A 141,236-nucleotide genomic window follows, 5' to 3' on the forward strand; every position below is an offset into this window, starting at 1 on the left:
GAGACCCCCGCATTGACTTGTGTGGCCGCTGTGTTCTGAGCCTGAGGTGGGAGCAGCCATATTTTGGGGGGGGGGACAGGGGGCCCGCCTCGATGTGGGGCAGCCTGTTCGCTCCAGCTTCCTCTCTGGGGACAAAAGAGGGGAATTGGATTGCGGCGGCCTGAGCCAGCCGGCCCCCCTCCTCGGGGCCCTGCGGTGCGGGCTCGGGGTCCGCCCCGTCGGGGGTGCCGCTGAGGGGAAAAGTGGGGGGGAGGGCGGCGGCGGGCCGCCAGGGGGCGCCGTCCCCCTTCGGACGGCAGCGCGCGGCGGGCGGGGGCGGGGCGGAGGCGGGGCGCGTCGCGGGATTGGCGGGGGCGGTGGAGGGGGCGGGGCCGGGCGGCGGCGGGGGCCGGCGGCGGCGTGGCAGCGCGCCCCACTCGCGGCGGCGATGTGACCCGGGCGGCGCGGGGAGGCGGCGCGGTCCCGTCCCGCGGCCCCGGCCCGGCCCGCCCCGCCCTGCCCCGGCCCGGCCCGGCTCGCGGACGCACCCCCATGCCCGCTCACGGCCGCCCGCCGGTAGCGGCTGACGCCTGCGGAGCAGCGACGCGCGGGGCCCGGGGAGGCGATGGCTGCGGATCTGGTGGTGCTGCTCTGCCTGGCCGCCGCCGCGGCCGCCGTGGAAGGTGAGGCGGGACCGGAACGGGCGAGGACGGTGGGATGCTGAGCCGCGGGTCCCTGCGCCTACCGCGGCACGCGTGGGCTGGGAGCGCCACCCGCGGCGTCTGCAACCGGGGACGGGCCGGGGAACCGGCTCCCCCGCCGCGCAGCGTACCGGGGGCTGCAAACCGGCACGGGGGCTGGCTCCCCGCACGGCGCCCGTCCGCTTCGGGGGGCGCGGAGCTCCCCACGTTACCGGCCGGTTGTGCCAGCCATTCTCCCGCAGCCCGCGGGAACCGGCCCGCAGGCGGTGCTGGCAGCCCGGGGCTCGCCCACGGGCCGTGGGTGGCCTCGGGAAGAGGCAGGAGGGGTTCCAGCTCTCGGGAAACCCGTCCGGATCTGCGTGGGACGGGCGGCTCCTCTGGATCCCTTCCCCGGCAGAGCCCTGCCCGGGGTCGCGGTGGGGGGGACACCCCCAGGGGCCGTGGCTGTGCGGAGGACCGCCTCTGGCCATCTTCCTCCTCCCGTACCTCCCAACGACCGTGGGAGCTCAGGAGAGCTTTGTGGAAGAGGAGGATGGATGCACCAGGAGGTGCGGGCAGGGGGTTTCCTTCCCTTGGGTCAGACTGGGCCCGGGGACGCTTGGCTCGTCGGTGGAGCCACGGGGCAGATGCGTGGCTGTCCTTTCACCAAGGTGATGCGTGGCTGTCCTTTCAGCAAGGTGTATGCTGTCAGGGTGAAGTCTTTTCTCCGTCACCCGCGTGGTTGTGGGACTCGCTGGGCACCGGGACGGTGCCCGCAGCCGAGAGCCGGCCTCTGGGTGGTGGGCCTGGCAGGACCAGCAGGTCACCCCAGGCTTGTGTTGGTGGTGCATCACTACTCTGTGGCCAGCATGGCTTTCGGAAGTATTGCTTATATATATATTTTTTTTTTTTTTTTTCCTTTATTTTGCCGCTGCCTCCTTTTTTCCTGGTACAACATGGGTGAAAGGGCTTGTGGCAGGGGTTGCCCAGTGTTCGAGCGGTGGCTGCGAGCAGGGGACGTGGTGTGGCCCCTGTCTTGTTGGCAGCAAGAAATGTGTGGTTGCGGAGAGATGATGCACGGGGTTTTGTGGGCAGACTGAGCTGTCGGCTGGTGTGAGGCTTGTCCCCTCCTTGGGGGGATTTAGCTGATGTGAGCACAGTTGCTGCTGAACTGGAAGCTGCCGGAGCTGACTGGAGACCGGCGGCTCAGCTCCGGGCAGCACAGAGCCGGTTCAGGAGCCAAAACGCTGTTGTGTTGGTCTCCGATGGGGTGGGAGCAGTGTTGGCCGCGGTCGCCCTCCGCTCACAAGCGTGCCTGCTCTGGATCGTGGTGGGCAGGCCCACTTGCTGCAGCGTCTTGCTTTCTAATGGCTTTTGGCTGTCCCAGGCGTTTGCTTTTCGTATTTCTTGGGCTTCCTCCCTCATTGCATCTCTGTAGAAATAACTTGAGGTGGAAATGCTGATGCCTTTCCTAAGCATGATGCAAACAGGCATGTGTTTGCTCAGTCGTGAAGCTGCACATGAAAATGCAAGACCTGTTAGCGGCAGTTCGCTAGCCGGCGTTTGCAGCGTCAGCTGCTTGAGGCATTGCTGAAATCGCGGCTGGCTGGGAGACCTCAGCTCAGTCCCTGTCTGAGAGCACTCCTGGGTGTCGTGTCTGTGTGTCACACAGGGTCTTCCCCAGCTTGCCCCGAGCCACCCCTGGGAGCACGTGCTTGGCTGGCAGAGCCAGCATCCCTGCTCGGGACTGAACCTGTTGAAGAGCGATGTTATTTCTACTCTGCTGAGGAAATTACTTGGATAGTAAAGTAGTATGCTGGGAGAGATCTCAGATTTAAGGGAAAATTTTGGACAGGGAATTTCTGAGGCAGAGCAATTGAATCTGATTTGGAGTTAAGGCGACAGTCTCCTGGCATGGTCATATAAAGAAAACACCTTTTTGTGGAGCTTATTTAAATCTTATGGATCCTTCTGGTGCAGAGGTTGAATTTGCTAGATTGAAATGTGGGTTTCTCTAACCAAGCTGAAGCGTCTCCTAGAGCCTGATTTACCCTGGGGTCTGGCTTTCCCTCTGGAGCGGCTGCGAGACCAGTTTTGCCAGCGGCTCTGTCCGGCAGCAAGGCAAAGCCACTGCTGGAGCCCAGCTCTGCCACGGGCTGCAGAAGCAGCTGAGAGAGGGATGGCTCCTTACATCCCAAATCAGCCATCAAGACAAAAAGTCTTTTTTCCAGGATGGCAGGGGGAGACATTTGGAGGTCTGGACCCGGTTGGAGGGGAGGAGCATGCAGCCAGGGTAAGGGCTGGGGCTGCCTGCAAACATCTCTCTTTATCCTCCATAAAACCTTGCTAACTCATTGCCTGCGGCACACAAACCTGGAGATAGTAAAGTTGCTTATCCGAGTTTTCTTATGGTTACTTGGTTTTTACTAAGTCCTGTGGCTTAGCTGACCATTTTCTGCTGGACACCTGGATGTTTATAGTAATTTTTTATTTTTTTGTGGCTTGTGAAGAGGAAGAGGGACGTGAGAGGATGACAGGAACAAATACTCCATCTCTCCCACACCCTGCAATCACTCAGGAGCTGCTCGCGTGCTCTCTCTCGTGTTAGCTGAACCAAATATAATCACGTTTAGCATATAGAGAGGGTGGTAATGGGCCGGCATTATACGTTTTAACTCAGGAGCTGTTGGAGTTGGAGGTGTTCGTAGGTCAGATGGGGCTGATGTCCATTTTGGTGCAGCTCTTCCACATACACTGTTTCATCTGCCTACCTGCTTACCTATCCATCATCTCCCTGCCTTGCGCCTGCCCTTTTAAAAACCTGATTTTTCTCTCTGTATCCTGTATTGCTGCTTGCAGCATTATGATAAGCAAAGCACGGGGAGGGAGGTGGAAAGCCCTGCTCGGGGCTGATGGATCTGGCTTAGTTTTGCTTCCCGTGCTTATCCGCTCGCTTGCCTGCCTGGCCTTTGGAACCGCAGCCCAGAAGAGGACCAGGGATGGGGGTTTGGTTCACGAGCGACATCCCTGGCTGCTGCTCCTTGCATGCTGCCTGCCCCGGGCGCAGTCTCTCCTCCTGTTTTGGCTCGGGATGCACACATCTGTTGCAGGCATCCTTTGGGCTTCCTCCGCTTCTGCCAGGCGCCGGAGCGGTGCCTGTGCTGAGCAGGCTGAGAGCTGGCGGCTGCCGTGCTGCTCTTCCCATCACCACCACCATCACCACGTGGGCTTCCACCTTTGGCCCAGCTGCTTCACCTGGAGCAGAGCAGTTCTCAAGGAGAAGCTACAAATAAGTCTTTCAAGAGAGAATTTGCAAGTGCTAGTATCCAGCCATCCCTTTACTTTTACTTTTTTTGCACAAACTATCTGGGAAAAAAAAACCCAAAACCCTAAGGGGAAAAACCTTATTCCTGGCATGATGAGTGAGCTCAGATCTTGTCAGCCTGAAGGGAAAGCATTTTGTCAAGTCATGGAAAAGGGGCCTGAGACTGCAGATGCCTGTGTTGCTTTTTTTTTGACTAATTGCTGGTATCACTGACTCATGCCTTGCCTTAGTCTTCCTCCTCCCTTCTCGTTTCCCTCGTGCTTTGGGCTTGGAGATGGACGTGAAGGAAAGGCAACGTCGCAGTGTCTCCGAAGGTCCAGCTGGCACAAAGCTGCAGGTGACCTCAGTGGCTCATGCCATGCAGTGTGACAAAGTGCTGGAAAACCTGAAAAGGGGGATTTTGTCCCTGGGATGCGTATCTGCGGCTCAACTTGTGGCAGAGATGCAGTGGTACAGCTGTCCCTGAATTGGCAGCAGCCCTGCTCGAACCCATCTTGTGGGCGACTTCACCTGCATCTCAATTTCATGTGGGTCTCCTTCCTTAAGGTGAAGGTCTTGATTTATTTTTCACTTTAATTAAAGCTTTGAATTTCACTTTCCCTGAATGTAGTGCAGCCGAAACTTGAATAACTTACAGTGCTCTGGCGGCTTGGCTCAGGAAGCCTATTAGAGATGAAAATGAGCACTGGCGATGATGGAGAGATCTGAAAAGCAGCGCTGAAAATGGAAAGCCTGCCTGTTGGGCTGTCATTATTAGTATTTATTTGACGCTGAAGATGGTCTTGGAGCAGTTAATGCAAATAAGGGCCCTGAAGGAGCTCTGTGAAAGGCAGGCGTGGCGAAGGTGAGGTCTGTGATAAATACATTTATTTTTCTGCTCTTTCTGCTCACCATCTCTGTGTGGAAATCGGGCTGCTGCTCTGTGCTTCCATGTGTTTAGTGATGCCGTCTGCTGTGGCATGAGCTGCCGGGGGGTTGGCAAAGTGGCCTCTTGCCCATCCCAGGTGCAGTTCCTGACACAACAGGACAGAGCAAAAACCTTCCACTGGCCTTAAAAATCAGAAGAAAATACTGTTTTTTGATGAAGTAGCCCAAATGTGTTCATCTGGCTCTGGATCCAGGCCACGGTGCTGAATAATAGATGTGTCTAGCAGAGATGGGTTCTGCAAGCTAAAGAAATGCTCAGATTTGGTGAAAAGAGGAAAATAGTACCTTGGGTAACAGGTAACTCAATGCTAATCAGGTCAGCAAAGTCTTGGAGGCACTGGTCCCTGGTTCAGCAGGCGTGCTGTGGGATAAGGCTGATGGAAGAGATGCTCCGAGCAAGGCTGAGGCTCACTGAGTTCTGCTCTTATAACGCCTGTGGTGTGTGCTGCACCACTCTGTCTGAGATCCAGCCAGCTTGAGGATGATTTTTTTTACCTCTTTCAGCTGTGGGTACGAGCTAATCATGCCCTGGCATGGAAATGGCTTCATGCAGGAGCCTCAAACTTGTATGCTGTTGCCCGAAGGGTGCTGCAGTGCTCTGTTCCCTCTGAACAGACACAGTCAGTATAAGCAGTCGTTTAACAGCACAGTGAGGCTGAGTAAATAGTTGGGGTTGGGGGAGGGAATGTTTTCCCCAAATATTCATTAGAATTTGAAAGCGCATTTCAATTTGACCTTGTTCTCTTTCTGCAAACATTCGAGCTATCAAGCGTAGCATGCATGAATACTTGCGCAAGGCAAATGTTAAGCTTGGGTATTTGCTGGGTAGCAATGTGGAAAGGCATAGCCTCGGTTGTAGTGTTAGGAAGCCAGAGTGTGCGTCGCTTACGGAGGTTGCTGGAGCTGGTGTGATGGAAGTGGTGCAGATAACACATGCGGTGGGAATTTGAGTCCAGTGGTGACTGAGACCATCTTGCAAAGTGGTGCTGGGTGGTGGCGATGGCAAATGAACATGAATCTGGACGACATTCAGATGCATTGTGGTCCACCTGGGAATGCAGGGTGCTTCTGCCGGCTGAGCACCCAGCATCCCTCCTCGCTTTCCCTCTCATTGGAGGTTGGTGTGGGAGCAGAAATGTGCAGAAAGGGATGGAGTGATGTCAGAGCAGCATCAGGAGACAGCTGGGGACCTTGGGTGACCCTGGGACACTGAGCTGGTTATTGCACAGCCCAGCTTCTAGGGGCTAAAAATACAATCTTTCCAAGAGCGAGCAGCTTGAGAGGCTGCTTGGGAGTGTGCAGGGGAGGGAGCGGGCACGGGGCTGATGTAGACACCACCCAGTAACAGGTAGAGGCAACACAGCCCTTGGAGAGAAAGAGAACAAACTCTTGCCCAAATCAGCTCTGTGGCTTTCCACATAAGTGGCAGATGTGGACGGGCTCCCTTCTGTACTGCAAATGTGGTCAGTCCCAGCCACAGCTGATTTTTTGTTTGTTTTTTTTTTTTTTTTCCATGATCACCATCCGTTTTCCACGAAGTCGCATCATGAGAAATGGTGAGAAGAACGGGATGTGTGTTTGTAGGAGCTAAAGGGTCTGTGCTTTTATTTATTTATTTCTCATAAATTTTGAATTATTAAATCGCATTCAGTGGAGATTAACTTTCCCTGCTCAATATTTATTATTGTTTCATTTCCCTGGAAGTTGGAGCTATGAGAGCTTTGATAATGTACTGAAAGGTTCTGTAGTTTCTCTATAGCTAATCTAAATATCCTCGTATCCTTTGCTGAAAAGCTAATTTGTAATTTCCTACGGTAATGCCGCTTAGTGAATTATAATGATACACCAGGGTCTGCTTTTCCTCCCAGTTCTCTGCTGGGGGAATAACGCTACCATCGGAAAATGGTGTGAAACCTGGAAACTGGCCATTAGTCCCCTAAATTTTTGGTCTAATAACAAAAATCCAGAAAGCGTGTGGACCATATGGTCCGTTTTCTCATGTCTGGGCTGGAAAGCATCTGTCTGCCCTGAGTTCGGTTTCCGCAGGAGGCATGCGAGCGGTGGCCGGAGCCATGCCGGAGCTGGCACTGTGTGCCGATGCAGCAACTCATCTGCCCACGTGGGTCTGCATCTGCGACCGGAGCCCGTGATGTGCAAAATCCCTGCTTCTGGAAACCTCTCCCACCACCCCAATTATAAACAAGTGTTATCAGTCTTTTGAATAATTGAAGAGGCTTTCTGTTGAATATTTAATTACAATAATATTAGGTTAGCGGGGGTTGCTGGTCCCCTTTTATGCAATTGAGAATTGCTGCAAGAAAACAACCTGTTAAAAGAAAATGTTGCTGTCTATGATCATTGATTTTTCTTTCTTTTTTTTTTTTTTAAGCCAATCAGTTACTCAGTTGAAATTGGTTAATTAGCTCAGCTCCATTAAGACTCTTTGGCATTTAAACTTGATGTTTCTAAATAATTATAGTTTTGCCTGCTAAGCCCACAACCCAGGGTGACCTAATTACTATTAAAGCATACGTGCTTTGGTCTGGCTTTAATAAGTTCCTGCTGGGAGCCCTGCTGTGAAAAATCACAGAGGCAACAGTTCAAAGGGGAAGGGGCTCTGCGCCCAGTCCCGGCTGAGGAAGATGACTTTCCTTTGGCCTCGCTTCTTCCAACCTAAACCTGGCAGGTGGGATGCTCCCAGGGGGGAGGAGAGGAGCCGGAGAGCAGCCGGTCCCTGCAGCCCCCAGAGCAACCTCATGGTCGGCATCTTCGTGCCATCCACTTTTGGGGCAGGTGGAAGGCAATGGCAAGCGGTCGCCTGGAAGAGGAGAGGGTTGGGAGCAGTTTTAGTTAGTGAGTGTTAATTGGCTTGTTTTCTCTTAAGTTGTTCCCCTTAATAAGCAGGTGGAGTCCTTTCAAGGTCTTTGTAGATGGGTGGGGGGAAATACAGTATTAAGTTTATCTTGGGTTTTTTTTACAGTATTAAGGTGTTGCATTTTTTTTGTTTTTTTTTTTTTTTAATGTGGAAATAGCCATGCCAAGTAATTAGGGATTAGTAAAGCCTCAAGTATGTGGTTGTTAGTGTAGTGAGAAAAACGTTTAATATCCAGGGAGGCATCCAGTCAGTGTTAATGGTGTTCGAAGCTGATTAAGCTTTAATTTGTTATGCAGTGAGTAAAGGTGGTGGCTGAGAACAGGTGAGAGCCTGTGGAAATCCTCGCTTTTAGGCTGTTTGCCCCCATCCCAGATGGGGGCTTTGTCACAACTTTAAAGGATTGTTTCATGATATTTTCTCCTGAAAAGTCCTTGCATCCTGCCTGCCTTTCCGATGCGCTGGTACCCCGTGTGCCACATCCCAGCAGCAACCGGGCACCAAGTTTTGGATTATTCAAACCCAACCAGCATCTTCTTTGGGTTGCTTTGAACGAGGTTGGGTTTTGGTGTCTTTGCCTGGCTATATATTTATTTTTTTGAGGGGAAGGGCAGCTCAGCCCACTGCCCCAGTGTTTGGTAGCACTGGATGCTCTCCGCTTCTGGCTCTGCCATCTCCTGGAGAGCCTCTCCAGTCCTGCAAAGCCCAAGACCTGTTGCATGTCCATGTCTTTGCCTCCCTTTTCCTATTTTCTTTCTGTTTGCAGGGCAGGGCATGGGGGACACCTTTTTTGGCTTTGCCCTGCGTGCCAGTCCCAGGGCAGGGCAGGTTGCCTTCCTGTTGCCTTCTGGGCTTGACTCCTGATGGGGGGGTGCTTCTATTTGAGCCCCCAAACCTGGGAAAACAGGGCTGCGGTGTCTGCTTTTGAGCACAAGATCAATCCCCCTGTGCCCGCTCCCTGCTGTGGGGTCCAGGGGGTGAGCCAGCAAGCAACACCCAAAATGCACCCAGGTGGCAAAGTGGGAGTGACCTAGGGCTGGTGTTGGTCCCCTTTCTCCTGGTGCTAAAACATACATTTCAGATGAAGGGATGGAGCAGGGAACAGCAATGATTAAAGTTTCATGGAGTTTTTTTTAATTTCTTTTTTTGCAATCAGAGGCTGGGGATGGGCCTTTGATTACTAGAGTCCTCCACTTGCTTCAGCCGCTTCCTTAGCTGCAGGGTCAGAGCCGACTCATTATCATCCTCGCTAGGGTCCTGTTGATATGAGGATAATTGCTTTTTGCTCAAAAGACATTAAATCACTGCGGAAGAGGCGAAGGGGTGTGAATTACATCTTCCCTGGGAAAACCAGGAACGCAGCAGAAGAGTTGAAAAGGAAATGCTGTCCTCAGGAGGCAGCAGCAGAACGGGGCCAGCTGCGGGGGTCTGCTCTGGTCCCTCTGGGCAGCCCCCTGTCCTCTGGCTGGGGGGAGCTGGTAGGGGAACAGCCTGATGTGCTGGGGACAGGCTGGCATGGCCCAAAGAAACAGCTGGGGGTTGGTCTTGGTAGGTGGCTGGGCACTTTAATTTTTTTTTTTTTTTTTTTTTTTTCACCCAACACCTGTAGCTTCATACTTCCAAATGCCCAAGGAATGAGTTGGACATGTAGGGACAGAGCAGGATTGGGATGCTCTCAGAGTGCTCCGTGAGGCATCGGCTCTGCTTTTTGTTTGAAACAAATGTATTTGAAAAGAACAAAATTTGGCTTTTCAAGGTCACCGGTGTATTGTCAGAAGTACTTCCTACAATGCTTTTGACTAGTTCAGGACCTTTGCCTCACGTAATGTACCCATGGTGCCTGCGAGGTTGCTCCATAGGTGGTGTTTGCCCGCAGTGCAAAGCAGCATGGAGAAGCCCTTACCACGTGGCTGCTCCATCACTGTGCTTCTGCTGTAGTTATTTTTAAAGCAGCAATGCTGGGTGTCTGCATCCTTTATTGAGTGCTGGAAATTACAGGCGTGACCTGGCTGCAGGTGAGCCCGAGATGCACAGAGCTGCTCCCCACCCCATGGGGTTTGACTGAAGCTGTCCAGAAGCTTCACACAAGTGGGTGAACCTCCTGGAGATGTGTGGCCTTGGCTGTCTGTGCTTTGCCCCTTGAGGTGAAACTGCTGGTGGGGGTCTAAGTCGTTTGAGCCTGTCAGGCTTTCGACAGAGGCACAGTGGGGTCACATATAATGACATCACTGGGACCAGATAGGAAGCTGTAAAGCGGTAATTTTTGGTTTAATAAAATGTAGGAGGATCAGCTCTATGCTGCATTTTCTGGGGAGGGATGTGCAGCATCTTGAACCACACGCGTCACACCAGGTAACCTTACTCTTGCTCAGTGAAATGGAGAAAAGCGTCAGCTGTGCAGGAATTAAAGGCACAAATTAAAGGCCTTTTTCTTTGGACCTATCTTGGGTAGGGGCCCTCCCAAGCTCTGGCCCTCGGCTGGCGATGTCCCCCCTGAGCCACAGATACTGAAGCTGACCTTGCAGAGAGGACGTGGATGTAGGCTGGTGGGAGCTGTAAGGTCACAAGCTAATTGTGTTTGGTATCTTTCTAAAAATCAACTCTTATTATCTCTCTTTGTGCCATGCGTGGGTTATTACTGAAATGGCTGGCACCACTGCGCACACGCGGGAGTCTGCTGCACTGAAAGGCTTGCTCAAAAGCCTGCCGAAACCTATAAAAAGAGGCTCATTAACTTCAATGGGCTTTGGCTGAGGCTGGAGAAAATGGACTGCTTTGAGAAGGATGCTGCTTAGAGCACCCTCTGGCTCTGCCTTTGTGTGCCAGTGCTGGGCTTTGCTTGCTTGGGCTGACCAGGGATGGGGAAAACCCTACTTTTGCACAGTCCTGTCCTTAACTTGTAAGAAAATGGTCCAGCTGCCTCTGACCAGTGGGACCCACTTGGCAGCATCCCCGGGGCTCCCTGCCGAGGGGGCTTGGGGAGTGATGGGTGGGTGCCTGCCTTAGCCTGTGCCCCAATACCCCCCTGTGTTTTCTCACCCCATGCCAGGGAGGGACCCTGCTGGGCTAGCATGCGACTTGGTCGCTCCCAAATGCGATCTCTTGAGTCACCAGCCCAGCAGATTTTTGGAGGTGGTTTGCAGCAAGGCACATTCTTATTTATTTCTTTAAAGCTTGGCGACGTTCAGGGGAAACTGGGTTGTCTTTGAAACATTTAAAGTATTCCTAATAGGTTACCTTGAAAGCTTTCTTCAGTCTTGAATGAATCAAAGTGCAAATGTTTATAATGCAACACCCACACAGGCTGGGAGAGGAATTTTATTAAGGCAGGAAAGTCAGAAAACAATAATAATAAAACATGTTTTATGAAGTTGGCGAGAAACTTATAAACTAGGTGAAGTTTTACAGCATATGAATTTGATACAAGTTGTAAATTTGAATTCCCAGGCTGGTCCTCAGGTCTTGCTCTTTATTACCTGAAATAACATTCTCCACTTTTAATAGCTGGCTGCGGCAGAGCGAATGCGGTTTTATCTTTCTAAATGATCTGCCGTGCGCGTCTTATAATCAAACTTTCACCTATCCTGAAGACTTCAGCCCTTTCCTTGAGCAACACAGTGGCTGTTGCTAATTAGCAGATTACTGCTATTTGCTTTGCTGTGGCAGGGGGGACCTTGGAAATCCTTACATACATCCCCTGGTCTGGATTATTTAGATTTTTTTTCCAGCAGAAACCACGTTACTGTCTGATAAGAGAATAAGTTTTGTTAATACATCAGCAAAGAGGGACTGAAAGATGCTCCTGATCAATCAGTGTATTGCACTAATAACCCACTGTGCTTTCCCGCTTGTGGCACTGCTGGGAGAGACCTGGGCGCTTGCTGGGGCATCATTGCAAGGTGACTGATGGCCTTTCGAGGCGTTTGGGGCTCTTTTGCCATTTTCCCAGCAAGGAGGTTTCCTTGCAGAGCACTCTAGGGACCAGCAAGATACCGCTGCCTGAGCCGTCTTTGTCCCCATCCCAGGGGTGGCCTCCCAAGGGTGGCATTTAATGACCCCCTGACCACCCCCCATGCCTCTGGCTTCTCTGTGCTGCTTGTCTGTCAGCAACTGTATGTGAAGGAAGTGTATAAAAATTGTTTGTCGGACCCCTGTCCTGTCTATGCACAGGTAAGTGTTCTAGCTAATTGCCAGATTATTCCCTTTAAAATGGGAAAGTAATTAGGGATGTTTGTTTTTAAATAGGCTTCCCACCCTTGGATCTGCTGGGATTAGCATACGTCAGTGTGTAAATATTTAGTTTCCAAGGACTTTTTTTTTTTCTTCCCCTTCCTTGAAGAAACAGCAACAATAAGGGATTGAAATGAGGCAGCAGCTATGCTTGGACACTTTCCCCAGCATCCAAAATATAACTGAAATTAAAGATGACCCATGAAACAAAATGAAATTGAACTTCTGCCCACGTGATGCACCAAGCCGGCTTTCAAAGCAAGGGTTTTCTCTGCTTATGTTTGAAGTTGAAGACAAGAGGTTGGGCTCTGGGATCTCCTGGGTGATGTAGAATGAGTACAATCCTGAGTTAGTAAGAGCTATGGTTGAGCACGGGGTGGTGGGCTGAAAGCAGGGCTTTGAACAGCTGGCTTGGGGGTTGCTTTTGTTAATCCCCTTTAATATTTTCTGCAGAGCTGCTATTTTAGAGAGAAACAAAATTCCCATTCCGTGAAAAATCTTGGCCTTTCCAACGTGTCTTTGTTCCGTGTTGGGGTGAAAAATGAACATTTCTGAGGAAACCTCTGGAAGAAGCCTCCTTGCTGTCCTCTGCTCACCTGGGGCGATGCTCGTGCTTGGGAGGAATGAACCCTCCCCAGGGTTTGCCTCGCCGAGGAGGGGGAGCTGCAGGTGGGTTTGTGCCCAAGACGCTTTCCCCAAAACCAAATAAAAGGGGGAGGCAGCTGGGGGACCACTTCTGAGGCCAAAGTGGGCTGGTCTTTTCCTGGGCTGCATCAAGGAGTAACTCCCTTTCATTTGGAGTAAGGCAGGGTGGGCTTGGTTGAAACTTCTGCCTCTAGCTGCCTGCTGGCTTGGGGGGATTTTTGAGCTTGTTCCCATTCATGGAGATCTCTCTTTAACATCCAAAAAATTTAGATTTTTTGCACCAAGGCGCTTTGATGTTTGGATTCAAAACCGTGTCTGGTTTTGAAACTTGTTGCAGTGTTTGCTATGTGTTTGTAAAGCTGGGAAGGCAAGCAAAAAGAAGCTGAAATCAGAAGCAAAATATGTAGTTAGATGCAAAAATGGTTTTAACTGAGTGATCTGGTGGAGTTGCACATTAAAGGAACGGTTGAAACCAATAATTCATGCAACTTTCCTAGAGGTCTGCTTCCCTTGAGACCCCCAGAGCCGTTCCTACAGCTGACAAATACTCTCGCCAAGCCAGGGGAGGCCAGAACTTGCATTCCCCACCCATCTAATGAATAAATCCCAAGCCGTAGTGAGGCATCAGAAAGCCACCAGAAGAAATCCTGGCTCAGAAGAAAACCTGCACAGCCCCAAGGTTTGGAGGTCAGGAGTCGTCATCGGTGTACCGTGTGGCTTTGTCCCTGTCCTGGCACCTGGAGATACTTATAAGGTACTTTTGGGCTGTTGGTGCTTAAAATGCTCATGCACCCATCATTTCTTTTGCTCGCAGGGGTTATTTATTGTGGGCATTAACCCAGGGCTGCCTTTTAGGTGCCTCAATCTTTCTTTCAAAGATTACATTTGTGCTGTTCAGCTGTAATTGGCAACTTTTTGACTTTTTGTTTGCTTGCCTGTGTGCTGGAAAGACTTCAGAGGTTGTTTAGGAGGCAAGGGGAGCCTGTAGATCTAGATTTTTTTGTTATTATTATTATTATATATTATTATAATTAAAACATATTTTTAGCAGCTGAAATTTGAGCCCGTCTGGGTATTTATACAGCAAGATGTTTTGGATGAGGAATAGGCCAAGATAGTCACGTGGTTGGGGCCAACGTGAAACAAAAGAATCCATTTATTATCCAGGCAGGAAATTTGTTCGTCGGGATGTTGTAGCTGCAGACATAATGATTTCATTTCCTCCAGTTCACCCAGATTAATGGCTTGTGCTCTTTTGTTTGTGTGCCTGTGTTATTTCTGCAACGCGGCTTCCCCCCTTGCTCTGTGCTGGCGTGTGCGAACACGTGTGCAAGCACCCTGGGCAAGGAAGGGGGGATGTGGGGTCTTCAGGCTGGGCTGCAGCAGGCTGGTTGGGTTTTTGGGGTGGGGTGGGATGCTGGGACAGCCAAGCGAAGCCTGTGGGACCACCTGGGGTGTCTTTCCTGGCAGTGATGGATGTCCTGGTGCACATGCATCTCTGGGGTTCTTATCCTCCTGCATCTCCGGGAGTCATCTCCTCCTGCCGTGGTCACTGGGGCAGCGAGGGGTGTTTTCCTAGGAAGTTGTGATGGGATGGGGGAGATGGAGAGTTTGAGAGACAAGCACAAATGTTGACCTTATGGAAGGGATGAGAGCAATATGTCTTCTCCATGGCCATGCTCAAGGGTGTACGTAGGTGTTGTGAGCTTGGTGGCAAACCCGAACCTTTGCACCCTCCCAAATATCACATTGGGAAACAGCTCCTTTTCCTAGGGAGCTGTGCTGATGGGCAGGAATGCGGGCGTCACTCGTGTGGCGATGGGTGAGCAGCTCCTTCCTTTCCAGCTGGGTTGGCCTTTCATACCAGGCAGGTCCCAGCCCCTCATGGGGCCGCTGGCCATCTGGAAGCTGGTGGCACTTACACTCTCTCCTTGACAAAAAAACAACAGGCCTGTCTTTGTGGACACTACAAACAGCAACAGCCTTAATTGCTCCCTTTCTCGCTTTCTGAGTGTTTGGCTTTCGAAAGTGATGTGACAGGCAAACGATGCCTTTGCGTTGCTGTCGCCTGAGCAGTCCTTGCAGGGTTTTGGCACAGAGCTTTTAATTTACTGTATGCAGTGTGACCATGATCTTCTGTTCTGGATTAATGTGGAGTAACCTCATGGAGTTGGAAGCACCCGTCTGTGATGAGGAGTTGAATGTGGCGCGCTGCCTAGGATCCACGCCAGAGAAGGTTTGGTGACCGTCTTGCTGCCCCTGTGCCTGGCTCTTCCTCCTTCCCTCCTTTAGGTGTTTCTGCTTTAAATCTGGGGAGGAGAGAGAGTTTCTGCCATCTCCTGGAGGAGGTTTCCCTGCAGGGACATAGCTTGCTGAAGGAAGACCCTCTTGGCCATCAAGGTGCATCTGCCATCACTCCTGCCATCCTTCCATCTTCGGGGTACTTGCGTGCAATGATCCTGTCTTGCACATGTGTTGCACATTCTTGCTTTTGTTCTCCTGAGCTTTTGTGCCATGAGGGGTGTGTGGGGCTGAAGGTGCGAGCCCACCATCTGAAAACTGCGGAGGAGAGGGATGGGGAGCTCCTGGTACCCCATTGAGCTGTAGGTGCTTTCTCCCCACCTGCCTGCCCTCCCAAATTGTTCCTGTGTCACCCAGGTGACAGAGTTTGTGAGGACGTGACAGCTCTGTTGCACAGAAGATGATGAACAGTGATGAGACCCAGAGAACAACGTACACTTAAAGTGATTTATTTTAGTAAGGAAACCACAATCAGGGAGGATGGGTCAGCGTCATCAGGAGAAGAGGTGAGTATGGAGATGAGCTTAGGGGGAAGTTTATCATCAAGCGGTGCTGCTTTAAAAATGAGCAGAGCTGGCGTTGCGTGAAATGGAGCCATGCCAGTCATGCTGGGACCATCCCTCGCCCATGGTGGATCATAGGCATCTCCTGGGGTTCAACCGGAGACAGGGCTGGCAAGCTGCCGGAGGTGGCTCTGGTGGCTTCTTTTGCTTACCTCCCTGCAACCCCATGCCCAAGTTTTTTGGTGAGGTGTTGCCCATGTGTTAAGTCAGCCCTACCCGTGCACTCGGGAAGGAGACCATCCTGGTGAGGGGGGTGGGAAATAATCCCCCGAACTCTCCTTGGCACGGCTCCCGGTGTGCAGATGGCTGTCCTCATGCTAGAGCCTTTTCCCAGCTTGCACCCGCGCAGGCGCTGGGGCTGGAGGCAGGGGTGTGCTGGGCAGGCTGGCTGCCAAGCGGCACCTCCTGCCAGCATCCTCCTCCTCCTCTTCCTTGCCTCCCAGGGCTGGCGGGGGCTGTGGCCACTCAGCAGCTCAGCTGGCCACTGCAGCTTGCAGGAAGAGCTCAGCATAAGCACAGTCCTGAGCAAAACCTTACAATTTAAGGTCGACTTAAAGCAGCTCTTGTTTTTCTTCTCTTCTCCCAGAATAGGGATCCCAGTGGTCCTTGTGCAAGGGGATGTGGTGGGATGGAGGACCTGGCACTGCCTCTGAGTAGGCAGGAGCTGGGGGAGGCAGGCAGCAGTTTGCCAAAAGCTTGTGAAGAAGGGTCCCGAAGTCCGCGCTGTGCGCCCCCTTGAAGGGCATTGTCCAAAGGGGCGATTGCTGGCCCTGCTAGGTGGGCAGGAGCAGTTGCTGGTAGCTACTGGCGTATTAAGGCAAGGGTTTAACAGGGCCCTGCTGGCCCATCAGAGCTGGTATGGCACCTTGCATGAACGGGCGTTTAGAAATCTTGGCAAACACATTTTGTTGTTTACTTAACGGACCAGCTGTCATGTGCATACATACCTAAAGATGGCTGAGATTGATAGTAGAATTTTTGGGAGAGGATGTGGGATAGTTACAGATCCTGGCCATTGCCTGTTTTGACTAAAACTGAAAGTGCAAAAAGAAATGAAGAAAAAGGTAAGTCCCGGGCAAAGCTGTGAGAGCCAAGGGATGGGTTTGCAGGGCATTTTGGGAAGTGGCATTTGGATGTGGGGCTAGAGCAAAAAAAACCCAGCAGGGTCTGCTCACAGGGTGGTCTGTCCTTTGTGATGGACCTGTTGGCTTTGCCACATCCCCTTTACCTCCTTTCCCACATGTGCAGCCTTATGACGGGGAGGGCTGGGCAGGCGACCAGGCTCTCCGCCAAGGCATCCCCAGGGGATGCGGGCATAGCCTTCCCCCATCCCGGCCACATCCTGACGGAGGCTTCCCTGTGCCGCTGGCAGCCCCACGCGCTGCCGTGGTGGCACAGATTTATTTCCCTTTGCCTCTTGTGCTCTTTGCCTCATTTGCACTCGCGAGCTGACTCCATATGGTACAAAAACTGAAGAGACGATGCTCGGCACGGCGGCCGGTGCCGGGAGGGGAGGCGGCAGCGCGGGGAGCTGCTTGCTGACGAGCTTTTGCAGTTTCTTCCATTTGAGGTTCAATATTTCCACCTCCTCCCCTCAATGGCTGTGCTCCAGCGGCCGGGTCTGAGCTCATCACCTCCAGTAGCAGCCAGAGCATCCCTTGCGTGTTTCCACTCTTGCTCCCCTGCCTTCCCTTCTCTCCCTGGCAAGACCCCCAGCGCATGAGTGGGGGATCTTCAGGACGCGTCCTCGGACCAGCAATGCTGTTGCTGCTGTTTGGTTCTGAAAATAATTGGCTGGCCTCCCTGAAGGCTTTAGTATGTGTCGGATGCTGCATTAAAAAATACAGGATCAATCTGGCTGTGGTTGTTCTGTGCCAGGGCCATGCCGGCAAGCTCGCCCCACACTTGCTCCACACTTGCTTGTGCAGAGTGGGATTTTTCTTTGCAATCCTCTAACTTTGGTGGGGGGATTCAGTTTCTGGCTCAACCAAACAGTCTGGCTTGGGCTGTTGGCAGCCAGGGGGTTTGTCGGGGTGAAAAGGGAGGCTTTTCTCCCAAATCTTAGTGTCTAGGGGAAATGCCAAGCACTTGGCTGCGTTGGGAGGAGGTGTGCAGGGGTGAAGGGATGCCTTTTGCTAAGCTCGAGTCCCCCAGTGGTGCTTGCTTGTTGTTTGAGCAGTCTGTCATGTTCGTAGCTCATGCAGAATCCCTTTGACATTTTAAAATAAGATCTAGTAAATAGGAGCTGGACGATGCCAGGTGCATCTTTTGTCGTGAGGGCTCTTTGACAGCACGGCTGGCATTTTAGATTTAGGGCTCTACGAGATGCATGTTTTCGTAGTGAGTGCAAAGATTTTCTGGAGAATGTGGTCCAAGACAATGACTCATCCTGAATCTTTAAAGAAGTGATGGTGTGTAGGGAAATGCAGGATAAATGTTTTGATTTTTAGAGCTTTCCTCATAGGCAGTGCTGTCCTGGACTAAGGCAAAATAAATCCAGTGGGGAAGGAGAGCTGCAGGGAAAGCAGGGGACAAGGTCTGGTGCATTAGTTCAGCAAAACTTAATGCACCTACTCCAGCATTGCCTCTGTGCTGGTGGCCTTGAAGGTTGGCTTTCACATGTGAGCATGCTGCTGGGGAGAATCCCCTGTGATCCCATGGGTGAAAGTCCTGTGCATATCCAGGTGTGAAGACTGTGTGCCCTTTTAATTTATCCTAGCACATGTGATTACAGATGCTATTGATGTTTATGGCTACTCTGTCTTCTCAGTCAACTAATTCTGTATTTAGAGGCTATCATTTCCAAGGGAATCCCAGTTGGTTAGGAGCCCAGTTCCACTGAACTCGTTAGGCTTCCATGGCCCTCGTCTGTGAAATCTCAAACCTTGCTCTTCCCCCCCCCCCCCCCCCCCTCTTTTTGGGGTTCCTTGCTTTCTCATACCATGATGAAGATCAAGCTCCTTCTTCCCCAGAGAAGAGCTCCCAGCAGAATGTCCTTATCTTGGGTGAGCTCACTTGCTTCCATTCAACCTGGCTGGAGCACGCCATGTGTGGCCAATGCTGGTACATGGCTGTTGACCAAGAAGTAAGCTACAGAAAAGTAGCAGAAAATACAAAGTTGTTGACAACACTACCTGATATTTGGTTTATCCTTGCCATCCCTTAAGGTGCTGTGCTCCCCCTGGGATGTATGAGGGGTTGGGGTACTGGATCCTCCTTGCTTGCTTGGCTGGTTAGATGGTTGTCCAAGCCAGCTGGTCTCCATGCAAGAAGTCCAGTGATGTGAGGCTGCTATGCCCATCTCTTGCTGAAGCCACCCAACTGTGTGACAAGGGATAGAGTGTCCTCAGGCACCTGACCTTCACTTTTCATCTCCTTTGGCATGTGCTCCTGGGTGGTGATAGCGTGGATGGTGAAGAGTGGATGATTGCCCTTCCCCAACCGAAGCAATCCTTCCTTCAAGCCAGACCTTCTTACACCACTTAGCTGGACCTCGAGCTGGAGGGTGCTACTTCTCCTGGGCAGCCTCACAAGCTTTTTGGAGGGTAGGGTTTCTGAGAAAGCCTCTTCCGATGCCTGGGTCGCTGAGTTCCTGTTCCACATCTTCTGGAGGATGAAATGAGTAACTGCCAAGCTTGACATATGGTGATTTTCAGGGCAAGCTGCAGCTTTCAGTGATGTTTACTGGCAACCCAGCCTCGAGAAAGCAAAGATGAGAATTGAAATGTGTAGTGACATTGTTCTGGAAAACATTCTCCTGTAAGCTAGCCTTGTTATCTTGCAGCCCTGGATCGCTCCTCTGGTGGTGGCATGGTGGAGGAGCTGGCCTCCTGCTGGGTCTGTCTTAGTGGGCCAGAGCTTTCATTAAAGTGCTCTCTCAGCCCTTGGTGGTGCTTGACTTAAAGTTGCCAAATGCATCTGTGCCCATCTGTAAATACTTATGTATGCACTATGATCTATGTGTATAGTATGTGTGGATTTTGTATATCCGTGGCCTGTGTGCAGTTATAAAAGTTATGATGTCGGCAACTGACTTGTCACTACGGGAGCAAATGAGCTCCTTATATTCGGAAAATATTGGGTTACCTGTAACGTGCTGTCCTGAGATTTTCCCATTGCCTCTGATATCTGGTTTGAGCTCAGTGGATTAAAACTTGTTCCCAAATTTTCTAAAATAGGTTTTACAATTTGGAAAACACAAGGCATTGAAAGCCCTATCTTCTCTCTCTCATCTTTGTATTTGAATTGGTCCCCTTTGTCTTTTTTTTTCCCCTGCGATGCGTGCTTTTTTTGGTAATTCTCCATCATTTCCTTCCCCCTCTCTTATCTCTCCCTCTGCACTTCTCTCTCTTTTCCTCTCTTTTCCTCTCCCCCTCTCCCTCTCCCCTCTAATTTATTTGCAGGCAGGTTGTCTCTTTGATTTACTGTATCTCTCAGTAGGATTATGATAAATGGATTGTATGGCTCTGGCTGAGCTTGTCTAACACCATGCTGGGTCAAGCCCCTTCAGAGCATGAAAACCGAGGGGACATGCTGGGGCTGGGTCTCCTCTGCATCATCCGGAGGGAGGAATGAGTGTTGGTAAATGGGACTTGGTCCTTATGGCCCAAACTTTACATCGCCTCCTGAACTTTTTTAGCCTGTGTCAGGCGTGGGGCTCGGCGGCCCGGTTTTTGTCTGTGCTTTTCTCTTGCCTGATACACTGGGTTTGCTGTGCGTGTGCGTATGCATGTATGCTTGCAAAAATTTAAGCAGGTATTTTACTGGGCGCTTTCAGGCACATCAGCCAGCATATTTCAATTTACTATATCCTGATATGGATAGTGTTTGCTGCTTGTAATTAGAGTGTTTCATCCTGCAGTCACAGCAGGCAGCAGTTTATTGATAAAGTTGTTATATAGTTGCTGAGCAAACACCCCCAAATTTGAGCTTCATTAAGTTATTGCCTGCCCTGCTGCGATGCATCTTCATTGCGTGCTGAAATCCATGCCATTGACGGGAGATCCCGGAGGAGGTCCAGGGCTGTGCTCTGCGGCCGCAGCTTAATGTATCCCATCACAAATTGACACAGCACGCTCGTCCTCGGCTGATATATATAAATTCTTTCCCTTTCCAACCAAAAGCAGTGGGTTTTTTTGGCCACTGCAGATCTTCTCATGCTGGCTGGTGGCCGTGGATGGTGGTGTCACAGCTGAGATGTCTTTGCAGAGCAGGCACTGCTGCTTCTCTCCCCCGTGAGGTTGATATAGACCCAAAGCATCAGTGGTTTTCTTTAAAATGCAGGCAGAAAATGTTTCATGTTGACTTGTTTTGTTGTTGTTTAGCGCATCCTCTCCGTTCTTGACTGAGTTTGTTATTTGGCAGGTAATCCCTCATAACGAACCTGCGGGAGATTGATGGGGAGAGCTCGTTATGCACTTCCAGAGCAGTTTCACCGTCATTCTGTAGCAGCAAAATGCACCATTAAAGGCAGAGAGCCATGGGAATGATGGGACGTAATTAGTTGTTGCTGTAATATTTTTGATTGAAAGCGTATAGATACTGTAAGCGGCTCTTTCGGAAGCCGGTGCTCTCAGGAAATGATTAAGAAGAGCAGTGCTTATCAAAGGGGAGAGGCTGATCCTGCTCTTACCCTGCCCGCCCCTCCAGTGCCATAATTAAACCATCTGGGAGATGTCATGGCATTCATGCCACGCAGTCGCTGGCTCCTTCACGGCACGAGAGGCGAGTAGCAGTGCTCCCTCCCAATTAGGAGCAGGAACCAGATGGGGAGTCGTCCTGCAGAAGAGACTTTTTGGGTGGGATGTGCGCCCAGCAGCTCGCCGCCTCGGTCCCTGCGGCAGAGCCGCATGGATCTTGTGTTCCTACTTTGCCCCAGCTTAGTCCAAAGTTCAGGATATATTGAAACCTTGCATGGGTGAATCTGGACAATGTCAGTGGGATGTTGTGGTCAGAAGCATGGTCGTGGAGAGCAACCTGGAATTACTCAGGCAACCTCCTGGTGTGTGCTTGAGCCCTTTCATCTATGGGGAATAGTGAGAATTAAATTCAAATTATTCCCCTGGCACCTGTGGGTCTTCCTTTCCATTGACATCAAGAGGTGTGATGCAAACTGTGGGCGTATAGGTAGCAGTGATGAAAGCCATGATGCAATCTGGGCTCAGCTTGAAGTCATGACAACTGCAGGAAGGCAGAGCTCGCAGCATCGTAGCAGTTAGTGTTATTTAGCACTAGTCTTTGTAATACAGCGTCTTGGCTCTGTTTCTCTATTGTTCCCTTTTGCTGGTAATGTCACCAAACTTGGACAGAAGCTTCCCAAGCTGTGCGTTTGCCTTGGGCTGATTTTGCTGAAGCTCTTGGGAGAGAAAGAGGGGATAGAAAGAAAGCTTGGCATTTATGAGCATGAAATAGAGGGGAAAATACGGTGCGTTGCTTATGGGGAAAAAAGCCTTGCTGTTATTCCCCTTCAGGAAGTCATGCCATGGGGCCGGGGCTGCCCAGGGGACGTGCCCTGGGGCTGGACCATGTACTGACCCCATCGGCACTTGCTCAGGCTTGCTTTGCGTTCTGCGAGGGCACATCAGGATGAGTTTCCGAAGATCCCACCTGCAGAGCATCCTCTGTTCCTCTGGACCCGAGCCCCTCATGGCCACGTGCGCCCTGCTCCTTGCTCCCGTCTCCCCCCTCCCTCCGAAGGTTCAGCTATTGACATGCACCTCTCTGCCCCCCACGCATCTCGGGGGGCTTATTTCCAGCAGCTGGCATACTTTCTAAATCTCCCTCTACCATCTGTTGTTATCAAGCCTCCTCTCTCCTTATTTTGCTTAATTTCTATCTTTTTCCTCTTGGCTGTCTTAGACATGCCTGCATCTCTTTGCATATGCCCAAGCATTTGCTTTCGAGTGCCTTAGGCTGGTTCCTGCCGTTATCTTCTTGCAGGAGTGAGAGCTGCTGCTTCTTGCTTTGGGAGAGGGACCATGTCCCCAAGGCATCTATTGAGGAGTGCAGTACTCATAGAAATTTCTTTGTGGCCTCCCTGAGCAGAAAATTTGTCATCGTATCTCTTTCTTTCCAGATGGCAATGTCAAAATGTGATCAAGCTGGGTTGGCCTCCTTACCTCCATCTCTCTCTGCCTGTAGCCAGACCCTGCTCCCTGCCAGGGAGAAGTCACACCTTCTCATGGTGGGACTCAGCAGGACCCCTCCACACTGGGGAGGTCTGAAATGTGGGTTTCAGGGTGGGGGTTTCAGGAAGTAAACTCAGCTTTGTTTCGGGCTGGTGCAGGAGGGTTTTCCTGGAAGAGGCTTAAATCCTGTTGGGAAGGGTTGTTGGCAAGGCAGCATCAGCTGGTGTGAAATGAAGGCTTCTGCACTGCTGTGCTCCATGCCTGGCTGCTCGCACTCTAAATATCTTATTTTCCCCCCACTACTTGAATGATGCCAGCCTACCCTTTGCTCCTCTGAGATGCAGCTTATCCTGCTGCGGGCATTGGCTCTGGCCAGTTCTCTCACCGGTTTGCCTGGGAGAATGTGGGGAGCCCAGGACGGCATTGAGTCCTCCCTGCCTGGATCGTGTGAGTGCCATCCCAGATGGATGCACTGCTCGGCGGCGAGGATGCTGGTGCATTCTAATTGCTGGCATCTTTACTCGTTACGAGTGTAATTGTGAGTAGACGTTTGTTTTTGTATTGATAATTAGGGACTGGAACAGATGGCGAAGGCTTAGTTTAAAGTAATGTGTCCATTAAAGAAAATCTACTGTATACAGCTGAAGATTCTTCACTCTAAGAGAGCTCAGCTCTCTATAGTGGAGCTCATCTTCACCCTAACGAGGGCTTCAGCCCTTACAGCCTGGTCAGCTGCCTTCGGTGGAGGCTCAGGTCCCGAAGACTTCTCCAAGCGAGTATGTTGAGCTCCCTCCTGGGCAGAGCATCCCCATGGCATCCGCCGTGCCCACATGTGGGTGGTCAGGTGTGGAAGGAGTTGCTGGAGGAGCGGTACCTTGAGCAGGCAAGGGGAGGGCAGCGTCTTGCCTGCATTTGCCTGTTGGGCATTGAGCCTGTCTGCTGGCATGGTGGAAGTGCAGGGACTGGCCGATGCAGGTGGACAGGTGGCACGTGGTTCACCCGACATGGCTAATGAAGCTGTGCTAACCGTACAAGGCACAGGGAGATGATGTACCCTGCGCTGACACCCCCGGGGGGGTTTAATTGATACCCAGTGCTAAATAACGAGGACTGGTCCTTGCAGCAGGACAAGGCAGGCAAGAGGAGCACAGGAGGAGAGGTGCGAGGTGTCTGTGGGGCTTCTCTGCTGATTAATGATGCTCAGGCACTGGTCCCTGGTAATCCCCTCGTTAGCAGGCAGAGCAAGGGGATTTTACTGCCTGTTCCTCCTTTGCCTGCTCCCAAGTGATGGATGGCTGGGGAGGGCAATCCCTGTGTGTCCCCACCAGCAGCAGTGTTTTGCAGCTGAGAGATGGAGATGAGTGCTGGCTGTCCCCCCTTTCTCTGTGGGATCTTGGGGTGAGGGGCACGGGCATCTGCACACAACCCCCTTGCTGAAGGAGGGCGCTCGGCAGAGCCTTAGCCCTGAGCTGCCTGGCCATAAACGTCCCTGCGGGGTTTCCCCAGGGGTCACGGTGTCACTTGTACATCCAGAAAATGAAGTAAAATCCAAGATTTCCTCCAAGAGGAAATAGCAGAGGTCAATGGGAAGTTGCTCAGTCGAGTCCTTCTGGTGCCAAGTACCTCTGCAGTCATGGGGTGTGGGTGAGCTCAGCAGGAATTTGAGCTGCAAGGGGGGATTTAACCAATTTATTTTATTTTATTAAAAAACCAACCCCAACTAAACTATTTTGCCAGGTTATGGATCTTCTTGTATATGGCAGTGTCCTCAGGAGTCAGGGTAGGATCTGAGCAGGAGATGGTCTGTAGAGGGTCAGCCTTTTAGTGGTGGCTCTCAGCCCTCTTTTTTCGTTTGGTTTGTAAATTGATTTAGAAACACGGAACTGTTGAAGTGCAAGCTATACACCTGCAGTGGAAACTTTGCAAGCACGACCTCCCTGGCCACAGGCCGCACAGTCCCCTTTGGACTCTGGAAACCTCCAAAGCAAAAGCTTCTCTGTGGTTCTTTTCCATTTATTCATTTATTTCTCTATATATTTAGTTATTCTGAAGTCTCCTGCTTCAGGAGCTGCTGTGTGCCATGCTGGCATTGCTGCTGTGCCTTTCTGCTTTCTTTCCAGAATGTGGAGCCTTTGGGAAGGAACAGAACGGGAGGGAAGGTGTGAGATTTTTGGGAGGGAGCTGCCAGGAGGGATCCTGGTGGATGCCACCTTGGAGCAGAGCTGGTCCTTGCATGCTACCATCCTGCACCAAGGCTGTACTTTATCAAAAGTACATTCCTCTGTCATCACCCCACTGAAAAAAAAGTGCCTGGAGAAGGAAGCTGTAAGTGCGTGGAACAGGAAGGGACACGATGGAGTGAAAATCCTTTCTGAACAAACCCTTGCAAGAAGTGCCTTTCCTGGAACTGAGTGTGTCCTTATTCACCAGAGAGGGCGGGCGATCTGGGTCCGGGTCCCAGCCCAGCCACGCTCCCTGTGTCACCCTGGGCCCTGCTGCCTCAGTTTCCCATGTGGCACAAGGACACTCTGTTTGCTGCGGGGTAAAACACTAAGCATTTTAGGGGCTCTCAGAGGATCCCTCCCCACATAGCCATGCTGGGAGTGGGGACTGGGAAACGTTTGCATGGCCTTTTGCTTCCACTTTTGCATCTATTTATGCATAGGCACATCTGCTGGCTTATTTGGAGGGCTGTAGCAAGGATTAATGACAGCTTAACGAGGTGCGGAGCTGTTTGCAAGGGAAGGAAAGCTCGGGGGCAGCGGGAAGGCGGAGGGCGGTGGGAGTAGAAACTCTCTGGAGGTCTGGAGCACGAGCTCCCAGCCCCGTTCGGGGCCAGGGAGGAGTTGCAGGTGGGATGTGTTGTTTTTAGCTGGCTTCTGCCAAACAGAAAGGGGCTGAAGCTGCAGATGGAGACATGCTGTGGTGGCATGAAGGCTACCGCACTTTTCTGTTCCCTGCACAGGCCGGGGGTGAAACGTTTCCTCTCCGAGGGCACTGTGAGCACGGGCATGCAAAGCATGGGTGCAGCAGGCTGTGGGCTTTGAAGCCCCCCTCAGCAGTGCCACAGCAGCATCCCAGGACCACTTAGGGATGCAGAAGCTTTGCAAGCTCCCAAGCACCTTTTGACTCCATCTCTGGTGTGGGGGTGCCTTGCTCTCTGTGGCCCCCACTCACCTCTCCGGGAGCCAGGGCAGGTCGGCAGCTCTGGCTGGAATTTCGGGAGAGGGAACATTTATCACTCGTGGCAGGGTGGGGACATCCCGGTCACACTTCTCCGGCTTCCCATCCTGGGACAGCTGGCAAAGGGAGGGGTGGGAAGATTAATAGGAGTCTCGTTTCCCACTTGCGATTGCTGGAGCGGGCGTGGAGAGATTAAAAGCAGCAATCCGGGGGCAGTTCATGTTCCTGGGCTGATTTTTATTTTCTGACCTTTATTTCTCTGGTTGCACCCCTTTTCCTGGCACTGCAAGGCTGCCGTGCCTACCTGGGACCATGGAGGAAATGGGAGGGATGGGGGATGCTCAGCTATGCCAGCCGCCGCCAGCGCATCTCCTCCTCCCATTTGGTCGAGACACAAGAATCAAGGAAATTAATCTGCATGTCTGCTTGCTCCAAACAAATAAATAAAACCTGGAGGATTTTTCCCATCTGTTTCTATATGTTGTTGCTCTCACTATTATTCTTGTTGTGTTCTGTTGTTGTTTTTTTTTTTTAAAGAATAAAAGTAGGGAAATGTCAGCTGTATTACAGCTCTTAAATATTTCCCACCAAATTCTCCATCAAAAGACTATCAGCAGCGGAACACCACTCCAACAATGTGATTTTTATTCACGTATTTGAAATCACTCTGACAAATAGTAACTGTGTGCAACAACAACTTAGGGCACCAGACAGATGTAGCACATAAAAGGGGACATCTAGTGTTGCAGAGCAAAGCAAGTAGCTGTGAGTGAGTCGGATGGGACCCGCCGAAAAGCCTGTATGGAGGTGCTGGGGGAGAGAGTGGGCTCTGTCTGCTGTGGGAGACTTTCCCCCAGCTTCTTGCTGCTTCCAGGGAGTTAATGCAAACTTGCTGCTTGGGTTTAGATGGCTTTTTGTAGGTGCATGTAATGACTCCATGAAATGCAGCAACCTCCTTAATTTTTAATTTTTTTTTTTAGTTGGTAACGCTCTTTTCCTTTTCTAGGCTTGGGAGGATCAGAGATGGCAGTGTGGGCAGTGTTCAGGCCATGACTCTTTGCAAAGAGTCTTGTCCTGCACTGTTTGCTCTGGAGTGAAGCTGCCCTTAGTTAATTAGATGTATTAGGGCACCTGCCGCTCTATTTCTTAGCAGCTCCAAGGGTCAGATGCATGCTCCATGAAAGCAAGTGAATGTTTTTTTGTGGCTCTGTGCTCATAACATTATTGAAAGCTTTGGGAGTAACTAGTTTGCTTTCCTTTTCTTGTGTTTCCTCAGAAACTTTGATGGATACGCGGACGGCAACGGCCGAGCTGGGCTGGACTGCCAACCCTCCTTCGGGGGTAAGTGCCACTCGCCCAGCTGATCCTTACGTGATCTTGTGGGGTTCATGCTCTTTGTCTTAAAATGCTGGTGGGGAGCCAGGGAAGTCACAGCAGGAGCAGGGATGCCCCATCGGGCTGGCATGGGGCGGCCAGGGCATCGCTGTGCCGAGCTGTGCGGCCGGTCCAGGGCTGAGCGTCCCTTCCCTGAACTGATCCCAGGGTCTCGGCAAAGATGGAGCTTTTCTTCATCCCTGTGCTCTCTCCTCCCCTGCCTGTCCTCCTCCCAGGTGAAGGGGCCAGCCCCATCACTGCTCTCCATGCCCTCGCTCAATCCTTCCTTCTCCCTGTGCCAAAAGACTTGTAATTAGGAAACATTAACAGGCTCAAAACAGCTTTCATACCTGGAACATCATCCGTAATTGCACTCAGCAGTGCTCTTCCCTGGCTATTAATGTCACTTTTATGAAGTAATGAGGAACAAAACACCCTGAGGCACTTAAAACATCTTTTTTATATAATATGAGTCTTTGAGGAATGGAAGCATAAAATAACCTGACTCACATTCCCTGGGCAGAGAAAGTGAGAGACGGAGCCGTGGAGGAGAGGAGTGGCAGTGGGAGGGGATGCAAGTTGATGGATGGGCATCACGGTGGGACAGGCAGCTGGTCGGGCAGGGATGAGTACAGCAGTGAGGTCCATCCCTGGGGCCTCCAGGACATGGCACCAAAGGGGAAAGGATGCCAGCCTGCGCCTTTGTTAGGGTGTGACTGGCTTGGCCAGGTCCTCAAAAGAAGTGAGATTGCACACTGTCACCAAAGCTGAACCACACATGCAGTGGGCACGAAATCCTCTCCAGGCACGTCAGAGGCCCTTGAAACGTGGGGCTTTGCCACTGAATTGCTGTGGAAAAAATCTGGGCCCAGATAAATTGCTGGCAAAATGCAGGGGGGCCACATGGAGGTGATAGAAATGGGATATAAATAGTTGCCTGCAGCTGCTATCACTGAAAGCCATGCAAGGCAAGTGGGGAGCTTGCGTCGTAAGGCATGGCAGTCTTCCCCTCTGCAGAGTGAAGCATGTCCCCAGCCTGCATCCCTCCACGCACATCCCTGCATCCCTCCGCAGATCCCAGCTCCTGATCCCTGGCCCTGCCTCACCTGTCACAGGGTGCCCTGAGCCTGTCCATGTGGTGATCCAGCATTAATACTCTGTCTCTTGCTCCTGTCAGAGTTACTGGTGAGTCTTCTCCTTTACAGGAGTGTATGTTAGATCTTCCACAAAGTATTTTAAAATACCAAGTCCCTTATTTAAAGATGCAGTTAGTCCGTAGCATGTGTGGGAGAGTGTGACTTCCCTTGTGAAGTCCCCTTGCTCATGGACTGGGCTTTTTTCAGTAGCACCAGGCACTTTGCTGGGTGGATACGGAGCATCTTGAAGTGTATTTGGGACTCCTGGAGTGAACCCCCCTGTAGGCGTCATGTCCCAGCGAAGGCACCTTTTGGAGTAGGTTGGATGCTAGTTGATAATAAGCAATGTCTTCCTCTTGCTTCAGGCATGCAGTAGTCTTTATGAGCTGCCCGCTTACAGCACTGGGTTTTGGGGTTTATCCTGTTTAATAGTTCACAACAAATATTTGAGGGCAGATTTGTGCTGCTTTTTGGCTTGTCCAGCAGTACTGGCCAGTATTTGGGTGAGGCTTGTCTGGAGTGCGGGTGCCAGGGAGGGTTTGCAGACTGTGACCCATCCAAGCAGCCTGGTGCAGAAATGCTAAGATACACTTGGGGATTTCTGCTTGTGTTGCAGTCAATGAAGACCCCAAATTTAGTTGGTCTTTTCTTGTTTTTAGTCTTCAATTCCCTAAAGCAGCCACCCTAGGGCAGTGCTATTTCTTTTTCAGCCAAAACTGCTGAAAGCTGGGTTAAAAAAACCAAAGCTTCCCCATCCCATCCAAAAAGTGAGAGTATGCTAGCAGCCTTGCTTTGGGGCTTAGCAACAAACAGTGGCACTGTAGGAACAAGTGAAGAAGAGGGGAACCAGAGAGGAAAGCAAAGAAACCAGAGGGAGGAGAGTAGCAGCTGTCTATAAAAGGGACCTTCCTGCTCCTTGAGGCAGGAGGGAGGAGATGGGAGAGGGGCTCCTGGCTGCTGCTGGGGTGTCAGCTCCTTCTCCCAGGCTCCTCTTGTCTCTCCTGGGGCTGGAGGTAGAGTGATTTCATGAGCCACCTCTCCTGATGCTGGGGCTCCATGGCTTTGAGTCCTTTTGGGTGGTGGCATTCCCCATGGCGTGCTGAGGTCTGGGAGTGACTATTCACCCCGGCTCACAGATGGGCCCTGGGGCTCAGGGGGGCTGTTGACATTAATGCCAGGGCACAGATGCCAGCCGGGCAGCAGGAGCTGTGGTCCCGGGGGACTGGCTGTGGCGGGACGTGGGCTCTCCTTCTGCTCTCCCTGGTAGACGTGCTTTAAATCTCAGTGGAGATGGAGAAGAACATTGTCTTAATCCCCAGCTCCCTGTGAATTATGTAGTGGGATCTCGTCAAAATGATGCATTTGTTGCTGTTAGAACATCGATGGCAGCAGCCACTGGCACTGTGGGTCTTACTAGCCACAGGGATCTGCTGCTTTTCAGTGCCCAGTGGCAGGAGCACTCAACCCAAGGGATGCCCAAGAGAGCATTAGGATCGAGCCCCAAGCCCTCATGAGGGTTTTCCAAGTGGTATTTTGTGTCGTTTCTAGCTGCGGGCAGCCCTGTGTGTTGGGTGCCTGAAGTGCAGCAGGGTCTGCTGGCAGGTTTTGCCTCTTAGTTTTCGGCTTTGTTTGCAACTCCCCCCAGAAAAAGCAGCAAAGTGCAGGGGATGCTCAGTGGAAGGAGCTGGTGAGAGAGCTGGCTCCCTGATGGGAACTATGAATAAAATGATAGCGGGTCAGGTCCCCTCTCGTGCACCCGGTTGGGGTCCACGAGCTGGTGGGTGGGATGAAGAGGAGGATTCCTGCAGCAAAGACAGCAGAGCAGTGGGGCCGGTGTTAGGTTGGTGGGCGAGTGCTGGAAGAGAGCTGGTTGTCTGGTGTTAATTGGATGACGGGGCTGTAATGCAAAGCCCAGGTGGGAATGGGAAACAATGCCAACCCCCTTGGTCAGGGAGGACCTTGCAGCTTTCTTGTGTGAAGAGGTGTCTGGTAATGAAAGGGCATTGAATCTGCATGTCTTGTCTGGGCTGGAGAGGGGTTTTTGCAGTGCTTTCGTGGCATGGGATGAGAAGGGAGAACGCTCGGATGGATGCGTGAGGTTTTATTGCTGGTTTGGTAAATGTTGCTTAACAGCAATGTGCAACCTTGAGCTGTGATCTTTGCTTAAACTTAGTGGAGCTGAGTAGGTGGACCTGGGAGCAAATGTTCTGTTACGCTTGTTGGCAGCGTGTGGAGCACCCTGCTTTGAAACCAAAATTAAAACCTGCGCTTTTTTACATCAGGGCTGTGGTTTACAAGGGGGAAGCTTGGGGAGCAGGTGAGGAACATGGTTTTTTAGTGGAAAATGGAAGAAGGCAAAATCTGTAAGGTTGCAGGGCTGGTCGTGGTGCATCAGCTCTTTGGGAAGACTCAGTGTGACGGGGCAGGTTGGCATCACCCATCTGCTGTTTGTGCCCCCCCACCCCTGTAAGCACAAACAGGCGTGAGCACTGCTGTAGCATCACTCCTGGAAATTACGCCTGATATTCAGAGTGCTGCTTAAAGATTGCCATATGAATAATGCTGTTATGAGGAGACTGTAAACATGGATTAGTTAAAATGAATGGATTATGAGGTTGTAAATCTGTCTGTAGGACTCTAATGCCATCATAGACTATTCACAGTTTGCTGCTGTCCCTTAATTGAAATTGTAGCCTGGATTATATTAATGCCCTTCTATAAATCGAATTGCAAATCTATATTCTCTCTCTCCACGGCGGTAATGTTTTATTTAGTTAGTTTTCTTTGCTGGGGGAAATGATTCTGTCATGCCGAGAGCCTGGGGTCAGGCTCGCTCTCCAGCCCACGTGCTGGCTCGGGCTTTAATGAAGCTGTAGCCCCTCGTGTGCTGCTTTCCCTCCCGCCTCTGGGTATCTGGACCATCTTTTTTCCCATTTTTACATCTTCTCGGTGCAGCTAAGGTTGTTGCCTGCATGGAAAAGATGTTTTAGCTTCAGCTGGGAGCAATGGGGAGAGGCACGCAGAGGCAAGAGGGCGAGAATTTCTTCTGGTGCTGCCTGGTTGGTGTTTCTGCACGTGCATCATGCCGTATGTCCACGACCATGTTCCTAGTCCCCTTTGGGGCTTTGGGATTCTCCTTCCAGCCCTGCCCTGCCCTGTGCAGGGTGAGTGGCACCTCTGTGGCTCACAGGCCACCGCCGGTCCCTCTGCCTCCCTCTCATCACTTTTCCCTTCTCCTTTCTTCAGTGGGAAGAAGTCAGTGGCTACGACGAAAACCTCAACACCATCCGAACGTACCAGGTGTGCAACGTCTTCGAGCCCAACCAGAACAACTGGCTCCTCACCACGTTCATCAACCGGCGTGGAGCTCACCGCATCTACACCGAGATGCGCTTCACTGTGCGGGACTGCAGCAGCCTCCCCAACGTCCCTGGCTCCTGCAAGGAGACCTTCAACCTCTACTACTACGAGACAGACTCTGTCATTGCCACCAAGAAGTCCGCCTTCTGGACGGAGGCACCCTACCTCAAAGTGGACACCATTGCTGCTGACGAGAGCTTCTCCCAGGTGGACTTTGGTGGTAGGTTGATGAAGGTGAACACAGAAGTGAGAAGTTTCGGGCCCCTGACCCGCAATGGCTTTTACCTGGCTTTCCAGGACTACGGGGCTTGTATGTCTCTGCTGTCCGTCAGGGTCTTCTTCAAGAAGTGCCCCAGTGTGGTGCAGAACTTCGCCATCTTCCCGGAGACGATGACAGGAGCGGAGAGCACCTCTCTAGTGACTGCCCGCGGCACCTGCATCCCCAACGCTGAGGAGGTGGATGTGCCCATCAAACTGTACTGCAATGGGGATGGGGAGTGGATGGTCCCCATCGGCCGCTGTACATGCAAGGCTGGTTATGAGCCGGAGAACAACGTGGCTTGCAAAGGTAAGGTTGGCCTTGGGTAACAAGGTGCTTTTAGTGTTTTTAAACTTTGCTCAACAGAATTTTGTCCCCAAACAAGCTGGTTTGGGCAGTATCTGTTGTGAAATTGGCTCTGCACCATTTACCTGCCCTGAAGCAGTTTTGCTCCAGGGACCAGGCAGGGATTTGGGAGCAGTGGTCAATGTGCAGCTTCTCAGTGCGCTCCAGTCAGTGGCCAAACTCGGTGAGCAGCGTGGCGAGGATGCGGGTGCCGGTGCAGCTGCTGCCGCGAGCCTGCTAGAAGGCACCTGTGTGATCTGCTGCCTTCAAAGTGCTGTGCGGGCCGGTGCTTGCTCGCTGAGCCACTTTCATCTGCCTCATTATTTCCCCAGCAAAGCTGGGGGAGCCGGGCAGCTGCTGTCAGGCCTGAGTGCAGCGAAGCCGCTCTGATTCTCTGCATTAATTGGAATTTTTTTGCTGTTTTTTTGGGTTCCCCCAGCCACACCACCAGCATGCTGCTGCCTGCTGGAGTCCTCCGCAGCGCGGAGTTGTAAATATGGAAATAGTGCTCGCTGCTTTTCATGTCCTTTGGCCATTCTGATGAATATTTCCCAAATACCATTGGAGGATTTTTTTTTTTTTCTATTAGCTTTACTCGCTGCCTGTTCCTTTTCCACTCCCAAATTAAGGTATTGTTTTTGTATGCTGCTGGGAAGGAGGGAAGAGGAGAGGGCTTTTTGCATAAGAAGCTAACCCCATTTCATCGGTGCTTTCCAAATAGCTTCTAGAAGGTGGGCACCACCAGGTCAAGGAAGGGTTGGGAAGAAGGAGAAGGTCAAAGGCAGGTGTCAGAGTGCTTTAGGGTTGGTTTTGGAGGGGGTGATTGGAGGAGTTGCAGGTGGCAGCACGTGTAGCACCAGGCTTGGCTGTGATGCTCCTTGGGGTGGCCACCACAGTGTTTCTTCTTCACCTGTAACTCTGGGTATATGAAAATGGCAAAACTGGGATTCAAGCTATGGAGAAACTTGTTTGTTCATTTGCTTTATATGTGGGAGCTTGTGTAATTTTTCACTGTGAAAAACCACCTTCCTGCCTGGCCAAGGTGGGGACAGCGATGCCTTCCCATGCCAGTGCTCCGACAACTGGGAAACCACTAGAACCTGTGTGTTTGTGCCTTGCTTTCACATTGAGCAGCATTACCAGTGGATTTCTTCAAGTTTTGCAGCTGACACTGAGCGTGGTTTTGTTCCCGCTAGGAGATGATCTGTTCCTGTGAGGAGCCGAAGCGCTCCGTTAGAGGGAGGGCTCTTCACAAACTGGAGCATTTCTGGCAAGATATTCCTCCGCTATTGAATAAACAAACAGAGCACACATGGTTTTATGGCAAAATGACATTTTCTCATAATGGAAAAAAAAATACTAATTTTAGCTAAAGACTGGAATTGGGAAATAATGTCATTTTGCCACAAATGTAGGAAAACAATGATAATGTAAAACTGCCACAGGTTTGGGTGGTGTTGACTTTTCTATCTGCTGCTGGCTGGAGTGGTGGAAGAAGTTGGGATACTGAATGCTTATAAGCCCCCAGAAGGAGCGTGTTGCCCCTACCGAGTGCTCATAGTTTAGGGCAGGGCAGAGGATGGAGGACAGCAGGACATGAGAGGCATGGGAGCGAACCTGCTCAGGGTGGGCATTAGACCAATCTCTGTGGCTTTTTTTTGTTTCCTTTTCTTGTGCAAACCCCAGAATGGTCATGATGTGTTCATGCCATCAAAGCTGCACTGAGCAGACCCCTGTGCATTGGGAGTTTGCTGAGTGTTCTGTGCTGCAGCGCCTGTCTCCAGCTGTGCTCTCATTGCATGGCAGTGCTGATGCCAAAGGAGAAACCCCTTGCACCGCCCAAGTGTGGGCTCTGCAGAGCTCCTGATGAGAATATTGCTTTTGTGTGGGGAGCATGCTTTGCATTTAGGCTCCTTGAGAAAATACAGGATCCTGGCGGGTCTAAAGGAGTAGAAATGTCCTTTACGGATTGACCCGCAGCATTTGAGATCCTGAGAGGCACCAAAGTACGCTGTGGGTGCAGAGCAAGAAGGTGGTTAAATGGCACTAAGCACATGTGTGATGATGGGACCATGCTTTTCCGATGATCCTGTGGGCACTGTTGGGTGCTGGTATGATGCTGTCTCTGGAGCAGAGCTCCAATAACTTCCCTCTCCCGGTCTTGTGAGAGTATTTCCCAGTTCCCACATCAGGAGGATGGACGAAAGGCTGGCATTGTGCGTGGGACCTGCGTGTTTGAAGGTCCTGCTCAACACTGGCGCAGAACCCAAACCCAATAAACCCACCAGCCTCTCCTGGAAGTTCACTAAAACCAGTCCTAAAAGCCTGAGCCAGGGCTTACATTAGGACTATTGGACAATTAACTGTGTTTGAGTAAAAATCTGACCTTGGGTTCGACTCTTCTTGGTAGCTTGTGTGCACCCTTTGGCCATCAAGCTCCTCCTTGCATCCCCATGGACTTTGGAGACCACGAGGGAAGACCTGAGCCCGCTACTGCCCTTCCCAAAGGTTGGCAGACAGGAGGTGGCACATCGCAAGGTTTAGAAATAATAATTTGTTGGTTTTCTATTTGTCTTCATGCTCTTGAAGGGATCATATTCCCCTGCCTTGTTCACCTGCTGGGTTTGCCTCGCAGGGATGCTGCCAGGATTGCACCCCAGCTCCTGGGAGGCACACGCTCCTGACATCTGCTTGAAGCTTTCGTCAACCTGAGATGAGCCACTTAACGAGCCTGGGGGAATTGTCACCAAGGGGGAAAAGAAAAAAAAAAAAAGAAAAAAAAAAAAAAACCCCTCAGTATTTTTAAGGCTGAGCAAATGGGCTTAATTCCTCAGTGGTGGGAAAAAAATAGGGTTGAATTGTTTAGCTCCCCCAGCCCTCTCTCATCTCTCCCACCCCCTGGGATAGAGGCTGTGCCTATCATGGGGCCATTAGACCGGAACGGTTTCGTGCTGACAGCAGAGCTCAGGGCCGCTGAGGGATTCATTAATACCAGCTTTTATCAGCACTTAGCCACTCATGAAAGGCACAGGCAGAGCGCAGTCTTCATCAGGGGTATTTCAAGTCCCAAAGAGATTATTGTTGTGTTTTAGGGTCAGAGTGACGGGGGGGTCATTGCCACCACGACACTAAGATGGGGGTGGGGCGAAGGGAGATTTTCTTTATCAGTCTGCCCCGTCATTTGTTTTTGTCCCAGGCTGGTTGGGGTTTGGCACTACAGGCCTCCCAGCTGGTGTGAAGCCGCATTGCTCTCCAGCTGGGTGATGGTGCGCAGTGCCTGAAAGCCTGATGGGAGTGCCTACCCCATTCTCTTTGGCACCTTGTGCCCGTGAGAGCTGTGGGTCAATGTGAAATGGAGGCTGTTATTGAATTCAAAATGAATAATTCATTTGGTGCGATAGCCCACACTTTTTTCGGGTTGATATTAAATCCATTTGTCTTGTTCTGCCCCATCCCTCAGCCTTGCTTTACGGCTTCCTTGCATGGTCAAGGTGCAATGCATCATTGTGCTGGGGAGGAGGTAGGAGGAAAAGTGGTAGCAGGGATTGCTGGGAGGCTGGGGAAGTCGTTTGAGACCTTGGATGAGTATGCTGGGTGGATTTCGCTTGTTCTTGAGGAGGATTATTAAACCCTTTCTGTGCTGGTGTTTGACTCTAAAACCTAATGATGGCAAGGTAGCCCCTCACTAGAATGATGGCAGTTGTGGGTCTCTCAGCTTTTATCCCTTTTGACTTTGAGGATGGGGCACTGTATTTTTGTCCACTGGAATCACGCTGACTTTCTCTCTGACCTTCCCAGTACCAGGCGATAACTCAGTTGCACAGAGAAGCTGGTGAAGGAAAAAGTCTGGATCTAAATCAGCTTTGTGCTGAATTTTTCCTATGTATTTATAAACCCAGGGAGAAGGGGCAAGAGAGTGGTCCTGCTGCTTCCTGGGCTTGTCTCGCTTTTGATGTTCCCCTCTTGGCAAATTCCTGTTGTAGCATGGTCAGGAGCCTCCAAGCTGCTGCGGCTTGGGATAATGAACCCGACCTGCTTGCTTGCAACAGCTGGAAATCTGAGCTAGCAGTGGTGGCAAAATAAAAAAAACAAAAACAAAAACCAACCCGCAAAATAAAAAAAAAAACAACCTGCAAAATAAGAACAAAGCTGGGCTGCGATGCCTGTGATGCAGAGGCCACTTCTCGAGCATCCTTGCTCCCAGGCATCCCTGGCTTTCCACAAGGCACCCCATCTGCGTCTGGGTCCCCCAGCCCTTCTTCAGCTGCTGACCGATGAGCTGGGCTGTGCCGAACCTTTGCCAAAGCTGTGTGTGGGTTTATTTTAGTTGTCTTCATCCCTTTGGTTTCTTTGTCTCTTTTCTCTGTTTGTCCTTCCCTCCTGCCTTGTGTGTGGAGGGCTAGGTTTAGGAAAGGGGTAGCTGGGGGGAATGTCCTGCCAGTTGAATGTCAAGGAGTGGGCAGCCCCATGGCAGTTCCTCCATTATCCTCTCCCCCTGCCGATCAGCCCTGGCAATAATTATTGATTTCCTCCATTTATCCGTCACAGAAGGCTGGAAACAATAGCAGAGTGCAGGATTTATAAAGTGATTGGTTTATTTATTTATTTTAATAATAGTTATGAACATTTTGTAATTAGTAGTAGAATAATTTGCTAACTCTTAAAATATGGGAGACGTCAAGTTTTCCCAATCAAATTGTTGCTTGTGCTGAGAACTGGGTCTTTTTGGTCTCTCTGGCTGTGCCTTTGCCTGCCTTTTCCCTGTGCCATGGTCCATCCTTGTGCCACCGTACTGTGTTGGAGCACCCAGGAGAGGTTTTCTTGGGTGATGAAGGTTATATTGGTTTTGTCCCACGGGCAGATGGCAGCAAGGGAGACTGTGGGCTGCCTCGCTGTGTCACGGGGACACAGGACCCTGCTCCCCCGTGCCTTAGGGTGCACCTGTCCGAGGGTGCTGCAGCTCCATGCCCAGCCACCCTGATGCCTGGGTCAGGGTGAGCATGCCAAGCATCACAGGGGCTGCAGAAAGGCCCTTTTTTGCTTTTTGGGGTGGTTTTATTTTTCTTTTTTTCTCCATGCTGCTGGTCCATGTACTTTTCCACGGCTGGGAAGCATCTCTTTTCCAAGCCTCTGTGCTGACCCTGCTGCCTTTTGCATCCCTGCAGCTTCCTCTCTGGCATCTTATTCCAGCTTGTCCAAACCATGAGTGATCCCTTTTTGAATGCTTTCTCCTCTTGTCGTGGTTTAACCCCAGCCGGCAACTAAGCACCACGCAGCCGCTCGCTCACTTCCCCCCACCCAGTGGGATGGGGGAGAGAATCGGGGGGGGGAAAAAGTAAAACTCGTGGGTTGAAAGAAAGACAGTTTAATAGGACAGAAAGGAAGAAGCTAATAATGACAATAATAATGAAATAATAATAATAATAATAATAAAAGGATTGGAATATACAAAACAAGTGATGCACAATGCAATTGCTGACCACTTACTGACCGATGCCCAGTTAGTTCCTGAGCAGCAATGCATGCCCCCCCCCGCCAGCTCCCCCCAGTTTATATACTAGATGTGACATCACATGGTATGGCATACCCCTTTGGCCAGTTTGGGTCAGCTGTCCTGGCTGTGTCCCCTTTCAACTTCTTGTGCCCCTCCAGCCTTCTTGCTGGCTGGGCACAAGAAGCTGAAAAATCCTTGACTTAGTATAAATGCTACTCAGCAACAACTGAAAGCATCAGTGTGTTATCAACATTATTCTTGGGCTAAATCCAAAACATAACACTATACCAGCTACTAGAAAGAAAATTAACTCTATCCCAGCTGAAACCAGGACACCTCTAAAACAAGAGGGGAAAAACAAAGAGATAAAAAGAAAGTGCTTGCCCTGCCTGTCTCTCCTTCCATCTGCCCTTGGATTTGGTTTAGCGGAGCCACGGCTTCCCAGCTTGCTTGGGCATTGCATCCCTCTCCCCATCCCTGGTTTGGTGGCTGCGGGTGTTGCACTGGCTGGTGGTGAGGGTGGCTGGTAGGGGAGTGCTCTGGTGTCCCCTGGGGTGCGATGGCACCTAGCCCTGTCCCAGTCCCAGGGTACCTGGCAGGGCTAGCAGCATCCTGGAGCAGGGTAGGCGCATTGAGGGCTGGGGTGCCCACAGAGAGCCCCCACCTGCAATCTTAAATAATTGGGCTTAAAAACTGTCAGTGCTTCCTCAAGCTCTTTCCTGGGGACCAGGATGGGGTGAACCAGTTTGTTTCAAAGCCTTTCCATCTCAATCTGCGCCCATGGACACATGTTTGATGCACTGGTAGGATGTCTGCCCAGCAGCTCATGTGCAAGGGAGTCTCTGCGGCTGATGCTCACAATGTTTTAGGTGGCTTTGTGGGGAAGATGTTTCTCTTCTCTATGGGTTTGGTAGTAGGATTTCAAGCTTTTCTCCTTGAAAAGCTTGAAAAAGCTTGTTTAGTGGCACAGGGACGGGGTGGCCAGCATGCTGGGGCTGCGGCTGGTCTCCTCCTTCCCATGCATTGCTGCGCCTCTGCTCAGGGGCTTGGGCACCTGGTAGACACTAACCATCAAAAAAGCTGCTTTTAGACCGAAGTGAGGGCATCCACGCAGCCAGGGCACCTTCCATCCCTAACGGCAGCAGAGACGTCCAGGGGGTGTTTTATCCCAGGTTTAGCTGAGCCACAAACCTCTGACTGCTCAAAATGAGCTTTTTCCTCTCTTTGATCGGTTGTGGTTTGGGTTTGGTGGGTTTTTTTGGCACAATATCAAGTTTTCTGCCCCCTCTCCCATCCTGCATCAGCCCAAGCTGCTGTCCCTGGCTGGGCTGTGCTGGGAAGTGGCAGCTCTCCCAGCTCTTCCCGAATCCGAGTGGTGATGCTGGAGGGATGGATGGATGCTCCCCTTTGTTGCAGGGGCTTTGCCTTTGCCTGGCAGCAATCTCCCTGCTTCCACCGCTGGGTGGAACAGGCAGCCCAGTTTTACCACGGCTGTGCTGCGGAGGAGAAGCATTTGAATCACCGCGCCTCCAAAAAAAATGAAAGAAAAAGAAAAAAGTGTGATTTTTCTTAAATTATGCCTTAATGAAGGCATCCATTAACCTCCGTAGTAATTTCGCAAGGAAAATGCCCAGGAAAACCTTGTTAAATTTTTTTCTAATGAGTGTGATGGGTTTTAATGGAAGTCTTAATTAGACATTATTACCCAAAATGTTCCTCGGGTGGATTCGGACCCTTTTCTTTCCCCTGGTGCAGGGATGGGGGACTGTCTGTCCTGGATGCTGCCGGCGGGGAGGCTCAGGCACCGCAGCCACCACTCTTTGGCTCTGTCCCCAAATCCTGAGCGGGGTCTGGGTCATCCCTGCGATCCAGACCCCTCCAAAGGAGAAATGAAGGAGAAACCTGGAAAATGTCCCAGGGAAGGTGTGAGTAGAGGGCAGGTGAGCATCACAGGGCTGGGCTGCCCTAGCCAGACCATCGCTGCACGTGGCCTTGGAGGGATTAGGGAACGGCCCCTAAGCTGTGATGTATGGCTTTATTTTTCTGCATATCATTTTTTTTCCTCCTCAAATTGTACCATGGGCTGTTTATGTATTCCCCACCCCAATGAGAACTTTTGAGTGTTGCATTGATTCCAGTCTTAAAAGAGGAAGAAAAATCACTCATTGAATTTTTTTTTTTTTTTCCCCCGAGGGCCTTTTCATGAGCTTGTTTACAAATGGAGGCATAAATCTGCTTCCAAGCCCTTGGCTTGTTAATGGTCCATCTAGGAAACTTTCTGTGGTAGCTGAAGTGCTGGGGGAACTTCATCTTTTTTGGGGATATTGGGGTGCAAAGCTCTGTGTGCGCTTGCAGGGGCTGCCATGGGCATGGATCCATGAGCATCTCTGTGGCGGCAGGGCTGTAAAACCCGCTCAGCTTTCCTAACCTCATCTGCTTACACCAGCCCAGGAGACCTGGCTCCCACCCCACCGCTGCAGTCCCTGTGCTCTCTGGCTGGAGCAGGGATTGTTCTCCTGGACAATGGGAGAGTCACAAGGAAGCACGGGATCCGGCCTGCATCCGGCACCCACATTGTTCCCACCCTTGTTTGCAAACGGCCGGCACCTGGCAAACCCCGTGACTCAGCCTGGGGAGTTTTAAAGCCTTTCTATAACTTTTTCCTCTTTTTTAAGTCACAAGAGAGCTTTTTTTGGGAATGGCTTCAGCTGGTGCCGTTTTGCTGCTGTTTACTTGCAAAGGATGGGGATCTCGCCTCATGTTCAGGAATGCACCACATAGCCCATGGCAAGCTCTTCAGGAGCCAGCATCTCTCCCAGCTCGCTAGTAATAATAATTAAAAAAAAAAAAAAGTTTTTTTTTTACCCCAGCTGGCTGGTGGTGGTGGTAGTAGTAATAGTAGTAATAATAATAATAAAGAAGTTGTTTTTTTTTTTTTTTTTTTACACCAGCTGGCTAGTTGTTTGGGAGCTGTGCCCTGGGGTTGCAGTCAGGCTTTGCAGGTCTCCTGCAACCTCTGCTTTAGGAAACAGGCCTTCACTGATGATGTTTTAATAAGTGAAAGACCCATTGCATAAACGCAAGCCGTGAAAAAGCCATGGACTAGGTGGAGCGAGTCACGCTGCTGCACCTCACCCTGCATTCCCCTGGCCGTCGGAGGAGTTTTGCATGGGTTGGACTTGCCAGCCGGGTCCTGGAGCACTGCGGGTATGTGCAGAGAAAGGATGGAGCCCACCAGGGTGAGGGAAAAAGAAAACTAATCAGTGCAGATTACTGAGGTTTTAATTTTCTACCCTCTCCAAACCTCTGCATCTGCTACCCGGGTTGTTCTGCATCCGGACAGTGACAAATGGAGTGGTGGCGTGGGTGTTAGCTCCAAGTGTGTTAAAAGTGGTCATTTGTCACGCCCGGTGTCTTGTATCTCGGAGGACGCGTCGAGAGCAGGAGCATGGTGATTAAATCAAAGCATCGCTCACACACTTAAGCAAGGCTTTGGAGGAGGGCTGAGGAGCCATGGGAAAATCCATCCGTCTTCAGCCAGTGCAGCAGACTCACGGCCAAGAAATGATCCACGCCTTGTCTATCGGAGCATCAAACCAGACTAAATATTCAGTTGTGGGCACCTCAAATTAAGATGTGCAAACCCACATGAGGAGGGAATTGATGTTCCCCCACCCTGGGCTCCCAGGGGAGCCTCACCCAGTGAGCGGCAACCAAGAAAATGTAATTAATGGCATGGGATGGAACCACATTGCTTCATTTTCATGTTAAGCCCAGGACTCACCTGCTTGTATGATATTTATATGAAAAAGTTTTTTAGAAAGGAGTGCGCTGTGGGTTGGGGGTAGGAGCTGGTCACCTCGGTGCTTTTGGTGTGGCCACATCCTGCATGGGCATCGTTGAGCTCCCAGTGGCAGCATCTCTGAACAGGGAACGATGCCTGGGCTAACGTTGTCCTCGACTTGTTGCTCCCCCGGGGCCTCTCCAGGATGATGCTCTGGTGGGTGTGGGCAGAGCTTTGCTGTCTCCTTGCTTTAGGGTGGGAGTTGCAAAGCTCAGGGGATGGGGCTGTGTGCCATGCCAGAGGTGGAGGGCTCTGAGTTCAGGTCTGGTTTCTGGGCTTTGCTGTCTAAAACTCATCCGTAAAAGCAGAGGCATCCTGGGAAACCGACATACGAGGGGAATTAGGAATTGAATTTCCGCCCTAGCTCAACTGGCATTCCTCCGCTGGGTCTGCAGCCTGGAGGTAAATTGCCTGTGAGGTGAGACTTGATATTGACTTATTTTGATCTGATTTTTTTCATTTTGTATTTTTTACTATATTATAGTACCTATCTGCAGGTGTGATGTCACTGAGGCGCTAAAAAACAATTGCTAGATAAACCTGCCCTGGACATAGCTTTGGGATGGATTGATGCATGCTGGCATGCATGTTCCCTCTGTGACATGGAGGGAGCTGGTTGCTCTCCCTGGGAGCAGGGATTGCTTTGATGCTTGTGGATTTTGCTCTGTTGCAAAATGGGGAATCTGTTTGAAAGCTTGAAATGGTTCTGGGCATGGCAAAAATGTTCTTTGCCTGTCTGGGTGCTGCTGGGGACCATCATCTTCTGGCTAATCCCAAATCTCCCGGTTCTGCTACGGGCATCTGTTTAAGCATGCTGGGCAAGTAGGGCTGGCATTCACAGCGGGATGGTGGTGCTGGGATGAGGGTGACAGGCTGAGACCTGGAGCTATCACAGACCTCCTGCTTCCACATCCGATCTGCTCATGAGCTCTTAATCAAGTATTATTATTTAGGACAACTTGTTCTTAGAGAGCCCAAGGTGCAAATTATGTTTCACAGCTAAGAAAAGCTTCCAGAGCTGCCTACGTACCGTAAATTCCCGCAATCTCGTGTGGCTTTGACTTATGTGTAACAGATGTTGAGGATGGAGGAGACTACTTTTTTTTTGCCCGCTTGTTGCTACCACCAGCGTGGGACATGGGTGGGGCTTTCAGCAGGGAGAAGCTGGCTGCGCTCAGAGGTGGGGTTAGCGGGTGTTGTCCCACCCCGCAGCTTGGGCATATCTCCCATCCCTGGTGATGGCACCGACATGGACAGTGCTAGTGTGTTCATGCTGTTTGCAGAAGGTCCTTTCCCTGGCTGCGAGCTTTTGAGCAGGTTGCCTGCCTCCTCACTGTGGCATGGGGGTGAGCCGGTGTGGGAATCATAGAATCATGGAATGGTTTGGCTGGAAGGGACCTTCAAAGATCATCCTGTCCAACCCCCCTGCTGTGGGCAGGGATGTCTTTCACTAGGTCAGGTTGCTGAAAGGCCCAAACAACTTGACCTTGAGCACTTCCAGTGATTGGCCATCCACAACTTCTCTGGGCAACCTGTTCCAGTGTCTCACCACCCTCATCATAAAAAAGTTCTTTTGTATGTCCAACCTAAACCTACCCTCTTTCAGTTTAAAACCATTCCCCTTGTTCTGTCATTACAGGCCTCAGTAAAAAGTCTCTCTCCATCTTTCTTACAAGCCCCCTTTATATATTCAAAGGCTGCAATAAGGTCTCCCCAGAGCCTTCTCTTCTCCAGGCTGAACAACCCCAACTCTCTCAGCCTTTCTCCATACCAGAGGTGTTCCAGTCCTCTGGCCATTTTCATGGCCTTTCTCTGGACCTGCTCCAACAGGTCCATGTCTTTCTTGTACTGAGGACCCCAGAGCTGGATGCAGTACTCCAGGTGGGCTCTCATAAGAGTGGAGTAGAGGGACAGAATCCCCTCCCTCGACCTCCTTGCCACGTTTCTTGTGATGCAGCCCAGGATACGGTTGGCTTTCTGGGCTGCAAGCGCACATTGCTAGCTCATGTCCAATTTGTTACCCACCAGTCCACCAAGTCTTTCTCCACAGGGCTGCTCTCAATTCATTCATCCCCCAGTCTATACTGATATTGGGGGTTGCCCTGACCCAGGTGCAGAACCTTGCACGTGCCCTTGTTGAACTTCGAGGTTCATGTGGGCCCACTGTTCAAGCCTGTAAAGATCCCTCTGGATGGCATCACTTCCCTCTAGCGAATCAACTGCACTGCTCAGCTTGGTGTCATCTGCAAACTTGCTGAGGGAGCAGTCAATCCTATTATGTTGTTGATGAAGATACTGAGTAGTGCTGGTCCCAGTATGGACCCCGGAGGGGCACCACTTGCTACTGGTTTCCACTTGGACATTGAGCCATTGGAACATCTTGCTTGTCAGAGGATGGAGAGGATGAGCTACCATAGCTTTCCAGCCTTGTGCTTCAGCCTGGAAACTGCTTGGAGCTGCTCCTTGCTCCGTGTAGCAACACTCGCAACCACCAATGACCTGATGGTAGTTAGATTGGAGCTGAGTTACATTAAGTTACCATAACCTGTTGTCTGCTTTGAATTCTCCTTTGAACTCCTTACAGGCTGGGGTCTCAGTTGGTTTGTTCTGCTCGGCCTCAGTGGCTGCTGAGGTGGCTCTGGTGCATGGGGTCTCTAAAACACCAGCACTTCTACTGTGGGATGAACATCATCTCTACCTCCTGCCTTTGCTCTTGCTCTGCCCTTGGGACCAAGCATCTTTTGCAAGCCAGCCTCATACAGGAAGGAGAGGGTGGAAATTTGGCCCTGGCCAAATTTTCCAGCGGTGGGTGCAATGCTGCAGGAGAACCTCAAAGGGTGAGGGACATGGAAGGGGATCCAACTGTTTTGTCTTCCTTGTGGTCCCCTCTCTTCTGCCCCCAGCACTGCAGCAATGCACTGCCTGAGGAACCCATCTGTTATTTTCACTTTTTCATGTTTCCTTGCTTCCTATTTCTATCTGGTAGTGGAGCCCAAGTGCCACAAGAAAACATTTTTTTCCAAGATATTTCTTTGTAGCAAATGCCGTCGGCCATCGCGGCACCCAGAGGTAGCTGAGCTCAGCTGCCAAGGGGTTGGGATGCTCCTGGGACTGGCTCTCCTGCCAGCTGGAGTGGGGTCGGGAAGAGTTTTCAAGCTCAACCGTGTGTGGAGAGAGGGGAATTGGGAAGGAAAGTCAAAATTTCCATGGTCCCCTGTGCTTTCCCATGCTGTTACATTGGGGGTGTTGGAAAGTTGGGATGAAGGTAGTGAGGTGGGGACTCGGCCAGCAGCTTACTGGGAAAAGGTGCTTGATAGTGAGTCATTTGGGCAGGTAAAATTTTAAGAATAGATCAGAGAGGGAGAGTGTGGATGGAGAAAAAGAAGTAAGTGGAAGGGAGATGGGTAAAACTTTCAGAAATTGCTTTTTAGGCATTTTGTGGCTCCAGGAGATTAGGGCTGGTAAGAGCCACTAGGCAGGAGCAGGGCAAGTCAATGGCAGTGGCCACCATTTAACTGTTTAGGGTGGGAAAGGAGGTGTTATTAAAAGCAAGAGAAATCATACAAAATGTGTATGTGATGCTCATATACAGAAATAATAGTAAATTGCACCTGACTGTGGGAAATACGGCTTGCTGCCAAAAATGCCACCCCCAGGGGTGGAAAGGGAGCGCTTTGCTCAGGCCTGCGTGGGATGATGGAGGCAGTTTCCCAGGGGCTGTGTGTGGGCAAGTACATGCGAAGGCAGGAGCAGACGGTGCCTCTGGTCCCCTGGCTGGTGTTGTGTTTCCCCTCTCCTCTCTGCGGCTGAGTAGGAAGGCACTTTTCCTCCAAGGAATGGTAATTATGGCTCGTTCCATTATAAATATTCATAGGGGAGCTCTCTCAATTACTTTTCTAATTAATTCCATGCAAGGAGCTCTTGGGGTGGATGAGGGATGTGGGAGAGCAGTTGTGCCTTGGTCAGGACATCTTCCCCTTGCCGAATTCATCCTCCCATGCCGAATCCACCCCTGGGCACGGTCCTCAAGCAGTCAGCCAAACTGCAGCCCCCAGGGTTCATCTCTGCTGGGACAGGGGGGTCCTGCTCCATGATGGGGCATCCCACCACGCCAGTGCAACCCAAGGCACGATGTCCTCCAGTGCCATGGCACAGACACAAGGAAGCTGTGTGTCCACGTGTCCCTGCCCATGCTGGCATCCCTGTGCTGGCAGCATGAGCCTGGCCCTGCAGCTGAAGCTCTCCCCCAACCCCATCCCAGGGTGACTCATCCTTTGTGGTGTCAGCACTAATGAGGAACCACTTCAGATGTAATTAATAAGCACTTGATGTTCTCTAGATTGAGGGGATACTGTGTGGTGTGAGCTGGCAAAGGAGGAAAAGGTGCTTAATTAGTTCCTATTAGGAATGGGAGATGTTTACTTTCCCAGCCGGAGGGGGGGTTGTGTTTTGGGGAGCCCAGGGGTGATGCTGCCTCGATTTCTGAGTCAGAAGAGAGGCTGGAGTTACGGAGTGACATGGATGGTTCCCTAAATCCCCAGGGGGGCTCTGCTCATTGCAAAGCAAAGATGCATCATTTTCAGGGGGCTTCTGACTACAGCCCCTGCCAGCACCTCTGTACCTGGGGGAAGAGCTGCTTTCTGAGATTCACCATGAATTTTTGTGGTAGCTCGTTTTCCTGCTCATTAGGTGGCTCGATAGCTCACGTAGGTGTTGAGGGGTGAACGCGATGTGCTGGGTTAAGTGGTACATGAAAGTATCAGCTCTTCCGTATGGCTTCCAGTGCGTGTCGATCGACTCCTGGAGTCCCTCATTGCTGCAGTTCACAGGGGAAATAATCTTTCTCCGTGACTCCTGTATTGAGCCTAATGCCTGGGTGGGGAGCAGAGCATCTTCTGGGGCTTGTATTTTTGGGACATGAGTCCTGGCCTGAATCTTGATCCCCCCCAGTCATTTGCTCCAAACTCATTGGGAGGTTCATTGCAGGTGACACTGCAGTGCTGGGGATGCACCTGCTCACTGGGACTGCTCCTGGCGGTCCTCTCTCTGGCTTGTGCTTGGCCCAATTGACCAGAACTGGTGTAATCTGATGCACATCAGCATCTCCAAGGTGGCACATGAGCATTGCTTGCCTTTGTAGCACCAGCCACTTTAAGCTGAGCCTTAAGTAGATCACCCTCATTAAAACCAAGCGTGCCCCAGGTTGTAAGGGTTTCCTGAAATCCAGATTACAGCTGTGCCTGTTGTTAAGACAGGGCACCTGGCTGTGATAAACCACCATGTTTGTTAAAAATGGACAAAGTGGTGGGGCTGGGAGTGCTGGAGGTGGGGTGGGAGCAGCCTCTGCCTGGGCAGACCTCATCTTTCCCACCCTGCCGCTGGAGCCCCAGTGCTTCCCCTGGCCGCTCTGCTCCTGATGCCGTCCGGCTCCCTGGCAGCATGCCCATCCCGCTCACCCTTTCTTTCCTTAAATTGTTTTTCATCGCTGGTGTAGGATGGATTTCTTGGCTTCCTCCCCACCCCTTAGCTCTGGTTTTAACATACAACAGAGATATAAAATGTTCATCTAGCGCTGGTTGGGGTGGGGAAGCCCAGGAGTAGGGGGTTGGACACCTCTGTCTATTTGCTGGTAAATCAATCTCCCCTTTCCTTATATCACGTCCCCAGGGAGAGCTGTGCCATGGCATTTAATTTGCAGCTACTATTCAGATAGCTCCCGGCTCTGCTGCCCATGAGGGTTTGGGGCGGTGATGACAAACCCAACCCTGTCCTGCTTGCAGGACTGACAGCCCCAGTAGAGGAAAGAGCCCATGGAAGACTGCAGCTGCTAAATATATTTTTAAAGAAGAGTATAAGGAGGTTAAATAGCCTCAAATCATTGCCAAGAACTTCATCCCTCCTTCATTTGTTGACTCGTAATAATAAACTTGGGCAGCATTAGCGTGGTAAACCTCCCTGCATACACAGGTGAGTTGTCTAGAGTTTGATCAAATCATTTAGCATTTGATCACTGAAAGTGGGTGCTCGGAAAGGGAGCGCCGGCCTCATCCTTCCCTGTAATGCCTTTCTCCTCTTCTCCATAGCAGTGCTTTAATTCCCAAGGGGGAAGAGCTGAAACACTGGGGAGAAATGGAGATGGGCTGGGGGGTCTCCACGAGCTGTGCCATGTGCCCGCCAGCCATGTTTCACACCTGATTTCACATGCAAAAGTGCTGGAGCAGAAGGTTGGGCATCGTTATTTCAATGGTTGGTTTATGGAAAGGAAGGGGAGCTGCAGCATGAGACCAGGCAGCCTTGGCCTGGTGCAAAGTGGAAACTAAAGCGGAGCAAAACCCAAGTGGGAGAAAAGTGATTTGCAAAAGTGACCTTGAGGAGTAGTTGGTTTCTGCCCCCCACCTCGGTTGACTGTTTTGGAGAGCAAAGTGAGTTTCCCTGCTCTCTGGTGAGCTGGCAGCCCTGCGGCACCATCTACCCAGGGCATGTGTGCTCTCCCCTTTCTCATCCAAGAAACGGATCTGGGAGAGATTTCGTCTTTAGACCTTCAAAATCCCCCCAACCATGAAAAACAGAGAAAGTCAAGCCCAGAGTGGTGATTAAATGGGCAAGCATGGACCTATTGGGAAGAGGGGTGCTGCAGGTGGCGAGCAGCAGGGCATGTGGGAGCCAAAAACGGCTGCTTCCATGCCCTGCTCTAAGCTTAAACTCATTTAGGGTCATGATACCAGCTAAACTGTTGGTGTTGAAGCTCTTCTGCATTCAGAGACCTTAATTTTCCCAAGCCCACCTTCCTGGAAGAGAAGCACTTCTTCTGGGCGAGCATCGGCTGTGTCTTGCTTGCAGCCAAGCGCGCATGGTTTGGTCTGCGAGCACCTCGGTTTGCCCCAGGGGAGCAAATCCTTGGTTGATGAGGGATGGGATTTTCAGGAGAGGTAAACACGCATGCACTCTCACACCCTGTTGCCTCTAACTGGCCTCGTGCAGCTACCCACTCCGCAAGCACCTTTGAAATCCTGCCCTGCTTCAATTCATTTCTCAGCTGTGAGAAGAAGAACAGAAAAAAAACCCCAAACCCCTGAGAAGGGAAAAACCACATTGGATTTTACTTTTCCTTCACAAATAAACTATGGCGGGCCAGGCTCAGAAGCCGCTGACTTTAATTTATGTATGTCCCAAGCCAGATCTAAACCTATTCCTGCAGAGGTGAAGGGCTGGTTTAATTAACCGGTTGCATCACGAGGAGCCGGGGCCTCTTTCTTCCACGCACTGGGGAGAGATGCAGCCTGATGCCTGCCCACAGGATGTGAACCCAGATGCTGGGAAGCTCATGTTTATCTCATGAATTTCTGCCCATACAGCGCTGAAATATGGAAATGCAATGCAATGAGGTGGGTGCTGTTTGTAATTAGGTTGGGTGAGCGCTTGGCCCTGAGGTGGGAGTGGCTCTGGGTGTTCCGAAATTGTGAGAGTTTGTGCATTTGGCTGCAAAAATGGTGAAGTTTGCACCAAAATGAAGTTTTATCCCTCCCTGGGACAAGGCTCTGCTGGGTTGTCCTGTCCCCAGGGTGCCAGGGTTTTCTGGCATTGCTCAGGGGCTTGTGTTGAGCTCCCTCCCTGCAGGAGCAAGCGTCCATTTGTCTGTCCAAGGATGCTTTGTGGCTGGGGTTGCTTGGACTCTGGTGTTTCCCTATCTGGGTCATGCTCCTCACACTGCCCCAAGGACTGGATGTAGTAAAGGAGATTTGGTGGCTGACAGGGTGTTTCAGGGCCAGGTCTGATCCCTGTCTTCCTTCTCGGCATGGTCAGGAAGGCAGGATGCCTGCAACGGGTACCCTCCCACCCCTCCTCACTGGAGCATGGCATTGTTCTGTATACAGAAACCTCTCCGGATTAATTTGTGGATGCCTCGCGGAGGGTGGCACGGCAGGACACCCGCCAGCATTGCTGGCTGCCTGTGGAGCTCACTGTGGCTATGCCAGGGCTGAGGTGCTCAGGAGAAGCGCTTGGCTTGATATAAAAGGGAATTGGATCATTAAAAAGTAGAAATGGGGGAAAAAAAACATAAAACAACCCCCCAATCCCCTCCCCAACATAGATGCAGGAGGGAAGGGATGACGGGAGAGCATCAAGTCGGGATGCAATTAAACCTCTGGCAACGGGCGCCCACTCCCTGCTTGGATGTTTGTGGGAAGGATAACAAGGGAGATGAAAGTGGGGTGGGAAGGCAGCACCCTCGTTGCCCTTTGAAGATGGGGAGATGGCAGCCCCCGCTGGGGAGTGGGGGTGTGTGGGTGACAGCTTGCCTGATTCTGCTGTTTTTTCCCCCAAACTGCAGCCTGCATCTCTGGTGTCATCATCACATCAAAGGGATCGAAACCCAAAAGCATCAGTTGTGTTACAGCCTGTGGCAGCGTTGGGCCTCTGCAGCCCGGTGCGTGTGTCCCCAGGGGATGCAGTGCCACTGGTCCCCCCAGTGCTGCCTGCCCATGAGGGCGAGCGAGAGCCTAGCCGGCAGTCGCCCTGGAAAGCTGTGCCGGCTGCTGGAGTGCCTGCCCCTGTAATCGCAACATCCTCTAAATGTCATTTTTCTATAGCAAGCAATTTCATGTGGGTGTTTATTTGCCTGGATGGTGTCTTTCAGCTGAAAGCATCTAGGAGGGCTTCCTAGCCTGCATGCAGCAGGCTGCACGTGGTGGCAGCAGGACGGGAAGGAGAGCTGCCTTGCCACTAAAATACCCGTAACTGGGGCTAATCAATTTGAAGGCTGAAAAATGGATGGGCACTTTTTTTTCCTTTTTTTCTTTTTTTAGCGTGCTTAAAGTTAAATACATTTTGTGTCGAAGGTGTCTGCAAAGCATACAAGGGGTTTCTAGCAAGCGTCTCCTCTCTGGTTTTTTGGGTTTCATCGAAAAATTGTGAACCTCCTGCAGAAAGTGTCAGTTTTAAGAGCCAGTGTTTTTTCTTAATGAAAAATTGTCATTTGCAGAAAGGAGGGAAATGGCCTTGAATCCTTTTCCAGAGGGCTGTAAGTGCAATGAGCTGCAGTTCCTCCTTTGTTCATGGCCCGTGGCGTCCTCAAACCCAACAGTGCACCTTCCCCACTGCTTATCTCCTGGGGGTGCTGGAAGATGCGGGCCACGTGTCTTTTTGGAGCAAGGCTGGATCATCCAGGCTTTTTAGTGCCTTTGCACGTGGCAGTCCTCTCCACACCTCCAGCTTGCTTGAGGACATCACCTTGTGCAGGCAGCCCTGCTATTTCTAACCCATCTTTTCATCACCTGCTGTGCCAGGGTGACCACAGGTGTGCTTAAAGACACTGAGTTTGCCCTGCAAAGGCATTGGATCCAAAAGGGAACCCAAAACAAGCATGAATTTGGGAATACCTGGCAAATGTGGTTAGCTCTGTCCCAGTGGGGACATTAGGGACATGGGAACGATGAGATGGTGCAGAGACTCGGTTTGCTGCAAGCGAAGGGAGCTGCGGCGGGGTGCCAGCGAGGGTCGGGGGGAGGAGGTGGGCTTCCTGAATCGTGAGCTGAAGTCTGTAATTCTTTGCAGAAGCTCCTATTTTAAAACCTGCTAAGGAAAAATGCCACTCCGTGTCTCCAGGGAGCTTTAGAGCAAGTTAATATAGAGGAGATGTCTCCTTTCTTTCTTTCATTCTTCTTTTTTTTTTTGACTAAAGCTTCCCTGAGAGAGTAATTAAAAAGTGCAAGTTCCAGGTGCTAACCAAGAGGATTTAGTCTGAAGAATGAAATGCTTGGATACCCCCGCTCTTGCACCCTTTCCACAGAGTGTCTGGTCTGTTGACAGTGGCTTGCCTTGGGCAGGAGCAGTGGTGGATGAGCAGAGAGATCCTGCTTACCTCTGTCTCTTTTTAGGACCCCTGGCACCCGAAATATAAGGATGAAAGATACATACTGTTAAGACAGGAGAGTTTTCAGCAGCAAAAAGCCTCGCGATGCTGCTGCGTGCTACTACTGCTTCAATAATTTATTCCGCCCTGTGCAAGCCGCAGAGTGAGGAGGGAGGCAGCAATGGGGATGCAGGTCTGGGGTGTTTTACCCCGTGTGGGATGTGGCCGAATCCCCACCCCAAGCCTTTGGGAGGGTATAAGAGGGGCAGCTCTGGCTGGGAGTCGCCCAGCTGCATCCAGCCCGGTGGGGCACTGCAAATCAGCTGCCACCCCTACCATCACTCCTTGGGCACGAGAGCGACTTGCATCTATTTTTTATTTCCCCTCAAACCACCAGTGATGACATCTCGCTGCAAGCCTGGGTTTAAGCAGTCCCCCAACAATGCTTCCTCCCCACCCCCGAATGCCTGCGTCAGCCCTGGAAAAGGGGTCCTGCCTGCAAACCCCTGGCCCTCGCTGCCCAGGATGTGTGACATCCCCGATGTGCAGGCAGGACAACCGATCCGCAGGCAGCTTTGGGTTATGGGGGTGGGTTTAAGTGCTGAGCAGGCAGCCCCGGCAAGCGCTGAAGCTGCTGAGCAGCACGGCCGGGTTTCGTGCCTCATCATTTACAAACACACCCCTAGTGCTTAAACGTGAGGAAATGGGTAGTTAAGCACATCATTAATCTTATCCAGCCCACATAATCAACAATCAATTAATTCTTCTCCGGGCTGAAGAGATGTAGATTGCGCCACAGCCTGGGCACCGGCAGAAGGAGCCCATTTCCACAGGGAAAGATGAGGCAGAGCCTCATCCCACACTTGTCTGAGGTGCTATTGTGGATCCAGACCTGCCCAGCTCTGGGAAACTTTCTTGCAGCAGCCCTTAAATCAAGGCAAATATTGTGCTTCCCATTAGTGGGGTGATTTATCGCTCCCTCCTGGGCTCGAGCCCTCTATCCGAGCCTTGCACTCGGACTGCGTGTTTACCATCTGAAGGGTTACGGATCCCACGCTGCGCAGGTCTCTATAAATCCCACTGCGGCATTGCAGGGGTTTGAGGGTTTCGGCTTCATCTTTGGTGTGAGGTTCATGGTTCAGCTCCCTCAGAAAGAGGGGAGACGCGTGCAATGGTGAGAGCAGAGGGCTGCTCCTTTGGGAGGAAGGAGAAGGCATCAGCCTCCCCTGAAACTGCAGGAGACTTTAGACAAGCACAGTGTAATTACAGGAGAGAAAAGCTAATTGGTAATAATAACAATTAAGACCCACGTGCCTGCAAATTACAGGAATTTGCGGATAAGCAAAGCGATGAAAGAAACCTGAGGATACTGGGTTGCAGAGTGTACTTTGTTCAGGTATTTTGACAAAGCATCACTTGGATTAATTGTAATTAAAAATTCACAAACCCCTTCAACCGACCCACCAACGTGCCCCTATGCTTTAAACCGAGGTGTGTTCATAATGCTGTGACCCTCTTGTCTTCCTTCCTCCCTCTCCCGTCCCCTTCCATCAAAATACAGGTGGCTGTTCCCTGGTACCACTGCTCTCTCCTTCCTGCTCCTCCAAAGAGCCCAGCCTGTTTCAGGCACTTTTCTCAACACGTCCTCCAGCTCTAGAGCCCACAAGTCACCCGTTGCACATCTCATGGATACTAAAGCTTGCTGGCGGGAGCGCAATGCTGCTGAGATATTGCGGGGAGGTGCTGGTGGGAAGGGAGAGGTGAAGAAATGGAGATCCACCTCGAAGTCTGGTGTCCACATGTGGTCGTGTCTCCTGCCTTGTGTGTCTGGTGTAACTGCGTGCTTCCTCGTGCTGTTACAGGGCATAGGGCTGTGTGCATGGCTCAGGAAAGGGTCTGCATCCAGCTGCCTTCTGCTCTGGCATCCTGAAGTTTCCTTTCAAGCCCTCATGTGCCCACCCATTGTCCCGCAGTGCATGGTGACCCCGTGTGTCTAGCTGCCTATCTGCATGAGATGGTGGGTTATGGCCCTCAGTGTTTCCCTAAGAGGCCATATGTGTGGGATGGCTGCGGTAGGATGTGGAGGACTTGGGCAGTCCTCCTTTGGTGGGGAGGAGGAAGGGCAGCGTGAGATGGTGGCTGGTCCCTCTGGGATGTCACGTCCCCACTCAGCTGTTAGTGCTGTTGGAAAGAGACACTTCATTGCAGCCAGTTGTGTGCCTCAGGCGGGGGAAAAAATCCCCTGAATAATAAAATTGTAAAATATTGTTTTGATTTATCCTTTTTTATCATCTTTTAATATCTGGAAAGACTGTGTGAGCAAGAGGCCTTCATGAGTTTTGAATGACAGGTTAAAGGGCTCCAATAAAGATTAGATGGTCCACTATCTTCCAAGGAAATTGCATCAAAGTGGTTACTCCTGCTTGCTCCTATTAATTTCCTCTTCATGGCTGCTAGGAGATGCCTCATATCCTGATGCAGCAGACAGGGGCTAAGAGGCACTTTCCATTATCTCAATCATCGCCGTGTTTATGAGACACTTAGGGTGTTTCTCTGCAGAGCCATGCCTTGGAGGTGAACAGCATCACAGGGGCAGAGCTGGGAGCCAAACGGAGGCGGGACCACTGTATGTGCAAGGCCGTGAACTATCTCCCCCCGGCTGGGTGGTGGACCTGGATGGAGGTCTGGTCCCTCGAGTACATGTGCCAAAATACAGATATTACCTTCTGCAGCCTTAAGTTTTGTAGGGGTCACCCAAGGGTTTTGTTTGATGTCAAGGACGGATGAGTGTATGTTCATCAGCGCCTAGGTGGTGAGGACTGGTGGGGTGGGGCAGGGACGAGGGACCCCATCTTTGTCACTCCGTCTTTACCATCTAACCGCAGAGCAGCGAGATGGTTGATTAATGAAACCTCCCCCCGTCACTGATTAAAGCCTCACTGTAACTGGAGCATCTTCTTGCTTATGAATTAGTTACCATTTCCTGCTTGAATGAACTCAGAGGCTGAAGGCTGGAAAGGTTATTAGCCCCAGCCCCAGCCTGCCCGGGATTAATGGGATGGACCTGTAAGACACTGTTATGGGTGTCACATCAACTTTTTAATTAAGTATTCAAATTTTGCATGGAAAAAGAGATGCAAGACTTGAGCCATGCCATTGGGGTGGTGGAAAGGGACGTTTTGGGTCAGCAGAAGGGGAACGCTGTCCTGCCCCTGCATGTTCGTGTCCCCATCCCCATGGGACCTGCCGGGGAAGGGGGTCCCGCAGCCCCCCGCCGTCCCCCTGCCTGGGTATGAGCAGTGGGCAGCGAAGGAGCTACTGCAGCCCCCTTGCTCTGCCTGGCTAATTATTGTACCATTGCTGTGTGATTTCAGTGCTTTCCTGGTGGCTCCAGAAATAACTAATGGCCAGCATGGAAAATTATGGCCCTCGTAGCTTCATAGGAAGGTGCTACCCTGTTTAGCTCTGATGCAGATGTGAAGCTTTTCTGTGACTTCTTTCTTTTATTTCTTTCTTTTCTTTTTCTTTCTGCCCTGTTTCAAGGACAGGACCTACTTTTGCCTCCTCCCTGGGATGGTTCGGCACCCAACCACTTTCCTCTCCTTTCTCTTGCAGCCTGCCCAGCAGGGACGTTCAAGGCCAGCCAGGGTGCGGGGGTCTGCGCACCATGCCCCTCCAACAGCCGCTCCACCGCTGAGGCCTCGCCAGTCTGCACGTGCCGCAATGGCTACTACCGGGCAGATTTCGACCCACCGGCAGCTGCCTGCACCAGTGAGTAACAACAGATCAGCGTTGGCAGGGGGGGCTGCAGGGTCTCGCTCCTCTCTGCTGCTGGGGCAGTGGCAGGGATAAAGTTTCAACCCACAAGGGTTTTCATCTTATTTTTTCCTTCCTGTCTGGCTGCGGAAGGGAGCAAGAGAGTGGCTGGGTGGGCATCTGGCAGCCAGCCAAAGTCAACCCACCACAAAGGTTCAGCTTTGCGAAGGGCTGGGGATACCCATCCCTCTTCACATGACATGGCACTGCCGCACGTGCTCCTCGCGCTGACAAAAATCCCTTCACTGCTACACTGGCATAAGCAGGTGATGTCGCATCACCCTTTGCTCTGTTTTCTTGGGACACCGCCGTGGCACGCACCAAACAATGAGCGATGGGGTGGCCCCACAACCTGTCTCTCTGGCAGTCATTTGAATTTATACTTCACCCTGGCAGTGGTGGTGATGGCAGGGAGATAGTCCTCAGGATAAATTAGAATTTAAAGTTATCTGTTGTTGCTGTCTTGTTCATAGTCTTGCAGATGGAGTATTTTTTTTATAGGGAGAAAGGGTGCTCTAAGCATTGGTATTCAGCACAGCATTGTGTGTGATGCATCACTGCTCGGCTGTCTGCTTGAGCCACCTGGGATGGCAGCAGTGGCCTCAAGCCTGTCTTTTGGTGAGAAAAGAGCCCAGGAGAGAAGAGCGAGCTGCTGTGCTCTTCAGCGTGCTGGGAACATGAGTCTCAGACTCATCTTCCCTGCTCCCCCCCCCCCCCCCCCCCCCCACCAAAATATGCTCCAGGCTCTTGAATCAGCCCATCAAGGAGCTTTAGCACGAGGATGCTCCTGACCCTTGGTGCTGGGGAGTGCCTTGTCGGAAATGAGGAAAGGATTTGCATGTTTTGCTGGATCACTTGAGCTGTCAGACCGAAGGTAGTCAGCAGGTAGCACAACCACAGATAATCTATATATCTTTATTATGTCTCTTTATGTAGCTGATTTACAGTATTGCTGCGCTATAGGAATACAGTATAAAAAAGTCTATTTGCTGATTTTTATTTCTTCTCGTCAATGCTTAATTTTACAACGCTCTAATCTGAGGTGCCAGCTGTTTGCCGACAAAGTTTCTCTATGTCAGAGGGGTAAATATTATCATGGAACTGCAGGTGCTGCCCTGGACCAGAGCCCTTCCTGACGGCGATGCCTGCAAGTGTGGTTCCTGCCCTGTACCCCTAGCAGAGGAGGGAAGGGGCTGCAATTAAAGGGGGAGGAATTTGGGGGTGACAGTGGTTTGCTGCTGGGCCAGGGAAGAAAGATGGTTTTCTCCCTTTTTCTTGAAAAAAAGCTTGAAAAGATGCTGTCTGCTTAAGGTATGAAGAGGGGGATTGGATTAAGGCTCCTGAGACAGGTTGCAGCTTTTTGGGGGTAACTTGCTGTTTACTGATCCTTGTCCCCAGCCTGTGTGAGTCTTTCAGTCTGGCTCCCCCCAGGGAATTGGTGTCCTTACGCCTGCTCCTGCCCCTGATGTGTCCCCTACCCATCCCCCCATAAACCTCCTTTGACATCTCCTCTGTGTGCTACTGGAATTTTGGGGAAGCTTCAAGTCCACGCAAGTGCTTTCCAGCAAGGACGCTGCACTGACAACTGCTCCCCAACATGCATGTTTACTCTGTTAAAGGGAAAAAGAATTAAAGGGAAGGGAATTTTTGTATTTTAATTTTTTTTTTTTTTTAAGGCTGTCATTTCTCTAGGCATTTTAACACAACACTTTCATCCGCAGTATCCGTGGCAATGGCTCAGAGAGGCTCCCACGGTGCCTGCCTGGGCGCGATTAAGAGAGTAGGGGGAGACGGCAGCGCAGGCAGGGACCTGGGCAGGGATGGCCACCCACAGCCCCCCTGGGCTGGCTGGCAGCAGTGGCTGGAGCAGGGTGTCAGCCAGAGGTCCTCCATGCAGAACAACCTCTCCATCCCACCAGCCATGTCACCCCCGTGCAGATGAAGCCGCCTCTGCCCATCCCATCCTCAGCCACTAATGGGGCTAATTTATCTGCAGCCGCTAACGATGTTCCTCAGCACACACATGTGGAGGGCTCCCCTGGGATGGTTTTCCCCAAGACGAAGCGTGCTTCGCTCTCTTAACCTTTTCTCACAGGTCAAGTCCTTCATCATTTTTATTGCTCCCCACATCATGGCAAAGTCCTTTTTCTTCCTCAGAAGTGCAGCACCGAGCCCAGCCAGCACAAGTAATTAATCACTTTCCTTATTTAATATAACCCAGCAGCTGGATTTTTTTGTTTTGGCTGCAGAGCCATTCCAGCTAACCCTAAATCCTTCCCCAGACCTGGGCAGACATATGTTTGTGCCTCAATGATGCTGTCCCACCTGGATTCCTCCTGAAGCGCTCCCTATGGACTCCGGCCCCGTTCTGGCACTGCTTGCAATCGGAGCTGCATTCAATTCCCGTCCTCCGAAGCATTTCCGATGGCTCCCAGTGGATTTGATCAATGCAATTTTGATCTCTCGTCTAACATCCAAGCTGCTTACAAACCAGTGAGCAGTGCCGGCTCTCCTCCATGCTGTTAAATACCCAGACTCCCAACGTGAGATATTGAACTGTTAATAACCACTTCCCATTTTGGACTCTCTTTTCACCCACTGCTCCTCTGTTCCTCGGCGGTGCTGGCTAAGTGGCATTTCTCTCAATGTGATAATCTGTTTGAGGTACTTCTCCATGCAAGCACTGGAGCTATCTTGGCATCTCCTGATCATTAAAGTGGATCCATCTTGGCAGATAGATCTGCATGCACTCTGCATGAGGGTTTTTTTGGAGTCTAAGTGGGTTTGTGGCATGGGAGTCCTCATCCCCAACTGTGAAACCCCTCTATGTGGGTGGTTGGAGATGGGGGCCAGCATTGCTGATAGGGAGAGCCTGACCCTGAATTAGGCAAAGCCATGGAGACCAAATCCCTCCCAAGACAGGAGGTGATGGGTGGACCGACAGACAGAGTTGTGGGGTGTCCTTCTCCGTGTTGGAGCCCCCAGTAGAGCTGAGTGTGACATTTTGGGCAAGGACCCATCTCAAGTGCTCTCCTTTCCTGCAGGCGTCCCTTCTGGACCCCGCAATGTCATCTCCATTGTCAATGAGACGTCCATCATTCTGGAGTGGCACCCGCCGCGAGAGACGGGGGGTCGCGATGACGTCACCTACAACATCGTCTGCAAGAAGTGCCGGTCAGACCGACGCGCCTGCTCCCGCTGTGATGACAATGTGGACTTTGTCCCCAGGCAGCTGGGGCTGACAGAGACCCGGGTCTTCATCAGCAACCTGTGGGCGCACACGCCCTACACCTTTGAAATCCAGGCTGTCAATGGGGTTTCCAACAAGAGCCCCTTCCCACCACAGCATGTCTCTGTCAACATCACCACCAACCAAGCCGGTGAGTTCTGAGACGATGCAGTGCCGGGGTTTTTTAGCTGTACCCTACCAGTTGCAAGCTGTGTGTGGAAGGAAGCTTCATGTCCGAAAGAAAAAGCTCCCAGGGTGTAAGTGGTGTGTGATGGCTGTGGTAAACCTGCACCCAGCCCTGGGTGGGCTAGGGGGAAGGCGGTAAGCGGGGAGAAAGGCCAGGAAAAGAGAGAGGGAGAGGAATGGGGGAGGTGGAGGATGTGCCTACACCCTGGGCAAAGTGAGAGCTGGGTTGTGGGAGGGAAGGGGATGAGGACCAATACCTGCTTTTTATCCCCCTCTAGATTGCTTGGGGATGAAATGGCATCGCTATTTCCCCCCTTCTCCCAGGTGGGAGCAGGGAGATGGGGTGAATCCAGCCTTGAAATGCAGCCTGGCTGCATTACAGCAAGGAGGGAGCAGCATCCCAGGGCTGAGTTCAGGCTCCATCTCCTCTGGCACATCCCTCTCCCATCATTTTCCTCTTGTCCCCTTTTCCAGGCTCCCCTGCCCCTTTCCCTCCCTGTTCCCAATCAGGCATCAGGAACTGAACAAGCAGCTCTGGGCCAAGCCAGGATGCCGGCAGAGTGGGTGTGCAGATGGCAAGGGGGGACCTGGTCCTGGGCTGCAATGAAGAGCACAGGGAGCAGAGGGGATGGAAACCGATCTGCTTTGGGCAGAGAAAGGGGATGGTAATTTCTGCTTTGTGCCGAGTGTGTAATGCAGGCAGCCTTCGCCAGCCCGCTCCCTTGGGAGAGCATGACAGAGAAACCTGTTGTAAATATTTTAGTCTCCTGGCTCCAGGGAATACAAATGTACGCTTGTGCCTGGCTGGCATCGCTGTCTCTTGAACCATGTGCAATCAAACTTGCCTCTTGTTTCCAGGCCTTTTTTTGGGGGGGGGGGGGATTTTTGGGGTGTTTCTTTGCTCATCTCCCACCCTGGGGCTGCCTGCGAGCTGGGAACAGCCAGGGCACCCACGGCCATCTGTCCGTACCCCAGTGCTCCCTGTTTGTCTTGCAAAGGCTGAATATTAACATGGAAGTGATCCCAGTGCCACAGTATGGGCTGCAGGGTAACCTGATGGAAACGCATCAGGTGTGTCAAGGGCAGGATTGGTGCTGTCCCTCTAAAATCCCTTTGGTTTTGCAGTGGGTTTTTCCACCCGCTTCCCCCACACAGGGCTGGATCTGGGCTGCTTGGTGCATCTCATCCCGCAGGGCTGCTCCCAGTCCCATCCGCCTGCACGCCGCTATCTGCGCTAATGGGGCGGGGAACGCAGCAATTAACAAAACAGCAATCAAGCTAAGTGTTTAATTTCAGCCCACAAGCATCTTCTTGGAGCGGATGTGGAGAGATTAAAAAAAAAATACAGGATTAAATACACCAGGTAAACAAAGGCGGTGCCAAACTATCGACATCTCTCAGTGCGGCCGCGTGGAGCGGGGCTCCTGCTGCCCCAAGATTGCCTCTGCAGCACGATCCTGTGCCCCAAGCTGGTCGTGCCAAGCTCAGCTCTGCCCCAGACCCATGCGGAGGAGGCATCTTCCCCGCCCAGCGCTGCCTGCACTCTGGGCGCAACGAGGAGGAGGAGGAGGGCAGAGAAGGCTGGACAGGGAGCTGACCCTGCGAGCAGGTCATGCCAGTGCCTCTTTGGGTGTGGAGAGACTTGGGTACCTTTCGTGGAGGCTTTTAGTAGGATTAAGTGCAGGATCAGGGCCGTATTGGCTGGCTCTAGCCCTTTCAAGTATAACTTGGAGGGCAAAAAGCCTTTGTGAAAGTGACTCCTGGCTAATCTAGAGGCTCGGTGTCCTTGATGGTGGAAGGGCGGTGTTGCTGCTGCTGGAGATGCTTGGGTCCAGTGATGCTCGGCTCCGGGATGCTCAGCTCCACGGATACTTGATTCTGGGGGTGCTCAACTCCAGGGGTGCTCAGCTCTGGGGATGCTTGGCTCCAGTGATGCTCGGCTCCGGGATGCTCAGCTCCACAGATACTTGATTCTGGGGGTGCTCAACTCCAGGGGTGCTCAGCTCTGGGGATGCTTGGCTCCAGGGATGCTCAGCTCCCTGGCAGGCACAGAGCAGCCCTGGGTTTGCTCCAGTGCATGCGGAGAGCGGGGCAGGGAGCAGCAGCAGTGAGGACAATGTGCCTGGCAGCTATTTTAGGAAACCTGCTCACTTAGCTTGTCTGGTGCATGAACTGAAGTACTATGGGGCGCTTTGTAGAGCAACGTGGTGCGTTACATAGCTGGCGGGACTGATTAGAAACGCATGGCACAGAGGGAAGGGGGTCGGACGAACCATGCTGGGCTTGCACCCGATGCCAACTGCATGCTTGGCCAGGGCCAAGCATCTTGCTTTCTCCAGGGGTGCTGCAACAAGATGCCCAAGACCCCTGTGGTTTGCTGCCTGGGAGGTCTTGGGGGGCTGCAGGGCTGGAGGTGCTGCCTTTTGAGCACCCTTGCGCTATGGCCCCAGGGCAGGCAAAGAGCTGAAGGAGGGTTTGAGACTATTCTGCAAGTGTTTGGGCTTTGGAAATAAAACTCCTGGGAGAAGCATGTTTGGGCACTGAGGATAAGCATCCCCTGAGACCCCCTAGGAGTGGACCCAGCAGCTCCTCTGGGACAGGCCTGAGCCAAAGCTGTGCTACAGGCTCCAGGACCCTGGGGTCCCCTTGCTGGCCTGGGGTGTCCCTGCCCTGGTTTCCTGTCATCGTCCTCAGGGTGGGCAGATTTTTGCTCCTACATCCTGTTACTGACGGCAGATGGGGTCGCAGCCATGGCACAGGCTCCCGCAGTGCTGGGTCCTGGCTCCCCCAGAGAAGCTGTTACAGCAAAAGATGGCAAGCAGAGCTGGAGACCGTCATCGAGCCTTGGTTTGTCCCTGCTGGGGAGAGCTTTGCTGTCTTTGCCCTGCCGTGGGAGACATCCTTGGAGCAAGCAATCCCAGGGAGAAGGAACACTGAGGATTTCTAAGCCCCTAATTAAAAAGTGTAATTGGTTTAAATACTAGAATTCCCTCGCCGTCTTGCTGCTCTGTCTCCTTGTAAGCTGCCGAGATGCCGCTCTTCCCACTGCTAATGCGGGAGCTTGTCCCATGGGGTGAACCACTGCAGGCTCGGGAGATTCAGGATGCTCCACATGCCCAGGAGGTTTTCCCCCTCCCTAGGGCTGTCGATCCTACCGCTTTCCATTGATTTTCCCTCCCTCCCTGCTTCCTCGGCAGCACCCTCCACTGTCCCCATCATGCACCAGGTGAGTGCCACGATGAGGAGCATCACACTTTCCTGGCCTCAGCCCGAGCAGCCCAATGGCATCATCCTGGACTATGAGATCCGCTACTACGAGAAGGTCAGCCGTATCTGCACGCCTGATGTCAGCAGCACCGTGGGCTCCAGGCCGGCAGTGGTAAGCTTGGGTCAAAACCTTGCGACGGAGGGTGGGATGGGGGCACGTGAAGCTTCGTACGGCACTGCCAGGAGGCTGCTCAGGTCCTGAGCTTGCTGGGAGAGGGGGAACATCAACAAGCTTTGAGTCAGGCTCTTTGTTGGGAAGGTCCGGGTGGTGGGACAGGCCGTGGGACAGGTGCCTGGTCGCCTGTGCTGGCTCTGGAGGGTGGGAGCAATGTGCAACCAGAGAAAGGGGAGCGATGTTGTGGCTACAAATTCTAATTCCTCCCCTGCGGCAGCATTTTCTCCAGCACATCAGTGCCTGTTGCTGCCTTGGCTCTGGTATCTGCTAGGGTAAGCAGGGACCCGGAGCATGGGCACAGCATCAGGAGGAAAGGACAGGGACGGTGAGGACCAGCGAAGGTTATCAGGGTTGTCCCTCTCCCACGTCACTGTCTCCTGCTGGGTCCTTTGACTGGCAGCCATCCTTCCCCACAGGGGACACGCTCTCGACCCTTGCGGTGAACCATGCCGAGCCCAAGCTGTTCCATCCCTCCTGCGTCTTGCCAGCTTTAATGAATTCCTCTAACGTGAAAAATTAGATGATCTCACCAGCAGGCCCTTTACAGTAAATCACTGCGGAGTGTTGCAAAAAATGAGATTTGAGATGGATGAGGTTTCCACCAAGGTTTGGCAGAAGAACTCCTGCCAGCAGAGCAGGGACCATAGGGGCTGGGGCTCTCAGTAGAGGCAAGTTGCTGTTGAACCTGCTTGAGTGAGGTCTCATAGGGCATGTTATGGTGTTTCCATAACTGCATGACACTTCTGAAACGTGCAGGGACATCAGTGGTTCAAAGAGGAGGGATTTGCTGCACACGAGTGTTTTTGCTCTGGATGCTCTTACTGTTTCCCCCTGCTGCTCCATGCTCTTTGCTATGGTGGGACCAGGGGGGCTGCCTGGGAGGCACATGCTGTGGGGACCTTCCCAGTTCCTTGGGGGCCAGACAGAGCTCATGGGTCCTCTTCCTGTGGGATCTTCCATGTCAGGGGTTGAGGGCAACCAGGAGTGTCCGAGCCACCTTGCCCAGGCTCCGGGCACTTGTCCTCCTGGAGCAGAACCAGGGCCACCACTTTATGCCCCTGCAGATAAACCTCATCCCTGCCATCAATGGGGATGGGTGGGCTGCAGGGCAGATCATCCCCCTTGCTGTCCCCTGTGCCCGTCCCTGCTGACCGTCTCTCTTGACCATGCCTGCAGGACCACAACGAGTACAACTCCTCCATGGCCCGCAGCCAGACCAACACGGCCAGGATCGAGGGGCTGCGACCCGGCATGGTGTATGTGGTACAGGTGCGAGCCCGTACCGTGGCTGGCTACGGCAAGTACAGCGGGAAAATGTGCTTCCAGACGCTGACGGATGGTGAGTCCAGGATGGGGAGGCAGGGAGGCGAAGGGGGTGGTGACAGCTTCGAGTGACAGCTTCAGGCTCTAATTGGATTAAACGAATATATCTCCACAAACCTTTCTCCCAGCGGGCAGTGTGGCAAAAGCCAGGTGATTTACAGCAGTGTCTTATTAATCGCCAGCTGGAGGAGTAATCTGCTTTAAATCTCTTAGCTCTGTTTTCTCCCCTGCTATTTAAGCTGCGGTTTTGTCTTTCCTGCCTCTGACCGTGGTGGTAGAGCCCCCCTGCCATCGGCTGTGAGTCCGGCACGGCAGGGTGGGGAGGAGTGGGGGGTTGTGGATCCCTGGAGGAAGAACTTCTGGGATGCTCTCCAGGGATGTTCTGGGATGCTCAGAGCTGCATCTGAGCTATCAGGGGAAAGCAGGAAGGGTCAGACTCATCACTGAAAGCTGATTTCCCACCCTGAGGTGGTGTGTCAAAGGGGCCAGCTCATGACCTTCATGGCTTCTTCTGGCCTCCTTGACAGAGTTGTGCTGTCGTTCTTCTGGCCCCAGCCTTTCCCTGCGCTTACAAACACTAGATCCCTTTAGAGAATAACTCATGGGAGGGTTTTTCATTAATCCCAGTTTTGGGACAAATCCAGAAGTCGGTGAATGAAGCAAGGCTCCTTTTGTGGTCCTCCTACCCCTTCAGACACTGGGGGAGCTGAAGTCCCTGCAAGGACCCCCTTCCTTGCCTCTGTCAGCATGATTTCTGCTCCGGTTAGGTGACACCCATGGGTCCCAGCCCCACTGGCAGTCTTTCCTAAAACTTCCCTTCTCTCCTAAATCTGGGCCTCCCTGTGCTTGCGCTCGTGTTGAATACCAGCCAGGGCAGGAAGAGGAAAGCCATGCGGGGTGACCAAGGGAAGGAAATGGTAATAAACCCCCCCAATGCCTTGAATATTCAGAATTAGAGAAGTGAGAAGAAAAATCCTGCCTCAAATAAGCAATTAATTGAAATTTAATAAGAATGGATAGTGTAGATTATTAAATAATAATTGATTGTTAGATGAGAATTTCTCAGGATTTAAGCGGCGTGCAAGAGATAAATCTAGTTGCGAGTAATTAACAGCAGAGCAGAAAAATAGAGATAAAAGGGTGCTAAATGCTTTCTTTTTGAGTGAATTTTATTTTAACCCTTGCTTGCGGCTGCTGGCCCAGCCTGGCAGACCTTACTGGTGACAGTTGGAGAGGGGGGTGTTTCTGGGGGGCTGCAGAAGCCCCCAGGAGTGTCGAGTCTCCTGAATACTGCCCACTGCAGGTACCCACACTGCTAAGGGGGCAGGGCAGGAGAAGGGGAAAATGGGGGAAGACACATGGACGTTGCAAGCGGCTTTCTTGGGATTCCTCCAGGCATGTCCAGTACTCCCTGTGCCACCTCGGCTTTCACCCCAGCCTGCTGCTGAAGGATGCAGGGGGTGGCCAAGGGGATGCAAAGGGGTTTGAGGGATGCTCAGTGTGGAAGGGGTGCTGTGGTTGCTGTGGCTCTGCAAAAGGAGGTGGCTCATGCCACCTGTGGAGATTTAAAAACCTACAAGCAGACCTGCAGCGAAGGTGCTCGGGTTCTGGGCGCCTCTCTCAAGGTTAACTGTTGCATGGTGGACTCTCTGGTATCTAATATTGGTGAACTCCTGATGCAGCCTTCCCCAGCTGGTTTGGTTATTAATAGGGTCTCTTCTCTCCTTCCTTTCCTGGAGTGTGTAGGAACTTTGTATCTGTGATACCATGTGTTAAATTTGGTAGAAACAACCAACAGGTTTTAATTCATTGAAGGAAGAGAAACCCCAGAGACATAGACAAAGCCACCTTTTAAACCTCATCTCTTTGGGAAACTAGGCCCACACACTGTTGGTTTGACTTGATTCCCAGGATCTTCTCTTTTATATTTTTAACCCAAAACACGTGAGCCGAGCATGACAATCATTTCTTGTGCAACGCAGCACTGGCTCATCACCTGCCTGGATCCCCCTCGTCCCACCACCCTCGCATGGGAGCAGCACTCACGGAGTCAGAGAGGGTGTTACGGGACCCCTTTCCAGGAGGCTGCTCTTACTCCATGAGCGTCCAAGGGAGAATTCACCCCATCCTTCTTCTCTTGCAGATGACTACAAGTCGGAGCTGAGAGAGCAGTTGCCTTTGATCGCGGGGTCCGCAGCGGCCGGGGTGGTCTTCATCGTCTCACTGGTGGCCATTTCTATTGTCTGCAGCAGGTGGGTCCCTGTGGGATGCTGTGTCCCTGGAAGGTGGAGGTGGTGAGACATAGGTGTGAGAGATTTGGGTTAGGAGGGGAGGGATTGGGGACCCCCGTAGCTGGAGAGAGCGCCGAGCTGCCACCGCTTGCCAAGTGTTGCTGGCAGGGGAGTGGTTCGGGGCCATCACCAGCCACTGGTTCCTCAGGCCTGGCTGTTTTCTCCCCTCTTCTCCCAGGAAGCGCGCCTACAGCAAGGAGGCAGTGTACAGCGATAAATTACAGCACTACAGCACCGGGCGAGGTGAGCGGGGAAAAGTGGGCAGGGAAAATACTCCTAAACCTGCACCCAGTGTGTGCCCCACTCCTCCACCTTCAGCTGTGCATGGTGGGGGGATGAAAGCCCCATGGGGCAGATGGAGAGGACTGTAGGGTGGGAGTAGAGATGTTCACAGCTGAGTGTCAGGGTGTCTGTGGGGGTTTTGCAGTGCTGCAGCATTATGGGTGGGAAAAGAGGAGCAACAGGCAGGATTTGAGGGATGGGGATGGATTTAGGGGGACAGGCAGGGGGGATATAGTAGGACAGGGGATGAGGAGAGGATGCTGTGAAGACTCCCAAAGGAGGAAGGAAAGGAGAGAGACAGTGTGTGGAGGGGGGATGAGCTCCTGATCTCCTGCCACAGGCTCTGCCCTGGCCAGGATCAGTGCTGGGCTGCTCTTACCGCTAAAGGGACTCTGGATTTTGGGAGTGTGGCCCATGGCCGGGGAGTGGCGGCTGGTGGCCAGCATTGCTGCTGTCCTGGCCATGTGGCTGATGCTTGTCCTGCACCCTGCTCTGGGAAGGATGTGCGGCCAGTGACTGGGAAGGTTTAACTGGCTTTGGGCTGATGATCCTCTTGGCAAATGACTAGGAGAGCCTGAGGTTGAAGGGCCTTTTCCTAAGACACCTTTGCAGTTGGTGGAGCTGCACACCAGCATAAATTTGAGGTGTCTGTTGTGTATAACGTGCTCTGGTGCTCCTCCAGCTCCCAGTAAAGCACCCAACAGGCTATTGGGATTGCTGGAAATAGTAAAGCAGCAAAGCAGCAGCTCCAAGGGGTGAGGAGTTGCCACCCGGTGCCCATGGGCTCCGTACCCCAGGGGTACCCTGCGGGACATAAATCCCATTTACACTCTCGTAGAGATGCTTCCCAGGTGCATTTTGCTGCCTTGTCAAAGAAACCATTCCTGGCTCCTGAGCACCTGCCTGGGGAAAAGGGATGGCAGCAGGATGTAGGGCTGGGTGAAGGATGGCCGAGGAAGAGGGGAACAGGATGGGTGAGGGGAGAGGATGGATGGAGATGGAGTGATCAGCCTGGCAGAGAAAACGGGAGGGCTGACAGCGAAGGAAAGGGTTTGGAGGCAGCCAGGAGAGCCCAGCCTAGCTGACAACAGCACACTAAATCTCTTTGGACCTTCTCAGCTTCATACCGAACCCTCTCAATGTGATGGCACAGCTGTGGGGGGCTGTAAACCTCCCAGCAAACGAGAAACTGTTTTCCAAACACTACCGGATGATACTTAAATACGATGGACTTGTGCTTTTCCTCCCTCTTTTCTTTGTGTTTCTGTGCTGTGGGTAGTGGGGGAAGATGTATTTGATGCCTGATGGCTAAACTTGTGTTAAGCTGCAGGTAGGCTTTTCTTTCCTATTTTCTCCCTGTTTTGAAACAATCCCCACCCCATGTGCAGCCCTAGCTCGCCCCAAGCACCCCAAAACCCAGGGTGCTCAAACCAGGTAGGAAAGCAGTGAAGCGGGTGTCTGTGTTTAGTTTTAAAGCTGGGCAATGCGAGGATCAGTGTCCGAAAGCCAGGGGTGCCAGGGCTCCTGGACGCGCAGCAAAACCCTTTCAAGGTTAGCAAGCCTCCAGGCGCTTGGTTATTGCAGATGCTGGAGCAAAACAGGTGGGAAATTTGTGGTGAGCAACTAATGGAGTAACGAGTGCATCCGCCGGAACAAATCACCTGTGTGTTTAGTGGCACGACAATTACAGCCTCCCTGGCGGGGCTCTGCCGTCCCTCCCAGGAGCCACCCAGGGATTGCTGGCTGCCTGCTGCTGGCAAGGACTGCCCGGGGTGGGTTTTGGGGTGTGATGGGTTCTCTCAGGTTGTAATTTCTCATGCTTTATCTCTGCTGCTGCTTCGCCAGGAGCTTTGAGATAGCGGAAACAGAGAAAGCGTCCTGTTGAAGCAGCGGCGATTCAGCAGGCAAGGGTTTTTCTCTGATATTGATTCCCAAGGAAAAATGATGTCGGAAGGAATCTAACACTGGAGTCTGGGTCACGGTGCAGAGCGCTTCAACTTTCGAAGAGTGATAAAAAATTTGCCATCATCTGCAGTAGTGATAAATGGCCTAATCCAGTTTCTAGGAGTATCGGGGCGATTTTAAGAGCACAAAGCTCTCTTTGCAGGCAGGCTCAGCACGGGTTGCCTTTGATGTTGCACTCCGGTACCTGGCATTTCGCCCAGCTTTTGCCAGCATGGTGATGATTAGCCAGTGGCTGAGGTTTGCAGAAATGAGTAATGGGTTTAGGTGCCCTAATCCCGCTCATTCAGATGGGATAAAGATTAGGGGGGAGCTGAACCTGGTGTTTACTGAGCCTATGGGCAGACCCTGGGGCACATCAGATGGTGTTTGAAAATGAGCCCGAGTTGACAGTGGGCAGGAAGCTTCGGCATTATTGTCTCCTTTATTTCTTCAATATTTTGATCAGTGAGTCAGCCTCGATTACGATCCTGTAAATCCCTTTGTAATCCTGGCTGGAGCATCAGCTGCTCTTGTAAAAAAATTTATGGGGCAGTTAAAGTGTATGAGACACAGCCGTAAAGGGATTTATGAACTGGGAGATGCACAGATGGCTTCATTGCAGCCTTCCCTGCCCGCCTCCGAGGCGCAGAGCTTTTGCCCCAAACGCCCCTTTTGGGGACGAGGATGCTCCTGCCTGGTCCCTCCCGAGTCCTGGGTGCCCTGCAAGCAGTTCTCCCTCAGTGGCTGTTTTGCACCAGCAGTGCCCTCCTGTGAGGCTTTCACGTCTCCTCCCAAATTACTTGCCGGCAAACTTGCAAACCAACCGGGAGCTGATTTAGATTCCCGGCGCGGAGCTGCACAGAGGCGATGCTGCGGTCTGTGTGTTCGTCTGCACGTCGGCTCTAGAAAGGCTCTGGGAAGTGCCAGCGCAATGGGACTGTGGCCCTTGGCGAGGTCCTTAACAGTGTAATCAAATGCTATTAATCACTCTAAAGGAGAGGTACCTCGGGGAGGAGGACCAGGCAGTGATGTCCCTCCTGGTCTCCTCCAGAGATGACCTTGAGGGGCTGCTATGCGATCCCAAGTCCCCTTTTTGGGTGAGAAATGGCATGGGAGGCTGAACCCCCACAGGGGACAACACCTTGTTCTGGGTTCCCTTTGGGGACTGTGGTATAACGCCGGTGCCCCACTGAGCCCGGGGATGGCAGTGGCCGCACTCTGCCCCTCAGCCGTGCCCCCCGGCGGCTCTGCAAGCCGCAGGGCATCCAAATACATTGTCTGCCAACCCCATTTGGGGAATTTGGGGGCCTGTTTTGGTTTCTTCCCCCATTTGAAAAGGGCAAGAGCCCACTTGCTGCATCTCCCTGCAGCGTGGCCAGATCCTGCTGCCATGCATTGCCTCTGTGCCCTCCACTTGTCATGGAGGCTGGCCAAGCCTTATTTGATGGCTCCATACAGGTTGTTGATTATAATTGCTGCATTCTGTCAGTTTAGTAGCCGCCACAAAGCTATCAGAGGCCTTTTTGGGTAAATAAATATTTCTTCACTAATGCATGGAGCCTCGTAAAACCCTCACTGTAAAGCCAGCTAATTGTAGTTCACGTCTGTAACTGATCCCCATCACCAGGGAGGAGGAAGAGGAAGGATAACAGCGGAGGAGCGGAGGGCAGAGAGTGAGAGGAGGGGATGCAGAGGGGGCTCAGATGGAGCAGGGGGACCAAAGAGGACGATAAGGGTCTATGGAGGTGGCGCAGGTGAGCACAACGATAGCAGCCATCTTAACGGACGTATGGAGGGCATGAGGACATGGGGGTCTCCAGTTCTTGGCCATAGCACAACTGCTTTTGGTTTCTCTCCCTTTTGCTGTTGCTCACATATTTCCTGCAACAAGGGTCTCCAGGGATGAAGATCTACATCGACCCCTTTACTTACGAGGACCCCAACGAGGCGGTCCGAGAGTTTGCCAAGGAGATCGATGTATCCTTTGTGAAGATTGAAGAAGTCATTGGAGCAGGTGGGTCTCGCGGTCCCCTGCCGCCCATCCTTCCCTGCCCTCTCTGCTGCTCCTGCGTGGCCAGATGCAGTTTTCACCCGGAGCAATTTTCTGGGGGTGCACATGTGGTTGTTCACTGGGAAACCCTCATGGAAGCCTCGAAACATCAGGCTTTCCCCGGTTTGTGATGGGTTAGGGTGGACATGAGGTTGGCTTCTGCTCTCAAAGGTCCTCTGAGGTGGGAAAGACTCCATGAGCGTAATCACTGGGTGACTGCAGGGCCTCTTGGGATTTCCTACTTGGCTTTTCCATGAGATAACAAGAAAAAGCCAGAACTCACTCTAGTCTGTGCCATATTCCCATACATATGTATATATACACATGCGTGCACGTATCTGTATGTCATCTGTGCTGCTTTTATTGCCATTTTTAAATAACAGTGTTGTACTCATAGAAGAGAAAGTGAGAAGCTGGGGGGAAGCTGCAAAGAAGCAATGAGCTAGTTTGGTCAGGATCAAGTTCAGCAATGTATCAGCCACCCTTTGCTGCTCATCAAGGCAAAGTGGCTGCAAACCTGGCTTAAATGTAATCCCTCCACAGGCAAATTTTGCCTTGGCGACAGAAAAGCTCTCCTGCTGAAAATGAGAGGACACTTTCTCTGTATTTTACATCAGAGGGCAGCAATGAAAACAGCCCAATTATTTTCCATTCCAAGATAAGTGATGTGCAAAAAGGCAACTGAGATTACCAATGCCGACACCTTATATTTGAGGTAGTCCTTAAATGTTGATGCTCTTGCTCTGCAAATCCTTCTTGCGGGGGTTTGCAAGAGTGGCCCCAGCCTCTGCTTCTGTTGGTGCTAGGCTCTGTCACCTTGGAGAAAGTTGCAAGCCCAAACATGTCTTCAGCAGCAGACATTGCCCCTTTTAAAGAGGACAGGCGAGTAGGATTTATAGAGAGCATCGTTGAAGGGTGAACTGGCTGACATTTCTCAGCCAGTTGGTTTGGAGACCAAGCAGCTCAAGGTACCATTACTCTGTGCAGTGTTTTATGTGGAGGAGGAGGTTGTAGTGGATGCTCTTGCACTTGCAGGGGAGTTTGGAGAAGTGTATAAAGGACGCCTGAAGTTGCCTGGCAAGCGGGAGATCTACGTGGCCATCAAAACGCTCAAAGCTGGCTACTCCGAGAAGCAGCGCCGGGATTTCCTGAGTGAGGCCAGCATCATGGGGCAGTTTGACCACCCCAACATCATTCGGCTAGAAGGGGTGGTGACCAAAAGCCGACCAGTCATGATCATCACAGAATTCATGGAGAACGGGGCCCTGGACTCGTTCTTGCGGGTAAGGCAAGGTGGGGCCGTGCGGGCTGTTGTTCACCTGTGGGAGCTAGTTGCAGTGTGCCGTACACCCCCACATGTATTTTGGTACTGGCGTACCTCTGCTTTAATCAGGCAGGGCAGGGCAGCTGGATAGTCCTCTGGGGAGGTACAGCATCCTCCCAAGGTTGGGGTGAGTGGCTGTGGTCCCACAGTGGGGTCTGCATGCTCACCCCAGTGCCTGCTCTTTCTGATCACAGCAAAACGATGGGCAGTTCACAGTGATCCAGCTGGTGGGGATGCTCAGAGGAATTGCTGCCGGGATGAAGTACCTTGCAGAGATGAATTATGTGCACCGAGATCTGGCTGCCAGGAACATCCTGGTCAACAGCAACCTGGTGTGCAAAGTGTCCGACTTTGGCCTCTCACGCTACTTGCAGGATGATACATCCGACCCCACCTACACCAGCTCCTTGGTACGTACCTCTTGCAAGATTTGGTCTTGCCCAGCATCCCCAGTGCCTGCCCTGCACCCACTACCAGCTGGACCTGGGAGAATGGTGCTGGATGTACACCCCAGAGCTTCTACCATGGATGGGAGCATCTCAGGAGGGTTCCCACCACGTAGGCTCGTGGCCCAGAGACCCTGGCTGTGGCTCCCACTCATCATCCTCTTTTCCCTCCTTTCTCTTCCTCCCTTTTATGAGTTTTCTGCCTCCCTCCTCCCCCAAGCACCTTTCTGCTCTCAGCAGTTTCCAGATAAGCCTCTTCCCTCTCCTCCGTGGAGGGAAGGTGCACAGAGGAGTCCCTGGAGAGATGGGAAGGGGAGGCAGGGAGATCACAGCATCTCCCAATGGCACAGCGATGGTGTTTTAACTCCCCTTCCGCCAGCGTTCCAGGTCTGGTCTGCCTTTCTCTGCTGAAGACTTGTTCCAGGCGTTAATTAAAGAGACAAGCCTAATGGGAGCTCCACCGTTCCCCAGCCACCCTTCTTGTCCTTAATTAATTCATTTGTAGGTAGTGGCAGCCCTGCTTTCCCCTTGCTCCCCGCCACCGTGGGGGACCCCCAGCTCCTCACCAAGGCAGTCCTCCTGCCAGCAAGATTGTGAGACCCTTGGTGGTGGTAAGGATGATCAGAGGAGAAGGGGATGAGCAACCTGTTGGCCTCATCTAATCAATTAATTAAAAGAGCATGCGCTGGGTGGAAGTAAAAGGCTGCACTGACTCCTGCAGAAGCAGTTTCTTGGGCTGCCGAGCTGTGCATAACCCATGGACATGCCTTTAAGGCTGACTTTGTGTTTTCGCCCAGCTGCAGCCCCTCGCTCTTCCTCCCCGGTTTGTGATAACGTTTCACCCACGCCCCGTCCTGGACCTGCTCCACTCTGCTCCCTGCACACACCCGTCCTGCAGGCAGCAGCCTTTGAGCAGACACCCATCATTTATTTTTTGTTCAAATACCCCAGCAGTAGCTGCTGGGATGAGGCATGAAGTAGCCTTTCCCCACCTTTAGAGATAAAAGATATTATCTCATCTGTGTTTTTATTTAATTTAGGCCATAATAGATCTCCCCGGCAGCTGGGAAGTGATGCTGTGCCTGCGATTACATCACTCTGCCTCCCACAGCAGGTTTTTAGCTCTGGGGAAAAGGCAGGAAAAACAACCTAGCAGTTAATTTCTCCATTTGTAGTTATTCAAATCAAATTTTTTGCCATTCATCCTTCAAGAGCAGCTGACGCTTCATTGGAAAGACTACAGAAAACAATTGCGCTAAACGATTTACAGTGCAATTCTGCCCTGAGTAAATACTGTGCATGTCTGTGGTTTTCCTTCATCCCTTGGGTTTTTTTGCTGTTATTTCAGCAGTGCTTGCCCAGGTAGCAGTCCCTCTGTACATGCTGTCCCCCCACAGCATCCCTGCCTGCTCAGCATGGCCTCCAGCCCTTCCTGTCCTGGCAGGAGCTGGGACCTGCCCTGGCTTGATGGGGTGGCTTGAGACGCCGAGCCTGATTTTGAGCTTTTAGGAGAAATGAGGAGTGCTCTGCCAAAGGCACTTTCCTATTCTAGTGCTTTCCAAGTCTCCTTTGGGGCTTAAACATGTTTTGCTTTTTGCCTCCCAAGCCAAAAGTGGGGCTGGAAGGACCTTCCAGCAGTTGTGGGAGCCCAGTTGATGCCGTAGAGGATGCTCTTAGGTTAGACATTTTTTCCATTGAAGGCCAGGGGATGGGGATGCCTGTGGCTCCTTACCTGAGATGAGCACTAGTGCTGTTCTGCGTAGTCCTTGTCACCTGATGTGTCCCTGGGAAGGGAGCTGGGGACAGGCCACCGATGTGCCGGGTCCTGCAGGGCAGCTGGAGTGGGGAGGTGTCACTCAGGGGTGACACCTGAGTGGGATAAACCCTTGGATAAACCTTTTTGTTTTGTTTAGCTAAGCCCTTTTGTGCAGGTACAAGGTAAATTCATGGAGGTGTTTTCGGCTCCTGCCTCCTCGTCCCATCGGGTACCACCTGCCCACTCCTCAGCGGGGTCCCCGGGGACCAGTGGCTGGGGGTGTGTGGGATGGCTCTGAACCTGGCTCATGGGTGTCCGGGCTCCTCCCTTTTTCCACAGGGGGGGAAGATCCCTGTCAGGTGGACAGCGCCGGAGGCCATCGCCTACCGCAAGTTCACCTCGGCCAGCGACGTCTGGAGCTACGGCATCGTCATGTGGGAGGTGATGTCGTTTGGGGAGAGGCCCTACTGGGACATGTCTAACCAAGATGTAAGCACTGCGGTTCATCCACACAGCTCTGGGGAGTGTGGGGGGGGGGCTCATTCCCAAAGGAAAGCCCTGCCTGAACGGCTATCTGCTCCTTCCCGTGGCCTCGGCAGGGCTTGGTTTTGGAGATGAAACAGGCTGGCGAGCGAGAGGATGCAAGGAGGGAAATTGGGAAGAAAAGCCGGTGGGCTGGTAATTGGACTTCAGCAAGCTGCAGGGCCTTTGAAAATGTTCAGAGGGTTTACGAGCAGGGAAGGAGCTTTGGTAGTTGGACTGCTGTACTCTGATGCGATCTGCCGAGATAATGAGTGGCAGCTCTCTGCCGGGAGGAACTGCAGCGCGCGGAGCATCAGAGCGGAGATTAACCTCCGAGAGCCCCAGCTCCATCGGAGCCAGGAGAGTCTCCTCCTGCTCCCTTTGCTGATGATCAAATGGGCTGGCAGCTGCCTTCCCAACCTGCGGCAGCACTGCCTGTAGCACCTCTGCCCGCACATGCAGCTTGGCTCGGCTCAGAGTGGCAGGGGTGGCTCACCCTCTGCTGTGGCTGCGGTTTTACCTATCTGAGACCTCCGAGTCCCCTGTCTTCACGTGCTGCTTTCTCCCCTGCTGCCCTGCAGGTCATCAATGCCATCGAGCAGGATTACCGGCTCCCGCCACCCATGGACTGTCCCGCCGCCCTGCACCAGCTGATGCTGGACTGCTGGCAGAAGGACCGCAACACCCGCCCGCGCTTCACTGAGATAGTCAACACCCTCGATAAAATGATCCGCAACCCGGCAAGCCTCAAAACTGTGGCTACCATCACCGCTGTGTGAGTCTCCCGGCGTGCAGGGAATGCTCTCATGTCAGCATCCCAAGCCAAAGGCTCCCTGAGTGTCTCATGCTGCTGGGGGAGAGGAATTCATAAATCGTTTGCCAGAAGGGGAGGGGGGTTTGTCTTCGCTCTGCCTGACAGTCAGACAAAGAACATGTAGTTTTCAGTCAAGCAACAGCAATAATTCTTTGCTGTTGATTCTTTATGGCCTGTGACCATATGGGTGCAGTGTCTGCTCTGCCAGTGCCTTCGTCCCTGCGGCTCCCGCAACTGGATTACAATGTGCGGGGTTGCACAGTGCTGCTTGGCAGAGCGGTATTCCCATGGGACAGGCCTTCCTCATGGCCTTCCTTGTCTCAGGCACGTGCCGGGAGCAGGGCAGTACTGGGGGGAGCACAAGGGCACAGAGGGGTGGATTGGGGAGCATGTCTGTGCACCAGCTGGGCTTGTCCCCAGCAGTGTGTCCTGTTGCAGGCCTTCTCAGCCCCTCCTCGACCGCTCCATCCCTGACTTCACTGCCTTTACCTCAGTAGACGACTGGCTGAGTGCCGTGAAGATGAGCCAGTATCGGGACAGCTTCCTGACCGCTGGCTTCACCTCCCTGCAGCTTGTTGCCCAGATGACGTCCGAGTGAGTTGGGTGTCGCACCAGGGCTGCCCGAAAGCTGGGTGCTGCCCAGGGTGGGTTGGGTTTGGAGGGAGGTGGGAAGGTCAGTTCAAGGCACCTGCAAAGGAAGGGTGTGAGCATCCATCACACCGGTCAGCAGAAGCACCCTGAGTCTAGAGGTGGCCGCGTTCACTATCTGGGGGTCAGTGTGGGGGTGTCTCCCTGCTCTCGGTCCCACCTCATCCCCAGTGATGCTGATGGGGCTGCGCTTGGGCTCTGTGCTTGTTCTTCTGCTGAAAGGCATGGACCAGCTGAGCTTACATCCCTCACCTCACTTAGACACAGCAAAACAGATACACCAACCCTCAGCTGCCTATTGATAGTCCTCCATCTGTCTGTCTTCCAGAGACCTCCTGAGAATAGGGGTGACTTTGGCTGGGCACCAGAAGAAGATTCTGAACAGCGTCCAGTCCATGCGAGTACAGATGAGTCAGTCTCCGACCTCGATGGCATGACGTCCCTTGTTCAACAGGGAGGGGACAGGGAGGGCACGCAGCGGAAGGGCAGAGGAGGGAGGGGAGAAACTGACGGGCGCCATGGAGCACCGTTTGGAGGGGTGCCGCCGCTGCCTGGGGACTGTGACTGCAGACGAAGGGTGTTCCTAGGACTCATCTCTAACTGGTGACTTCCGTTCCTCACCAACAGAAGCACACTTACCAATGTCATGGGGAACAGCATATAAATACGTATAAATATGTACAAATCATATATTTAAAAAACAAAACAAAACAAAAAACAAACACAAAAAACAATGAAGACAAACCAATGTACGTTGGGGAAGCAAACCCAAACCCTAGAGACCAGACTCCAATCCCACCACCAGTGAGCAGTGGTCGAAACTGAGAAGGAGGAAGGGGCTGTTGGGGAAGGGAGAGCCACGAGATGGAGTGTCCCATCCAGAGAAACCACCTTCCTTTTCTTTTCTTCTTTCGCCCTCCCTCCCTGCCCCGGCCCTCCCTGCTTACCCCGCTTCCCTCTCTGCTCATGGACCAGGGTGGAAGTGTCCTCAGACATCTCTGCAGCTCCCTGCTGTCCTACCTGGGCGCCGCTCTGGCAACTACCAAAGGACTTCGCTGACCACTGCATGGGGGATCCGACTCAATCCAGTTAATGTCTTCATATTGAAGAAGAGATGTACCTTCAATAGAAAACCTTGGGTTTTTTTTTTTTCTCTTTTGCTTGCATTTTTTTTGCAAAAAGGAAAAAAAAGGATTAAAAAAAAAAAAAATCCATCCTGGAAAATGGAAAGAGGTGTTCCCGTGTGTGTGTGTGCGCTCGTGCGCGTGTGTACGTTGTCAACCTACCGTGGACTCACTGCTTATCCATAACCGAAGATCACCGCTGACCCTGTGGCCAGTGGCCGGCCAGTTCCCAGCCCAGGGAGGGCTGGGGATTGTGCCCGCAGCCCCCGGGAGTGGGAGGTAGCAGGGAAGCGCCCAACGGCAAAGCAAGCACTCAACATCCTGCAAGCGGGGAGGAGGATGCCAAGGGCCAGCCGGCACAGTGGGAATGGGATGGGACCAGAGGAGCTGCTGTGTGATTGTGACTGGGTCAGTGACTGCTGGAGAAGGAGAGATGCTCTGGGAAACAGACTGCTAAGGTCTCCAGAGCCTCGGCGATGCACGGAAGGTGGCTATGGAGGACTTTTTTTCCCATTCTTGCGGATCTAAGGATTTTGTTATTGAATTACAGACTTAGGTTTCATGGCTTCAGAGGTAGGTCCATTTGTCTCATGTACCTCTTTGTCCATCCGTCCATCCTTCTCTGTTTTTCAGCTCACTTCCTTAAAGCCTCTCCCGGTGAATGTTTCCTTGTGTTTAATTTGATTTTTTTTTTTTTTTGTTCCACCGTTAGTCTCCTTTGCAAATTGATCTAGTTAAAATTACTAGACGCATGTCAGTGTTTACACAGAATATTGTAAGGCTGGGCAATCTAATGTCCCTCTGTGGATCGCGCCGAGAGTTTATAAAATGAATGAACTCTTAATAAGGCTTTTACTTAGATGGTTGTGTGTGAGTTGTGATGATCCATCACTGCATTCTTGCAGACACTGTGCTGGCAGCAAGCAGCACCCATGGGGCAGGGGGAGCGGCGGCATGGGCAGGCTGCCCAGCTGTGCCTTGAGGGCTGCCGGTCCCTGCTGTAATTTGGTGGCGCGGTGGCTCATATGTGTATGAGAAACCCTCAGTCCTCCTCACGCATCCGTCCCCGCTGTGGGGATGCCCTGCATCTGTCCATGTTGTGAGGATGTCCTGCATCCTCCTGTGCCACGGTGATGCCCCACATCCAGCTGTGCCATGGGGATGCCTTGTGTCTGTGCCGTGGGGGTGCCTGCATCTGTCTGTGCTATGGGGATGCTCCGTGTTCATCAGTGCCATGAGGATCCCTCATGTCCACCTGTGTTATGGGTTTTCCCCTTGTCCGTCGTTGCCATGGGGATGCCCCACATCCATCTGCACATGGGATTGCTCCATGTCCATCTACACCATCGGATTGCCCAATGTTCATCTGTGCCATGGAGATGCCTCGCCAGATTTGCTTGCTGCCACTAAACACAAGGGGATAAGCCCTTCCTCTGCCTGCTGCCAGCACCTGTCCCCATGTCCTGGGTATGAGCATTGTTCCCCATGTTGGAGGCATCGGGGTGCTCTCTGGCTGGGGGGACCCCCCTGTGTCCTGTGGGGAGCATGTGCTTGGTTCGGGAGAATAGCGGCTGACACCACCAGCAGATGAAGGACCCTGGTGATGGGGTGCTCTTTACACCTCCGATTTTATTTCTTTAATCGTCTAAGGAAGATGACCTGCTGCTCTGCTGAAGAACAGGAACTAACAAGATGCAGGAATGAGCTTGTTTCAAATCACTGAACTCCCCCCAGAGAAAGAGGCAGAGAAAAACACCCCTTGTTTACAACAGCAGGGACTGCTTCTCGTCCTGTCTGATAGACGATCGCTAATACCTCTCGGGATACTCGCAGCCCAAATCTGTATTCCAGGATGTTGTCACACCGAATACAACATGCAGATGGAGAGGGCGCCGTGCATACTAATACACTGCCTCACCACATTGATATTCGCCGGTGGTGAAGGATCCTTTGTGGGTTTTTTTTATGATTTCTCTTTTATTAGAAGGAAGCTAAAGGCATTTAAAAAAACGAATGACAGCGACACAGGCTAAATATCAAAACTCCACCTTTACGACTCCTTTTTATTGAAAACAAGTAACATAAAATTCAGAAGACTTCTGTCAGACCATTTTGTTTCTTTAGACCTCACTCTTCCAAGAAAAATAAGTTTTCCAAACCGCAAAGCCTTTCTGTCCAGGAGTGACAGCATTATACCTGCCTGACCATGACAGTAGGGTTGTGTGTCTTTGGACTGGCCCTTCTTTTCCTTCATCAAATGCCGAGGAGGAGGCTCTCACCAGGGTAGGAGGTGCAGGGTGCCATCGAAGAGGTGCTGTCTAAGTCAAGGCTTGCTGCCAACATTCACTTCCCTGCGTCAACAGGAGACTGCCGGGTGCTTGGCCGTAGCTGTGTGACTGCGCTGTCCAGGTCACTTAGGAAGTCTTCTCCATCAGCAACGTCATGGAGAAGCGGTTGAGATGCTCTGGCTTTGCCTTGTGCAGGGATGGGGCGGGAGCTGCAGGCAGCGGTGGGACCTGGGGCAGGAGGCTCTGCCTTACAGCTACTGCTGTGTCTTTGTGGACCGAGGAGTGATGCAGATTTGGGTCCGTTGGATGCTTTGCCAACGTGGAGGAGCTCTGCCAAATGTGGGCAAAGAACCAGTGGAAAAAAAAAAAAAGAGGAGAAAGAAAACGACTAAGTGTGGTCTAAAAATGAAAGCTCCCATTTCACGTCGCCTTCTGCTCTGTGCTGTGGTTGGCATTGGAGTCCCATTCTTTGATCCCAAAGGGGAAGGGATGGCTCAATTATTTTTTCCCCCCAAAGTTTTGGTTTGCACAGAATAAAAGGAAGAAGGCAGCATTTCTGATCAAAGTGAACCAGCTCCACAGACCTTTTCTCCAGGCTGGGATTCATCTATCACACAGGGTCCTGGTGGGTTCATCTGCCACGTGCTAGTGCTGGGAGGTTCCCTTCGCTGGTGGACCCTGCCAGGGTGGATCCCGGCCCCCAGCTACTGCTTGTAGCTGAAGCTCGGCTGCGGTGCCTTGCTCCTCTGGCCACATCCCACTTCTGCGCTGAGCAGCGGCACATGGATGTGGCCGATCACCCGGGCTGCCTTCAAGTGAGCCCACCTCACGCTCACCCTTGATCCCGTCCTTTCACAGAAGTGCTTTGCAGTTGTCAGCTCCTTCTCTACATTTCTATGGCAACTGCAAAAACCTGAGCCCTTTTGTGTCTTTTTTAGTTTTTTTTTTTTTGTGTGTGTCTCTGTTGGCTTTGTCTTTTTTGCATGTAGCATTACATCAAAAAATGGACTTTTTGCCACAAAACCCCTGCTCTGAGCTTGGCCCATGATCTTGGTGTGAGAATCAGTGGACAAGATAGTCATGTCTGGACTGGGTGTTGCCTTCAGTTGGCTTCACATTGCCCCCTCCCTTCTGCATCCTCCGGTGCCAGCCCCACTGTGTTGCTCCCCACATCCCTTCCCCCCCCTGCCCCCCAAATCGCCATTGGTAATTCAACTGCATTGTTTCCCCCGGGCTTTGCCATATCTTTTATACAACCCCATCCCTGGCAGGCTGCGCCATGCGCGATGGAGGAGGCAGCAGCTTTCTCAATAGCAGTAATTAAAATGAGATGTCGTGCCGCTGCAAGCGAAGGTGAACTCAGCCACCCGCACATCCAAGGCGAGAGCAAGCTTTTGAACGTGGAAGAGGAGCATGTATTAATAGCATTATTACGTGCCTCTTTCTAGAAAAAAAAAGGAATGTATTTTATGCCATTTAATGACCTTCAAATTAACAGTTCTTTGAAAGCACTTATGTATATTTAATTTTAAATGTTGCTGCAAGTCAGAGCGGGGCTTGCGATGAAAACAGCAGGCAGCCGGTTTTTAAATAAGAGCGAGCTCAGACCATTATTTCTGAGCCTGTCAGCTTTTGGTGCTTGTAATGCTCCTTTCCCTAGCAGAAAACAGGGCTGTCATTTCCCCTGTCCCCCTTCCCTTCTTCTCTGTCTCTGCTCCAGGAGCTCCCACACGCTGGCCCGAGCCCCACGGGATCTCCTCTTCTGCTCTCCGCTCCTCTGTGGGGCAGTGGCATCTTCCCCACGAACTGGTGTGGAGGATGCTGCTCCTGGGTGTTTGATTCAGAGGGAGGGAAGGGTTGTTTCAGGGTTGGTTTGCAGAGGTCTCATCAATAAAGCTGTCCACATCCCTGCCTGCTGGCTGAGGACATCCCTGTGGGAGCCAGGGGAGCATCACAGCTGGCCTCTGGCCTGGGATAAATCATTGGGCATCACCTATGAAGGTTTTTTTTTGCACTGCCACAAACGCCATTGTTTTGCGATGGGGACAGACATGTTTGCGTTCATTAGGGTCTGAATTAAGGCTTTTGCCTCTGATCCATAAAAGCTGCTGACATATTTGAGCCAGTCTGTGTTCACTTGGAAATCGTTACTCTTAAACATTGAATTTGACTTAAAAAAAAAAAAGGATCAATCAGTTTCTAAGATGAGGAATGGATTTACAGACCCTGTGGCAGATTTTCAAGCTCTCAGAAACATACTGTAGCTCCAAGGCCACCCGTCCTCGTTAAACTGCAGATGGAAAGACGGGTGGTTGGGGCCAGGGTTTCACATCCAGCTCGTGCACTCATCCAGGTGCTGCGCGTCTCCTGCTCCCGTAACGTCCTCGCTGCGCAAGGAGCCGCAGGGGATTATTTAATGCCTGTGTCATCATCTGCTTTGGTGCCTCTTCTATGAAGGATCCTGCCAGGAGGGATGCTGATCTAATTATGACTTGGGTGCCTTCCAGATTATTTTCAAAGAGCCTGAAGCAGACCTTTTCCGTCGGTTCCCAATGAGTCTCCTCTCAATTTCGGGAGAGCCAGAAACTTCTCAAGCAATGATGGAGGTAATGGAGGAGAGGTGAAGTCCACACTGATGGGACTCCTGTGACGAATTGTTTCACCCTGTCAGTGGTTTCTCTGTTGCTCCTGTTCCAGCTTATGTTTTTCGTAGAATTGGTTTGGGTTGGAAGGGACCTTTAAAGATCATCTGGTCCAACCCTCCTGCCATGGAGGAATGTCTGTGCCTGTCCCTGTTCAGCTCAACATCTTCCAAAACCTGTCTCTGGGAGGTGTGAGAGCTGCTGTCACGTTGTGCTATCCCATTTTTGATGCCCTCGGGCTTTGGTTCTGCATCTGTGTCTTGTGGGAGGTCTGCTGGCTTGTGTCCGTCATTGGACCCTGATGGGCTGTGTTGCCATCCCAGGGTCTGGTGTGGTGGAAAGAGGAGCAGGCATGGCTGCTCCTATCAGGAGAGGGCTTCCTCTGCTTTGTATGGTGGGAGGAGATGCGAGATGGGAACCAGGCACATGCTTTTGGGGACTGTAAGCATCCATGGCATTAAATCTGGTCTCTTGGTTCATGTCAGAGGAGCAGATTCGTGCTGGGGCGGGAAATACATCCGTCTATGGTGACCATGGTGCCCTTCACCTGGGCCTTTCTGAGTTGTCAGAGCTGCTGGCACTCTGGGGACAGTGTCCCAGGGCCATCTGCTTTGGATGGCTGTCCTCCACAGAGCAGCATCATGAGCATCCCTCCAGCCTGGGCGTAGCTGCACACTCCTCCCCGTCTGTGTTTGAGCATCTCCACTGCTTCTGCTCTCCTTCCTCTGGCCATCGGCATTTAAAACACTGTGAAGCCCTTGGCTGTCCATCCCCGGCTGCATGGCTCTGCTGTATTGGCTGTTTTAGGGGTATCACCGGGTCCCAGCAGACCCTAATGCACGGACAGCAAGTGGAGGACAAACCAGCTGCGTTGCTAGGTGAGATGACCATAGATGAGGTGGCCCCATCAGTGGCAGAGGTGGGATGGCATTGAGGTCTCCTGGCCCGTCACTGAAGGGAAATGCTGGAGGAGGTTAATCTGAACAAACCAGCTGCATGAATTTTAAGTGGATTAGCTGAACTCCGCTCATTCCCAAAACAGACGTGCCCTTTCGGGGCAGACGTGGAAGTGGATTAGGCAAAAATCTACTTAAGTCTGTGTTAATTCTAGATAAGTGTAGGGGGATTAACGCCTATCCACTTAAAAAAATTAATTGGAGTGAACTTTTCTCCGTGTCCCCAAGTAAACAAGGCTCGGCAGCTTTTTCCCTGTCCACTGGCCCAGGCTGTGGCTTTCCCTTCTCTGCTCTCCCATCCCCGCACATTGCCCAGGAGCTGACTTCACAGTGGGGGTGAACCTGCTCCTCTCTCGATGATTATCCTCAAGGGTCTCATTAGGCAATTGAACCCTTGCATGAAGGTAGGGGAGAGAGGGCAGGAAAATTATGGTCATCATCAGTGCAATTATCAATGCTAATTAGCGCCGAGCGGGACTGACGGCGGGAGGTGCAGACCATGCCAAGTGTTGTCTAAGGAGCAAGGTGAGCCTCATGTCAGAAATGTGGGCTTGAGCCTTGTGGGGGCTTCCACAGGCAGGCGGACATGAAATGTGCACGTATCTGTTTGTTTATTTTTCCACACCACGCTTTGGCTGAACTCTTTCCAGATTCCCCAGCCTAAATATTTGGGGAGGTGTCCACAGCCAGAGGCTGCTGGTGGTCAGGGACTCCAGTCTTCTGGCTGGGGTTAGTGCCTGGACAGCAGCACCGTGACCCAACCCTGGTGGTGCCCAGATGGGGATGGGGCTCTGGGAGGCTCCTGCCCCGATGTCCCAGGGGAGCAGTGGTGAGGTTTGACTCCCCTTTGTGAAAGGGTTGGGTGAGGGCCGTAGCCGGGCCGGTGCCTGTGGAGGGCTAGCAGGAGTGGTTAGTGATACGGCGATGGCTTTGGGGCGTTCCCAGAGCTGGGGGCAGCTCCACACATGCCTCCATCCCTTCCCCGCTCCCACCTGCTGCTCCCCTTTTCTTCAGCAGTGCTTGGGAGTAGCAGCTGGGTGTGCAATGCCGTCCATCCTTTGATTGTTTTGGGTATTTGCAATTCTGCCCCAGCTGCCCTATTCCCATGAAAGCAGAAAGGGAGAAAGCCCCGGGGGCCAGCGTGCTGTCCACATCCCAGCCGCGCCGTTCGCTCCCCTATGGCCACGCTGATGCTGATAACACCTTCCCTTACAGGTTGCCTTCTCATCTCACAAACGTGGCCTTTTTATTGCTATTTGTGTCACACCAACACTTACAGGCTGAGATCAAAGCCCTCTGCGTCATGCCGCTTTGCAGGGGCTCCCACGCCAGAGCACGGGGAGGAGGACGTGTGATGGGGCGGGGAGGTGATTCAGTGGCTGCGTACCTGGGGGATGCTCGACTGCGCTGCCTGCCGTCTTCCCCCAGCTGCTCATGACCTGTCCCTCGGGTCCTTTGGGCTCAATCCTTTTGGGTTGGCCCAAATCATGCGTAGCTGTTCCCAATCATTTTTGCTAGGACGAATGGAAGGGCTGCAGCTGCGGTGGGAGATCTGAGCCAGCAGCCACCATACTGGGGGAAGGCGCAGGCTCCCCACGGGAATAAAAACACCCAAACCCTTCCCTGGCTCCCTTGCTGCCGGGCGGGTTGGGCGGCTGTGGCTAAATGAGCTGGGAAAGGCTGCAGTGGGAAGGTGATGGTGGAGCCGGGAGCAGCACCCAGGGCTGGAGCCCTTGCTCAGCTTCGGCTTTAATGTGGCTGAACCCACAGCCGATATAAATCGCCGTCGCCCCACCGACTTGGGTGCAATCACCCTGATTTACACCAGTCCCTGGGGACCCGCCCAGCTCAGCAGCGTGTTCAGCATCATCTGCTGTGCCCTGCATCTGCTGCCTCTTGTAAAACATTATTTGTATTTCTGTTGTCGCTTTTTTCCAGCCGTTTAGCTGTTCTGCTCCCATTAATGTTGATGGGAGCCGTGAGACTGATCCTCCAAGTGCAGCACCAAAAATGGACCCCAGTGCATAAGAAATACACAGCAGTATCTTTTCCCTGAGCCGAAGCTCTTTTTGTTTTGTTTTTTTTAAAATAATCTCAATTTCTCTTACCCTTTCTTCCATGCCCCCTTTTCTGCCAAACACTAATTACTAAATAAAAGTTTCATTACTTACCTGGGTTTGCTAAAAAAATGATTTCCATTCAGGAGAATGATGGATTTTAATAGGAGTGAAATGTCAGACACAGCTGGAGTTGTTTTTTGAAAGCATCAGTATGTTTGGAGAGGCACAGAGATGCCCGGCAAGAATTATGCCAGTGAGCCCCAGTTATCGGTGGCCCAGCAAACGGACGCAGCGGTCAATTGCTTTGTTATTTAATGTGGCACCCTTATGTTTCCAAGTTGCAGTTGTATATTAAAAGCATCTTTGCCTCTCCAAAGTGACTAAATAATGGGATTTTGCTGCTGTGCCACACATCTTGGTTGCAGGGTGAGAAGGAGGTGCTCCTGGGGTTGCTCTTCTGGTTTGGAGACCTTCTGGCTTCCCCCTGGCAGAGGAGAAAATGGGTATTTTTTTTTTTTTTTACATTGGAAAAAGCGATTTTGTGGTGCCTGGTGGTTTGTGCCTGCTTTAGACCTGGGGGTGCTCATATTGCAGGGCGGGTGGGGGGGAAGCATCTTCACTGCTGGGGAACACGGTAACCTTCCTGCCCCCAAAATCAAGTCTCAGCCTCCGCTCTCTGAAGCATCTCGGCTTCACAAAGAAATGCGTCTCTTCTCTTCCTTTTTTTCCCCCGAGGAAAAATTGAGAGCTTTCAGTGAAATCGTCGTTTTTCTGACAGCATATTAATTAATCACCGCTTTTTTTTTTTTTTTTTTTTTTTTGAGAGGCTGTGTCTGCTGTAAGAAGTCTTTGGGTTTCGCTGGGTGCAGTCCTCACCGGCTGCGGGGCAGGGGGCTGTGGGGGGGGGGACTCAGTGTCGCGGTGGGTCTCAGCTGCGAAGGAGCAGCCTGCGTTTCTGGGGAGGTGCTGCATCTCTGAGCATGGGACATGCTTATTCTCACCCTTTTCTTGTTTCCCTCCCTCTTGCCTTGCAGGGGTGTTGAGTCCAGCATCGCAGCTGGGCAGCAGCGCCAGAGAGGGGATTGACACTGGTCCCCAGGGACCGTTTCCCCCCCTGCCACCCACAAGATGATGATCCGGGAGGTCTCTGCAGTGCCCCGGGAGCCCCGTCCCCCCCCGAGCCACGGCGTGCTCTGTGCCAGCCGGCCGTACCCTGTCCTGTACATAACCAGTGAGATGTCTGTAAAAGGTTTCACCCCTTGTAATTTTTTTTGCCCTCCTACCCCCATCCCCCACCTCCTTCCCCGATTTGTTGATTGTGTTGAAATTGTCGGAGTTTGTAACAGTAACTTTCAGAGAATATTGTACTAAAGAGAAAATTGCACTCAATAAAAACGATGAAATAAGCCTGATCCCACTCCTTCCCCTTCCCAGGGGCAGCCTTTCTGCTGCCGGTTTCTCTTCAGCTCGGAGCTGGGTGAATATTTGCCATGAATATTCATTTGGGGAACTGGCAGCGCTCCATCGCTCCTTGACTTACCTCAGATTTTGATGTCTATCAGATTTGGCTCTCCGGTTTGTAAATGAAGTGACTTTATTCTCGGCGATCCCTATCAGCAGTTGCTTGCTGCAAAAAGCCAGGAGAAGGAATTTTCTTGGCACAGGTTTTTCTGCGAAATATGTTTCAAAGCCCTCATGTGCAATCGCTTGGGGAAGCCATGCTGGAAGTGCTGACTGGGATGAAAGTGCTGTCCGCGCTGGGGGAGCACGCCGGCTCCTCGCTTCCCGAGTCTTGCTGGAGCCTGTCAATTAAAAGGCCGATGCTCAGCTTGAACCTCCTTGCCTTAAGGATTACTGTAAATGATTGCAAGAAATTTTTTTTTTTCCTTTTGCATTGGCTATGCTCAGGCATTTTATCCAGCTGGGACCACGCAGCCCATCCAGGTGATGCTGCCTGAGGGTAGCTGACCCTGCCAGCATTGGGAACATCCTCCAGCCGACGATGAGGGCTAAAACGGGAAAGTTTTGTAAATGGATAGATTTAGAAATATGCAACCACCACCCAGGTATTTGGGGTTAAGAAAGAGGAGCTGCTACTGGGAGAGCTTTTGAGGAAGGGGGTGCGGGCTTCCCATGCGCTGTGGTTTTGGGGTGATCTTCCAGGGAGGGAAGCAGACGCTGGTTTGGCCGTAGGTGGGGCTGACATGGCCCTGAGGTCTCTGCTGCCCTGTAATTCTCAGATCAGCAGTATTGCTGATGTGGGGCTTTCTCACGGCTGCTATCAAGAGATCTTTCTGAGTTCTTGCTGTGTCTCTGGGGTCATTAAGAGCTGGGGGGGTTTGCTATAGGGTTTTTTGAGCAAGCGAGTTCCACATGCTCACGGTGTCAGCTCCAGGTCCCTGCAGGCAGGGCTCTGCTACCCTGGGCTCAAATACGCGCAGTGAGGTTTGCTTCACACTTTGTACACAGGGGGAGAATGGCAATCCCAGAGTAACTGGGGTTTTGGGTGTTTCAGGGTTGTTTTTTGCCAAGCCCATCCTGACAAATGAAACCAGAGCGCCTCTGCCATAAAATCCAGCCTCCCGGTAGGTCTTTGGACATGCAAGATGCAAATGGGCAGCAGCTGATGGAGGGCAGAGCTGAAGTTGTTTGTGCTTCCTTAATTGAGTAGATACTTGATTTAATGGGCTACCAGTGTGGTTTAAATGGGTATTCATGTTTCTTGAATCCTCTGGGATTTGGGGTGCACAGAGGGTATATCCCTTACACAGGTCGCCCCGAGGTTTTCCCGTTAAGTAACCAAAAGACATTTACAGCCAGTGCTTAACGTTCCCAAAGTAGCTTGTCTGGGAATAGCCTTTTAATAGGGTCTGGAGGAGCCCTGCTGACAGTTTGATGGCTTAATGGGGCTCTGAAGGATGGCCGGGGAGCTGGGGCAGCTGCACGGGGTTGCTAGCAGAGCCAGGAACCGCTTAGCAGAGCACAGCTGGGACAGGGCTTGGGGCCAGTCCTGCCCTCACCAGGCAGCTGCCTGGCCCAGAGCAGTCCCCAGTAGAGCCTCACCTCACCCATATGGGTTTATACAGCTGTAGGCTCTGGCACTGGTGGTTTTTTTCCCGACAGGCTAAGCAGTCAGCTTCACCTGCATCCCAGCTGGAATGAGATGTCATTTACCAAGGCCACGCAGAGTCCAAAAAACTTTTCCTGAGCTTTGAATATAGATACAGGCAGCTGTCACAGCCAGAACAGAGACTAACTCTCAAAATGAAAAATCTTTCCTTCATGGCTCTCGGGTTTGAAAAATGGAAGCAGCATGTTGGCTTCAATTACTCTGCAGCAGCTCCCAGAAATTTCAATATACGTGATACTCTGGCACACCAGCTTGATGCCAGCCTAACTCAATCGCCATCAAGTAGAGTAACTCCTGATTTACCACACCGCAAGCAGAAAATTGAGCCGGGACCGCTCTCAACACGGGGCAGAGAGGAGGAACACTGCTGGGCTGGCTCCCCGGGAGGCATGATGCTCTCTGGGGTGCAATGAGGGGCTGTCCCTGGGGGTGGGGGGGTCACCTGTGGGGTGTGGTGGGAGCCACTTCCTCTTAATCCGTTGCTGAGGGGCAAGCTGCTCCCTGCAAACAAGGCACAGGGCACAGCTCTGGCCTGAGGACAGCCCTGACCCAGGGGAAGAGAGGAACCAAGAAGCTACCCGCTGCGCAGAGAGACATGGCAGTGAAGGAGGGGGGGGGTCGGAGACACACACATCCCCAGTTCTCTCCCACCTCCCCTCCCTCCCGCGCTTGGCAATGAAAGACAAATAAAAGACAAGCCCAAGAGGACTATAGGCTAAATTGTAATTGGAGCAATATGGTCCGATTATAAAGTTATGTGCCAACCCGCATTAAATGGCAGCATCTGCTGGAATTATTGGAGATGCCTCATCGCCTATTAAAAGTGCTGGGTTTTCCTGGAGGAGAAGCCAGGCAGGCGGCAGCGGTGCTGGAGAGCCTGTGCCGGAGCCAGGAGGGCTCAGATGGAGCAGGGCTGAGGCGGCTGCTGTGTCGAAATCTCCTCCAGGCCCTGTGGGAGAGGTTTTTGGGGGATGCTCTCAAGAAAGCCACCTTCTATCCCCAGCCAAATTGCTTGTTTCTGTTTATCAGGTCAAACTGCATACACCTCCGGAACAACATGCACGTGAATGCGCCAACGTGTGTGTGCACACAGCTGCACGCATGCATAGCTTGCATCCTTCCTGCACCCCAAGGTGCTCGGGATGGGGTAGGATTTACATGCTCTCAATTGCTTTTAGCTGGTTTCCAGTTACCACCCTGATTAAACCTCTGTGGCCACTCCCTCGCTGCCCCTAGAGTCCCGACCAGTGCCGGGAACTGAAACCCCCAGCCCTGTTTCAGAGCCGGTTGGGCAACCCCTTGGTGCGATTGCTTCTGCTCACACTCTGGTGTGAGGACATCTGTGCATCTCTGTGACGGGATTGCCTACAGCATCGTCTGTGCCGGTGCCCCTGGGCATGACGAGCAAGGGAATGAGCAAATCAGTAGCAACAGCTTTGACCTGCAGCACCTGTCCTCTGCAGAGGATGTCTCTGGGCATTTTGCATGAAGCTCCCAGTAACATGCTCTCGCTGAGCTAACTGGGCGAAGAGTGTACCCCTGTGATTTGGGCATGAGGGAAGACACCTTTGAGCTGTTCCTCCACTGAGAGCTGAGCTCCTCTGCCCCACCATCAGCGATGGAGAGGAGAGGGGAGCTTCCCTGCAGGACCAGCCCTTTGGCAGCACCTCTCGCACCTGTCTGGCCCTGGAAGAGCAGGCAATGCTTTCTGCTATGAGGTGCACCAGACTGCTGGCATTAACCTGGGTGGGAAATTGTCTCTGCCGTCACCCCCGCCTTGGGCACTGCCTCTGCTGCTTGCAGACCTGCTGGGGATTCTGGTGCCTCCTTGTTAGCCCCCTCTGCCCGGCCTCACGGCAAAGCAGAGCTGCAGGTGGGGTTGGGGAGGGGGTTAGCTTCAGCCCAGCTCCTGTAGGAGCAGCCCAGGCAAGCCCTTATTTCTGGTTACTCACAAGCAGGAGGGCTAAAGGGAGGGGCCTGGGGGCTCAGCGAGGGGCCCGGTGTGCTGCTGTGTCCTGCCTGGCACAGGCTGCTGCCCACTGCCCAGCCAGCTGGCACCAGAGGAACGTGGAAAGTGCAAAGCTGGGCTCCCCCAAACCCCGAAATACCTGTGCTGCCTGGCTCAAGACCCCTCACATCCCAGCGCTACGAGGTGGTCATTCATTACCCCGGCTGAGAGCGTGTTTTGCCCTCCCTGGACCGCTGCCGCACTCGGCACGCGGCGCTGGAGCTGCTCCCGAGCCTTTTAGCTCCTGGCGCCACGCGCAGCCCATGCATTATTTACTGTGTGCCTTCCCAGCACAGCTCTGCACACCGAATTATTCATTTCCCTCGTGGGCTTTTTCCATGGCTCTCTGATCAGAGTTTCTTAGTTCTTTATAAACACTAATGAATTTATTTCCTGATACCCTTATGAGGGAGATGGGGTATTTTATCTTCTTTATACACAGCGAATTTGAGCATATATTCGGGGACTTCAAAGCCACGTAGGCACCCCGGGAGGCCAGAAGTGCTGGTTTGCCATGGACCGGTCGTGTTCAGCACTTGGTGTGTTCAGTGCACCCTACAGCGGCTGTGAGCGCTCAGCCAGCTCTCGGTGTCCTAGCAGGAGGGCGGATGATGCCCACCCCAGTGCTGGCCCCCATGCTGGTGGTCCCCACTCAGCCTTCATCCCAGCAGCACCTTCCTCCCAGGGGACCCAACTTCCTTCCTGTATTTAGCATTCATTTGACTGCTTGGCTCTGCAAACAGATGGGTACAATATCATGTGTGGGGACTCCACCATGGGGACCGCTGCGTGTGCACTCGGGGAAGCCCATCTGCCTTAATGCTGCAGAAGAGGGTGCAGCTTTGCACGGCAACCAGGTCTATAATGGCTCCCCAAGTGCGTGTCCAGCTAGAGATTCTGCTGGGAGGTGGCCGAGCCTGTTCTTAAAGCACCTCCTGTGTTGATCAATGAGGGTCACCAGGCAGTGCACACAAGCAATTTCTTAAACCAAATGTAACCAGATGAAGCATAAAACCATCTCAGCAGCTTCATCCACCACGGGATTTGTTCCTCAGGACAAGTCAGGGAGAAACCGGACAGGTTATTTGCCTGGGACCTGCTGTCCCCAACATAGGCATTAAGCTCAGGTCTGTCCATAGCTGTAACCGCGACCCTGGGCTCGCCCATGGCCACACCGGGAACCACCCAGGGCGCAGGAGCATCCCATCCTTGCCTGGTCCCTGTTCCCATTTGCTGCTGGTGGCATTCCTTGGTAAGTTTTCTTCCCCTCTTCTCTGCTTTCTGAATTGCACCAGGGGCCACAGACCTTATTTGCTTCTCCGTTGGACCTCTTTCCCTGGTGCTGTGCCCTCCAGCACTCCTGGTGCCCCCAGGCTCCTTGCCTTTCCCAGCTGTCCATTTTCCCTTGCTTGTTAGGTGGCCTCACACTGTGCTGACTCAGCATCTTTTTGCCGCATTCGGTTCTTGTTTGCTTCCTTGTGCATGTCCCTCTGCTCGGCTCTCTGCTAGACCCCTTTCTTTTAGATTTTCCGTCCTGCTAAGCCCCAACTGACTTGACCAGGAGCGTGGAGCGAAGCAGTGTGTACTGGAGCAGGAGGTGTCAGGTCAGCACCATTTTTAGCTTGGGGAGGATTTATTAACTGAGGGGTGATGCTTACGATAGCTGGGAACCAGCTCGGGGCTGGGAGTGCTGAACCTTGCTCGTGCAGTGCTGAGCTGCGCTAATAAGCCCAAGTGACAGGCAAGGTCACCTCTGAGCTTAAACTAATTAGCCCAGCTGGGCTGTGCTGCGGGAGTGTCAGCCTCCAGGGTGCCTGGTGGTGCCCAGGAGGGAGCTATGGCCTCCACAGGGCTGAGCCGGACTGAGGTGTCAGCAGCCGAGATCCTTCTCTGCAGGAAGAGGTGGCCAATGCTGCATCCCCCGAACCAGAGGAACCCTCCTGAGAAGCAGCAAACACCCATTTCCAGCCTGTTCTCGTCAGGAATATGAATGCATCTCTGCCACTACACATAGGTATGGGTGCTACCACAACACACAGGGACAGATTCAGCTCCTCTGCAGGAGCCTCCTGCACGTGATGGGTGACTTACCCCTCTTCCCCATGTGCCTGGGGTACGAGCCTGCCCAGCGACATGGCAGCTGGGTCCCTCACCAGCATTACTGAGCATTTTAGTAGGGCCTATAGCGATAGGACAAGGGGTAATGGTTTTAAGCTAAAAGAAGGTAGATTCACACTACATATAAGGAAGAAATTTCTTTGATGAGGGTGGTGAAACACTGAAACAGATTGCCCAGAGAGGCTGTAGGTGCCCCATCCCTGGAAACATTCAAGGTCAAGTTGGACGAGGCTCTGAGCAACCTGATCTAGTTGCAGATGTCCCTGCTCATTGCAGGGGGATTGAACAAGATGACCTTTAAAGGTCCCTTTCCAACTCAACCCATTCTATGATTCTATACTGAGCCTTCAGCATGCCAAACAAAACCAGATACATCCAGCAGTGTGTGGAGGAGATCCGGCCGTGTGTGTGCCCACTGACATGAGGGATGGGGAACAAACCTTGTACTGTTCAAGGCAAGAGTCTGAGCATCCTCCCCTCCATCCTCCCATCTCCCCATAAAATGGAAACAAACATCCTTCTCCTTTCTGAAGCTGTACCCACCAGCGCCTGGGCTCTAGGTGAGCTCTGGGCCAGCCTGCGGCTGAACTGTCTCAGTGTCACGCCATGCACAGCTGTTCTGCCAGCAGCGCGCCTCTGATGCTTTGTAGCTCCAGCACCCACCTTCCCTCTCTCAGCAAAGCTGCCTGTGAGACGTTGCTCTCATTAGAGCAGACACCCGTACAGATAGCCATGACAAGCAGCAATTATTGCACTGACAAAATAAAAGTTTTGAGTTGTTTTGCAAATATTTTTGAAGCCCCGATACAGCAGCAGAAGTAGGCGTAATTACACATAAAAATGTATCTCCTTTATAGTCTTTTAATTATCTACTCAGGTGAACCATAATTTGAGGGGAAAAGCTTTAAATCTGTTCATTTCTAATAATAAAAAGTGAGGTGGGAGAGTGTTATTTTAATGTAATTAAGAGAAGATACAGCTGGATGGATGGGCTAGAGAGCAGGAATCTGTGCTGTGCTCTGGAGACCTTGGGCTCTGCTCCCTCCTCTATGACCACCCATGCCTTTCCTCCTTGCTGGGCAGTATGCTAACACCATGGTAGCAATATGTTTCTATTCACATGTGGTGTCGATACTATTACGTGCCAATACTAACTAGTCTTCTCATCAGCCTTCCCAAGCCCAGCTTTGCCAGGACTGTCCCTATAAAGCCTGGGACTGTCCCTGTAAAGCCTGGGACCGTTGGGGGACCACCCCTAAGACTTACCTGCTCTTCTAAACCATTCTCCAGCCACGTGTCAGCCCAGCCTCTGGAGGCCAACCTGGGATTGAAAGTTGTACTGGGGGAAGGGGATGGGGGAGGACAAGCCAGCTCACAGGGCAGTGTCTGCCAGGGGTTGAAATCCTGTAGGAAATCTTGGGATCAGGTGGGTTGGGAAGTGGTTAGCACTAGTGATGCTCAACCTGCCTGACAGATGGTCTCTGTGACTCCATCTTCTTTCTTCCCATTCTGTGTTTATTTTGCTCACCAGGTTCACCTTGTGTTTCAAACTGAGATTCCCTTGGGGAGCAGGCAGACTGGCTACCTCCCAGGACTTGGGACTCCTTGCTGGGGACCAAGGTGCCCACACCAGTGGTGTCAACTACTTTGCTCCAAGCCAAGTCCTGCATTAAATCTACTTCCAGGGCTCTAGCTTCTGCGGAGCATAGGCTTACCTAAGACACTAACTACTAATTGTTTCCTTCCTCCTCTGCCACTTCAATTTCTGAGCTGCTGTCAGGTGAGGCACCTTTTAAAATAAGTTATTTCCATCCAGTCTGCTGTAATGCATAGCTTTCCAAGAGAGGATTGAGTGCTGAACTTTATTTTTCTTATAATGGCTCCTCGGAGCCCCAGATAAGATCAAAACCTGGCTCTTTTGGGCTGCGTTCTCCACAAGTGTGGTACGTGTCCTGCAGAGCCCATAAGAAGAATAGATGATCCATCTTCTGGGGAGGAAAGCTAAGGCACAAGGGGATAAGTTGACTTTTTCAGGAGTTTGAAGGCAGTCTGGCCCAGAGATGCCGCAGGTGCTCACATTAACGCCCGCAGCTCCCTGTGTTTGCATCTCCCAGGGACCCAGCTAGCAAAGAGAGAAAGCCAGGCTGTTTTTAGCGGTGCACATGCTTTCCCAGAAAGACAGAAGGCCTTGCTGCCTATCTGTGCCACTCCTGTTATCATGAATGTCAAACACTTTACAAACAGAGGTATTAAATGTCAGATCCTGTCCCTTACAAGACCTGCTTGTAATTTGAATGCTCAGACATGCTTGGTGGTCATCTCATTCCCGTTGCTTTCCTCTGATAAGCGGTGTCCTTTGTACTAGGTGTTTTGACGTGAGACCACAGAGCAGTGCTCTTTACACTGCTCTGGACCTTCATCCTGACATCTTCATCCTCCCTCCCTGATATTTGAAAATACTTAGGATCAGATCTCCACCTGGCCCTCTGCTTTAAGAATGGTAGCGTGCATTTTGGGTGAGGTGTTCAGATCCTGGTGACTCTGCTATCTCCCTGTGCTGGTCCCTTTAATCACCAGACCCAAGCCTTTCCTGGCAGCTGTGTCCAATTGAGAGCTCTTCTCCTCAAAAGCTCCAGGCTCCAGCCTAGGCACTGTTGTTTCAGGGTTGCTTGTGTGGTTTTGCTCTTGCTTTTTGCTTGGGTAAGTGAGATGAGGTGTGTTGTATCCATCTCTCGCATCTCATGCTGCAAACTAACTTATGGCTTCTCACTTTTTTTTTTTTTCTTTCTCCTATCAATTCTCTGTATTTGTTGTTGTTATTTTGGATAACAACACTGCTCAGGGTGGCCCAGCAGTGGTCCGGTTTGTGCCTTTAGGGCTATAACAAGGCTTCCTCATTCCTATATTATTGCTTTCCCCTTGGTGTACACCTGGGTGCTGTGCTAGTCCCTTTCCCATGCCTGACAGTGAGGACAGCTCCCTGGCTGCCAGCTTTCTGGTTGTTTGTCCTTGATGTAAAAGCTTTCTCCTAGGAATGAAGAATGTGCCAACTCCAAGCGCATGGGTGACATAAAATGCTTAAGGTATATTCCATTTGAGACGGGGGTTTCTCGTTTGTACTGTGGCATTGACACAGTAAAATAATACATAAACCACACATAATGCCCCAAAATTTGGAACTTGCTGCATGCTCAGTGCAGGCTAACAAGATGCATTTTAATAATTACGAATGAACCCGTGGCCAAAAAAGCTGTTACTGAGCACACCTGTAATGAATGCTGATGTTGCCATTCCCCACAGAATGCTGATAATCACATTTGCTAGTGCATTAGAGCTGATTTAGGGGTAAACAATAGCTTCCATCTGAATTTGTTTTACAACCTATTGACTGTAGCAGGTAGCTTTTTCTATTACTGAAATATTTGTAAATATTTTACCAGGCCTTCACACTGCAGTTGTGGTTTGGGTTTTTTTAAATTTTATTTATTGTGAATTGACAACAATTGTGTTCACCCTCCATATAACCCAAGCAGCTCATGGTTGTTCCCCCCCCTCCATCTTTTGTTAGAATAATTGTTCTTCCCACAGTGACTGCCGCATGGTTTGTAAGCTTATTTCAGGCTCAGCTGTGGGGATTAGTGATAACGCTGCCTATTGTACGAAGGTTCATATTATTTAAAATTGGAACTAGAACAAAGGGAATTCAATTCCAGTTCCTTGCTGTATGGGTAAAATAGCATTTACTGACACTGTCCAGGAAATGCAAGGTATGAGCTGAGTTTCTGCCTTTCTTAAGGCCAGTGAAGGGAGTTAAATATGGCTGGGCAGCTTTTATTCAGCATCAGAGCTTGGGCAGGAGGGGAGAATGGCTTTTCCTTGGGTTGCCTGTTTCCTGATGGTTGTTATTAATGCCCCGTTAAGCACTGCTGTTGACCTGTAGATCTCCAAGTAGCTGGTGCAGCAGGAAGGGGACATGGTGTTGCAGTGGAAATGCTCAGGTTTTAATTTCTCTTTCCAGCTTGCTAAAAACTTCTAGTACAGTAGGGTCTTGGGGGCATTTCAAGAGGTCCACACCATCAGCTAAGAGCGGGGCCAGGGCTGCTCCCAGCTCCGGTGGTCACAGCTGCCTTCACGTACATTACCCTGCTCTAGCTGGGCTTCTGCTAAGCTGAAGGCAGGGAGCCTGGGCTGGCAGCCCCTTCCCCTTTCTGCATGGCCAGTAATGCCAGCCCAGGTCTCTAGCAGATAGCCTATAAACCAGGCTAATGCCAGGAATGCTTGCAAGGACATGTTAGACGGAGTTTGTGTCCTCCTCTTGGTGCACATAGAGCTGGTGTCCTTGGGCATCGGGTGCTTCTCAGGAGGCTTCTCCTGGCCTGGTTAGAGCTGAGGAGCTTGTGGCAGGGCTGCGTGGTTGTCCCATCCTTTGTGGTGGGGAAGGCTGAGAGTGTGAGGATGTCCCAGGCTGGCATGACAGCAGTGCTGGCCCCTCTCGGACCTCTCCCTTGGGATTATGCAACTTTCTATCCCTGGCAATTCATGTCTTTGCTCTTTAGATTTCATTTTTACTTGGGATTCAAGGGACGAAGGAAAGATGTTGCTGTCTCTCCTTCCATGGAGCTTCCACAGCCATTAAGGTTCTTACTATAATATTTTTGTTAGCAATGTTCAACCCTCTGCTCAGCTCTCCCTCTACCCCGTTCCCGACCCACCCAGGGTGGCATCAAAGTCCTGCACTCCATACGTCCTGCATGGTGATGCTGAATTCTCCTTCAGGCTGGGAGATGCCCAGTGTGACCTGCCCTGGCCACTGCTGGTCCATAGCCTGCCCATCATCCTCCTCTCCTACCCCAGCAGCAAAAGGAGCAGAGATCGTGGAGGGGGGGCTGTAAGCACGGGGGGTGGTGAGAACCTCCAGATACACAAAAGCTGGAGGAACCACCAGCAGCTGTAACCCTGGCAACTGTGTCTCAGTATTTGAATGTAATTATACCTCAAACGTGATAAACACTCTGAAGGACTCCTTATGCGGAGATCATACTAAACAAGTCTTTGAAATTGCCCTCATCAAATATTGATAGAGGGAGAGTTTAAAAAAAAAAAAAAAAGAAGGGAAAGAGAGGGAGAAAAGGTGAATTCTTGCTCTTGCCCATGGGCTGCAGGTTAATGAGGATCTGTTGGTTTATCACTACGGTGCAAGCCCCACCAAGAGCTCTGGCACACAGCAAAATTAAAAGTGGGGGTGGGGGGGGATAAGAGAAATAAAACCATCAGGTGAGGCAGCCGTATCGATTGGCATTTTGCTTTATGTTTGGCATGCAGGAAAGTGATCCCTGTAAACACCATTTATCTTGCCCAGCCAAGGCAGTGAAGGTTTAATTGCTGCAGGGGGGGAGTGGGTGGAGGGGAAGGGGCGTTTCTGAGGATCCGTCAGGGTGGAAGGTGTGTTGGTCAGCAGAGCACTGAAGACAGGGATCTCCTCCCACCTGTGGGTTTGGAGTCTGCGGGCAGAGTGTTTTCCGTAGGGAGCGCAGGTTGCGGTCCCGGGTTGTTCCCAGTGCCCATGGAGCAGGAGGCATCCCACCCCCGGGAGCAGTGGTGCTGGCTCGGTGCCGTAGCCATGCTGTGCCGGGATGCTCCAGCACTTGTTGCTCGTTGCTGGCACTCATCTCCTGCCAGCACCCTCTGTCCTTGGAAGAAGTTCACCAGGGACCTTCCCTGGCTCTGGTATTGTGCAAAGGGAGGGAGCTGGACTGCACTGCTCTATTTTCACTCTCTCATTAAGCCTGGTAGGTGTGAGAGGTGTACTTCTTGGGAACAACAGCGTGAGCTGTGTTGGGACTGGCTGTTGAGCTCAGCAGATGCCCTGCCAAATGCTTAGAGGAGGTTTGGTGAACAGAGCAGCTTCTTGTCTCTTGAGTGATCTCCCAACAATGTGTGGGACCGGGAACAAAACGGGTGAAGAACCACCCTGCACAGAAAAAGGGAGCAGCTAAAACTTCATCAGAACAGAGGCTCTGGAGAAGTGGAGGAGGAGGAGAGGAGAGGAGAGGTAAACAGCTCTTCACTCTGGCTCTGCAGGCAGTGAGTGTCAGGAGAAAGAAGGCTGGAGAGAGCTAACTTTGCTGAATTGCTGGTTGTGAGGTACTTACTGCTTTTATGAGTTTGCATTTAACTCAGAGAAGAGGCAAACATCCAAGCATGTGGGTGCCCTTGCTGCAGTTTTGGTTGTTGTGAGTGTCGATTGCTTGACCATAGCTAACTGCCACCTGGATGGATAGAGACCTGGGAGGTAAAGGCATGTTTACCCTGTGTGCTGGGGTGGTATGGCAGTGGTGCTGATGCCCTGTGTTGCTTTCACATGACTGTAGGTTTTATCCCTTAGTAAGTGTTTGCAGAGCAAACTTGAGCAACAGAAAAAGAGGCAGCAGCTGACATCTCGATGGGATCCATCAGCAGAGCAGTGGCCAGCGTTGTGGCCAGGGATAACTGGGAGTGCAGCCAGAGAGGAAACGGGATGCTTCAGCATTTTAGTATGAACGATGGAAGCATGATGGGGTCACCAGCTCGGTGGACAGCCATATATCCCTGGTGGCCCAGTGACGCCCCCCCTCTCCCCCAGACCATCACTGTTTCTGGCAGGCCTGGCTGAACCTGCACTTAAAACTGTCTCTTAAAACTCTCAGAAGGGACCTGGCAAACATCTCCGGAGCAAGAAGAAATCCACTTTTCAGCTCCAGCACCCAGATCTGCAAAGTCAGTCTGATGCCAAGATATGCGCCAGGATAGATGAAGGTTTTACAGCCTGTGACCAGATAGGAGTGGCACGCAGTTGAGACCCATACTATGTGCCCATTAGTCTTGATGTCCCTAGCTCTGTGCCAGGGCAAACATGCAACCAGTTCTGTTTGCTGGAAACAGCAGGCAAAGCTATGACGCACAAACACTGGAGCCTTATCAAGCACTGCTGGCTATTTTATGGGCTGCTTATAAACAGTTGGAAACCTCTGTAATGCCAGTGCTGAGTATTACTTACTGTTGATGTAGCTGGGAGAAGAAATAAGGGGGAACTGCATCTCTAAAGGATTTTGCCTGGGTTGTTGGGGTTGCTGATACAACGCAGAGGGTGGCTTTATGCAGCACAAGTCAGCTGCGACTCGGGCTTGGAAAGCAGTAGATCTGTTAGACTCCTTGGTGCTGGGAGATGGTTGCTGAACAGCATGTAGTGTGTCAGAGGGAAAGAGCTGCAGGTTGTCTTCTGAAAAGTATTTTACAAATGATTTAAAGAAAACTGCACTAAACCGATGGCTACTCTGCTTCCTGCAGAGCTGCTGTCTGAAGTAGTTCCCCATCCAAGAACAGACTAGGGTGGATCCTGTACAGTGTGCCATGGTGACCACTTGCTGTTAGCTGGATCAGTGAAGCGGGGTCTGGGCAACATTTTGTATTGGAAGCCTTTGAGGAGGGATCCAGATGGTGTCTGCATCTCTTGTTTATCGGGGTAAAAATAAAGAAATAAAAATAATAATAGAAAAAAAACCCCTCAGTCTTTCCTTCTGACTGAAAATTACCATGAATTCCTCTTTTTGGAGCCTTTGGAAGGGATTAAGGAAGCTGGGTTCCTATGCAGCACCCCTGCAAAATGCTCCTGCTGTCGGCAGAAGATGTCAAAGGCTGTGCAGTTCCTTTTGAAGGGAAAGTCACTGCATCATGGAGCTGTGAGGGGTGCAAGTGGGAGAATAGGTGTGGACAAACATCACCCAGGGTGTGTGCAAGGAGGAAATATCCACTGAGGTTAAAAACAATGCTTTGACCTTTTGGAGGAGCTGTCTGTGTGAGGTGGCCGGGGTGCAGTAAATCATTTAACAGAACAGCTGAATTCTTGGGCTGAGCTGGGCAGAGTATCCCTGCAGAGGAGCTGCTTCTCCCAAGAAGGCTCCCAGAGTTCATGCTTAGAAGGTTCCTTTAAAGGTTAAATCTCACTGGCAGCATCTGGAAGGAAACCTGGAGTGCTCAGACGGAATTTGACCCACTACAAAGGATCTTCACGCTTGTGGATTTTTTGGTCTTTGTTTTTTAAATGTTAAAATTTGCTCTTATTCATTTCTTAAGGGGAAAAAAAACCCAAAACCCAACCCTCCAAGCTTGCCTCCCAGTGCAGGGGCACAAAGAGAGAGCCGTTCCCGGAGTCAGTAGCAGGGTAGACTGCGCTTCCTCCTGCTCCAAGGTGGCAGAATAAAGAGCTCCTGCAGTCATCTCTTTTCTAAGAGTTGCATTGTTAAAACCTTCCTTAGGGAAATCCAGGGAGCGTAATTGCTCCGGTCTGACTCTGCCCGCTGAGCCGCTTGAATTAAGTGGGTGTTTTGGCATCCTGAGCAGAGCCTTGTGGGAAGTGACCTTCGCCTTCCGCCGCTGCACTCTGCAACCTGCCGCTAATTAGGATGGAGAGAGCCCTCCTTTGTTTTCGAATACTAGTTTACCTCCGTCTTCGCTTTCTGCCGGGAGCTGCCCAGTGTGACTCGGTGCATAATGAACGGGGCACAGCAGATGGTAGTGCTCCAGTGCCGCGAAACACCACTTTTAACACCGCGAAGCTGAGCAGGAGGGAGAGGCCGGGCTTTGAGCTGCTTGCCGAGCCTATTCACAGCAAAGCCTCTCATTAGCCAGAGTTGGAATTAACATCTAAAATGATGCTTAAAAAAAAAAAAAAAAAAAATTACACGGCTGCTTTCATTCAGTATTTGCAAACTTGGGAGGCCAGAATGAGGAGGTGCTTTAGCAGCGTCAATGCAAGGGGCATTGCTGAAGTCTGTGGAGATGTGCAGGGTTTGGGGCAGGTGTCAGGCTGGTCCACAGCCCCTTGAAAGATACAGGCTTTGCCTGCTTTTGGGACCATTTACTCAGGTCATCTCTCCTCTGTAATGGTCTGAGGATTGCCTTGGCTCCAGGCACTGGTAAAAGGGTGATGAGGAATTTCTGCCTTTTGGTAAGCCCCTTATTTCCACCCTAAAAAAAGGGGGACAAAGATGATTAAGTTTTCAAAGATGGAACTTGGCACCTCCCCTGCAGGAGAAACTGGAATATGGGGCACTTAGAGGTTTTAAGCCAAATTTGCTCTTAAAGAGGATTAGTTAAACTGGGTTAAATTTCTATGTGAATGCGCCCGTTCAAATGTAATCTGGTTTATCGTAATTTGCTTTGGAAATGAGTTTGGTAAACCCAATTAATGTCATTTCAATTCTGAACAAGAGCACCCTGTAGGAATTTGCTAACTTTGAAGTAATCCACTTTAAATTCACACCTTCAACTAATACGTTCAAACTTTACCTAGTGTTCCTTGTGAGGTAGCGGTTAGCCACATCTGGTGACAAGCAAACGTGCCCATAAGGAACCCGATAGATTTATTGGGATACGCTAAAGACCTCTGCCCGTGCTCTAGAAATACTTAGACCCCAATTCTTCTGAGACATCTTGGATCCAGGGAGTCCACCCCAAAAAGCATCGGGCATTTGAGTTAGCTGAGCAGCAGGTTGGAGATGGGGGCTCCAGCCAGGTCAGCTCCCAGGAGGACATCTATGCAGTGCAAAAACACAACTTCAGGCAGCGGCTGGAAATCACGTCACAGCCTGCTAGCAGATGTAGCTCACCCTTTGGAGACCTGTGGTCCTGTAGGGCAGGAGCTCAGTGGAGTGGGAGTTTGGAGGCAATGCATGGTGGGCTGAAAAAGCAGCTCCAGACCCCTTGATGGGCAGAGGCCACCCTAAAGCTGCCTGTTGGTGACTGAGGGGGTTGTTCTGATGTGGCCAGCACAGGAGCATCTGAGAAAAGGAGCAGTCAACCTCTCAGCCTTGGCATGTGGTCGCTATTGGGAGCAAGCCTGTGGCAACATCTGCTCCTCCCAAAAGCAGGAGGGTGAACACTTCAGGTTGTAGGCAGGGTGCTGTGGGCTTGCTGTCATGTCCAAAGGCTCCAGACATGCACCTGAGCAAACAGCCGGCATGCTCCATCGAGCAGAGGGCACTTCTGTGCAAAGTGTTGCTCATCAGGCAGATCTGTGCACGCGCCTCTGCTCTTTAGTCTGCTGTGGGATTGCCTCAAAATAGGAACACCTCATAATGCTGGGCAGCAGAAACAGGAGCGGACAGAGCGGAGGGTGTGTTGCCCTGGGATCAGCCAGGGACTAAGAGCATCCTTTGGTGCATACTGTGGCAGGGATCTGGTCCTTCCTGGGCAGGTGGTGTGGCAGCTCTCGGCTGGAGCAAGAGGAACGTGCCCTAACCTGAAGCAACGGGGAGAGCTGGGATGTGTCAGGCAGTCGAGCAGCTAATCAGTGGAGCGTGACATGCTGGAGAAGGAGGTGTAGAGACTGAGTAATTCACCCTGCAGGGACCTTGGGACTGGCATGCCACATCAGCTCAACCTCAGCACTGCCCTCTGGCATGGTGTCGCCGAGGTTTACGTTGTCTTAGGAAGTCGGCTTTGCTGCCATGCTGGCCACAAGCTGGCTGCCTGCCTGCCTTCGGGCAGAGCTGTCTGCATGGAGCAGAGCAGATGCTCTGATGGTGTCTGCATAGAACCGGCTCAAAGCTAACAACCGCAGGAATGACTGCGCTGCTCTGGATTGGAGCCGGCTCTGCGGGAGCTAGGTCAGCTACTTCTGACCTGGTTGGGCAGCCCCCAGCCAGGGGAATCTCCTCGCAGCAGACGGAGAGGTGACCATGCTGCAACCTATGCTGGGTGCTCCTGTCGTTCCGTCTTCGCTAAGTTGTACCCAGGGAGTGAGGGCTGAGTGAGTATTATCTGTCGTGAGCTTTCTAGGAATTGCTGCTGAACCAGGAAAGTGCTTGGCAGAGCAGGGTGTGGGCCTGCCTACCTGCCATCTCCTTTGCTTGTCACCAGTTTTCCTTGTGTCCCTAGATACTGCCGAGAGATATTGAAGCTTGGATAGAAGCGCCGAGTTGGCAACTTTTAATATTGCTGAAACATAATCAGCTTTTGCTTCTACAGCAATTAGCATGTTATTACCCATAATGTTTTGCATGGCAATTTTGTTGTAAACATTTGTACTAATTCACCATAACCTAATTATTTTTATGACATGTAATTATGAAATATTTTTGGAGGAGGAATGGTTTCATTTTCTATTTATACCATTATTTCCTGGAAGTGTCAGATATTTTTAACATCAGGAAATAGCATTTCCCCGCTTCCCCAATTAAACTTTTCTATTTACTGCCTCAACTTGCCTGGATAGAGCAGTAGCTGGGATTCTTTTCTTATGGAGATGTGTGATGGATTCCAGGAGAGACTAATTGAGCTGTAATTTGTGGTAGTGTCATACTTAAATGGAGGAACATAACAGGTGGTTTTCTTCGCTGCTCAGTGGGTAGATGTGATGAGTCCCAGTTACAGCATCTGCCATAATGTCCCTTTCCTAAGTATTTAAGGAAAGACTGATGCAGTGAAGCTGTTGCCTTAGGACCATGTCTTTCAAGAATGCAACCACCCTGACCTCAGAGGCAGGAACTCTTGAGGGAGATGCCGGTGAGTTTTGACATCAGTAACCTATTGCTCAGACCTTGCATCTGGGTTGGCATCCCTGGACCAGAACAACTAAGAGACTCCTCAGCCCACCCTGTCTTCTAGCTTGGTGTGACTCTGTCAGTGTGCTAAAAGGATGGGGATGCAGGGTACCCCAGGGTAGGTGCGGGGGGATGTCAAAGAGCAAGGAGAAACATCTGGGCTTTGGTTCAGGCTCCACAGAAAGATCCTGAACCTAAGCTACAGAGGTATATACAAAATTAGTGCCTGGAGCACAGCAGTGATGAACCCAGCCTTTAGGGAACACTGCAGGATGATGTGAGAGGTGGTTTTGAATCCCTGCAGCCAGGGAAGGAAATTTAGTTTGTCTTACCTGCTCCCTGCACGTATTCTGCTTGCTTGGTTACTGCAGCGGGCAGGGAGCTGCTTGCCCTGCTTCAAAAGGGGGCAGCAGTGATCACGCAGGTGTCTGTTGCATGCGCTCAGCTGACATTTAATGAATTAAGGAAGGCAAGAGGCCTTCCTTAATCTCATTCATGGAGGCACCATATAGAAAATGTTCAGAATTCAGGCTTAATCTTAACAAGTATGAAACTTGGCAGGCTGAAAGGCTTGTATATCTTGCCTGATCTCCAGTCTGGAGAGGTCTCAAAACAGAGACATGTGTAGCACATTGACATCCTAGAAGAATTTCTAAAAAAAATAAATGCATTTTTATATGACTGTATGTCATATAAATGAGATTTATTTCAATGACTGCCATGATAGTTGAAGCAGTAACAAATTCAGTAGTTGCTAGCCCTATGGTTGTATAACCTCTGAATGTTTAACTCCACGCTACATTTATACAGCAACTTTTTGGGTAATATAGTCAATCCTTTGCCCATTTTTATATCTGCTGGTTGGTATACATGCAGCTGTACAGTGTGCTAGCCATGTTGGGCATGGTGAGTGTTGCAAGCAGGCTGCTGTCTCAGAAGTTGCCTAAAATTATCTGTTACTCATGTGTTACTGATGAGGACCGTGGAAACTGGGTTAAGAAAAACTCACTGGCTTTTAAAAGTCATTCTCAATGCTGTATATTAGTGTGAAGTCACACTTCCAGAAAGCCTACAAGTAATCAGAGGTGCAGATCTGAAATGATACAGTGATTTTTGTGACTGCAAGACCTGAGAATTGAAGTGGGCTGTTACGTGAGGAATTTTAGCAGCTCTTTGCCCTCCCTGAATACCAACAGCCTCCCTCAAATTCCCTCAAAAGTGACTTGTCCAACAGCCCTTCTTAAATGAGGTTGCTTTGTTCTTGGGGTTATTCATTGCCTGTGAGAAAAGAGGTGACTTGCAAACTTCTTTCATCTCCAAAATCCAGTGTTACCCTTGATCTTTCTGCAGAAGTAATGAATTGAGATTGTGTAAAGACTATCTTACAACATATCTTGAAAATGAAGTGAACTCTGCACTGAGTTGTGATCCAGCCGAGACTGCTACTGAGGTTTCCCTTAGCAGAAGTTGAATGTTTTGTGCCCAACTATGACTGTGATTTTTTTCTTTTCTTTTTCAGGGATGTCGTGGTTTAAGCCCAGCTGGTAACAAAGCACCATGCAGCCGCTCGCTCGCTTCCCCCCCCCCCCCCCCCCGGCCACGGTGGGATTAGGAGAAAATACAAAGGCAGGCTCGTGGGGCGCGATAAGGACAGGGAGGCATCACTCGCCACTTATGGTCACGGGCAAAAGACAGGCTCAGCTTGGGGAAGAAGCAAAATCAATTTAATTTACCACCAATCAAATAAAACCGAGGATATTAGGAAGTGCACCCGCCCCTCGGAACACCTTCCCCCCGGCCCTCCCTCCTTCCCGCCTCAGCTCCGCTCCCGGTTCTCTCCGCCTCCTCCCCCCGGCGGCGCAGGGCAGCAGGGGATGGGGGTCGGGGTCAGCTCGCCGCACCGGGTCTCTGCCGCTCCTTCCTCCTCAGGGGGAGGAGGACTCCGCACTCGTCCCCTGCTCCACCGGGGGGTCCGTCCCACGGGAGACGGTCCTCCACGAACTTCTCCAGCGTGAGTCCTCTCCGCGGGCTGCAGTTCCTCACGAACTTCCCTGGCGTGGGTCCTCTCCGCGGGCCGATCTTCAGTCACACGCTGCTCCAGCGCGGGCTTTCCCATGGAGCCCGGCCATCTTCGGGGGCCTCCGCTCCCCCGCTCCCCTCCACGGGCTGGGCGGGGGCAGCCTGCCGTCTCACCACGGCCTGCGGGGGCATCCCCTCCTCCGGCGCCCCTCCTCCGCCTCCTCGCTCACCGACCGCGGTGTCTGCAGAGGGGTTCCTCTCACGTTCCGATCCCCCTACTCCCTGCGGTTCCCCTTCTGAAATCCGCTCTCCCAGAGGCGCTACCGCCGTCACCGACGGGCTCGGCCTGGGCCAGAGGCGGGTCCGGCTTGGAGCCGGGGGAGCTCCGAGCAGCTCCGAGCAGGAGCTGTCCCTGCGGGCCCTCCCCTGCTACCAAAAAAAATGCGCCACACAAACACATAACAGGGGATTATGCATCAACAAGGTTATTCTGTACATCAACAAAAAGCTAAAAATGTGTCCAGACTTGATGTCACATTTGATGCCTATCAACTGAACTCCCCTAAAGGCACCGCCATTAAACATCCTGGCCAGGGATTTTGAGAATGAGTCGGGGATGTCTAGAAGGTCCCAAGTGGCTGGCAATCATTTCCCCATCACACCGATAACATAGGGGCATCACTTTTGTACGTGATGAGTTTTCTGCACCGGATCTGTAAGCAGCTAGCAGGACAAGTGCAGTTGCAATTGATGAAAATGAGTCAGTCCTGTTATTTTATTATGTGTGGGGAATTGTATCTTGCAACTGGGTGGGAGCAAATAGGATATTTCTGTATTTCCAAGGTATCTGGTAAAGATCAGACTGTTTGGCCTAATCTAATACTATGGAGGTCAGGAAATTGGAAATGGCAGTTCATTGCGATGGAGAAGTTTCCTAGCTTATGACTGGAAATAACACAGTCAAGAGGTCTCTGGTATACTTTGATACTCTAGGAGATATTGATTGGGTTGTGTCACTGCTTTGTTTTTTGCAGGAACAGGTAGAATAAAAAAAAAAGAGGCAGAGACAAGGGGCACCTCTTCTATATCAAGAATCTTATGAAAAATCCATCCCTTATCACTGCTGGAGGTCTAATGAAGACTGAGTTAACTGTCTGTAAGACCACATGAGCCAGACCGTATTTGTGAGAATAGCCAGATTAGTATCAGAAAAGCATCCCAAAATATTCCACCTGCTTCGACTTCACTGGCAGAGCACGTTCACCTCTGCCTCTGATGTAACCTGCTGTGCTGCATGCTTTATATATATGTGAAAATAATACTTTATTACATATATTGTTATGTGCCTCGGTAGAGGGAGGGTGAGATGGGCAGCCTGCAACGGGTGATCTCCTTGAAGCATCTGTCTTAGAGTGCTTGTCAAAACAGATTTTAAAATGACTTCTAAAGGTCATGCAAGTGTCAGAGGGTTAGTCTATGGTGTACCCATCTGCGTCAGCATGGCAGTGAAGGAAGCCATGTGCAGAGCTGACAGGTATCTGAATACCCCAAAGCCAAATGTGTGTGATCTCATACCAGCCGTGAATTTCTTTTATTTGCCGTGATTACGCCTGAAATGTGCTTGTGGGTTTTGTAGCACCGGGATGTTGAGAGAGCATCATGGGAACCGACAGATGGGCTCGTTGAGAATTTATGGTGGCCATAAAGACCCGTGGAAATGATTGATTCTGCTTATTGCTCACGCAGATAATGACAGGTTTTAGAATAAAACAGTAACTGATAGCCTCTGAGCTGGGAATTAAATTTCTCCTTCCATGATGTCATCATGATGTCATACTTTATTGCCTATAATTTTAAAATTTGTCTAGGCCCATGGCTGTAATCACTGTGCTGGAGTTCATGTGCGTGACATCACACGTGGTGTCAGCTCTGGTCCCTGATGACAGTGCTCTTCTAATTGTGATTTAAAATGCTTTCCTGTCCTGATGGGGGAAGTTACAGCTTTCTTGGGGCATATCGTGTTCTGGGCCAACTGCTGGGGCTGCTGAGGAGAGAGCGTAATATGGAAGGGTCTTTGAAAGGCAGTGAGTGTAGTTCTCACATGCTGTGTATTCAGAAAAATATGGGTTTTGTGGCCTGCAGGTCACCATCAGGGTGAAAATGATTGTTAGGGGATGAAAGGGTAACTGATGCAGGTAATCCTCGCATCCTTTGCCTCTTCTCTCCCAAAGGAATATTGAACTGATGTTCTCTAAAGACAAATAGGAAGGGGAGGAAATATGGGCCAAGACTCATGCATGGCCAGGTTGGTTGATGGATCTTCATGGTTTTCACCGGAATGTACCTTCTGCTCAAATAAGGAATCCGTGAATAAAGATGACCTCAGGTGATAAGTGATGTACCTCTTAATTCTAATAAGACGTTTTTTCTTCCCTGTCCCAGGGAAGTGTGTCTTGCCTCTTCCAACAAAGGATGAGGAAAGGGAAGATCCCTGGCTCTTAGACCTAAGAAAAGGTGCTCCCAAGGGCAGGTGGAACACAAGCAACGAAGCCAGTCCTGGGCGTAGGCTGCTTGGATTTACTGAATGATTCAGGTTGATATTCGGTTACCATGGCGATAAGCGTGGTTTTTAACCATGATGGATGGATGGTTGGAGGGGGGTACAGCAGGGGGCTGTAATCCTGTGTTCCGAAGGACCATACTTCACAGGAGAGCACACCAGACCCTGTTGTGGTCTGACCATGGCGAGCTGGTGGAGAGCCCGGAGCAGATATTTTGCCAATATACTCCAGTGCTTTTGTTTTGGAGAGGGAAGGCTCCTGGAGCAGGTTTCTTGCTTGATTGCTAGCATTACCATGCCTTTCATGTTTTCTCACCAAGTGCCTGACAGCACACCGTAGTCCTCTTCAGCCCTTTGGACTTCTATCTGTAAACCCCTGTGGTGGTTATTTTTAAGTGGAAGGATTATTTTGACACTTCTGCTACGTCCCATCCTCCCTTCGGCCTCGTCCCAAGCTGGCTGAACTGTATCTGGATTCCCTCGAACAGAAGGGTAGGCACAGGAGCAAAGTCTGTCATATTTTTTTTTTGCAAAGCCTGTGGCAGCAGATTGCAGCATGTTCTGTCAGTTCATTAATTACGAAGGCATTAACTTTCAAGACTAGCAAGCACTGGAAATACCAAGGTTGCTTCTCAGATGTTATAAATAACATATTGGGTAGTTCTGAATTGGTAGAGGTAGCTCAAAAGCTGCCAAGTTTACCTGGTAATACCTGGAGCTCTTCCGTGATGAGGCTCAGAGCACCGTTAATGGAAGAGCCAGTGCTTCACTGGCCAATGCAACTCATGCAGTATGGAGGCAGTAAAGAGTAAATGTGGGTTCTGTGGTCCTGGAACGACAGGTTAAGCTTGGTGTAAGCCTGCTGCCAGCATATAGGAACAATCCTCCAAGATTAAAGTGATATTCTTTTCGGATTGTGGCAGATACATTGTCCCCAAACTGCATCAGGAAACCTTAGGAAGTTGACAGCAATATTCTCACTGATGTTGTGAGCTTAGTCTCTTTGGTGGGTACCAGCCTACTGCAGGAGGAGAAAACCAAATCAAAGACATAGTGGCAGCAGCAGTGACACTGATTTTATTTATTTATTTATTTTTAAAAAACACCCCTGTGGTGCAGCTGGCTACTTACTCCTGCATGCAACAGCACCAGAGAGGAAATTCCTTCTCAGTGCTCACAGGTGATCAACTTACACATTGAAGCATGAAGTTTGATTACCCTTGTAACATTTTATTAGCTTGCATAGCTGCAAATGTTATTAATGCTCATAAAATTATCCAGTCCCTTAAAATGTCTGTTTCACTGGTGTGCGTCTCCATGACTTCCTGGGGTAGTGTATTCCAGAAGTGACTGTGCTGGGTCAAGTCGTATTTTTATTTTATTTCTCTCAAATCTACAGCCTTTCTGTTTCATCAATTACCCCCTGTTTTGCTTTTAAATTAAGGGGCAGGCTAATGTGAAGCAGCAAGCTGGTTTTGATTGCAAACTTTGCTCTTTCGTGGTTTTTATTTTTTTATATACTAGTATATACCTGTATATAATGTATTTATAAGTATGTTTGTGTATGTATCATAGATGCATGCATATACATGCAAGTGTGTGCATCTATATATGTATACACACACATACACACGTGTTTACTCTGTCACTTAAGCACCTTGTTGGGTGGCTTGGGTGCCGGTGGTTTGCTGCAGGGATCACCATCCCCCTTTACGTGCCTGTGAGGGATGCTCTGGGACGCAGAGTAATAACAGGGAAGAAAAATGTTGCTCTGAGCCGTGTGTCAGCAGACTTCAGACACAATGGGGCCTGTGTTTCCAGACAAGCCTTTTTAGCTAATTAGCTTAGTAAAAAAATCTATTTCTCTTCTTAAATTCCCTGCCATCCATCTACCTAATAGAGTCAAGCAGCTATATATTGTGTGTGTGGTATGCAATGCATCATCTATCTTCAGTATTTATCTCATTGTTCCCAGCCTGGTCTCTCTGTCTCTCTGTCCACAGGAGCTGCCAGGTTGCCCATTCTGGCTGCTCCCTTCTGGCAGTGACTGTAATGCAAACGTGCTGGAGATCTCCTTCCCTTCTGGCTTTCCCTTTGCTGTCCCACAGCAGCTCAGCCATGCCCATGTCCTTGCTTGCTCGCTTGTGTTCCTGCAACAAACATGCAGCAAGCGGAGACTCCTGCAGCTGTGTGGTCTGGGTGACCTTCTCGCCCTTCTTTGTGCAACCTGTGTAGGGTCCTGAACTGGCCTCCACCATCACCTCTGGAGCTGGGATGGGTGAGGGATGGAGCTTTGGGGAAATCAGGGAGAGCTGCTTTGGCTTCAGCGTAACTCGGGCAGGAGGATGTGACCCCTGAATTTTGGTTGCATGGACAACTCCTTGTAACCGAGTGGGAACATCTCTTCTGGAAAGGCATCTAAATCTCACTGACCCATATGGCAACAATTTTCACCTAAGGTCTGTTTGTGGACATTTCAAGCTCCAGCCCTCCGGCTGTTGGATTGCAGTTAGCAAGATTAAAGAGCCACTAATATCAGAAATTGTTTTGTGTAGGAATGCATGGATCAGAGTCAAGTTGCTTTTTAACCTTTTTCTTAGGAAACTAAATTGACTGAACTCCTTAAGGTTCTCACCTTAAGGCTGGTTTTTCACACCCTAATTTATTATTGTAGCTATTATCTGAACTCTCTGTTTCTGACACTTCTTTTTGGAAGTGTGAATACAAAAACTGGACACGATGTTCTTGCCAGCACTGGGTAGCAATGTGAAACCCAGCTCCCTTTATACTCCACTGGGCAGAGAAAGTGTGGTTACCCTCAGCTTGATGCTGGAAGCTTGCGTTTAGTCAGATGTCTACCCTAACCTTTGCTCGCTGCCCCAAACGGGGCTCGCTAAACCCTTCTCTACATCCCAGTGAAGTGCATTGTGCTTGGAGACGATGTTGCATGCGTGTGGATTGTCAGGTACTTAGGGATGACAAACGCTTGTTAAATGGTGAGCTGGCTGCTTCTTTCCTGGGCTTGGTTTTTGTTTGCAGCCCTCTAGATGTTTGAGTAGCGTGGAGTCAGCTTCTCTGGCTGGAGGAGAGGTCCTGCTGCATTGAGTGGGTGTTTGTCTTGAATCTTTTTTTTTTTTTCTTTAATCTGTTTACAACTTCACATTTGCTTCCATGAAATTGTTGAACCCCCATTAGTTTACCAAGAAAGCGTATTTCCAACAGATTGGTGACCTGGCCTTGTCTGGAGTTACTGTGCTATTATCCTTTGCGTTTCCTGCAAGTGCTCTCAGCCATTTTCCAATGTGTCACTAAAAACCCTTGAACATTAACAGTGAGCTTCTGTGGTCTGTCCCCTTGTTCGTATATCTTTTTACTGTGTTGCTTGTTTTGATAACAGAAATTAAAGTGCTGGGCAATGATTTCTAAAACTGTTTAAAAACAGAACAAAAACCCCAAGAAAATTCTGGAACAGAATGCCTTTGTTGGCTAGAGTTAAGGTTTGTAAATATTTATTCTTCACAAGCAAAAAATATCAGGCTGTTGTGATAGAAAAATCAGGCAATTCAAATTTAAAGTGACAGTCCCCGCATACGAATTGCAGGCCTGCAGAAATGTCAGTAGGTCAGAACCAACCATTGTATTGGCATGCAAGCTCCTCCGTCATTGAAATTCATGAGAGTGCTTTCTACCCTTTGCTGTAGTTTAAAAAAGAGACACATGTGCATTTGTGTTTCTGTGTTCCTCTTGGTGTATCATCTTGCCAGTGCTTAACCTGTGCTGCAGACAGCTGCTGTCCCAAAGCCTGCCTTGCAGCTGCAAGTCCTCCTGCGTTCACTTGCTGTATGAGTCACCTCTCCCTGGTGCCTCCTCGCAGGGACCAGAGATGCTCCACCTTCCACAACCTGTCCAGTGCAAGTAGTACCCATTGTCCATTAAAAATAAAAAAGCTTCAAAGTCTATATTATCTTAATTAAACACCTTTGCCATAGATCCTCTGCAGTGTGCTTGGTTGTGAAACATGGATGAGAGAAGCTCAATAAAATGAAGTTGTTGGGCAGCACATACTTAACAACTGGTCGACCTACCCTTGTTAGCATGGGTTCTTTGCTTGGCCCCCAAAATGTGGTGGTAGCTCTCTGCTATGGCTCACCACAGTATATTTTAATGTCTACCAGTGGCTTCTGGGAGGTAATTCTGTGCTGTGTGGATGCAAGGGGAAGACCTTGAAAATGTTTTTCTGAAAGGAAAACAATATTCTATAGCAACTGCTTTTGACCGGCCTTCAGAGCATTTAATAAGCAGAGTAAGCCACAGAGGATGTTGTGCCAAGAAGGACTTGGATAAACTGCCTTCTGCTAAGATGCAATGTGAAACCCCACCACACGGCTCTGCTTTCCCACTTGCTCTCGGCGCTGCTTCTCTGGCTGCATTTTGAATCTGGGTGGAACAGTGATCCCAAAATGCCTTCCCTGGCTCCTTCTAAGGGTCAAAGTAGTTAACGGGGTTTGCTGAATGACCAGTGCCGGGGCTCTCTAAACCTCCACGTGACTCCCTGGGTGCAGATGACCGGCATTAAAGGGTAGATTTCCTGAGTGACTCTGCTTGTCTAGACCCTCTGGAAGCAGCATGAGGGAAGGTGTGTTGGCTGCCTGGAAAGGCTGCCAGAGACTTGGCTTTCCAGGAGCTTTGTTTTCCTGCAAAGGAGGGAGGCTACTCTAGCGTTCTTGTGTTTTGCAAAGTCAGGGTCGAAAGCTGGGAGTTGGGCATAGGAAGTTTTTCCTAAAATAAATTAAATAAATAAAATAAAAGTATGGGAAAGAAACTGAAGACATGACAAGGTAGCCTTTGTTCTGCTTTGTATTCTTGCTTAGGAATACTCTGTTCTGCTCTGCATTAATCTCTGGTTTACTGTGCAGCCTTGGTGCTTAGACACCAAATCCTCAAAGGAAGCATGTGTGAAGATATTCATGGAGGTCACTTCACCCTGGATCTTTGGGGCATGATTCACTTTTTGTGAGCAATAATTCATTACCACTGCGGTACCTTGATTTCCCCATCATAGCGGGCGTGCCGCGTTTGGACAGCAGGAAGGAAAGCTGGGAGCTGAACTGAGCAATGACTCCTGCAACCAGAGCAGCTGTGATGAAAGGGCTTCAGCAAGGAGCTGGAAAAATGACAGCCGCGAGGAGCCTGGCGTCTCCTTTAGATGTGACCTTCGTGATCCCAAGTGAAAGGTCATGGGCTGTAGCAGATCCTTTCAAAAATAAGATCTTCACTGAATCTAGCAGCTGAGAATTGGGCACAGGGCCAGCGGAGAGCTCAGCGCAGTCTTCGGGCTGTGCTATGTGATGGGCATTAGCAAGCTGCATTGTTTCCTCTCTGCCATTCTTCAGAGTTGCTGTGTTTGGCAGGAATTAATCGATCTCGAAAAGGATGTTGCGGTTGAAGTGCCCAGGTCAGGTAACAGCAGGCCTGGAGGTGACCGGGTTTGCTCCACCAGCTGTTTGACCATCCAGCCTGCTGCCCAGCATCGTGTAATTAGAGTTTTGCAGAGCATATCCCTGTGCTTCGAGCTGTGACGCTTCTAATTTTCAGGCCATGCTATTTGGTCCTGTGGGCGTGCTCCACCTTATGAAAATGGCCACCTAACGTGCCCTAGATGATTAAGCTGAAATTGTTGCGCTGGTGAGTACGTGTTTCACCATGGCTGCTCTGTTTCCCCTGCCCTGGTGTCAGGCTTGCGCGGTGGCTTTCTTTGCATCTCTGACTTTTGTGGGATTGGGGAGGGCAGGGAATTTTTATCTTCTCCTGTGCAGTTAATTAGGAAGCATTCCAGTTTGTACCATTTGGTGGGGAGTATATCCAGACTGTTCAGCGATGCTAGCAGAGAACAGACCTTGCAGAGAAAGTAGGGATTCCTGATACTGCTACCTAATTTGGGATGAGCTCAAATTCAACAGCCAACACACTCTAACCTTTAAGTCTCAAGATCGCAGCCCCTACTGCAATCATTGGCACTAGTGAATGGAAAAAAAAGAATATTCATCTAAGAGTGGAGAGGTTGGTCTGTCCTTGGCCTGGGATAGCCGGCTGGCCGTGTGTTAGGTCAAAGAATCAGAGAAGGTCTTAGCTGATAGAGGACACTGAGTTCCTGGGGAAACAAATTGCTTAGCAACTCCGAGTGGTCTTCACACAACAGGTCAACAGCAGCTCTTGCTGGTAGCTGTTGGCTAAACAAACTAGTTTGGTATACCAGACAGCAAACTGCGTTACATGGCCTTTGGGATTAGATGAGCTCTGTGATGGAATTAGGCCGTGCCCTGGAGCTCCTGGAGAAGCTCCTACACTCAGGAAGGTACCTCCAACCTAAGCATGCAGTGAGGGGAGCAGGTATAACACCACACAACATCCAAGCGTGCTCCTTATTCTGCATTTTCTCACCAGCAGCTGCTGGGGCTTCATGAATGGGAAAGGGAGGTGGCCCACGTGCTTCAGGCTGGGAAGGATAATCTCTTTACTTGTGATTGACACTGGGAAAACATTGGTGAACCCTTGCGGTAGGGTGGCAGCTCATTGAGATTCAGGGCCACGCTGTGCTCAGTCACTATTCATCCTTTGCAAAATGCACCACCTGGCAGGATCATTCACGTCAAACCTCAGTGACAGAAAGAGATAGCCACCAGCTCCCGGTCACCTCTGGGGGCATGTCGCTGGAAATGACAGACTGGGGGTGAAGGAGCACAGGGTAGGGAGAGGGGTATTGCCTGGGGAGTGCATGATCTGACCTGGATGAGCTCAGGGGAAGTTGAAAGAGCAGGTGCCGTCACGTAAGTACCATTCTCCATCCTCTTCTGAGTAGGCGGGTGAGACCCCTCTGCCTGCCACAGCAGTGGGGATGTGCTGCCTGGGGGACAGAAGGCTTGGAGATGGGGTGGCGTGGGGAGGAGCAGCCTGCAAGCTGGACCATTTGGAACATAAGAAATGCCTTGCTGAGCCAAACCAGTGGTTCATCGGGACCAGTGCGTCATCAGCAGGTGCCCTGTGGAGAAAACACATGGGTCTGGCTCCTCTTGCCATCCATTTCCCTGGTGCCTAGCATCTGCAGTCATCGGAAGAGGGGTATTAGAAGGTATTTCTCTGCTTTGTCCCACTAGTCTCTAGGTTTTGTTTTGTTTTGGTTTTTGTTGTTTGTTTTTTGGTTTTTTTTTTTTCAATCTACCATCCATGAATCTGTTAATCCTGTTTTGTGGCCTGGCGGCCCTGTGTTTTGGTGCTGATTTACTGTCACCCACATCCCAGCTGAGTTTGTTGTTGTACCGTCACGTCTGTGCGAGGGTTGAAGAGCCAGTCTCTTCCAGCCTTCCCCAGTGAAGGAGACTGGGTCTTGCACGGTGGTCTCCATCATTGCAGTATTACCTGCGTCTTCATGACATGTCTTGAACTTCAACTGCCTTCATCTGAAGCTAGTTTTGCTGTAGCCTGGCAGGAGGAGGGAGCTGCTCTGTGTGGTGCTCTGCCATATTGCTGTGTGTGGGAAGTGGCCATATGAAGATCTTCTCTCTGTCCTGCTCCATTCCCATCTCTTGGCAGGGTAAAACTTCTTGGCTTAGGTAAGAGCTCCTGGAAATAAGATGTTGTGTAGCAGGGGTAAGTGTTCTTGCTGACCCAACTTGTGATCTTTGCTCCTGCCTAAATTAAGGGTCACCCACTGACTCAGTGTCTTGTTCCTGCCCAGGACTCGGTGGATATGGTAGCTCTTCTGAGGCAGAGCTCGAGGCAGAGGGATGAGAGATGGTGTCTGCCAGTGGGCTGTTGCTAATCAGTGTTGACTTGATAGGTAAGCTCCAAGTGGATCACTCTCCTCTGGGGACACACTCGTTTGCAGTCATTAACCTTTATTTGGTTTGGCTTATTTACTCAGGTAGCGAATTAGGTCAAATTGAAGTGGCTCACATTAAACTGAGCAATGGCCACTTGAATCTGGACTGACCATGTCCACACAGAGGTTAACGCAGGTTAACGTAATCACTTTAAATCTATCCTCACTGCTAGGAGGATGGATTTCCATCACTGTCCCTGCACAGGTCTGTCCCTCAGTAGGTCAGGGGAGGAGCAGCCTGCTCCTGGCAGGCAGTGCTTGGAGAGGTGAACCCAACCCTGCTGCTCCAGCATGTCAGCACAGCCTCCCTCTTTGCCTAGCTGCCCCTTGAACGATCAGCCTGGTTCTTGGCAGTGTGAATATCTGTTTATATGCGGATTTAGAATTCTAGCTGAAATAAAATGAGTAATGCTAATTGCTGTAGTTACAGTCCTTTTAGTCTCTATATGATTTTTACAGCCCTTACCACGCACAGGACGGAAGAAAAAGGTTCCCAAGAGGGACAGAGTTAACTAGTGAAGTAATAAATCTCCTGCTTATTGGCAGGTGCTGGAGGGTTGTACTAACACTGTAACTTTGTCAATCTTTGGCTAAGTAATAATAAAAGATCAAAAAAAAGAAACCCTAGAACATGGTCCTCTGAGACCTGGAAACGGTTCAGCCATGGCAGCTCTGACCCTGGCCCATTTGTTACAGCTAAAGCAGAGTTTTGTCTGGATTGTTCTCTTGCTTGGGAATGGCTGGAGCTTCTGTCTAGTTGCCGGTCCTCTTCTGCACCATGAGCTCTGTGTAAGACCTTTGTGGCTCACCAGGGCTCCTTCTGTCTCTGTGCTTGAGTCCAATGAATATACCCCCCCCCATCTCCCGAGGCATTGCATGTCTAAAGACTGCAAGATGTTGACATACTCCAGCAAGGTTGGATGAAGAAATACTCTAGATATGTGTAGGAGACAAATACTTCCCATTTGGGATCATTCCTAAACCTGCTGCAAACAGAAGGCCTCTATCAAAATGCTGGACAAAGCAAGTGCTTTTAGTGTCCAAATGCCTCTCCAAGCAGTAGGACTTAATATGCTACCATTGTCTTGAAACAGCAAGCTACCATCCTTACTACTCTTATCATTTGGTGACCCTGTTGCTCCTTTGCAACACCAGGTGTGATGCGCAGTGGATTTGCCATGAGATCAGTCAGCCAGGATCAGTCTGATGCACTGGCCTCTGTCAGTAACCATCCCAGTGCTTAACATCGCCAGTGGGTCTCTAATATTAATTAGTTGTGCCGAGCCTTCAGAAGGAAAGGCTGCCATGCAGAGCTCAGGCTGGGAGGAGGAGTTTACACCGTGATTTCTCACGAGCTGAGGCTGGCATTGTGCCTTTGATCCAATTTGGCTACCCTGAGCCGAGCCCAGCCTGGACAGATGCTCTGGTCCAGCCCTGGGGAGGGTCCAGCTAGCAGGAGTGGGTCTGTGTGGCTGTGATGGCTTTTGTCCTTGAAGTTCATCACTTTTCTTTGAGCATCTCCCCTATGAGGAAAGGTGACTTTAATCCCTGCAGCCTATGAGCAGGAAGGAAGGAGAGGGAAGGGGAAGGAACTGGTGTTGCTGCACAGTGGCCAATATCAGTGGGAAATCACAGTTGCCCCCCAAATCTGCAAGGCACAAACTTTCCCTAAAAGTGAGCACTTAATGTGGAAGGAAAAGAGGAGACTGATGATAGATATTACCTTAATGAATAAACAAATGTTTTAAAAGACGGACTCCTCATGCAATGTGTTATTTTTAACTTAGTGGCAATTTGCATGCTAGTCAATTTGCATACATTAAATACATCTCCTCTTCTGCATCGAGTTCCCCCTCCCCTTCAGTATAACATCTCATTATAGTGCTGCTGGGACTGAGGAGCCGGTGGCTCTGGAGGGGATATTAATTTGCCCAACACATGCTGTGTAGGTTTTTATCACTTGCCGCACATTGGACCTGGTGTCTTTGAAGTCACTAGTGCCTCGAAGGGCCTTCTGCTTGAGGTAGTTGAAATGAAAAAGAAAGGGGAGGGGCGGGGCTGCCTGGAGGAGAAATGCACAGGGAAGAGATTGTTTAGCTTGCGTTAATTCAACAGGGAAGAAAATGAGCAATGCGGAAACCTCTCCACTCTGCTAGAGAGCCTGGGCATCCTGGGTGGGTGGGTGGTTGTTTTGCTTCTTGTTTGAGATGAAATATGCCATCTTCCTGGCAGCCATGGAGAAAGATGCTGGTGAGGAGGAATCAGCCAGTGAGAGCCTCAAGAGGAGACGATGGGGTGGAGGAACAGCTGGTCTCTCCAGGCTCTGCAGTGCATCGTGGCCTTGGGGTGGGGGCTGGCTGGCTGGCATGTGCCTAAAGGTGGATGTGGAGGTTTATGTGTAGCAGGCGGTAAGACACCCCGTCATGGTTTAGTGTGCAGAGCTCCTCCTGGGGGCATGAGAGGTGGCAGATCTCTGCTGCTGTGGGAGCCACTGCCACCCTGTGCCTCAGTTTCCCCATGAAGGAGATAGGATTAATGATGCTAACTGCTCTTGGAGAGCTTTGGGATCTGCTTAGAGCACATGCTGATGGAGAGGTAGAGGGAACTGTTCTCCACGATCTGGATGTCGGTATGAGAGATGTCTTGCTGAAAACATAAAGAGGTGTTGTGACATCCCTCTGTCTTTGATAGACAGAGAAGTCATTTTGCAGCCATAAGATCAACTTGCAGGCTTTAAAAATGCTGCTGACGCTGTGGAGAAAGCTTTTGCTGTCATACAGTGGAGCCCGGGGCGGGGTGGGTGGTTCACAGTTCCAAGTACTGACCAAAAACCCTGGAAATGTTTTGAGGAAGGAATGAAAAAGAAAATTTCTTTCAATTAGTTCAGCATTTTTCAGCCAGTTCTGGTTGCAGTCAAGAACATTGTACTGAGCTCAAGTGTTTCTTTGAAAGAGCCTTAAAAAAAAAAATCATCTGGGGAAATGAATAGAGGAAGTGACCCAAATCTAATCTAGACTGATAGACTGTAGAAGACACATCTTCACCAAGTAACAAGGTCCCTTCACTCTTCCTATGTAACACTAGTGTTAGCCAAAACTCCTGCAATGTGGCAATTCAGGAATAAATGTCAGCAGCTCCTTCATGCCAAGAATATTTGGATGTCAGCAGAAGGAAGAAATGTTTCTGATAAACTGATGCAAATGGAATGCTGGGATCAGGGGTGAGATCAGCGCTGGGTAGCTCTGATCTCATGCAATTTCCATGCTTTGAGGGTACCAAACGACCACAGAGCAAAGGGTGTTGGGCAGGTAGCAGACAACCTACCCCATCCTCCTTGAGAAACCTTTAATGTAACAGCTGCTTGTGCTCCACATAATACCAGGAAAGGGGCATGAAGAGCATGGCATGCAGGTTTTTTTTAATTAGAGAGGATGTGAAAATCTGTACCCTGATGAAGCAGGCTTTGTGCTGTGTGCAATTTGAGCACAACAAAAGAGAGCTCCTGCTCTTCTGGGTGTGCGGCAGTATAGCAGGCAGGCAGGGGGGCAAAAAAGGTAAGGGCAAAATATCTCACCCCAGATAGTGATCGTGGCTGGCTGGGAATAGAAAAAAATTGTGATACTTGCTGGAGGGTGATCAAGTCTATTATAGCTGGAAACTGAGTCCACTGCAGCTGATTTCTAGGTCCTTTGGATCAGAGGCAAGTCTTGAACTGAAGGAGAGGTGCCTCTAGAAAGGCTGATCTTTGCTCGGAGTTGTGCAAAGCTGCTGCTCTCAACCTCGGCCACGCACTGTCAGGGTGTGGTGTAGAGGGCTGTGCTGTTTGCGCTGGCCTGGATGCAGGGTTGGAGAGGCTCGGTCAGAGATGTTCTACTGGGTGTGTTGTGACAGACTCTGGGCCACCTCCCCGGTCCCAGAGGTGTCCCGTTGCGTGCCGGGTAGTGCTGTGGATGCCTTTGCAGGGGGGAGCCCACCTAAGACCCTCAAGACATCCTGGGGAGCAGCCTGAACTCGCCTCCTTCGGTTAGAGCCAGTTCACCCTCCCCTCTTCTGAGTGCTGCTTTTCAGAGGGAGTATCATGAAATGTGTCCTTTGGAGGGCCGGCCTGCCATACAGGATATCGTAAGAGCTGCCGAGTGAAGTATCCGGCCCAGTTCCCTCCTGGCTGGCCCCACCAGCAGGATTGTTTCCACAGCAAGAGAACAATACCTCTCCTTCCATCCAAGAAACATTTATTACATGATACGTTTCAGATGTCTCTTCGGGGAGGAGGGGAAAACTGAAGGAGAAATAGATCTCTCTTTTTTTACGGCGGCGCGGCATGATCCATCCCATAATGGATTAATTATCCCTGTGCGCAGGCGGGGTGGGGAGGGGATGTTCAGAGCAAGCGCCAGGGTTGCCTTCCAAGCGGAGCAGACATTGATATTTCTAGCCTCCTTTTTACAAAATAAAAGGGGTAATTAATTAATCGGGAAGCTTTCACGTTCTTTGTAATTCCCTCTCTCTCTCTTGGTTTTCCTTTTCCCCTTTGATTGCATGAAACATGGAGAAAGGTAAGGAGTTTAGGAGCCTATTGTGCTGCTCTTTCCTGAGCCCTTGTCAATCTCCCTGCTTGCTTTCATACCTCTGCCTCCTTTTCTCTCCCTTTAAAGCCCTCAGAGGTCAGAAACATTTCCTGGTTTTCCTTTGCGTGCCCTGAAGGAAATGGTCTGGGCCCCATTATCTGCCGGTATAAATCGGCACTGATGTACAGACTTTGCCAGCTGAGTATTTCACCACGCTTCTGGAGGCTCCCTTCCATCCATCAGATGGTCTAGGGAGGAGAACCGTTCCTCTGGGCCTCCTCCTCTTCAGCTGGGGAGGAAGGCATGGGATTAATACTGACAACTGCAAACACTACCCAGGTAGAATAGAGGTTCCAAAGCCCATGAGGTAAATGCTGTTACAATGCCATTTCCTCATTCTTTCTCGTTTTTTATTTCCACCTAGCCAAGCTGCAACTCAAGCAAGAAATATAAATCCTGCTGTCCCTCGACTCCATCTGCTCATGGAGCTAAAGAGATATAAAGCATGTCACTGGAGTGAGCCAGTCCATTAAGGAGTATTCTGTAGAGCAGGCTGAGTCAGAGATGGAGCCAGTGATTAGAGGACATCCAGGAGCAATTGCAGCCCCTTTGAACAAAGCATGACTTCTCCGAGGCACCTAATAAAAACTATCTTTCCCAGGGACAGAGAATTGGAAAAATCTCTTCTCAGAACTATAGGTGCCATTTCTTTTAACTTGGTGAGACCCAGAGATGGGCTGGTGGGAGGTGTTTTCAAATGAACATCTCCCTGGAGGTGAGGAGCCCTCAGCTGAAGATCTGGGTGCTTGCTGGAGGCATTGCGCTGATCCATGCCTGGCTGACAACCCAACTTTCTGTAGGGAAGCTTCTGGACAGCCCAGCATAGAAAAACCTCTGTGGTTCTTGAAGCGTGGTTGCTGGTGTTTTACCTCCCCTTGAGGCAAGGAAGGGATTTGGACCTGCATCCAAAAGCAAGCCCTGGCTGTAGAGCTATGAGTTAAAACCCCAGCCATCCTCTCTCTCTCCTTACCCAGTCCTGTGAACATTTGACACAGTTGGGCTGAAGGTTAAAAAAAACAACACAAAACCAAAAAAATCCCCTGCCAGAGCCACCTGGTCCCATTTTTTCCTTTTTTTTTTTTTTTTTTTGGATGAAAAAAGTGTTCTGGTGCTCAAGGAAGGAATTCACTGTATCTCAGAAAGCCTGTTTTATTCTTTTTGTCTGCCTGCCTGCCTGGTGTGCTCGTGTGTCGTTTGCTGATCTTGGCAGCGGGTGGGAGTTTGTGGAGTGAGAATGTGAAATTTCTCCCTCTCCTGCATTGGTACGCAGCTTAGAAGGATGGGTTGTCCTGGCTGCATCCCTCCGGGTTGCAAAATAAATAATAGGGATATGAAGAGCTGCTGTCCAACTCAATGTTGCGTTCAAAGGCTCTTGGTTGACTGAAGAATGGGAAAGGCTGTTTCCAGCAATAGGTTGCCTGTTGTTCTTCTGCCCGAAAACAGGTTTAATGAAGCATTTGTTCCTTTACTGCCCTCTTCCTAACTGCTCATCTTTTCTCCAGAGCTGGGTGACAAAAGCAAAATTGTGTCCTGATGTGTTTGTTTGAATTCTTAAGTGAATTTGCTTGGGCGATATTCCCAACCTTTCCCTGGTACCTTTCCAAGAATGTTCAAGCAATGAGATTTTTACTGGCAGAAAAAAAAAAAATCATGAAAAGCAAATTTCAAAGTCACATTTGCAGGGTTTTTTTTACCACTATTGATACCTGCAGCGCTAAAATATCCTAACATGGTCTTAAAACAGATTGGAGAAGATTTTGATGAATAATGAATTGTGATTTCTTTTTATTTCCCTTCTGGTTCTGGTTGAACTCTTAAGGCTCTTGAGTTTTTCTTTGTAATCATGTGGCCCAGAAACTGATTTTCCCTAGGTCTGAAATGATGCGTCTTTGTGGCTGAGTTTGCTGAAATGCAGATGTTCATCTCTCAGCATTTCTTCAAATGTTGGTTTTGGTCCAGTTTGGACCAAAAATGGATTAAACACCCCCCCCCCCCCCCCATTTTGCTATGAACAGGCAATTCTAGAAACAAACTTTAGCCAAGGTATGACGTTATATCCCTCAAACTCTGCTCCCACTCTGTGTAACCATCATTTTTGTTAGCTTCATCTGTACTGGTAAAGGGTTTCCTAGGGTCATAGACTGGAATAATTCAGGTGGGAAGGGACTCAGGAAGTCTTTAGTCCAACATCTTGCTCAAAGCAGGGTTAGTTTTGAGTTCAGACCAGTGTTTGAAATCCTTCAAGGCTGGAGACTGCACAGCCTGTCTGGGCAACCTGTATCACTGTTTGACTGTCCTCATGGGGGCTGTTGTTATATCCAGTTGTGTATATCTGGTTGTTTCAGTTTATACCTGTTGTCCCCCATCTCCATCTTCATGGTAAACCTCTGGCTCCATCTTCTTGATAATCTCCATGCAGGTACTGGAAAGCTGCTGTTAAGTCCCCCTAAGCCCAGCTCCCTTGGCCGCCTTATGGGGCAAAAAATGCCTGGGACACCATTATTCTGGATCCCTTATGTTCTCCTGACCCATGCCTCTCATAGGACTTCCCCAGCTCAAGGAAGGTCAACCAGGCCAAAATTTCTCAGCTTTCGGCAGGAGGTGTGGAGCTGACAGGTGACTGACCCAAATGCACAGCCATAGCCTGGGAAAAAAACCAGCAGGGATTTCTGAGAGCTGAATTTGCACAGGCATCCTTGCTTCAGCTGCTCCAAGTCATTTGGCTGTGGGGTGTTTCTGATGAAAGGTGTCTGCTTCAATGGATTATTGCTTTCCAGCAAAATTCAATTTCATCAGAAGACAACTGACCAGCTCCTTTCCTAATAAGCACCACCAAATCATCCGGTGTTATCAGCAAAAGGATGAGAACTGGCAAAAATTTAATTTGAAATGCAGAAATAACTAATACTGGGGGAAAAACTAACTTTTCCACTCCACTAGGGACTAGTGCAATGCCAGGGGATTCACTAAATAGCACAGTTCATATTTTAAATATTTGCTAAGTGAATGTAGAGGCAATTGTTTGGGGAAGTATTTGTCAAATAAACTCAAACAACAAATGCATTTGAGGAAATTGGATTTGTCCACCTGATATTGCGGAAACAGGAGAAGAGGCTAAATTCATCAGATAAACTGTTCATCTGAACTGTTTGTTCTCTATCCACCCTCCAATCATTATTTTAGAGAGACTACAAGTGTTGTAGGCACTGTGCAGAAAATTTATAGGAAACAGATCTCTAGCTGCTGAAGCCCACAGTCTGTATGATGGACGTGGCAGATAGGGGAAGATTTAGCATTCAGCAGTTTGGGGAAGGAAGAGAGCCTGTCTCAGTCTACAGAGTTATGAATTCTAGCCCTGCATCTGTATTAGCGGTTTGCTAGGTTTATTTCATTTTAGCTCGCTGGAACATGGTGGTGGTAGCTGCCACCTTGGTCATCATAGTGTGGTGGATTGAACCTTGAGCTGAAAGTAGAAACTACTACAGCTAGGAAGGAAGCATTGGCTTTGTGGTGAAACAGCAAATCAGGTCCTTTGAAACTTGAGCACAAATTGGAACATATGGGGCACTGCCTCCTGGTGTTTTATACAAACTCAATCTCCTGGCTTCCTCACAGCACCTGAAATGAGGAGGTAATTGCTCCAGGGTCTCACGGCCATGGTGACTTAAGCCTGAGGGGACTGGGTTCTGGGCAGGTGCTGCCCATCTCCATCAGTTATATATACAGGATGCCTTTGACCAGGTGCTTAAAAGCAAGATGGGTAAATGTGACTCACTTCATTTTGCAGGTGGGGACCATAGAAATCAATTTTATAGCTGCCCTGGCTTCACAGGGTGCTAGACTTGGATAGCAGAAAGGGGGTCCTCAGGGTTAACTGCTGGGATTTGAGGATGTTGTGACTGCAGAGCAGAAGGGGTGGACACAGTCTCAAAACCAGCCTGGAATAGTTGTTGAGAGAAGCAAGAAGGAAAAGAAGAAGGAATTTGATTCCCAGAAGAGCAAATCCAGGGAAATAACTCAATGATAGATTCAAGAAAGCAAATGATGCAAGATTGCTGTTGTCAGAGCACTGACTAGTTCCCAAATGGCTTAGGAAGGTGAGATCAAGACAGGAGGTGACTGTAGTTTGGAGATGCAAGATGTAGGGTCAGGAGCCAAATCTTTGAGCTGCAGAAGGCAGAAAACTGAAGCTGTAGCTTAGGCTTGGGAAAAAAAAAAAAGAGATGGAGAAGTGATGGAAGAACACGTGACAGCAAGAGAGGACAGAGGTCAGCTGGAGTGGGTGCAGCAGAGCAGGTAGGGTAAGAGATTTGATGTGCAGCATTTGTCATGTTTACTCTGTATGGGTACCAATATCTTTCCTCTGAGAGCTGGATCTCTACGGTGGGGCTAAAATGATGTGTGTTAGGCTGGCAGTGGGCTTCCTTTGCTCTTCCTGTGCACAGAGAATTTCTCTCTAGGGCTGTCAACCTGGTGTCGTCCAGTGCAAGAAAAATTTCATGCCTAAAGCCTCTCAGTAGAAGCCTTTTATAGTAGAAATGAGTGAGGTATAGAAATATCTAATACAGTTAAATAAAATCCACAGTGAAAACCTGTGGGTTAGAAAATGCAGGTCTTGCCTCTTGTGTTTGTTCCTTGGGTCTTTCGGTAGTTGGCTTTCACCCAGTTGTACCTTTATGATTTGGGGTATGTTCACCTTATGTGGTAGTGAACACCATTGGAGGGACTCTCTTGGAAGTCCATGGGATAACCATGGGATGGTATCTCTGGGTGTTTCTCTCCATGACCTACTTGCTGGGCTTGATCTCTGGCCCATGCTTTTAGCTTGGTTTTCAGACTTGTTGCAGCTTTGCCAAGCTAGACCTAGGTACCATTCAAAACCCCCAGCTCCTGGTGTACATGGAGTGCTGAGGACCATCTCTTCTGTCTGCACACTCCCCTGCAAGGTCCAGGTGGGTACTAAGACCTCAGGTACTTACTCGGACTAAACCAGACCTGGCACATCTTGGTTTTTGCTTGGCCGACCTTGCTGACTGTTTGTCTTCTGGGTTTGTACTAATGTCCCTGGCAATGCTCATTACCCTGGAGCGGTGGTGGCTGCAGAGAATAGAACAGAATATTTCAGTCAGAAGGGACCTACAATGATCACATCTAGTCCAATTGCCTGACCACTTCAGGGCTGACCAAAAGTTAAAGCATGTTATTAAGGGCATTGTCCAAATGCCTCTTAGACACTGACAGGCTTGGGGCATCAACCACCTCTCCAGGAAGCCTGTTCCAGCATCTGACCACCCTCTCAGTAAAGAAATGCTTCCTCCCGTCCAGTGTAAACCTCCCCTGGCACAGCTTTGAACTGTTCTCATGTGTCCTATCACTGGATACAAAGGAGAAAAGCCTGAGAAAATGATAGCTGCTTTGATTGTGGGCAATGTCTGCACTCTAGTTTTAACCCCTCTGCTTCCCTGAGCTCTCTGACCTGCCTTCCTCAGTGGCAGAGCAATTCAGCTGTACCCATAATAGAGCTTTTATTGGCATCTCCAAAAATAACAGCTTTATGCAATCACAGGCTGGGCATTTGTGCTAGCAAGTGGCTTGCATTAACTTTGTCAGCTAGTGATGAGATGCACAGAAGGATCCCATCGGAGTGGGAAGTGCTTGAATGCAGCAGGGTGCCTACATGACTCTACCTCCTGGTTGCTTGAGGCTTGGCTGTGTCAGAGGACAGGGATGGTGGTGGGGATGGCCAGGAATGACTTTCCTCTGGGTGGGTAGGCAGATTGGCTCCTTGGTGGTGGTGGCCAAAACAGGGCAGGATGTGCTCACCAGTTCTGCAGGATCAGGATATGGCCCAATTAGGGGTGTGGGAAGGTTTTGCTTCCCCTACTCTGAAAATTCAGGTTAGTGGATTTGGCTGCTTTTTCTCTGTGTTCAGCTTTAACTGAGGGATTAAATTTCCAAGAGCCTGAACTCTCAGCATTAGCAGCAGAGCCTTGGATTTAGCAAAAAAAAATCTTGACCAGAAACCTTGAACATGAGCTTCTTGTCCTCTAAGCTTACGTTTTGTTGTTCCATGAATGGTACCCCAAGATGTGCACCCACTCCAGCTCCGTTAGCTCCATGGCCTTGGCTTTCCATAGGGGGTAGGAGGGGCTCCTTAAGGGGAAATTCTCCCCAGGCAGTCACTGAGATCCAAACCAAATCCACCTGTTGGAGCTCTGTGCTGCTCTGATGCAGAGCAGATGTATGTTTGGGCAGGTGTGGTGTGGGATGGCTGCCAGCCTCAACCACACGCATTTCCAGGAGACCCTCCAAAGATAAGTCTGCAGTTCCGATGAGGGGGTATTAAGTTTTTTGCCGCAGGGCAAATGCTGTCCACTTTGTAATGCAGCTGCTGCTGAAGTCATCTCCCTTATTCCAGGGAAAGAGGCAGATCTGGCCTTTTTCTGTCCAGTAACATACTGGCTTACCTGTTTTCATTCTGGGGCTTGCAATCTGGATAAGAAACTTGTCTGGACAAAATGTCAGTTGACGGCAAGTATCATCTGTGCTGTGCTGGGAAGTTTTGTTATTTCTCTGTGTTGCAGCTGTGGAGGTGTGCTCTGTGGCTCTGCAGCAGTTTCCATGAATGGGCTTGGTTGTGTTTCTTGCCCTGTATGTTTTGCTGTCTTACTAGCTCTCTGGCCTTATCTGAAGACAAAAAAATCCCCAAACCCTTCTGTAACTGTGGCCATTCTTTGCATCCAGAGGCATAGATCTGGTGCTTGGAAAGACTCCCTGGTCCCCAAGCAGGCACATGCAAGGTGTGGCTTACCCTAGCACATGCCACGTGGTCAGGTTGACAGTGCTGCAGCTTCTGTTGTGTGGCTGCCCTCCACCTACAAGGGAAACAGAGGGTCTCACCTGCACGGCTTCGCAGGAGCTGCTCAAATTTCTGGCCATGCAACTTGCCCTCATGCAAAATAGTCTTAGCAGGACTCTGTGTGTTGAGCATGGGAGGAGGCCAGGACCTGATCTGCAGGGGCAGGATTCATGTCTCTGGTGTACATACTGCCCCTGGGTCTACTGATGGCTTGGGGTCATAGCCAAGAGAAGAGGGAGGAGGATGGAGCCTTGTCTCTGTGCTAGCAGCATCTCCTTTGACACCTGCACTTAAATTCTGGGCCAGATGTCTCGTGCCACTTTAGTCCCTGACCCAGTTATATTAGAAGAAACACTAATCAGCTTATAAATGCTGGAGACATTAGGAGAATTATCTCCATATTTTATAGCTCTCTTGTGAATATTTTGGTGCACCGCAGATGCTAGACTGTGGGTATGACTCATGGAGGGGGGACTCTGCTTTACTGCGGGTCGTATCCTGAGGTCTTTCCCATATTGCTGCATAAGGCTGCCTAGTTCCAGGGTAGGGATATTGAGTATTCTCCAAGCCCAGATTATTGTGTATAGCCCTTGTTGTATGATACTGCAAATGAGCGTAGGGGCTGCCCATCATAATGAAAGGGCAGAGAAATTAACTTGATCGAGCAGGCTGGTGAAGCAGCTTGTTTGCCATATCCCCGAGGAGATGGAGCCATTCAGTGCCTTTGTGGAACAGGCTCTGTTGCTTGATTCGTACACGTCCTGTACATTGCTGGTTTATTTAGAACTCATTTTATACTAAACAAAGCAAGAACAAAAAATGGCAACTCCAACGCACCAAAGCCAACCCTCTCTGGACTTAAAGCTGATACACTGAAGCTTCTGGAAACCTGTGCTGGATGATAATCCTTCCACTTGCGCTGTCAGGTTCTTTCCCTGTGCATTTTCCCCCCATTTAACTGTGTGAATAAAGTCAGGATTTGCTTTCATGAATTAGCCCCCTTGCAGCAGTGGCTGTGACCTGATCTAACAGCCTGCGCTGCACCAAGGAGTCCGTAGCAGAGCAGGCAACAAATCAGAAGCTGTAACTTCCCCCTTGTCCCTGGGGGATGTGCTGGGCCTTCTGTGGAGGAAAATGGTATTTTTTGGTTGATGCATTGGGGATGGGAACCAAACCAAGATGTGGCCCAATCCCATCCTGGGATGAACGTGGGGAGCTCTGACCTCCTGTCTTGGCTCTTCCCAAAGTGCAACGAGCATGTTTAGACTGAGCACATCTCCTCCTTGCCCCCATCCCAAGGGCAAGCACTCAGTGGGATGCTTAGGCATGGGAGAGGTTTCCATTTGTCTCTTGTCTCACTGACTGCGGTGGGATTCACTGTGTGCTTACAGCTTGGAGAGTATTTAAACAACTCCCCCTGCCCCAGCTTCCCTGCCTGCAAGAGTGAGTAGATTTTTCCTTATGGACCTCAGCTGTGAAGGTGGATGAAAAGAGATTGCTCAGGGCAGTATTTGCATTTTCTGCTGGACATGCTGAGCAGTCAGCCTGAGAGATTCAGGACATGAGGAAGACAGCACTGGGTAGAAACCTGCCTCCCACCCCTCTCCAGCAGCTTCAGCTTTGTTTGTTTTCCATCAGATCCTTCTGAAAAATTTTTTACTTAGTAAGAAAGAGGTTAGCCACCTTCTCATGGTCAAAAAGGAAAGCATTTTCTTTAAAACAAAAAGCAAGCGACAGATAATTAGAAGAATTTTCATAAAGTTTAGGCTTTGTCAAAACACCATTTTCTTTTGAGAGGGGGGAAAGGGGAAAAAAGGCAACAAGGGAAAAGCATCTAACTCATGTTGGGTACTTGCATGCATGAGCATAATTTGTACGCTATTTCCCTTTGCTTCCTCCTCATCTTCTTCCTCCTCTGGCCATGCTCCCTCTGACAGGATCTCCCTTCCAGGGCCTTCTGCTTCTCATGCTCTTAAAACTGATTCCTCCATAGCACTGGCTGTTTGTTCGTCATGCTCTAAGCTCTGTCTCACTCAACTGTTGGCCTCTGAACTTCTAGTTGGACTCTTGCCACTGTATTTTCTTTTAATACCCTTCTTACCATAATAATTTCTGTTCCTCTCTCAAGTTCCCTCTGACCAAGTCAGCAGATCCACCTGTGTTGGCACCTCTTTATCACCTGCCCTGCATTTAAGCCTTGGAAGCAGTTGCAGTACTGAGGACTGCTGGTGTGGCTGGTGATGCAAATGGGGGTGAGCAGACACTGCTCCCACTCCTCCCTGCTGTGCCTCCACCGGCAGAAATCTTCATTTGCAGGGGGATTTTCTTGGCTTCTCTCTCATGGTTCCTGGCTCCTCCATTCAAATCTGAAGCAGTGGTTTAGCAGAATATGTTTTGACAAAAGCAAAGGATATTCCCAGCCAATTAAAAATATGGTAATGGAAAGATGGGAAAGAAATGCGGCGCTTCCTCTGCTTGAGGGGTTTGTTGTTAGCTGTCACTGTGCTTAGCAGGATTAAAAGTGCATGCTGGAGGTCTATGTCAGATTGAATGTTAAGCTCCCAAGCTACAGCCATGCTCTTGGAAGCAGGGAAACAATAATTCATTACTGGTGGGGATGGAAGGATTACTTTAGTAATTTGCTTATTGACTTGTATTCTTTCTCATGTGGGCACATACACACACCAGCACACGCAATTGCAACACTCATTAGCATCTCATGCTGCAGATGATTGAAACCTAGGATCATTTAGATAGTTTGCCCTCTGATATGGTGTCCAAATTGCCTTGCAGTGACAAGGACAGGCCAAGTGAGGAAGGCCAGGGGTCTTGGAAGATCTGGACTCACATCTCTCCTCCCACCTGAGGTCCTGTAGTTTTGTGTGTGTTTCTCTCTGGGGTATGTCTGGCAGCCGTGGGTAACAAGTGGCCTGAATTGCTCATCATCCTTTTCCTCTTAGATGCTGCAGTGGATACCTAATGTTGTGTGAGCATCCCAGGCAGGCAGTCTGAACATAGCTCTGAGTTTTTGTGCCTCTGTTTACTGCCTGTGGAAAAGCTCTACAGGCAATTCTTCCCATGGTGTTGGGTTAGTTGGTGGCTGTGGTGGCTGAAGCCATGTAAATACATAAGAGAGTAAAAATGGACTCGTTAGAAGTATCTTGTGAAGGTTACTTTCAGCTGTGTACAGGGTGTGCCATGGCTGCTAGAAGTCTGTGTCCTGATTTTCTTGAGTGGGTCAGTAGGCACAGATGACAAGCCATGGATAGTCTTAAGGTGACTGACACCTCAGGCTGTGTTCAGAGATGTCACTCTTAGCAGAAATCAAGCATATGGAATAGAAGAGGTGGCAAGAAACTGGAGATACATCCATCTTTTTACTCCAGGAGAGTGGTGTGCTGGAAAGACAGAGGTTCTTGTCTTCTCAGACAGGATCTCTGCTCTCTTCCTTTCTCTCTTTGCCTCCCTTGTGCTCCTTATTCACTGCTATTTCGTCATCCCCTTTGGTTTCTCACTTACTACTCCTCAAGAGTTAAAAGTCCCCGGGTTAGGCTGGGGTTGCTAATTGGATGGGAAGTGTCCTGCCCCCCTTGCTGGAAAAGAATGTGTTCAAAGCAGTTCAAAGGTGTCTGGCAGTCTTTGTGGTCCCACTTCCAGCTTTTGTGTGGCTTGAGAGAAGCCCCCAGGCTCCTGTTCCCACTCCTACTTGTTTGTTGTGATGGTAAAGGGATGAGATAGGATTTGCCTTAATCCTTGTTTGTGAGCTGCTGGCACAGGAATGCTGAGGTCCTGGCATCTCCTCTAAGAGAAGCTACCTCCCTACTACCTGGCCTAAGAGCACTGTAGCAAAAATCTGTGAAGGTTGGTGTGCAGAGTGATAGAGGGTTGAGTTGCTTTCTTGCAGGCAGCTGGAGAAGCATGTAAAGGGTTACATCAGACAGCAAGAAAAGACAGACTCTACAGCATTGCTATTTTTTAACAAGCAGCCCAGACTTGTAGTATCAGCACTTACTGAATTAATTTCCTATGTAGCGCCAGTAAAGCTCAAAGTCCTTTTGGTGAATTCTAGTTTTCAGAAAAATCAAGAAAGTAATTACTTGGTTTGGTCATTAATTACTCACTACTGGACATTTTCGAAGGTGTAGTATGAAAAGCCTGAGGCAGCTATTAAGAGTAGCGCTAATGCTATTGATCTATTTGTGTTTATTGTGAAATTTCTCTGCTTTTATGACATTTTATTGAACTGGGGGGATACAGGTGTGTGGAGCCAGGGAGCATGAGCTGCTCTCTCCCATGTTTGGCTGCTGGCATTGCCCTCTTGGTGGGGTAGTGGTGACTTCTCAGAGCATCACTTGGAGGAAAGCCCGACAGGGTGGTGGGCACTGGGGACTCTGACCGTTGCACAACTGCACAACCTGGGCTGTGCTTGGGCATGAGGAGAGATCCCTTGCCTTGGGCCATGCTGCTAGTAAGACAAACCCACCACAGGAGGGGAGGGAGAAGTGGAGCCAAGCAAAGTGACTTGCCCATGGACTTGCAGAAGGTCAGTGGCAGAAGAGGGAGCAGTGTCCAGGTCTCCTGGCATCCAGATCTGCACCATTCTTAAGCAGGCCAACTGGCTCTTGAACCCCTTTCACTGGCACTTTCATTACTATATCTGGCTGGTGACAGCTGTCCAAGTCTTCCCCTGCTGCAGACAACTCCATTCCTCCATTTATGCTTCCCCTTCCTGTGGTTCAATACCACCATGGCCATTCACTGACATGAAGCCTTCTTTGGAATTGGACATTATCTGGAAAAAAGTTATTTACCAAGGAATCAGGGGCCAGGAAGGGCAGGCAGAGCATGCCTAGGCAGTGGTACATGCTGCTTCGCTTCATTCTTCTACAGCTTCTGGGATAATCCTTTCCTATTCCCTCAAATTGGAACAGCCTAGCTGCCATCCCTGGATGCTGTAACATGGAGATGAGGTCAGTCCTGCTGGCAAGTGAGAAAGGTGTAAGCCAACAGCAGCATGACTGTTTTCTGGTGAGCTGGAAATGCAGCAGGGAACGGCAACAGCTTCTGGAAAAGGGCAGGATTGTAATTTGGTTTTCAGGGGTTTTGTCAAGGCAGACTGGGGTCTCATGAGGTTGGTACTGGTTGAATCAGGATTTGTTCTGGCTTTGTTCCCAGTAGTGAAAGGTGCGGTCTTTCCACATACAAAGTTAGAAAATGCCACCATGCCATTATTATTTTTTTCCCCTGCATCTCTAAGAACTGGAAAAAGCAACTCACATTTAACAGTGCCAAAGGGATGTGGCTGTTCGGCTTGTGGCTCCTGGCCTTTCTCCTTCTCCCATCATATTTGATATGCAAAATTGAATCACACCCTTCTCACCCACTTCCCACTGGGGGAAAGGTGGCCTTTAAATCATAATATGATTGCAGACGATGTTGCAGAAGGGGAAAATGAGATGAACTTTAAACTCCCCTTTGCTTTACAAATTTGTTCATGTCTTCCCTCATAGCTGCTTAGTCATGCCTGTTAGATTTACCATTTTCTGGGAAGGAAAAGTGGAAGTGAATTTTATTATCTATTCAGCATCTGACTTGGTGCCTTTCTCCCTTCCTTTGTCTGGTTTAATCAGAAATTTGCAGAGGTTTTGATTGGACTCTTTTGATCAGAGTGCAGAATCCCCCAGGTATGGGATCGTTAGTTCTCATTAGCAGAAGAAACATTTTTCTGTGATGGTGCCCATCCTTGTACAGCTAATTGAAGAATCATCACGGTGACTTTATTGCCTCGTTATGTTTCATGGCTACCTTAGATGCCTCCCACAACTGACCAGTTGAAAAGGAGTAGGATAGAAAACAAAGAACGGAAGGGACCAGTTGTTGAATTAATTAGCAACTGCTAAAGGAAACACTTTGTATCTTTCTGTGCAACACAGTGCTACTGGATGAAATTAAGAAAATGAAATCAAGAACTTGGCAAATTTTATAAGGAGGCTGGGTTCATATTTGCATATCAAAAGTAGCCAGAATTTTTGGAACAGTAGCACACGTTTTGAAAGGGATTTTGTTCTTTGTGTTTGAAGAGTTAAATCAGTTTGGGGCTATTAAAGACTGCAGAAGGGGACCTGATTTGCATATGTGCTGTCAGTAGGAATCTTATACTTCGGGCTGGCATGTCCCCAAGTTGGACACTGGACAAGATGGCCATGGGCCTGCTTCTGCCTGTCAGTTCCCCTGGTCTTGGATTTGTGGTGGTGGGGTGGAGGAAATGGAAAGGAACAGGCAGGAGGGAGAATATTTAATAGCAAAGAGGAACATCTCTGCAGTGGGCTGAGAGCCAAGCGGGCCTGCACCAGCCACGTAGGAGCCTATACTCAGAGCAGGTCACGGAACTGGATCTCAGCCCTGGCACTTCTGCAGCCATTTCAATTAATGTCATCGTTCAAAGCAGAGCTTGGGGATGGAAAATCTGCACTACTGTGAAATGTGATAGTGTTGTGCCCTGGGGTGGTTCTTTCGAAAGTGCTGAAATACGCAGCGTTGTTTCCTGAAGTGTAGAAGGCATGTGGGAAGAACCTGATACCTGAGGGCTCCTTACTAGGTGGTGCCAGAATGGGACCCACCTGTTCAAGTTGAAGATAAGAGACCTATGTGGGAGCAAGATGGATTTTCTTCTTCTTTATGTATTTCCTCTTTTTCTTTTCCTTTGCAGAAGAAGTATCTAGATGCTGGAACAGATTACCAATAGATGCAATCAGTTATCCCTTGCTGGAAATCATCTGGGAGGTGTTGGATACCTATGTAAAAGATACACTCCACTGGAAGTCATTGGTTTCCATAGAGGATATTTTGCCAGGCACTGGTTAAATAGGCCAGAGAGAAACATCAGGCCCTCCTGGCCTTAAAATGTAGAGCTGGCCTCAGCAGTGTGACCCCCACCACGTGTTTTGTCCCAGACCCTGTTCCAGCCAACGCTCGTGACTGGATTTTCAAGACCATTAAGTATAGCTGTGCCCTTGTGTCAGTGGACAGGTCTTGGGGCCATGCTATGCCAAGTCCTCCTGAAAAAGTTGGTTGTGCTTTGTCCCAACCACCTTTTCAGTCAAATCTAGTGCAAAGGGTTTACAACATAGGAGACGTTATTTTGGGCTGGGGAATAAAATGGTGAAATCAAATGTTTTGTAAAGCTGTTGAAGGAAGGAAGTTTGTTCTTGCAGTGTACTAACCCATCACATCTTCCCATGTATGTCCAAACAGGTGCATGAGTCCTTTGCCTGATGAGTGTGGGGACCAGAATGGCAGTACAGCCTTGTGCTGCTGCCTGGCTTGAAAGACACAGCTTTGTGGACCTCTGCAAAGACTTTGAAACAGGTCAGAATAAAGACGGTGGCACTGTTTGGCAGGACCTGTGCTGTACAGCACAGCTGGCCAAACACAAGCATTGGGGATGGGCTGTGGTTTTGGGCGAAGCTGTTGCCATTTCATGCCTTCCCAATGGGGAAAACTTCACTAGTGGGTCCACTCTCCTGGAGGTGGTTTGAGGACTGTGCAGAGAACTGTGGGACACACCGCACTGTGGCAGACTAGGATCGGTCTTTGCTGGTCTGAGAGTTTGCAGAGAGCCTCCAAAGACCCTGAGACAGCAGCAACTGGTACCCTTGCTGATGGATGTGCCGTGTTAGAAGGGAGAAGTGCAGGACACCCTCCTGGGACAAGGGTCCCCCAAATCCTCTTCCTTCCATGTAGCCCTGAGCTAGCTGTGGTGGACACTGTCTCTCCTGTGGTTCCTCACTCCCTGGTGCAGGACCACACTGTTGCTGAAACTGAACCGGGGCTGAATGCAAGCCTTTGGATTTGGGTTCAGAGAGGAATTAGACTAGCCCATGGAAGGTAGTCAATTAAATACAAGGAGGTGCATGATGCTCATTCTATCCTTGTAAATCCTTAAAACACAGCCTGATGGAGGCCATGGGAGGTGCTTGCCTAATTTATTGTGTCTTTTCTCTGTTCGTCTGGGGGATAAATGGTGCACAGGGTAGCCCAGCCTGCAGCCTGGTGTGGTCTGGCCATTCCTGTCATATTCCTCAGTCTCTGGCCTGGGGATGTGTGACCTGCCTGCAGTGTCAAACACAGGTGGCTTTTGGGAGCAGAATGGTGCTGAGTAAGAACTCCGTCCTATTTATCATCCCATTTTCCATGTCTGATGGAGGGCAGTGGGAGAAAAGGGTGTGAAGGAGTGAAAGGCATCCCTGAGCCATAGCCATTCATCACTGTTGCAGAGATACTCCAGCACGGCAGCCAGACAGGCACGCACACTCCCCCAGCCTCCTGATCACGTTATTATATTACACCTGACATTCCTTTCTTCCACTAATATGTTATTTTTGGTCTGACAGCTTTATGAAGGAGAAAAGAGAAATAGAGAGAGAGAGACATGCACCCGGACAGACACAGACAGTATTCATTCCTTATCAGCAAGGAATGGGTCTGACTCAGACACGAGAGATCTGCTGATTGAAACATCTTGCTGTCTCCAGCAACTCACTCTCTGCCATGGAAGGGAGGTTCCCAGAGCCTGCAGAGGGGAGGGGAAGGGGAAGGGGCAGGATCAGGTCCAGAGGGTTGGTCCTCCAGGGATCTCACCTTCCTAACCTGAGATGCTTCCTGAACTCTACTGGGATGTCTAGTTAGTGGGAGAAATCAGGCTGCTGTCTATCTTGAGATGTTGACGATGTGGTGGGAGGATGGTCATCTGGTTGACCACATCATCACCTTCAGTGCTTGGTTCTTGTGTTGGGTAGAGAAGGCTCTACAGATGGTATGGCTTGTGGAGACATGTCCTGTCTGGGGTAAGGGTTGGTGGAAGGGCGATGACCCCAGTGTGTTAGGAGTCCTGATGCTAGTTTCATTTTGCAGAGAGGAAGAAGGGAAATTAAAAATCATGTGTGTGGGAAATGCCATGTCAGACACGGCCACTCATTACTGTGTTTCATTCAAAGGCCAGCGGGCAGAGGGAAGTGTGTGCGGGAAGTGGGAGAGGCAGGAGCGAAACCTAAAAAGTTGAGTGCTGTGATTGTGAAAGTGGAAAAAAGGAGCGTGAAATGAGCAGGAGTTCATTTGAGCTGGGTGTTTGCTGGCAAAATGTAAAACAGAAAAGAAGAGGAAAAAGAAAAAAACCTGGGAATGAAAATGAGGGGAATAATGTTCCAATATGAAAATAATGCTGTGTTCTTGTCTGCTCTGCATCCCATGATTCACCAGGTGACCTGGAAAATCCACTATGTTCATTCTCATCGCTGGAGAGGAGGTCACAGGCCACCCCAGGCCGCTGGTCAGTGAGGGGGCGAGCCTCGGCGGCAGGACCTTCCTTGGGCACGCCGATCTCAGGAGGGCTGGCTGAGCAGGTGTCAGCTGGAAGAGGTAACAAAAGACCAACCCGTATGTTTCTCTGCCTTTGGCCCATACCCTTTCCCCAGGATGCCTAACCTCACTGAACACCTTCTTCTGTAGCAATATTTGCATTGGGCAACTCACATGCTGTCTCCAAAATAGCCCCTCTTGCTAACTGCATGCTGGACTGTGTTCGTCTGCCAGGGAGAAACAGCTTTAACCCTCTCCGTTCCCACATTGCAGCAAAAACATCTCATTTCCAAGCATTATGGGAGAAAGGCCGATCAAACAGAGCAATTAATTCAACAAACAATACAATTAAGCCATGATCCCAGTATAGTTTCCACCCAGAAACAGAATAAACAGCCTTCCCAGCATGGATAAATAAACTCACAGATGGAGGCTTTTGTGAGTGGCGAAGTTTTCCCTCCACAGCCTTCTTGAGAGCACATAAAAATTGCGGAGTACATAAATCTCTGGCTCTCCATCCTCATGGATCGGGGAGGAAGGAATGGTGCGCCTGCTGTGGGGCAGATGTGCGCTGGCTCGAGACGGAGGGAAGGGACCTGGGGATGGCGCAGAGGCGTGTGCAGTGAGGCTGCAGGCAAACAAAGGCTGTGGCAGCTGGCTCCTCCAAATGTCCCCCGAGGCCAGCTCTTGTCACGGCCTTGACGCAAAACACATGGCGTGAAAAGCTGTGAAGGAGGAGAGTGGCTTGCTTCACACTTGGCTGGACTCACTTGTTACTTCAGGAACTGATGGAAAATCCCCCTTTTTTTTGAACTGGGTTTCAAAATAGTCTGAGCTGGTGGTGGAAAAAGAGGCATCTGTGGAGTCCTTGGGTGGTATAGAGAAAGCAGAACCAAGTGAGTGTTACCCAAGGAAAAGGGAGATGAATATTCCCAGGGATGATGCTGGCTGCATGGAGGTGGTGGGATCCAGGCTGGCTGCTTCTGACCCTTTCTGAAATCAGCTGGAGACTGTTCTGGGAAAGGCTTTTCCATTACCAGTCAGCCTCTGTCGTGAGCTATGGGAGTCAGTGAAATGTGAAGCGTTACCTCCCTTGAGGGCTAGCTGACAGCAGGATCGTCAGAGCAGCGTGGGGAAGGAGAGTTTGGGCTGGACACCTATGGGAAACGCAGCTGGAGTGGAGGTGCTTTGCTGGTGTCAGGGATGGAAAGGGCAGGCTCGGGTTATATTGCACCTTGCACAGTATTGCGAGTCATTTCTTTTGGAAGCAGCTAAGACGGAAGCGGGAGGGAATTGTGCAGTTTCAAAGAGGTATGAAAAGCCTGCATACTGTGACCCTGTGCCTGTGGTGAGCAGTTGCGGACAGTCTTGGGCGCAGATGTTCTGGGCAGAGAAAGAAAAGTTGTTCCCCCCCCCCCCCCCCGCCCGCCAAGAAGAGTCTATGCGGTGCTGTATGACCATCGTTCTGCTGGGGAAGGCTGGCTGGAGACCAGGGAAGAGATGGGTGCTGCAGGTGAACTTCAGCTCTGCAGAAGCCCCTCTGCTCAGCAGTGTGAGCAGGCATGGTGGAGGGGCTGTGGGAGGCAGGTGGAAGTCACTCCCCCCAAAAGAGATGAAGCCAAGTTCCCTCCTTTTTCCTGCTAGAGGATGTTTCTGTTGTTCTTCTTTCCCTCCTCTCCTGCCTCCTGTATCCTGGATGCATTACTCAGGAACTTGTAGAACACCCAAATGGCTTGATTTAGTGTTCAGGGTCCCCGAGAAGGGACTTGAGGCAGTGAACCTGGCACCAGCCCCTGCCGCTGCTGTTTGAACCTTGGCAGGCTGCTGTGCTAATGATGAAATTAGCTGGGGAAACTATTTCTAGCCTCAAATTGGGTAAATCTGAACAGTGGGAAGAGTCGTGCCAAAGTGGTTCAAGTTTAGGGAATGTCCTGTATGTGACACACAGAGTTCAGCACCTGCACGTTAGTGCAAAAGCACGCTTGAGTCAGCAGGCAGCTTGCTAGCGCTGTGAAAGTTATACAAATGTTGTGCATCGGCTCCTATGTTTGCAGCAAGGAAGTCCTTTTGCACCAAGGAACACAGTCTGTCTTTATGCAGCTGCCCTTCAGATAAAACTGATGGACTCTCAGAATAGAAACCTTCAGATGCATTCATTAAACCCAAGTCCCATGATAAAGGCATGCGTGCTATCACCTAGCCAGGGGTTTCCCAGAGATGTTTGCTTGGACTGATGTTAGATTTTCTGGGACCTACCCTGCTGTGGCTTCACATTTGTTGTTGCCTTTGTATTGCTGTTACCTGTTAAGCAGTGGTTTTGATGGTAGCAGAGCAGACTTTCTGGGCCTACGCGTACCCTAGGTTGGGTTTTGACTTGGAAGGAGAAGAGGGAAAACATTCCTCTCGTCCTGACTAGTGACTCACATGGGCTGAGATCAGAGCCCTTCCATTTCCAAATAGGAAACAGCTGCCATTGTGTTCATTCTCCAAGAGCTCCCAGAACTGGCCAGCCTCCAGCTTCCTGCAGAAACACCCTTCTGTGAGCTGGGAGGCTACAGGTGGGCCAGCTGCTGTGACCCTGCCCTGTCCCTGAGCCTGGCTGTGGGCGCTGACACAGCCAAATCCTGGGGTAGAGGACAAGAAATTCAGTGTTATCAAGCAAGGGTGTAAACCACAGCTGGCTTGAGAGACTTAACAAGGGAATGGCCACATAAGATTCTGAAGGCAGATGTGTGGCTGTGCTCTGAGCTGGCCAGAAGAAAGTCATTGTGGCTGCAGTTCTGTGGTGCTGAGCTAATGAGTTTCACCAAGAAGCAAAATATTGGCTTGGGCTTCGCACCACTCTAGTTTGACTGTGTGACTTTTGGCCATCTCAAAGTGAGGTCACATCTGCCAGTAAAAAGTCACGTGGCTGTGCTGTATCCTGTGGGAAAGAGACCCTCTTCATCACCATCGTGGCTGCTAAACTTCATCCAACTTGGCACTTCTCATCAGAAATCTCCCTAAACTAGAGCTCATACTTTTCAGGACAAGGGTCTTGCTCAGTGGGAAGGCTCTCTGTGCAGAATGGCTCTCACTATGTACAGGCAAACAGGCACCAAACCCTTTTCCTCAGGATAAGGTTCATTTCTTGCACTGTGGCAGGGAGCCTGGGATGCAACTCATGATGCTGGCTCGGGTCTGTCCTGGTGGCACTAGAACTAAGGTGGGAACCCATCTTCCAGAAGCTGGCAAGGGTCTGGCTGAGAAAGGAGCTGCTCTGGCCACTTTATGGACATTAGTTTAGCTGGTACTTTTGCAGCCTCTGCCTGGAGCAGCAGGCTCTCTAATAAGTCTTAAAAGTTGTACTTGTTCTTAGCAACACATCAGCATTAAGTTGTTAAGTGCTTGGTACTGGTATCCTGGATGATATCTGTTCAGAAATCCTGCTGGATGATGGACCATGGTGTATCACCTCCTTGTCCCAAGGAGGCTTCATCTGTGCAGAGATACTGCATTTCTCCCCAGTGTGCACTTGAGCCGTACCAGATTAGAGGCAGAGCAGGGATCAGATCAGAAGACCGCTGTGCCTGCTTTGGCACAGTCTGCAGCAGAGATCTCACAGCAGAAGTCCAAGTGATGTTGGTTTGCTCCTGTTTGACAGGTAAGCCGTGGGGGAGCTGTCTCTCCCTGACCCTCAGTCCTTGCCATTGCCTTTCTGTTGTCATTTACAAATTCTGGAGCCCCTTTCAGCAAATACTGTCACTACTCCATGACAAAGTGCGTTTCCCTCGTGGGTGTCCCTCTTCAAATATCTGTTGGACAGACTGTTTGTACTCATTGACATGAAACAAGCTCAACTGGAATGAAATCATTTATAAAAGTCACGAGAGGATTTGGATATTAGCAGTTCATTTCCCGCCACATTCACCAAGCTGCAATTAACATGGACCTGAAAGATTACACAGCGCTACTTGTCCTGTCTGTTGTCTTTCATCCCCTTGCTTCCTTTTTCCTTCCTCATTTCCTTCTCTTCTGAGCTGGACATAGTGTATGTCTCCATTTCCATGTGTTTTTTTTCTCTCTTTCTCTGCTCATTTAATTCTCTGTTTTACTCCCTTCTCTTCTCTTTGTGTTTTCTTTTTTGCCTCTGCTTCCCTCATCTCTTGCATTCTTTTCTTCCTCTCGCTTTATTCTCCCTCTATATTTAAACCCAGGCAAAAACAAATTATTTATGAAGGGCTGTAATTTATGATGCGTTCTTAATGTCTTGGAAGGCACAGATAATTTATTTAATGAGTAAAGACATGATAATTCACAGATGATGATTCCAGTCAGAAAATTAGTTTCATTAATTTGCTGTAAATTCTCTGCCTTGATTTAGCGCAGAAGGAGTTCCTGAAACCCAGTGCAAATCTTTGCCACGGTATTTTTTTTGTCATCACCGAAGCAGTGTGCAAGCATGCTGGCTTCCCCA

At 50.6% G+C, this 141,236-nt stretch overlaps 1 protein-coding gene across 3 annotated transcripts; it reads left to right on the forward strand.

Moving 5' to 3' along the window:
• Positions 1-450: 450 nt before the first annotated feature.
• Positions 451-86,046, forward strand: EPHB1 (EPH receptor B1). 3 transcript variants are annotated; one of them, XM_030028403.2, is made up of 18 exons: positions 451-662; positions 27,109-27,173; positions 31,589-32,270; positions 55,113-55,268; positions 58,358-58,693; positions 61,926-62,107; positions 63,347-63,509; positions 65,637-65,745; positions 65,963-66,027; positions 69,902-70,024; positions 71,096-71,343; positions 71,579-71,794; positions 73,926-74,075; positions 74,690-74,883; positions 75,361-75,516; positions 75,899-77,267; positions 81,490-81,588; positions 85,675-86,046. In XM_030028403.2, the coding sequence occupies exons 1-16, from the start codon at positions 605-607 to the stop codon at positions 76,005-76,007; spliced, it is 3,012 nt and encodes a 1,003-aa protein (XP_029884263.1). In that variant the 5' UTR covers positions 451-604; the 3' UTR covers positions 76,008-77,267; positions 81,490-81,588; positions 85,675-86,046. The 3 variants fall into 3 exon arrangements, with proteins under 3 accessions (XP_029884263.1, XP_029884262.1, XP_029884264.1); XM_030028402.2 differs by lacking the exon at positions 81,490-81,588; XM_030028404.2 differs by lacking the exons at positions 451-662; positions 81,490-81,588 and adding an exon at positions 20,698-20,701.
• Positions 86,047-141,236: the final 55,190 nt, after the last annotated feature.

The sequence above is a fragment of the Aquila chrysaetos genome, chromosome 10 (genome assembly GCF_900496995.4).
Source record: "Aquila chrysaetos chrysaetos chromosome 10, bAquChr1.4, whole genome shotgun sequence".
Lineage (NCBI taxonomy): Eukaryota > Metazoa > Chordata > Aves > Accipitriformes > Accipitridae > Aquila > Aquila chrysaetos.

Coding starts and splice junctions, on each gene's coding strand:
- EPHB1 (XM_030028403.2), top strand. CDS start 605: ATGGCTGCGGATCTGGTGGTGCTGCTCTGCCTGGCCGCCGCCGCGGCC. Junction 55,269..58,357: donor ACCGGCAGCTGCCTGCACCA/GTGAGTAACAAC, acceptor CCTTTCCTGCAG/GCGTCCCTTCTGGACCCCGC. Junction 65,746..65,962: donor ATTTCTATTGTCTGCAGCAG/GTGGGTCCCTGT, acceptor CTCTTCTCCCAG/GAAGCGCGCCTACAGCAAGG.